This window comes from Pristis pectinata, chromosome 9 (genome assembly GCF_009764475.1).
Source record: "Pristis pectinata isolate sPriPec2 chromosome 9, sPriPec2.1.pri, whole genome shotgun sequence".
NCBI classification, from domain to species: domain Eukaryota; kingdom Metazoa; phylum Chordata; class Chondrichthyes; order Rhinopristiformes; family Pristidae; genus Pristis; species Pristis pectinata.
This window is the reverse complement of record NC_067413.1, coordinates 42,868,327-43,012,505: the sequence shown is the minus strand read 5'-3', so window position 1 is coordinate 43,012,505 and position 144,179 is coordinate 42,868,327. Positions and strand designations below refer to the sequence as shown.

General features: G+C 41.7%; 1 protein-coding gene across 1 annotated transcript; it reads left to right on the top strand.

Annotated features, from left to right (window-relative positions):
- Positions 1-32,515: 32,515 nt before the first annotated feature.
- fer1l6 (fer-1 like family member 6) lies at positions 32,516-139,616 on the top strand. The gene is made up of 41 exons (XM_052023537.1): positions 32,516-32,633; positions 33,101-33,221; positions 34,226-34,280; positions 34,384-34,515; positions 37,781-37,843; positions 40,123-40,201; positions 45,083-45,242; positions 47,585-47,771; positions 48,846-49,038; positions 51,541-51,702; positions 51,820-51,881; positions 55,111-55,219; positions 56,321-56,498; positions 59,779-59,899; positions 62,769-62,869; positions 67,948-68,032; positions 71,437-71,553; positions 75,444-75,596; positions 77,368-77,548; positions 81,086-81,210; positions 83,824-83,958; positions 84,760-84,909; positions 87,302-87,412; positions 88,770-88,931; positions 89,372-89,546; positions 95,731-95,846; positions 98,459-98,575; positions 101,825-101,876; positions 103,497-103,612; positions 107,524-107,655; positions 108,292-108,411; positions 109,606-109,733; positions 115,923-116,093; positions 117,310-117,464; positions 119,503-119,645; positions 121,272-121,360; positions 123,631-123,729; positions 128,112-128,353; positions 131,842-132,005; positions 137,975-138,075; positions 139,436-139,616. Exons 1-41 carry the CDS (start codon positions 32,516-32,518, stop codon positions 139,614-139,616), a joined length of 5,361 nt encoding a protein of 1,786 aa, XP_051879497.1.
- The last annotated feature ends 4,563 nt before the right edge of the window (positions 139,617-144,179 follow it).

Here is a 144,179-nt window from a genome sequence, read left to right as displayed (position 1 = left end):
GTGGCCGTTCCTCGCAATAACAGGTATACCGTTTTGGATACTGTTGGGGGGGATGACCTACCAGGGGAAAGCTGCAGTGACCAGGTCTCTGGCACTGAGACTGGTTGTGTGGTGCAGAAGGGAAGGGGGGAGAAGAGGAGAGCGATAGTGATAGGGGATTCCATAGTAAGGGGGGGGGGCAGACAGGAGATTCTGTGGATGTGCAAGGGCAGGAATGGCTGCTGGATATTCTGCGGTTTAGATGTTTCAAAAGGGACAGGGGCAGAGGTAAAAGAGGTGGGGGAGTGGCTTTGCCGATCAGGGACAGTGTCACAGCTGTAGAAAGGGAGGATGTCCTGGAGGAACCGTCCACTGAGTCAGTGTGGGTGGAAGTCAGAAACAGGAAGGGAGCGATCACTCTATTGGGAGTATTCTACAGACCCCCACAATGACGGCAGAGCTGCTGAGGAGCAGATCGAGAGGCAGAGTTTGGAGAGGTGCAAAGATAACAGGGTTGTTGTCATGGGTGATTTCAACTTCCCTAATATTGATTGGCACCTCCTTAGTGTAAAGGGGATCGATGGGACGGAGTTTGTTTGGTGTGTCCAGGAAGGATTCCTGACACAGTATGTGGACAGGCCGACTAGAGGAGAGGCCTTACTGGACCTGGTACTAGGAAATGAGCCTGATCAGGTTTCAGATCTCTCGGTGGGAGAGCGTATTGGAGATAGTGACCATAACTCCTTGACCTTTACCATACCCTTGGAGAGGAATAGAAGCAGACGATACGAGAAAATATTTAACTGGGGGGAGTGGGAATTATGATGCTATTAGGCAGGAACTTGGGAGCATAAATTGGGAAAAGATGTTCTTGGGGAAGTGCACAGCGGAAATGTGGAGGTTGTTTAAGGAACACTTGCATGGGGCTCTGGGTAGGTTTGTCTCATTGAGGCAGGGTAAGGACGGTAGAGTGAAGGAACCGTGGTTGACACAACATGTAGAATATCTTGTCAAGAAGAAGAAAGAAGCTTACCTGAGGTTGAGAAAGCATGGATCAGACAGGGCTCTGGAGAGTTACAAGGTAGCCAGGAGGGAAGGACTGAGGAGAGCTTGAAGGGAGCATGAGAAGTCCTTGGCAAGTAGGATCAAGGAAAATCCCAAGGCATTCTACACGTATGTGAAGAATAAGAGGATGACTAGAGTGAGGGTAGGACTGATCAGGGATAAAAGAGGAAATTTGTGCCTGGAGTCAGAAGAGATAGGGGAGGTCCATAATGAATACTTTGCTTCAGTATTCACCAGAGAGAGAGAGACCTTGACGTTTGTGAGGATGGCGTACAACAGGCTGATACGCTAGGGCATATTGACGTGAGGAAAGAAGATATGCTGGAACTTTTGGAAAAACATTAGGATAGATAAGTCACCTGGGCCGGACAGGATATATCCAAAGTTATTACGGGAAGCAAGGGAGGAGATTGCTGCACCTTTGGCGATGATCGTTGCATCCTCTCTGGCCACAGGAGTGGTGCCAGATGATTGGAGGGTGGCAAATGTTGTTCCTTTGTTTAAGAAAGAGAGTAGGGATAACCTTGCGAATTACAGACCAGTGAGTCTTACTTCAGTGGTGGGCAAATTACTGGAGAAGATTCTTAGAGACAGGATTTATGGGCATTTAGAGAAGCATAGGCTGATTAGGGACAGTCAGCATGGCTCTGTGAGGGGCAAGGTCGTGCCTCATGAGCCTGATTGAATTCTTTGGGGATGTGACAAAGAACATTGATGAAGGTAGAGCAGTGGATGTGGTGCACGTGAATTTTAGTAAGGTGTTTGATAAGGTTCCTCATGGAAGGCTTATTCAGAAAGTCAGGAGACATGGGATCCAGGGAAACTTGGCTGTGTGGATTCAGAAATGGCTTGCCCATAGAAAATGGTGATGGTGGTGGTAGATGGAGTGTATTCTGCCTGGAGGTCGGTGACCAGTGGTGTTCTGCAGGGATCTGTTCTGGGACCCCTGCTCTTTGTTATTTTTTCTTAAATGACTTGGATGAGCATGTGGAAGGGTGGGTTAGTAAGTTTGCTGATGATTCAAAGGTTGGTGGTGTTGTGGATAGTGTAGAAGGTTGCTGTAGATTACAACAGGATATTGATAAAATGCAAATCTGAGCTGAGGAGTGGCAGATGGAGTTCAACCCGGAAAAGTGTGAAGTGATACACTTTGGGAGATCGAATTTGAAGGCAGAATACAAGGTTAATGGTAGGACTCTTAGCAGTGTGGAGGAACAGAGGGGATCTTGGAGTCCACATCCATAGATCCCTCAAGGTTGTCGCGCAGGTCGATAGGGTTGTTAAGAAGGCGTATGGAGTGTTGGCCTTCATTAGTTGGGATATTGAGTTAAAGAGCCACAAGGTGATGTTGCAGCTCTATAAAACTCTGGTTAGACCACACTTGGAGTACTGTGTTCAGTTCTGGCTGCCTCATTATAGGAAGGATGTGGAAGCTTTAGAGAGGGTGCAGAGGAGATTTACCAGGATGTTGCCTGGATTGGAGAGCATGCCTTATAAGGATAGGTTGAGTGAGCTAGGGCTTTTCCCTTTGGAGAGAAGGAGGATGAGAGGTGACTTGATAGAGGTGTACAAGATGATAAGAGGCATAGATCGAGTGGACAGTCAGAGACTTTTTCCCAGGGTGACAATGGCTAACAAGAGGGGTCATAATTTTAAGGTGATTGGAGGAAGGTATAAGGGGGATGTCAGGGGTAAGTTTTTATACACAGAGAGTGGTGGGTGCGTGGAACACACTACCTTCTGAGGTTGTGGAGAAAGATACATTAGGGACATTTAAGAGTCTCTTAGGTAGATACATGAATGATAGAGAGATGGGGGGCTATGTGGGAGGGAAGGGTTAGATAGATCTTAGAGCAGGATAAAATGTCGGCACAACATTGTAGGCTGAAGGGCCTGTACTGTGCTGTAGTGTTCTATATTCTAATGTAAAACATCAATCTAACATGATAGGGGCTATTAGCCTCCTCCCAATCTTAAATAAAGTGATGGAAAGGCTTATTAGTACCTAAGCAAATAACAACTTAATGAGTTGGTCACCAATTCCAGCTTGGCTTCATCTCCTACCTACCCGTAAAAGCTGAATGTGTCATCTTGGGCATTTCCCCCAGAGTAGGCATTGACTTGCTTCACTTCAGTTCTTTGGGTTCTGAGGTGGCTGATGGAGTCTGCAGACTCTTCTATGGGTGTTTGGTGGGGCAGGTGAGTGTGTTTTTTGGGAGGTCGTGTTCTACTTAGGCTCCCATTTCATGCTCCCATTTAGGCTGCGCTTCTCTGTGCTCCTGATGAAGGGTCTCAACCCTGTGCTATCCTGAATGCTGTTCCTCCACTTTGCAAGACTTTGGACCAGGGATTCCAACTAAGTTGATGGGGATGTTGCATTCTTTCACCAGAGCATTATACATCCTTGTATCATTCCCTCTGTCCACCCTTGTAATCTCCTGCCATGTCTAAGCTTGGAATAGAGTGTCTGTTTCAGGAACCTGAGGTCAGGTACACGAATGACACGACCTGTTCATGGAGCTGTTTGTAATTAGGGTCTCAGATCTCAGGATGTTGTTCTGGGAGATGACGCTGACATTGGTTTGCTTATCCTGCTGGTGAATTTGGAGGATTTTGAGGAGACAGCATTGGTTGTTCCTCTCTAGAGCTTTGAGCTACCTGCTGTGTAGGTGGTCCATGACTAAGCATATAGGAGGGCAGGGGTCAGTGCTGCCTAGTAGGCCAAGAGCTATGTGCTGAGTTTGGGACCTTGATCTTCAAGCATTCATTTCTTCAGGCAGCCAAATTCTGCTCTAACTCCATCTACAAGTTTGCAGATGATACCACCATCGTAGGCCATATCTCAAACAGCGATGAGTCGGAGTATAGGAAGGAGACAGAAAGCTTAGTGGAATTGTGTCATGACAACAACCTTTCCCTCAATGTCAACAAAACAACGAGCTGGTCATTGACTTCAGGAAAGGGTGCGGTGTAAATGCACCTGTCTACATCAAAGGTGCTGAGGTTGAGAACTTGGAGTGAACATCACCAACAGCCTGTCCTGGTCAAATCACGTAGCTGCCATGGCCAAGAAAGCTCACCAGCGCCTCTACTTCCTTAGAAGGCTAAAGAAATTCGGTTTGTCCCCTTTGACACTCACCAACTTTTATCGATGTACCATAGAAAGCATGCTATCTGGATGCATCACAGCTTGGTACGGCAACTGTTCTGCCCAGTACCGCAAAGAAATGCAGAGAGTTGTGGACACAGCCCAGTGCATCACGGACACCAGCCTCCCCTCCTTGGACTCTGTTTTTACCTCTTGCTGTCTTGGTGAAGCAGCCAGCATAATCAAAGACCCCACCCACCCGGGTCATTCTCTCTTCTCTCCTCTTCCATCAGGTAGAAGATACAGGAGCGTGAGGGCACATACCACCAGACTTAAGGACAGCTTCTACCCCACTGTGATAAGACTATTGAACGGTTCCCTTATGAGATGGACTCTGACCTCACGATCTACCTTGTTGTGACCTTGCACCTTATTGCACTGCACTTGCTCCATAGCCGTGACACTACTCTGTACTCTTATTGTTTTTACCTGTACTACATCAATGGACTCTGTACTAACCCAATGTAACTGCACTGTGTAATGAATTGACCTGTACGAAGGGTATGCAAGACAAGTTTTTCACTGTACCTCGGTACAAGTGACAATAATAAACCAATACCAATACCAAATGCTGTGCTGGTGCACTGAAGGCAATGGTGAATTTCATCATTCATGTCTGCTATATGATGGCATGCTCCCATGATATGGGAAGCAGTTCATGTTTTCCAGGGGCTCTTTGTGTGCCTTTATTGTTGGAGGACGGTGTTGTTCAGCAGGAGCAGGTTGGTAGAGGACCATTAGTTTGAGGGTGTTAAGTATAAACCCTGTTCTCTCACACTCTTCAGTGAACAATTTGTTGATGATTTGGAGTTCAACCTCCTAACATGTGCATGTGAAAGAGTTGTCTGTGAACTACAGCTCGATGACTGAGGTTGGAGTGACCTTGGTTACGGAGTGTAACCAATGTAGGTTGAACAGTTTCCTATTTATCCTCTACATTAGTTCCACTCTATTAAGAAGCTTGTCTGAGGTGATGTGCAGTGATATGGTATGAAAGATGTTGGGGGTGATGAAATAGCCTTGATTGGCATGGGAATTGGGTCTGTTATGGGCTCACTGAGGAAGATCGCAACCCGCATGCCATGATATAGCAGATGTAAGATGAAAATGAATTTCCACACGCATCCAAACTTGAAAATGATGCTCTTATCACAGGAGGAAGCAACAACAAGAAACTCTGGGACACTGCTGGAAGTGGAAATCAACGGCAAAAATTAAGTTGCAGGCAGAACATTTCTCTAAATAAGAGAAAAGTGTCTTCCAAGACATATAGAAACAATTACATTTCTATTTGGATGAAAAAGCATCTCATGCAGCCCATTTGCTGTATTAAGGATAGGAGCAGGGTGACAAATTTGATGCTTCCAGTATGCCAAGACATAGATTGATAAAATCCAAATAAAGTCCAGCAATTCCTCCTTGGTAATCACATCATCATTTCTTTCTCAGAGATTCTTGGAATCAAAGAAAAAAAAATGTGATGCATAAATGGAAAATCATTTAGAGTATGAATATTTTATAGGATGCACAATGTGCTATTAACTAGATAACTAACTTTTTGATTTCTCGTCCTTCGGATTGGTATTACTTTCAAGTTTCTTGTTTAGATCAATTTAAATACAAAAGAATTGTCAGTCTTTTTTTTGTATAGAGCCTATGATGCCAGCTGGATAACTAATCAATTGGGTTATAATTATGCTAAGTCAACTTCTCTTGATAATTCAAATCATCCCTATTCAAAGGAAGAGAGCATAATTTGCAAACTCAGATATTCAAATTGGCTAGCCAGAGTATCAAATGATGCATTCTTCTTTCTATTCATTTTTTAGGGGTTTAGCAGAATTCAAGTTCAAAAGCATGTTTGCAAAACATAAGTTACATTAATAATTCATTGATGGAATTTGGATGAATTTTTTTAAGCTGCAAAATCTTAGTTAACCCAGCCTGAAGTTATGAGGATTAATTTGTTAATGATGATGTGTTGTTATGATGCAACTAGCCCAAACTATTTAATGTATTTTCTTTTATATTTCAAACATTGCATTATTCCTAGAAGACAGGAACAACTTTCAATTTTAATAGTTCTTAACTCTGCTGGTCATTGGTCTTTGGGATGCGCACTGTGGCTCCATATTTACAACTTGATAACTAATTCTGGGCTGAAACTATCACATGGTTATTACCGAACATTTGGTCTGTCTTAGATCCACCCAATCTATATACTGCCTTCAGTGTTGCTGTGAAATGGTTACTACTTTACACTAAAGATGATGTGTGGAATGATTAGCAGGTAGAATGGAGATGTTCAAGAAAATCTGAGAGTTGGACCTTTGTCCTTTGCACCCTTATGAAATAGGTATAAGTTGATTGTGATAATTATAATTGAGGTAAGTTGGAGTAGTCTCCCATTCTTCAGATTTAACTGGCTATTGTAGTTTGTAATGTTGTAACAAAGCAGTGTCTTTGGGACTTTGAGCAGATTTTTGAAAATACATTGCACTGAGAAGATCAAAATTGAAGTGATATTCTTGATCACTTCATTCCCCTATCCAGCCTTTATTTTGAGTGAAATATTCCATAAATGTTGAGAGCAAGAAGCAAGGTATTCATTTTATATTTTAATGCAGTGCTATTACTTGGTTCCTGCTATTTACTGTGGGACATAGGATCCATAATGGTAAATATACATTTCCTCATTTAGTGTATTATATCTTGTATTATAAGATATCAGTATTATATCTTGCAAAGCTGTCTTGGATAGATGAGACTCTGGCATTTCTTTTCTAATTCTTTACTAATTGAGATTCAGCCAAACGTCTGATTCCAGTCCATTCTCTGCTTTTACTGTTTAATTCCTGACCACTTCCTACGACTATATATGGATAATCCCACAAAATAAAACACACAACTTTTGGAAAAGGTACTAATTCTGAGTCAAGCATAATGGAAGGCTGTGTCAGTTTGGTCGGGGCCCTTAACGTTGAGTAGGTATTGAATGAATTGGTACAGTAAGAGAATTGATTTGCATCTTTGTCAAATTTTATTTGCTCAAAGGTCCTGGGGCATTTAATAATCTCTTATTGAAGGCACTCTGAAAGCTGAAATGCACAACAGGTTCTCTCTAATCTATTCTGCTGGCTGCAACTCCACAAAAGATCACTAACAGATTTTCCTTTTGTAAGTCCATGTTGACTCTGCCCATCCTAAATGTCCAGTACCACTGATGAAAGGGAATGGATGCCAGCATTTCCCCTACTCCTTCCGAGGTCAGGCTAACTGGTGTATAGCTTCCTGTTTTTTTTTCTTTCCCTTGTTTCTTGGGTGGGGTTACATTTGCTGCCTTCTAATCTGTGGGAATTTTGGAAGATAACAATGAGTGTACCTACTATCTCTGTAGCCACCTCTTACAAAACCCTGGGAGGCATGTGATCAGGTCCTGGGGATTTATCAGCTTTCATGCATCTCCACTAACTCCGGAGACAGCACGACATGTTACTCATAGCTGGCAGCATGATTTTGCAGATGATTGTCCTCACGCGTAGGCCAAAGGACATCAGGCACAATATAAAGATACTGATGTCAAATGTCAGGAGGTCAGTCTCATTCCTACCATATCCATAAATTTGTAACATAGCTTTTTATGAGATTTTGTGACAGTTCACTTGAGAGTTGGATAATCAAGGATAAAAAAAACTTTCCTCCCCAAAAAGATGTTACCTTTACCCCATTGGGGCATATTTAAATATTTGTAAAACATTTTTGGGGTGTACCTCTATAAATTCAATTGAATTCTATTCCATGTGTTGAGCCCACTTTATTTGGTCTTTCTGATATCCATGCTAAATTTACCTCTTAGTTGAAAGCCCTTCTCTTATCCTATTTGCTGCTGTTGGATTTGAAGTAGTGTTCTAGATTGAACCACTCAATACTGTTCACTGCTTCACATAACATTTATCTGCTGTGTTATCGAACTGCTCAAAAAAATTAGGTTAATTATGGATTTTCAATGGGACCATGTAAAATAGTCTTGGCTCAAGTTCTGGCCTCTGGAAATTGAAGGCATTTCTATATTGTACCATGTTTAATATGTGAGAACATGTTTCAAGATGAACAATATTTGGTGTTTGGGTAGGAAGCACGATCTTAATTTGTATTCAAACTTAACACAAGAAACTCAATTAGCCAGGGTTGGGAGATGAGTGGGTGGATGGAGGTGTAAGTGGTGTTGGGTGGTTTCTTGACACTTATATGATTATTAAATAAGTGTTGAGATCTTCTGAAGCAAGTGCTTATTTCAAATGTTTCTTCTTTCTTTTATTTCTGTTGTCAGCGCAATGTTTTATGACCTTTTGTTCAATGAGTATAAGATCATCTTCAACAATGGGAAGTTCCTTTCACCAATATATTCTAAAATGTACAATACTCTGGATAAAAAAAGGGTGAAATTGCAGTGATGTATATTAATATTTCATATTTACTTACAAAATAGGAAGGCTTTCAGCCCATCAAGTCTAAATTGGCTCCCAGACCCCGCCCATTTCTCCCATTTATATCCCTGTTACATATTCATATTTGCCCATCAATTCCTCCCTTTCTTTCTACTTCACTATGGCTAATTTACAGCAGCCACTTAACCTATCAACCTGCATGTACTTGGGATATGGGAGGAGACAAGAGCTCCTGGGGGAAGCCACAGTCACAGGGAGAATGTGCAGACTCTATACCTACAGCACCAAGGTTAGGATCGAAATCGATTGCTGGAGCTGGGCTCAGTAGCACTAACTGCTGGAGAAAGCCTTCAGTTGGATAGCAATTTGATTTGGGAATAGTTAGAGGCCAGCATTGAATGAGGGCATATACTGTATCTGTGATTATCCACATTCATAAGTAGATGGCTAAGGTTAAAAATCTTTTAAATTAATAAACATGTAAGAAAAAGTGCCTTGAATGCACAAATGTGAACGTTGAGACTTTAAACATCATGGCTTTACTTCTCACTTTTCTTTAAATAATGAATTATTTACTGATATACTAAAGTTGTTTTAATGCTGCCAAGTCTTCATTTGAGGCCCTGATCATATCCCTTTGGTTTATATTGTATCTGGTACTGCAATGATTTGCGGGTTAAGTTCAGCTTTAAAGCATCTTTTAAGGTCATGATACCATTCAGTGGGATGCTTCAAAACAAATAGGAAGGCATATTAATTTGACAATAACACTTAAGTTTGTAGGATTTTGAACCATCAGCAACAATTACCTTCCAGAGCTTTGCATTTTGCTTTATATGTAGTGGTTTATTTTAACGATGTACTTAAAATGACACTGTCACCTCTCACCATTTCAGCTGGCATCTTATTTTGCCAACTAATATTATATAGGAAGTTTAGTTACCTGGGAAACTAAATCTTGGTGTTGTAAAAATAAAAAAAAATGCACATTGCTGCAGAACTCTGTGAATGGGGTCAGTCTCCTTGGTAACAGTAACATAGCAACGTTATTTGGAGCATTAGCAAAAGTTGTAACGTAATTATTACAATCACAACAATTTCTATTAATATTTGAAGTATCAGAAATTCCCCTTGGAATTTCCTCATACAAGATTTCATGTTGATGGACCTAAGGACATAATCCAGCTGACCAAATAGTGAGTTTAATCATTGAAATAGGTTCCAAGACGTCTTGAAGGAGGAGTCAGAAACAAAGAGGTTTAGGAAGGAGATTCCAAAGCTAGGGCATTGGCAACTAAAGGCACAGCTGGATATAGTTGACGCCGAAATTTAATGAGACGTCTCAGTGGTTATCCACTGTCATATGTTAGCCCGAGTTTCAGCTATAAGCTTAGATTGAGGAAGCTAGAGTTAAACTCATTGGAGTTAAGAATATTGAGGGGATACGTGACAGAGGTGTGTTTTTAAAAAAAAGTGAGTGGTTTATACAAGGAAGATAGAGGCAAATTGTTCTCATTAACAAGTGATTTGAGGATCAGAGGACACATTTAACATTTTGGGCAAAAGATACAAGGGGGAACATGTGATTTTTTTTTACACAAGCTTAGTTATGATCTAAGCTCATTGAATCAGAATTCAGAATCAGGTTTATTACCACTGTCTTACATAACATAAAATTTGTTGTTTGCAGCAGCAGTAAAGTGCAAAGGCATAAAATTACAAGAAAATACAAAATAAATAAATAGTGCAAAAGAAAAGGAACAATGAGGTAGTGTTCCTGGGTTCATTGACCATTCAGAAGTTGATGATGGAGGGGAAGAAGCTGCTCCTGAAGCACTGAGTGTGGGTCTTCAGGCTCCTGTACCTTCTCCCTGATGATAGAAATGAGAAGAGGGCATGTCCCGGATGGTGAGGGTCCTTAATGACGGATCCCGCCTCCTTGAGGCACCGCCTCTTAAAGCTATCCTCAATGGTGAGGCCCATGATGGAGCTGGCTGAGTCCACAACCCTCTGCAGGCTCTTGCAATCCTGTGCATTGGAGCCTCCATACCAGGCTGTGGTGTAACCAGTCAGAATGCTCTCCACTGTACATCTATAGAAATTTGCAAGAGTCTTTGGTGACATATCAAATCTCCTCAAATTCCTAACGAAGTAGAGCCACTGATGTTCCTTCTTTGTGATTGCATCAATGTGTTGGGCCCAGGACAGATCCTCGGAGATGTTGATACCCAGGAACTTGAAGCTGCTCACACTTTCCACCGCTGAACGGGTACGTGTTCTCCCGACTTCCCCTTCCTGAAGTGCACAATCAATTCCTTGGTCTTGCTGACGTTGAGTCCGAGGTTGTTACGACACCACTCAGCCAACTGATCTATCTCACTCCTGTATGCCTCCTCGTCGCAACCTGAGATTTTACCAACAGTGGTCTCATCTGTGAATTTATAAATGGTGTTTGAGCTGTGCCTAGCTACACAGTCATGAGTGTAGAGAGAGTAGAGCAGTGGGCTAAGCACGCATCCTTGAGGTGCGCCTGTGTTGTCAGCGAGGAGGAGATGTTATCACTGATCCGCATTGACTGTGGTCTCCCAATGAGGAAGTCAAAGATCCAGTTGCAGAGGGACGTACAGAGGCCCAGGTTTAGAAGCTTGGTGATTAATACTGATGGGATGATGGGGTTGAACGCTGAGCTGTAATCGATTTAAAAAGCAGCCTGATGTGTGTTTTGCTGTTGTGTAGGTGCTCCAAAGCAGAGTGGAGAGCCAGTGAGCTAACGTCTGCTGTAGACCTATTATGGCGGTAGGCCTATTCTAGTGGGTCCATGCTCAAGCAGGAGTTAATTCTAGCTATAACCAACCTCTTGAAGCACTGCCTGTAGGTGAAGAGGAATGTGAATCATTTAGAGATTTCCAACGAGAATTGGAAAGGTACTTATGAGGGAATAATTTATAGGGTTATAGAGCAAGAAAAGAGAAATAGGATAGACACTTCTGAATTGGGAATCACCATTGACTTAATGACCTGAAGGTCTTTCTGTTCCATAATAATTCTATGATTCTGCTTTAGAGCTGGAGGACATCAGAGCAATAGCAAGAATGTAGTAATGGTGGGATTTGGAAACAAGGGTGACAATTTTAAATGTGAGGCCATGTTTAACCAGGAACCTATGTAGGTTAGCTAGCACAGTGATAATGGGTAAGCAGGACTTGGTGAGAGTTGGACAAAGACAACAGTGTTTGGTGCAATGGTGGAAACTTGCACTGTCTGCAGATGTTGTGACTGATGGTCCCCACCTGCACCGTTGATTCAGTTCATCAGTTTAACCTTTCACTTTGTGCTAAGTATTTCATAAACTCACATTAAACCAGGAACCATTATGAATAGGCATGGTTAAGTTGTGAATATAACACATAATTTGTATTATTTTAATTTACTTAATTGCTATATAGTTAATAATTTTTGATTCCCCAAACCAAAATTATTCACAGATATCAATTTGATAAGTATCAGCGCTAGTGATCTGTGTTGGTGCCACTGAAATTCCTTTGGTAAAAGAATATGGAAGGTGTCCTGTTCCAAAAAACAAAAATCAAATAAAAGAAGCTTGCAACACAAATTGCTCTATGAAGGTAATATGAAAATGATTTGTCTGTAATTGCTAGCTTCAAAGAAATTGTGTGCAAAAGAATAGGCATATTCGAACCGACCATTAAACCTTTACAGGCGATTTTCCCTGTTTGTGTTATCCTAAAATCATTAAATTTGATGAGATTCTTTAACTCAAACTCCACAATTTTGTGTTTTTTAAAATTAATTGCCATTGCAGTTTAGTAATATACAAACTGCCTTTTCCATCTTGTGCAGTCTTGAACAAGTGAGGCATTTAGCTTTGATCCTCTGTATGTATTGAGTCAGTTCATCTCAACTGAGTCTGCAGCATTAATTTTCCAATTGACCTCCAACCTAGGAGGGCAATAGGCCAGCATCTTCACCGCTGATTATTAAACACAAAACCCTGCTGCAACTAAGTAGATGGAAGTTGAGGAGAGAATTTGGCTTGACTGGGCTGCCCTATCTGATTGAGTTCACTTCCTGGGACTGTAAATACATTGTGGGCACAGAGGGCGGTATTAAAAGCAAAAAGTGACCTGCTGGAGGAACTCAACGGGTCAGGCAGCATCTCTGGAGAGAAATAGGCAGTTGACGCTATTCATCTGGATTGAAAGAGCAGAGGGGAGATGGCCAGAGAGGTGTGGTATTAAAATGTGCCCAAGGTTTGTAATGCAATGACAAGTCAACACTTTCTGGAAAAGAGAAGGGAAACATTGCTAGAAAAATATATCCTTACCATTTTAGTGCAGTGCAAATGATTTTAAAAGTCCTATTAATAAAACCTGCAATAGAATATTTAATATTCCCTAAGCACTCAGATAAGAGCAAGATCTACATAGCTGTAAAGGTGAACAAATGTGAACTAGTATCCAATAAAACATAGGAAGAAGTTAAAACTACCACCTACGTAAGACAGGACTGACTGAGGCCTTCTGCCAGAGGAACCAATTAGTTTTAGAAACATACTTAAAAAACTACAGAGGGGCACAGAGAAATGAAACAGCAGTTCAGGAGTTTGTTGAAGCAAGCTTTAAGGAGGCTCCAAGGACACAGTTAAAATATACAAGTTAATTGACAGTGCTTAATTTATTGCATTCAATGGTTTAAGTTAGTAGTTCTTGTAAAATATCACCAGATTTAAATTATAAAAAAGCAAATTTATTGGAAAGATGGTTTAATTTAAGGTAGATATTTCATTTAAGCTGATTCATGGAAAGCATTGTTCTTACTAGACAAATGAGTTCTTCCCATTGCCTGAGAGTTTGAATCTAAATTTTTAATTTAAAAAATAAATTTTATTCATAAAATAATAATACAAGAAAAACAAAAACAGTTCATAGCTTTCTTTACATTCATTGTGTTACTGGGTCTATACATTTATAGTGGAGGCAGATTCTATGTACAAGGCACCATTGCCACTCTTGTGGCCTCTTTAGACAATACTAACTTCAAGTGATTGAGTGGCTGTTACACAGTGCTTGGCCACTCAATATCTAGTGGCAGCAGGACTTTAGACTGCAATCCTTTCCCACAAAGCCTTTGACATGGCTGCACTGAGCCTCAGTGCGTCCCTTAGCACATACTCTAGCAGTCAGGAATGTGCCAGGCGGCAGCATTCCCTCATGGACGTCTTGTTGTACTGTAAGACCAACAAGCTTTGGGCAGACCAATGCGTAACCGAGCTGATGATCTTCCAGCAGCACTTGATGGTTGTCTAGGTATGTATCCCTGGGAACAGTCCCTAGAACAGAGAATCCTCTGTTGCGCATCTGCTTTTGATGAACTACAACAAGGCAGCTTGCATCTTTTCCCTGAACTTTTTTGCAAATCCACGATCCACAAGAAGGTGGGCGATCATTTCATTCTCATCACAACAGTCCCGAGGGCAGTGTGCGCTGTGTGTGAAACATTGACTGTGTAGGAAGGATCTGACAAGAAGGGCACCCTCACTGCCAGCCAAGAAAGAGTTTGGTGCTTATGGGTGAGTTCTGGCAATGGGGCATTCTGCCAAATGGTTTTGACAGTCTGCTTGGGAAACCATCCCTTAGGACCTTGGCTTTTGTTTGAATTAATTAAGTAGGCTTGTGTGTGTGTGTGTAGTTGTGTGTCTGCTAACCCTCCAATTTTTAAAATTTTTTACCACGACTTCATCTTTTTCACAAATATAATGTATGTTGCTCTAACTTCTTTGCATATATGAAATTTGAATTATTTCAGAAAATAATCCTGAGATAGTTACAGAAATTCATATATTTGGATCATCTTTCATCTGGGATTTCTTCATTGATATAATTATTACTATAAGATTTACTGTATTGCTAAGATTTTTCTGTTGAGTGATATGTCACCAGTTGCAGTAGTTTTAAATGTCAAAGGGTGTCATCTGAAGTTGAATGTAAGGTGCAATCTGAAGATAGTAAAGCTTCTCTCCTCTATGCCTGGGGATGGGGTCTCACTGGCTGTCAAAACCTTTTTGGAGAGCCAGCACTACATTGATCAGCTGGGAGATTGTACCCAGGGCCTGTTGGAAGAAATAGCTTGGCCCAAGGGTAGACAGCCAATGATCATGGAATAATGGAAGATCTGCCTCAAAATTTCACTTGCTGAAAGACCACCACCACATTTTATTCATGAAAAGGTCTCCTTTTACAATTTAGCAGAATATACAAAATTTGTGTGGAGTCCAGAACCATAGTGGTATGGGCTGCCTTTTTGATTTTATGGGTTCAATAAACAAAACTTCATTGATGGTGTCCATCAGCACACTATGGATATCATGGATATTGCTTCCTGTCTCGACCTTTCATCATACAATTGACCCCCACTTTATGGAGGGGTTGCATTCCTTGAAAATGGTCCTTATCCCAATCTTCCTATCACAAAGCCATGTCATTTGTGCATGTGTCAAGAAATGTGAGTTGAAGATAAATAAAGTTAGTGGTTATTTATTTACTTTTTTTCACATAAATTCCATGAGAGTGAATTTTATTCTGTATTTCAAATTTTTGGGTAGTGATTTGTGAATTCAGTAGGGACGAATTTCCAAAAACTGAACGGCCATAACGCAAGTGTTGCCTGTACTCATCTCTGTTTGTAATGCTTTTTCCAGCACTGACATCTTTCTTGGAGCATTGTGTTAAAATCCTTTTGTATTTGCATCATTTCTGCCAGGTGCAGCTGATTCAGAATTCTGTGACGCATAAGGTAGCAATCATGCTTGTAGAAATTTAGTCCAATGCAAAGTGAATTTGAGGAACAGGATTTGCTAAGCCACATACAAGGATTTCCTTTAACATACTGGAAAACAATTCCTCTTGCATTACAAAAGGGAACTTGAGATTTTGGGTCAGAATTAATGTTTAAACTCTACAATCATGGAGAGCTGTGATGATGTAAAATACTGACTATTAATTATAATAACGTTGTGAGTTGCTTTCCTGTTAAATCTCCTCAGTGGTCCACAACCCAATGGCATGAACATTGAATTCTTCAATTTCAGGTAACCTGCTCCCCCTCTCTCTTTTCTCTCTCCTCCAAATCTACCCAGTTCCTCCTTGCACCCAGCCTGGTCCCCTATCACCCTATTTCTCTTTCATCCTCTCCCCACTCCATCTGCCCATCACCCACACACTCCTCCCACTGGGTCCCCTCCCCTTACTGTTCCCACCTGCCCACTCCACCTCCCTTATTTGATTCCACACTCTACCTTCCTCTCCTGTCAGATTTCATCATCTGTAGCCCTGTGTTGCCTCCACCTATCACCTCCCAGCCTCTGTCAGTATTTCCACTCTTCCCTCCTCATCTGCTTATCAGCCCTCCTCACACGGATCCACCTATCACTTGCCAGTTCTTTCTCCACCCCTTCCCCTCACCTCTTTATACTGGCTATCTCCCTTCTATCTTTTAGTCCAAGCAGAGTCTCGACCCGAAACGTTGACTGTCCATTTCCCTCTACAGATGCTGCCTGACCCACTGAGTTCCTCCAGCAGTTTGTCTGTTTCTCCAGATTCCAGCATCTGTAGTCTCTTGTGTGGCAACAATTTTATTTCAACTTTCTTCCCCTTACATTTTCAGAACTGTGTCTGTACTATTTATTCTAAGTAATGGAAGAAAATCTGGAACACCTTTTCAGTCAATACTATATAATGGAATCTTTGATGGGATTTTTTTTTAAAGAAATAGACCCTTTTTATATCTAAGCACAATGATGGTGTCTTTAAGGCAGTATATCCATTGGAAAATGCTCACAATATTTGTCTTTCTATTAACTGTTGCTCAGCTTGCTGAGCTGGTCAAACTACTCACTTTCTCCTCCTCTCAGGTGATTTCAAAGGCCAGGACCTGATTCTCATTTGAAAAAGGTGAACAGCCATTAGCTGAAAATTGTAGGGAAGGGGTGCAGGAGGGGATAGCACTTCCACTTTTCCATGGATATCCATGGGCTCTGAAATGCATGCCTATAAGTGGGCAAGCAACCTCATCTGCTTCTGGCTGGAAACAATTCATGCACATGAGTTGGACCATGTCTACCATAGCATCCTCCTCCAAAGCCTTTTCTTGGTTGTCCAGTGCCGTGGGCCTAACATTGCTTGGCTCTTATCTATCTGATCAAAGATAAAGCATCTTATGTTTTTCTTCCCACCCAGGTATTAGTACCTCCAGAAGTCCTAGCGATCTCCTTCTTGTGCTCATCTACATGCTGAACTTCCACCTTTACCCTGATGACATCCATCTCTACTTCTCCCTCGCCTCCCTTGACCCAGCCACTACCTCTTTGTCCAATTTTCTGCTTGAGATGAGCAGCATTTCCTTTCAGTTGAACAACAGGGATCCTGAACCCATTGGTTTCAATCCCCACATCTTCATGCCACTAATTCCATTGCGTTCCCCGGCAATTGTCTCTGGCTGAATCATTAACTCGAGGCTCCACTTGTCCCATAGATGCTCCATTATGAGGACTACCTTTTTCAAAAGCCCATTGCAGTCCTCATTCATGGTTTTATCATTGGTGCTCTCCTGACTGATCTCCATTTTCCATACTCTGTAGACTTCAGTTTGATTAAGGCTCTGCTTCCCATAAGATTTCTTGCTCAAAGTCCATCACCCCTGCTCTCAGTGACATAACATAGGATTCCTCATATTAATCTCAAATATTAAAATCCCTTTGTGGCTTTGCCCTTGGGTATCTCTGTGACACTCTTTATCACCTCAGCCCCTTTCCTCCACTAGAATAATCAAGGGCAGGCACGGTAGTGTAGCGGTTAGCATAACACTATTACAGCACCAGCGACCTGGGTTCAATTCCGGCCGCTGTCTGTAAGGAGTTTGTACGTTCTCCCTGTGTCTATGTGGGTTTCCTCTGGGAGCTCCAGTTTCCAAACACATTCCACTAGGAAGTGTGGGCATGCTATGTTGGCACCGGAAGCATGGTGACACTTGAGGGCTGTCCCCAGAACACTCTACACAAAAGATGTATTTCACTGTGTGTTTCGATATACATGTGACTAATAAAGATATCTTATCCTATCTTAAGTCCCAACAATTGTGAAACACCCCACTTCCTTGCCCAACTTTTACAATCTAGATCCTGTTAATTCCTTCTTAATAACCCTTTGTTTCTCCATTATCTTCTCACAGTCATATTGTACAGCACAGAACTAGCCCCTTTGACCCATCATATTCACGCCAATCTTTTTGCCCATCTACACTCATTCCATTTGTCTGCTTTAGTTCCATATCCTTTGATGTCTTGCCTATTCAAGTGCTTGCCTATATGTTTCTAAAACTTAGTGATTGTATCTGACTCCACCATCTCTTCTGTCAGCGAGTTCCAGATATCAACAGCGTGATAAAGGACGAATGATTAGTAAGCTTGTCATCCACAAACTTACTAATCACATGTCCTACATTCACATACAAGTAATGAATATATATGACAAAAAACAAGTACTCCAGCACTGATCCCTGCCATACACCCCTGGTCACAGGCTTCCAATCAGAAAAGTGTCCTTCCACCATTCACCTCTGCCTCCTATCAATTATGGATCCAGTTAGTCAGCTCACCTTGGATCCCATGTGCCTTACCCTTATGGACCAGCCTACCATGTGGGATTTCGTCAAACGCCTTACTGAAGTCCATTTAGAGTCTGTGGCCCTGCCTTTATCAATCTTCTTAGTTACCTCCCCAAAAATCTCAATCAAATTAGTGAGGCAGGATTTCCCCTGCACAAAGCCATGCTGACCATCCCTGATAAGCCAGTAACTTTCCAAATGAATGCAAATATTATCCCTTAGGATTTTCTCCAGTAATTTCCGTAACATTAATGTAAGGCTCACCAGCCTGTAGTTACCTGTCTTATCCCTGCTATCCTTCTTAAATAAAGGAACATTAGCTATCCTCTAGCCTTCTGGCACTTCAGCTGCGGCTAATGAAGATGTAAAAATCTTCCTCAGGGCCCTGGCCATCTTCTCCCTTGCTTCCCAAAGCAACCTGGGATAGATCTTATCTAGCTGAGGGGATTTATTAACCCTTGTATGTCTCATGACATTTAACATCTCCTCTTTCTTCATACTGACCTGCTCCAGATTATACCCCTCCCTGAGATCACTATCCTCCATGTCCTTCTCCTTGGTGAATACAGATGAGAGGTATTAACTTAGGACCTCACCCGGCTCCACACATAGATTATTGGTATTGGTTTATTATTGTCACTTGTACCGAGGTACAGTGAAAAACTTGTCTTGCATACCGATCGTACAGGTCAATTCATTACACAGTGCAGTTACATTAAGTTAGTACAGAGTGCATTGAAGTAGTACAGGTAAAAACAATAATAGTACAGTACAGTGTAAAGTATCACAGCTACAGAGAAAGTGCAGTGCAATAAGGTGCAAGGCCACAACAAGGTAGATCATGAGGTCATAGTCCATCTCATTGTATAAGGGAACCGTTCAATAGTCTTATCACAGTGGGGTAGAAGCTGTCCTTAAGTCTGGTGGTATGTGCCCTCAGGCTCCTGTATCCTCTTTTACCCAATAGAAGAGGAGAGAAAAGAGAATGACCCGGGTGGGTAGGGTCTTTGATTATGCTGGCTACTTCACCAAGACAACGAGAGGTAAAAACAGAGTCCAAGGAGGGGAGGCTGGTGTCCGTGATGCACTGGGCCGTGTCCACAACTCTGCAGTTTCTTGTGGTCTTGGGCAGAGCAGTTGCTGTACCAAGCCGTGATACATCCAGAAAGGATGCTTTCTATGGTGTTCTTTTGGTTCCTAAGGGGACCCTCTCTTTCCCTGGCTACTCTCATAGAATGCCTTGGGTTCTCCTTAATCTTACTTGCCAAGGATATATCATGGCCCTTTTTGTGCCCCCCCCCCATCCAATTTCTTTCTTAAGTTCCCTTCTACACACGCTGTATTTCTCAAGGAACTCCCTTGATCACAGTTGCCAAGGCCTGCCATATGTTTCCTTTTTGAAGTCTGATGAACCTTTCAATAATCTTTGCATTTCACCCTTACCAGAATATTCTGTCTCTGAACTCTTACTAATTCTCTTTAAAATGACCCCCACTTGTCAGCTGTCCTCTTACCCGCAAGCAGCTGCTCACAATCTACTTTCACCTGGTCCTCTCTTTTGCTGTTGGTCTCAGCCTTCCCCTAATTCAAGACCTTAGCTTGAAGACCAACCTTATCACGTTCTACAAGTACAGAATAATGATTGCCATTCCCAAAGTATTACCCCACTGACACTTACACCACCTGCCCAGTTTCATTTCCTAAGTTGAGTACTGCCCTGTCTACAGAAGGACACTCCGCATATTATCTCAGCATGCTTTTGAGTTCTGTCTTGAATTGCTGCGGACAACCCCAATAAGCATTTGCGATAGGTCACTCACACGTTGCACTCAGATCATCACAGCTATTATCTTTTGCATGATTAGAGTCCACTTTCACATGATTGTACCTTGAGATACTTTTCTTCATGTTAGCAGCACTATAGAAATAAAAGGTCCTTTTGTCGAAACTGAGAAATAGGAAAATCTGTTCACCAGAGGAACAAAGGACTGCAGATGCTGGAATCTAGATGAAAAACGCGATGATGCTGGAGGAACTCAGCAGGCCAGGCAGCATCTGACATGCCTATGATGGAGTGGGAGGCGGAATTGAAGTCACTGGCAACAGGGAGATGCAGATCACGGTTACAGATGGAGCGCAGATGTTCTGCGAAACAGTTGCCTAGTCTGTGTTTGGTCTCGCCAATGTAGGTTCACCAGCTTGCTTTAATTTGGGTTTAATCTCATGTGAATGATTCTTTCAATTCTCATCTGCTTCTCATTCTAAATTCCAAATGATAAGTCAAAACAATTATCAAAATAATCAATATGTATAGTCTACAACTGTACACATTAACTATCACATGATTTTATTTTACATAATCACACTCGCAAGGACCCATATTACATCTGTTCTTGAGCCAGCCCTTGGTAAACATGCATCTGACACATAAGAAGCTTCATGTTTCGTGACAGTGTTTTTGTGATAATGTAAAATACAGTTTACAGAAAAGTTTGGTTGGCAAATAATATTAAACCCTGACAGCAAATTTACCAGATCATCAGCTTATTAAATATTGTTATAACTGTGGTACACAATGATATGCAACACCGCTTGACAGTATTGAGCAAGTGACAAAGAAAATACTCGCTTAAATAGAATTAAAAACGTTTGTGTGGATTTGTTATGACTTATGCAGTGCCCAACTAAATGTCATCTAATAAGCAGGAGGATGACAACGTTGACCATACCAGAGGCAGCAGAGGTAATAGGGAGGGATGATACACCATGGGAGGGAGCTGGCCATCTGTGACTTTGGTTAGACATTCTTTTGTAGAGATGAAAGCTGACTTTCAATCATAGTATTTCAGGAAACTTGAAGGAGGATGTGTTATTTCTTTATTTATTATGTTGCCCTGAGATTTCTTGAGTCTGCATTTATCTGGTATAAGTAATTAATGAAGTGGGTGGGAACATCCCAGCTGGGTTGAAGCAGCTAGACTGTGTGTTCAACTTTAATTCCTGCACTACCTTAACTCCCCCACAGGAACATTGAGGGACTTAGACCTTCTTGTTGCTTAGTTCCATGGGCACCAAGAACACCAGGTGTGCAGATCCAAAGTGCAGATATGACTGTGCCCGGATATCTCCCCTTCATACCATGTGTAGCACTCTGAAGAAAGAATTTGTATGGACCTGCCTTATTAAAGGGCTCTGTGCACTTTAGGTGTGCTTCATCTACTAAGCCTCTAAAGGGATATATCTACACTGGATCTAATGCAAAGGGTTATTCCAGGCAACATGAGTCCCCTACATTGTGACTTCATCACTGCTTTTTCCCTTATTGAACGAATGAATCCTGCAGCTCCAAATGTCTCCATTGTGACCCAGAGTCTTCAAACAGCCTCCACTTATTTCCCTCAGCCTGCCTTTTCCTCACAACCTGTTAGAGTATTTATCCACTTTCCCCCTTAAGTTTCAGTTGGAAATTTATTGTAGGAAATTGCATTTGCTTACCATAAAGTTTAATCATCCTCAATTGTGCACGACACATCTGACCTTCATTTCAGGTCATAGGTCAAAGGATTTTGGAAGAAGCAAATCCACTGCAACAGTTGCAGCAGTTCAGTTTAACAGCTTTACATCCAATTCTGAAACTTATCTGGAAAGTAATTTCCATGTAATCGAATTGAATGCATTGGGTGAGCGACCAATCACAAATTTTGTACCTCCCTCTTTTATTATCACATGATTACTAAATAAAACTCAAACATATAGATAAGTATTTAGTTGCTTGCACTTTGCAGAGTTAAACAACCAAGCCAGAACACAGTTGATGGAAAATCATTACTATTTCAGGTCAGTGAAATAGTGCTATCCAGCTTCTGCAGCTCTTCTAACTGGAGAAAAAAATTAATTTACCCTGATGGATACTGGCACCCAACAAAAGTAAGTAGCAACTCTCAATGTGTACTTTGTGCATGTGAGTGATACATTGCATTTTAATTACAAATGATATCAGGGACAAGTAAAATTCAAATAACATTTGATTTCCTCACAGTGTGGAAAAACAGGAATTAAAATAAATTTGGAACACTTTTTAAACATCACTTGCTTTTAAGCTGCAATAGAAGTTCCTTTTGATGAGGGCTAAAATCAAATAATTATTAATGTGCCATATTATATTGATATTGTGCATTTTATTGGTTTGATTTTCAGGAAATTGTGTGTAATATTTGTACATGATTATAAGCAAATTGCAAATGTTTAATTCTCTCCTTTAAAGAACATCATAAATTTGTATTATCATAAAAATGACATTGATAACTTGTAACAAAAGTTAATAATTGTGAGAAATGTTTTCCATATGTGACCATATGAATGACAGTTTCCAAATAAAACTATATCAGTGTGTTCATAATTTTACTGCTCGTCAGAATTCTTTGGGGAGTATTCTCTCCCCTTAATATTTTTCCGTATTTCCTTATGACATAGAAAGAGTCCATTCAGCCCATTGTGCCTATGCCAGCTCTCACAGAAGTCCATCAATCTCCCACTTATTTCCCTGTAATCCTCTCATATTGTGTATACACATGTTACATTTTAATTATATATGAGATTACTTTTAATGGCCAATATTCTCCTCCTGAGCACTCTTGTAAATCAGATGGTTAGAAAGATGTACAAAACTTTACTTATTTTCTCTAGTTTTCCTTTTGACATTTTTCCTATACAACTTTCCGTTGCAGTTCCGTAGAAATATCTGTCCATGCATGATTTAATCAAGAGACTACTTTTGACAATGCTGGGACAATAGTTAAAAACATGGGCTTGAAGATAATTATAACAAAATCTGTTTTTACATGGTGTCCCACTTATGTATTCCTAGCAATAATCATCAGAGAGAAACAATTGCTAATTTTACTGTTTTGTTCAAAATTAACTTTAGAGCAGGATCCAGCCTCCTTTTGTAGACCATATATCTGACTTAGCCACTTAGATACTACAGTCATTTCATGCAAAGCGAACTTGAAGAATAATTCCTTATGACTTCCTATTGAAATAACCTTTATGATCATATTGAGATCTTTCAAGCAGATTATGCAAGATCTTTTGGTATAACTTTAACTATTTCAGTGTGATCTCCAAATTGACTAAGTAGTCTTAGTGTATCCTTGACCCAATATTGCATAATTCTATTTAGTGATCAGTTATTTACCTCAAACTTGGATCAAGCAGTGGTTTTCTGTTCATTGATATACTGATTACTTATATCAAAATATAATGCAGAAAACCATAGGTCAGTGTTCTGGTAATTATTTACAATGGTTGGTGCAACTTGCTTATTGACAGTTTCCCCACTGCAGATAGATACTGTATTGTGTGCATATATGAAAATAAACAAGATTCTTAAGTGGTGCTCAATTGTTTTTAACTAGGTTTCCCTGATTAACTGTAAAGAACGACACAGTGGTGCAGCAGCTAATGCTGCTGCCTCACAGCTCCAGTGACCCGGATTTAATCCTGGGTACTGTCTGTGTGGACTTTGCATGTTTTCCCTGTGGTAGTGTATGTTTCTCCTGAATGCTTTGGTTTCATCCCACATCCCAGTGATGTGCTGGTGGGTTACTTAACCACTATATGCTATCCCCAGTGTAGGAGGGTGGTAGGAGAATCACTGAAGTTGCTGGGCATGTGGGAGAGAATAGGTAACAGGAATTGATGGTATTGCTCTGAGAACTGGCATAGACTCGATGGGCTGAATGGCCTGCTTCCATGTCCCAGGAAAGGAGGCCATTCAGTCCATCGAGTCTATGCCAGTATTCCAAATTACCACTAATAGCGACTAATTCATGCAATGCGTTAGAGTAATCCTCACTTTCTGGTGATCCTATAATTCAGAATGACTGTTGCATTGTTCACAAATCAGTGCCAGTTAATTAATTAGTTATTCATCCACTTTTTGTAAGTAAATTGACCAGTATAAATTACTCCTGGTGTGTAGGTGAGTGGTAGGATCTGGGGGGAAGTATATAGGGATTTTGGAATGACCTAGTTTCTGTACAATGGAATAAAGCTGCTCAACAAGTAATTCCACTTTAGAGATCTCTCACTTAGTAAGCAGGTATTCCACATGGAATCATAAAGTTCAATATTCAATTCAATTTTAAATGAGGCTTCTAATGCTTACATTATATACCTTAAAGTACTGTAGAGGGAGACATTGTCTTTGATTGCTAGCCTTACACTGGTACATAGATTATTGGCTACTCAACTTGTCCTCAGTAGGATGGGAGGGAAGTTTGCCCACAACTGATATTCTTACACATGTTCAGCACTAGTGACTGAAGGTGAATATCTCCTCTTGTATCTCCCATGGAGTCATAGAGAGATAAGCATGGAAACATGCCCTTTGGCTCATTGAGCCCATGCCGAACATAAAACACCCATTTATACACTAATCCTACCAAAACGGATTTTCTCCTCCCCATATACTTCCCCCCAGATCTTACCACTCACCTACACAGCAGGAGTAATTTATACTGGTCAATCTACTTACAAAAAGTGGATGAAAGACTAATTAATTAACTGGCATTGATTTGTGAACAATGCAACAGTCATTCTGAATTATAGGATCATCAAAAAGTGAGGATTACTGTAATGCAGTGCATGAATTAGTCATTATTAGTGGTAATTTGGAATACTGGCCAAATTGATTGAAATGTTAGGAGTTCACTTTACACTATTTGTTAAATCCATCAGTTATTATGATGCAGTTTGATACTTATGTCAGTCCAAGCCCTTTGCTGTTTCTCTGTCTCCTGACAGATGATGAGGCTGGATATAGTGGTCATGCAGTCATAGGAATTTACGCACAGAAGGCTATTTTGCTCATAATGTCTGTGCTGGAAATAATGATCGTCCTTAACTTTGTACCTCTCCTGACTAAAGTATCTGGTCTCATGAGGATTGTGAGGCCATTGTGAACCAACAATTTCAAAATAGCTGCACAAGTACCTGTTGGGTAATAGGGAGGGGATGCCAACATGGGAAGCTTGCAAGATGGAAGCAGGGACCTCAGTGACAACAGGCAGAAGGTGGATGGAGTTGGAATGGTGTTTCACATCATATTGTACTGTTCTTGAAAATTACAAAGACGAGTTGGCACTTCTGTGGTTGATAATTTTCTACTTGGAATATTGTCAATACGGGAGCAAAAAATAGAATGGAAAGATTTACTGTCTAATCCTGTGAAGGAGTTATCACTAACAGAGGTGAGCGAGTGGGAGATGTGTGGAAGGATATTTAAGGATGGACTGCAAATCTATTTCCTTTAGGTTCTCTCAAACTGGTATCTAAATATAAAATTAACCATTTGTTGTGTAGCTAATGAATCAGAAATTCTCATCATTTTTTCCTCTTTTAATTTCAAAGATTTACAACTGGCTCACAATCACAGAGTGTGTTTTATTTTTAGAAAGAAGGCGTTTGCTGGGATAAAACTGAAAAGGAAGAAAAAAGAAGAGAAAGGTCTATTCATCGCAAACAAAGATGCACTAGGTAAGGCCACAAAAGTAAATACCTGTTGCCAATATAAATGGTGTACTATAAGATGTGGAATGTGGCAAGAGATTGTTTAGCTCACACTTTGATAAATGCATTCTAATATAAATCAAGTGGTCATCCTTCTCCATAAGTATACAGAGGTCATCTGCTATTTCTACTGCTCTCTAACATCCCCTGTAAATCATATCTACCTTCTGTTGAAACATGTCTTGGCTTACTCTAGTGTCATAAGGTAGATATTACATACCTGTTCATTCTTGCAATAATGTAATAGTGATGATTTCTGTCGCTATGTTTCAATAACAAGATTAGTTGCATGATCTTCAGTGAATGTAATCAATTTTCCTTAGTCCTGTGTCAGTAATTACTAGTTAATGGATTCAGAAATGATCAATCAGCTATATTATTTGGCACTACCATTATTTTAGTGAATTGATCAGAAATGTGAGGAACAAAATATGCAATGCAATAATACAATTATAGAAGAGTTATTGAGATTTGTGGCTCAGAAGGTGTGGAGTGAGCAAATGTTTGTGGATGGGATGCCTAATCAAGTGGCCTGTTATGTTATGTATAGTGTCGAACTTCCTGAGTGTTGTTGAAGCTGCATTCATCCAGGCAAGTGGAGAGTGTTCCATTACACTCCTGACTTGAGCCTTATAGATGGTGGACAGGCTTTGGCAAGTTAGGAGGTGAGTTACTCGCCATAGGATTCCTAGCCTCTGGCCAGCTCTTGTAGCCACATTGTGTATATGGTGATTCCTCATTTCTCATTGGTTTAGTGTTGTCACACACAGTGAGATACCGTGAAAAGTGTTTGCTTTGCATGCTATCCGGACAGATGAGACCATTCAAAAGAATTGATTCAATGATACCAAGCTGGGCTTCAAAGAAAATAGCTGCAGATTGAATGTAAGGCCAAAGAAGTTATAAAATCCCACTGTTGTAAACTCTTGGGAAAGAATTACAGGAGGAGAATGAAGTGAGTCATGATTGGTGGTATTAGCATACAAATGGTTAAAACATAAATGCTAAAGCTTTCTTTGCACTAGCTGAATATAGGTATCAGATTATTATTTGCAGTGGCTTAAGTAGCAGGGAAATATTGGGCAGGACAGCATTCAGTATGCAAATGTGCCAAATGTAATTTTAGCCTTGAACAGACATTTATACTTGGTGTTACTTAAATCTACAGTGTGTTCAAAAATAGAATGCAGTTGAAAATCAAACATGTTTTTGGCCTCTATTTATTGGAAGTTTCCTAGATAGAATAATACTTGAGTTGAACGAACAAGCAGTTGAAATAAAACGAAGTGCTGGAAATACTTAGCAGGCCAGGCAGCATCTGTGGAGAGATAACCATCGACCTAAAGCATTATCTTTGCTTTACTCCCTTTAGATGTTGCCTGACCTGCTGAATATTTCCATGGTTTCTGTTTTATTTTACATTTCTAACAACTGCAGTATTTAATTTCAGTCTTTGAAATTAATTGATGGTATTATGAATCATGATAATGCAGTCAACAGACACAGGGAGGAACAAGTCAACTGGTAAGAGATTAATGTAGCCTCCATATTCAGAAAGGGTGACAAAATTGATGTAGACAATACATATCTATAAATCAATTCAGTGCAAATAATAATATTGTCAGAAGTAGACATCATGATTATCTGTACTGTAAAAACCTAGCAAAGGGCAGTTAACACAGCTTTATATGATGAGTTCCTCAGGGCAGTGCTCTAGGTCCAAACACCAATAGCTGCTTCAACAATGTCCTTCCTTCTATGATTAGGTTGGAAATGGGGATGTTTGCTGATGATCACACAATGTTGAATTCCATTCACAGCTCATCAGAAAATGAGGCAGTCTATGCATGCATGGAGCAAAGTTCAGATGACATTTAGGCGTGGGCATGTAAGTGACAAGTAGCATTTGGCTCACAAAAGCACCAGGCAATGACCAAGTCCAACAGGAGTGTGTCTAACTACCCTGGTGATTCAGTGGCATTACCATCCTTCACCATCCATACCCTGGGGGCCAGCACTGACCAGAAACTCAAATGGACCAGCCACATAAATATTATCAATACAAGTGCAGGTCAAAGACTGGGTAACCGGTGGTGATTGAAGCATCTCCTGACCTTTCCACTATCTACATGGCACATTAGGATTGTGATTAAATAGTCTCTACCTGTTTGTTTGAGTGCAGTTTCAAAAACACTAAAGAAGCTTGATACCAGAGTGAAGTAACCCTCTCCCTCCACCATTGACACATTATGGCTGCAGTGTGTACCACCTACAATACGCACTGCAGTTACTCCAAGATCATACTGCAAATGCGTAATTTCCACCACCACAGGACACGGGTTTCAGACACATAGAAACATGACCACTTGCATGTTCCCCATCAAGTTACCCGCCATCCTGACATTGAAAGATTCCACTTTTCCTTCATTGTTGCTGGGTCACAATCCAAGAGCTCCCTCCCCAAGAGTATGGTGGGAGCACCTCCACCAGAAGAGCTGCACTAGTAGCAGAAGTTGGCTTGCCACCACTCAGAAGGACTTGAAGAGCTGTACCCTGCAACTCTACAGAAAGAAAGCTAGGAAGTGAGACCAGTGTTAATAGCTCCATTTTTGCCCAGCATGGATACAGTGGGTCCAATAACCATCTCCTCTGTTGTAAATTTCTGATTCTGTCTGTGAATTTCTCAAGTAAAATTAGGGATGGCAATAATGCTCTTCTTGCCAGCAATCCGTTCATCCTGTAACTGAAATCAGAAGCATTTAGTAGGTGAAAATTAATATAACAATTTAAAAATTACTGCACATCTGAAAGGAAGGGGTAACACACATTCTTCATGAATGGTGTTGAAATACACAGGAGTATAATTGTCTTCCTAGATTCAATGAACAGGTCCAATCAATGGAGAGCAGCGATCAACAAGCTAAACAACTGTTAGTTCAGAGGAAGACATGACTGAATTGCATTGTACCCTGGTTAGTCAGAGGAGTACCAGGAACGTGACTCATATTGTCAGAGATCTGAGTTGTGAGAGGGATTGGAGAGATTGTCTTTTCAGACGTGATCTAATAGATGTGTATGAGATGGTCAATGATAATGCTATCATTAAGAGAAGAAAAAAGACAGATTTCTTTTTAACTAACATATGTCATGAGCTCAGGATATTCCAAAGTGTGTGGTGGACAAATAAAATATGGAGGAATTCACATCAGCAAACAGCAGTCATCTATGCATCTTCAAAAACATGCTGTGGAATCTTCTTCATCCACCCCAAGGGGTTAATGACTTGCTTGAAAGATGCATCGTCAACAGGACAGTACACCCTCAGTGCTGAATTGGAGAAGGTGCCTGAATATTGTGCTCATGCCTCTGGAACAGGACAGAATTTGCAATGACTGACACCATTAATCTGAGCAGCTACTGTGGTCGGGCTAGGTTATTAGGTCAAACTAGTGAAAGGTAACTTTTGGACTGATATCTGGAGGTGATTCCTCTTGCAGTTAGTTGTTAACATCTGGGAATGGACCACTACGTAGAATGGTGGAGAAGAAAACCCTAGAATCACTTAGTGCAGAAAATGGCAACGCGAAATTTTAATGATTGAAATGAACCAAGTGGGTTCTTTATCTGTAATTATTTATGTTTTTTTTACAATTATGATGGAAGAGAAATGCATGTTATATTTGGATTACGTGCCTAATAGGTCAAGATCTGAAATTGTGTTATCCAACAAATTTGCTTTCCAACTCGTATTGATAACTTTTATCCAGTTTCCTGGGAAAGTGCTGATAATAAACCATTGTCTCAACGCACAAAATAAACAGCTGAGGAGGGTGATTGTTTAATGTAAATTTTTTCCTTGTGATTCAATTCTTTCCACAAAGTCAACAGCAGGAGAATTTGAATGCAAAGCATACTGCAGCAAAACTGCTATCCTTTAAACCATTGTATTTTGTTACTTGAGCCAGGGATTAGTATCTGTTGGATAACGGACAGATTGTCCAACCCTCAGATCAGCAGTTACCAGGGTAAATTCCAGGAAATATCCTTGTTTCCAGACAGAAAGTTGGCAGAGTGGTTTGCTCATTCATGACTGAAGGTGGACCTTCAAGGTATTGCTGGGAGCTGGAACCTCCTGATCTTTGCACTGCTGGGCAAACCCACCATTCAGCTTTCTAGCTCTAACTTTTTTTGCTGTAATTAGATGTTGAGGGTATTTGGTGTAGTTGAATGTATTTGCTTTTCAGGATCTGGGTGTTGCTGGCAAGGCCAGCATCTAATTGATCTCAGGAAGGTGGTGATGGGCTGCTGCCTTGAACCACTGCTGTGCTCTTGGTAAAGGTTCTCCCATTGTGCTGTTGGGGAGGGAGTTCGAGGATTTTGACCCAGCAACAATGAAAGACTGGCATCCTTGTCATACTTTTGCTTGATAATGGCTGCAGTAGTACTGTCAATTCCCTCTCGTGTTTTCATAACAGAAAGCTTCTAACTCACAGTCAGAATGGGAAGGGCTGAACACTGTGGCCTCACAGCCAGAGCTGGGACCAGCAAACTCCTGATGTTCATATGTGCAGAAAATATTTTTCAAAACAATCAACGCAGCAGCAGACTTTCAAAAGAATTTTGCATTGCACTGTGTAACATCATTCTTCTGAGTCATCATCAACAGAACCAGGCCCTTTGCCCCACTGAGTCCGCACCAACCATCAGCCACCCATTTACATGAATTCTACATTAATCTCATTTTTTTTATTTGCCCTACATTCTCATCAACTACCACCAGATTCTACCATTCACCTACACACTGGGAGCATTTTACAGTGGCCAATTAATCTACCAACCCATGTGTCTTTGGAATGTGGGAGGAAACCCATGTGGTCACAAGGAGAACATGCAAACTCCACGCAGACAGCACCAGAGCTCCGGATTGAACCCGGGTTTCTCCATAGTAGCTCTACTAGCTATGCTGCCTTGCCACCCATATTGGGTCATTAAAAATTGCAAATGACATCCTAAATTTATATTTTCAACTTTGCTACTTAGAGAAAAGAATAACATTAATTTATACTAGATAGAATGCATCCTAAGTTGCAGAGTGGAAATGATAGGATGTTCTGACCTCTAAACAAAAGAACTGCAGATGCTGGAAATCTGAAACATGAACAAAAAACATTGGAAAACCTCAGCAGGTCAGTCAGCATCTGTGGAGAGAGAAAGAGAATTAACATTTCAGGCTGATGGCCTTTCATCCCAGCGTGTGTTAATCCTCCTGGGATACAGGGATGTTGTGTGGAGGAGAGGATGGGTGCAAATGTTAAATTCTTGTTTAAAATAATGGAAAGGGCTAAGCCTGTGAATTACAGGCCAGTCAACCAAGCTTCAGTGGTGAGGAAGTCTTTAAAACCAATGATCTGGGAAAAAAATTAACAACAATTTTGATAAGCATTAACACATAAAGAGGAGCCAGGACAGACTTGCTAAAGGCAAATCATGTTTGACCAAATTGATGGAAGCTTTTTATTTGATGAGGTGACAGGAAGATTGGGTGAGACAATGGAGTTGATGAGCATTTGAACTTCAAATGGAAGGTGAAATGAGTGAACCCAGGGCAGATGATTTTAAAACCCAGAAAGTGAAAATCAGAAAAAGTGCTTTTTCTGGAAATTTAAAATGAAAACAGAAAATGCTGGAAATACTGAGCCAGTCAGGCTGCATCTATGGGAAGAGAAGCAGAGTCAATGTTTCAGGTTGAAGATCCTTTGACAGAACCAGAAAGTGCTGGTTGTCTTTGTATTAATGATCTCCACTGTCTCTCATCGTGGTAATGCCTAGAATTTAAAAATCTCATCCTTGCTGAAGGGCAGTGGACAGAGCAGTTTATTGGATCCTTAAATGGGAGCATGGCCTAGAAATTGTAGCTTCCACACCGACATGTCTGTCCTCAGCCTCCTCCACTGCCAAGTTGAGGGTAAATGCAAACTAGATGAACAGCACCTCGTATTCTACCTGGGAAGCCTGCAACCTGGTGGTATGAACATTGAATTCTTCAACTTTTGGTAACTGCTCCCCCTCTGTCCCTTTTCTCTCCCATCCTGATCTACCCAGTTCCTCCTGCATCCACTCCAGCCCCCATCACCATGTCTCTTGCCCCTCTTCCACTCTCTCCATCTGCCCATCACCCACACACTTTCCCCATTGGTTCCTTTCCCCAACTATTCCCCTCTGCCCTCCCCACCTCCCTCGATTCCATGCCCCACCTTCCTCTCCTATCAGATTCCATCATCTTCAGCCCTTTATCACTTCCACTTATCACCTCCCAGCTTCTGGCGCCATTCCCACTTTGCCCTCCTCCACCTGCTTATCACCCCTCCTCACCTGGATCCACCTATCACCTGCCAGCTCTTGCTCCACCCCTTCCCTCCCCCTCTTTATACTGACTATCTCCCTTCTATTTTTCAGTCCAGCTGGAAGCTCTCAACCCGAAACGTTGACTGTCCATTTCTCACCACAGATGGTGCCTGACCCACTGAGTTCCTCCAGCGTCTTATGTTTTGCTCCAGATTCCAGCATCTGTCGTGTCTTGTGTCTCTAGAAACAGTAGTGCTGGTTTAAGCAGACTGTAAGGATGGTGTGCAGTGTACCAGGGATTGTCTTGGCCTTGGGCCAGCATTGCAAGATCACAGGCATTGCTGAAAGGCATTACCTATTTTTTGTGGATGAAAATGAACAGCCCAGAACTAAGGGTGAGTCCTGGGATCAAGGGTTAGAGATCATCACTGTGATTGCGGCAGGGTTGGTCTGGTAAGCAGTCAGACTTGGGGGACTAGGTTGTGGGTAAGATCAGTGATCAGAACTGATGCTAGTTTAGAAGTGTGTCAGATGGGGTTGGTTCATTATCTGGAGAATTTCTAGTGAGCCTAGAGCACAGATCTGATGCCTATAATTTGGCAGTTTCTTTCATGCAGTTCATGGGTATGGGTTGTTGGTAAATAGAGAAGTACAGTCTATGATAATCTTTTGAGGTTGGGATTAACAAATATTAGTTAAGGCCTCAACTGTACCACACTGGTCTCAAAGTAATTAATGCTCCAGAAGGCCACAGCAAGAGCAACACCAGCAAGAATGTAGCCATTTCCCTGCCTCTCTGAACAAAAACATTGAGAATTTGAGACCATTTGTTATTAATTCTTTAACTATGATTGCTTCCCAGATGAGCAAACTGACTCTGACAATCAGCAGTGCAGTCCTGAACTCGCAGGTCCTGATGTTTATGAAGCTGGTATTGACATTCTATCCAGCAGTTTCTCCAGTAATGTTTCTCACAGGAAAAGGTGGGTGATTCCTGTAGGGTACAATTACAGCCCATTGGACAAGTGGTCACTTTGCATTTCAGAAACTGCAAATATGCAGAATCTATTGCTGAATCGGTGGCTGAAATAAATGTTATCAACTGTTGTGACCTATTTAATCCAGGGTTCAGTTAGTGGGCACAGAAGGGTTGGTTACTTCCCCCTCAATAACATCACCTGATCACTACCCAGCTCATGTGCTGCTGAAACCCACAGCCATGCCTTTGTTACCTCTGTACTTGCCTGTTTGAACATTTTCCTATCCAGCCTGTCAGCATCTTCCCTGCATCAACACAAACATCCAAATACCTGCTGCTCATATCTGGCTTGCACCAAATTCCTTTTACCCACTCCTGTGCTCAATGTTCTGTGTTGTCTCTTAATGTGGAAATGCCTGGATTTTAAAATTCTCATCTTTGTTTTCACATCCCCCCCATGGACTTGGCTCTCCCCCCATGGACTTGGCTCTCCCTCCATGTACTTGACTCTCCCTATCTCTATAATCTCTTCCAGACTAATAACCCTCTGAAATCACTGTCCTTCTCTGGTTCTGGCCTCTTGTACCTTCCTCAATTTAATTTCTCCGCATTTACAGCCAAGTTGACAGTTATCTACCCCAAAGCTTCAAAATATCCACCTCTCTTCCCCTCACTGTTTTAAGGCGCTCCTAAAAACCTATCTTCTTGACGAACCTTTTGGCCACCTGTCTTAAATCTACAAATAAAACCAGAAAGAAATATTTAGCAGGTCAGGCAGCATCTGAGGAGACAGAAGCCAAATTAAGGTTCCAGGTCATCTGATAAAAAGCTTAAAAATAGTAGCTGTTATCAAACCAGGGAGAGCATAAGATATTTTCTTCCAAATAATTATTTTCTTATTTAAGAATACAGGCGTTAAGTATTGAGTTTTCTATTTTATTTAATTTATGAAATCTTGAACCAAAAATATGGATAAATCACACTTACTTAACAAAATATTTTGTACAGATCAAAACCAGTGTCCAAAATACAATCTACTGAAAGCAAAGCTCAACACTATCAGGTAAGAGAACATATTGTAAAGCTGCTGGGTCAATCAATAAGTATTTGACACACACAACTTGTAAATGATTCACTAGAGAATTCTTGGTTCCTCTGAATAACAGATTGCCATTACAATCATTGAGGGACGACAATTAACTGGGGAAAATATCGACCCGATGGTGATAATTGAAGTTGGGGACGAGAAAAAACAAACAACAGTGAAAGAAGGAACGAATTCCCCTTTTTACAATGAGGTAATTGTACCGAATCTCTGATGTCATTAATGCCTGGTGGTTTAGTATGCTGAAGTTATGCTTAGATGTTAGTTTTGAAAGGATCAAAATTCATTTCAAAATTCAGAAAAGTTTCAGTATGGATGTATATGTTCTGGAGAACTGGGCAGTTACCTGTTAGTACCAGTGGAAGGGCTAAGCAGGTAGCTTGCTGAACTCAGGGTTGCACAATGCAGTCTGATTAGTTCTTGCTGGGAACCTCACAGTGTGGATGAGGGAGTGAGCCAGGGAGGCAGAAGTCCAGGCTGGGTTTGCACAGCCTGGAGACCTCTGGGCCCACAGGTGTCAAGAAAGTCGGCTCAGTCATGGGCTGACAGCAGGCAGATTGTGTGTGGCTTTAGGCACATCTAGCTAAGCTTCTACAGATGTATGGCAGAGAGTATTCTGACTGGTTGCATCACTGCCTGGTGTGGAGGCTCCAATGCGCAGGATCAAAAGAGGCTGCAGAGGGTTGTAGACTCAGCCAGCTTGTACAAGAGCCTGAAGACCCACACTCAATGTCTCAGGAACAGCTTCTTCCCCTCAGCCATCAGATTTCTGAACAGTGCACGAACCCATGAACACTACCTTATTATTCCTCTTTTGCACTATTTATTTATTTTTGTAACTTGCAGTAATTTTTATGTTTTTATGTCTTGCACTGTACTGCTGCCACAAATTGACAAATTTCACAACATATGTCAGTGATAATAAACTTGATTCTGATTCTGAAGTTCAAAAATCGCAGTGGCTTTCTGCTGACATCATTGTGTCCCAATTTAAATCATGTCATCAGCTGACCATCTAGTCCAGGCAGCCACTTGAGTCTACTCAAAGGATCCCAGCAAAATGGTGATGACGATATGTTCTTACACTCTATTTTCATTTCACTGCCACCCAGTTTGGACCACATGGTGGCCTGGAAGTTCTTTCCTATGCATAACATCCTATCTGTTCTAAGTATCCTAAATATCCTGTACCAATCAGAGGCACTTTGAGCAATTTGCCCAGAATGGAAGGCGGTGGATTTGCTTCTGAGGATCTTTGCATGTTGACTCAATCTGAGTGTGGGGATTTGTGAGTGGAGAATAGGACGTCTCCCACTGGGATGGATAAAGTGTATCATGCAGGAGCCCCTTGGAAATTCCTGCACCTGATGGCTCCCGACTGATACTGTAAAAGGAAGCTGGCTATCCCTCATGCCCTCACTGTGTCCCCCCACATGCTTTTTGCCAAGAATGAAGTATAAAAAGGAAAGAAGAAAAGCATTCTAAAAAATCTGATGGCAGATGTGATGCAGAACTTAGTTTAACTTTAGAGAAAAAGGTTGTAAAACACACAGACCATTGCAAGCTGTGTTTGGACGTAAATGTAAGTTGCAGTTTTTCTTGCTGTTTGCTGAATTGTTGATTCAACTTTTAAAAATACAAGGTAAAATTTGTCCCTTTTATGTCTTCTACCTTCTGGGAGAAGATACAGGAGCTTGAAAGCCTGGATATCCAGACTTAAGAACAGTTTCTTCCCCACTGCTGTCAGACTTCTGAACCAATCACCTCTTTCACATCCCCTTCCCGGCGGTGCTGCCACATTCTCGGACTCTTAACTCTACCTTTCTCAGTTATTCCGTTATTGTCACTTTAGCATTTCTCTTTGCACTACTTCTGTTTGCACTACAATCTTTGCACCATTCTGCTGCTTTATGCTTGGCAATATGTGCATTGCTATATTTATTATTACTATTTATATTGCTTAGTCTGTGAGCAATTTATGTGAGCAAGGAATTTACTTGCACCCTGGTGTATATGACAATAAACTAATCTGAAACTGAAACTGAGTGTCTAAAGAGATGCAGAAACCTTTACAGGTGATGACATATTTCACTCTGTAGTCAATCCTCTCTCAACTGTCCTAAATATCAATCATCAAAAATTAGATCTTAATTAAATAATTAAAGAAGAAATTTAGACAGCAGCAATGCCCTGTAGAGTTTGTTATGTAAAAAGAAACCCCAAACCTATATCTAACTTGTGTGATGTTATTTCTTGCTTAGTACTGTGACTGCATTTCAGACGTACCTCACTGGCCACAGCGTGCTTTGGGATGTCCTAAGGTTATGACGTGTGCAAAATAAACACAAGCATTTCTTTTTCATTTATTATTAACTATCTTCTTACTTAAGAAGATAGTTAATATTCTTATATTAGAAGATAGTTATATTTCTTACTTAGGGGCGGCACTGTAGCGTAGCGGTTAGCGTGATGCTATTACAACGCCAGCGATTGGGGTTCAATTCCCGTCGCTGTCTGTAAGGAGTTTATATGTTAAATTTTTAAAAAAATTTTTATTTACAGCGTGATAACAGGCCCTTTCGGCCCAACGAGTCCGCGCCACCCATTTTAAACCCCCAAATTAACCTACCCCTACGTCTTTCGAATGTGGGACGAAACCGGAGCACCCGGAGGAAATCCACACAGACACGGGAGAACGTACAAACTCCTTACAGACAGCGACGGGAATCGAACCCCGATCGCTGGCGCTGTAATAGCGTCGCGCTAACTGCTACGCTACCGTGCCGCCTGTGTCTGCATGGGTTTCCGCCGGGTGCTCCGGTTTCCTCCCACATTCTTTAAGAAAAAGACGTACGGGTAGGTTAATTTGGGGTTTAAATGGGCGGCGCTGACTTGTTGGGCCGGAAGGGCCTGTTACCACGCTGTAAATAAAATTTAAAAAAATAAAATAATTAACAAAAAAAAACAAACCACTGGAGGAACTCAGTGGGTCAGGCAGGAGGGAATGGGCAGTCAATGTTTTGGGATACTTTGCCCGTTTTCCACCACAGATGCTGCCTGATCAGTTGTGTTCCTCCAGCAGTTTGTTTTATTTGCTCCAGATTCCAGCATCTGCAGTCTCTTGTACCTCCATCTTTTTAATTAGTTCACACTGTTTATAGCTGGAATGTAACCATCTAAGAAAATATCCCATTTGAACAACTTGCAAATGACTCTGCAATATTGATAGTTAAAAATGAGATTTGAGTTACATTTTTATGAAAAGGAAGATTCAAATAAGAACATTTCTTCCTGAACATAAGTCCATTGAAGCTCCTTGCTCCAGTACTTGATGATACATTAATATCCAGCTACACTCTGATTGCTGCTATCTGTGTTGCTATTGGACTGATCAGTGGACCCGTATAAACCAATGACTTTAATATGTAATTAATCCTCTATTCATTCTCTTTTTGCAGTACTTTGTTTTTGATTACATTGGTCCAGTGGAGATACTGTTTGACAGAATCATTAAACTTTCGGTGAGGAATCACATTATTAAAAGCCTTTTTAAATTGCATTTTCAAGATAATTAAGTTAAGTTTTAATGAATATCTTTAACATTTAGCAAAAGGTTGATCATTCAAAAGTAGAAATATTCTTATTGTCACTTAAACAGAGCATAAGAAATGATAGTGAGTTGGCAGCTCTTCATATATGCTCCTGATTGTTATCTCCATTGAAACCAATGAATATTTTATAACCAGCTGTGAATTCCATTCACCTGTTTTACATTATTCCATAAGGTTGAGGCATATCTCACAGGATCTAAGGAAGGTGAGAAGACCTTTGTGTAATAAAATCAGAAATGCCTTTGCAGGTCCTCCCCAGGTTATGGCAGGTTTCTGTTGCTATGAACTGTTCATAACCTGAACAGTTTGCAAGTCAGAAATGCGGTCGTGAACCCAGTTTCCACATGGCAGAAGATGCGTGCAGCCCTGCAGCAGCTGGCAAATCCATCCCGCTGGTCACCCAAGTGCTCATTCATAGGGATGGGCTGTACATAGGTCAGTCATTTGCAAACTGTGGAGGACCTGTATAGAGAACAGGTTAGAAGGTTATGCTGTTTGTTATACACATTAATGATCCTGATGTGAATGGAGGAAGTAGTAGGCTTGCAGATGAGGAAAAAAAATTGCTGTTTTTTGTTAGTGAGGGGAGTAGGTTTTGGCTCAGAACAATATTGATGAGATGGTAAGATGGACCAAGCAATAGCGGAAGGAATTTAATCCTGAAAGATGTGAGGTGATGGATTTTTAGAGGGCCAGGATATATATAACGAACAGTAGGATGCCAGGAATCACCACACTCCAGGAGGGATGTGATTGCACTGGAGGGGACATGCACTAAGATGTTGCCTGAGATGGAGCATTTCAGACATGAGACTGTTCAGGCTGAATTTGTTTCCTTTGGAGTGGGGGAGGCTGAGGAGAGACCCGATTGATGCATACAAAATTATGAGAGCATATATCGTGTATATAGTGAGAAACATTTCCCCTCAGCAGAGTTGTTTACAACAGATGCTGTGCGTTTAATGTAAGAGACTTATTCAGGATTTGAGAGAGAATATTTTCATCCAGAGGATAGTTGAAATCTGCAATGCACTGCCTAAGGGGGTGGTGGAGGCAGGTACTCTCACGACATTTAATAAGTATTTAGATGAGTGCCTGAAGCATTGGTCAAATGCTGGAAAATGAGAGTAGTGTAGATAGGTACTTGATAGTTGGCATGGACATAGTGGGCTGAATGGCCACCTTCCTCACTGTATGGCTCTGAGATTCTATATTATGGCCACCAGAAGGTTCTCTTTAAATCACTCCACTGCTCTAGACTTGAGTACTGTGTGGTATGAATCGGTAGAGGAAACTCCTGGCAATTTGGACAGCTATTTGGCAAACATGGTGCCAAGGTGCTCAGGCCAAGCACAACTGACCTTTGCTGCAATTAGCAAATGCTTTTGCCTCAAGACTATTGCTCTTTTGGAGGCTCTGCTTCTTCAGGATTTCACCAAATGGCAGTCTAACTCTTGTCAACATACATTTGTGTTTGGTCTGAATTTTGTGTCATGACCAAAGGTGAGAAATTCAGCTGACATTTAGCTTGGTATAGTTTTCATGTTCTCACTGCCAACTCTTTCAAGGTTGAGCTAATGCGACTCAAACCAAGGACTGATTTGGAAATGTTTTGATTTCATGGCCTGGAGTCCAGCACCAATCACTTCTTCCCCCAACCACAAAAAAGAATCTGGAGGAGTCCTGGTGGTGGGGTGGGATGGGGTGAGGTAGTAGTGTGAGATCTCGGCATTAAAATATGCTGACCAGGTCTGATGATGTAATCAGGTTCTGAACAAATGAATTTCTGAAAGGCAAATCTCTTCGGAACTGAATATTTCAGGTCTTCTTGAGGGCCAGAAGTCAATTCTCACAAGGAAGCTTTGAACATCCCTTAGCCCAGAATCCTCCTCTGTCATTCCCTTGACTGCAGGTAGAAAACTCCCTCAGATCACTTCTGCATGCTCACCTGGATGCCCCCTAGATCAAACTCCTGCTCTTGTCAGCTGGCCAGATGATTGAGTTTGGACAGGACATTGGGAACATTTAATATAGTAAGGCATTGCCTTAATCATCAGCATGGGACCTAAACATTATTTACAAGGTAGTTGGTCCTATCTTTATCTAAATATTCATGAGGAAATGTTGAGATTTTCAGTAAATCTTTGCATCCATTTACTGTTTCTCTAAACACTGATGTAATTGTGCAGGTCTGGCATTCCAAACTGATCCGTGGAACGCAGATTGGAGCATTTAAAGTGGATGTTGGAACAGTTTATAATGAGCCAGGTATGTACCATAGTTGTTGGCTCAACATAAAATGTAGTTTTCCATGGGTTGTCTCTTGAGCACACTGAATTACTTAAAATGTTGCAAACATGGATACATTGGATCACACACCTGGAGTAAAGTTGGGCTGGTTCCAGTATTGGGACTATGGTTGGTCCCACCTGATATTTTAATGTCCACTGTGTGGTTTAATCTAGAGCCAGACCCAGGAGAATTTATCACTGTATTGCAGTCAGAATTAATGCAACTAATAAGTTTCTCCATAATGTATTTCATTATTTTACATTTCCTGACGTAATTTTGAAGTACAGTATTTGAAATTAGAAACAATAAATCAGATAATTTTGAATGATATAACCCAGTTTGTGAAGTGTAAATCCACTGCAATATTTGGTGTTCTCCCCAAAAAACATTTTGGGATTTTCTCTGAGGTGCTGTGATCAAAACTCGTCATACATTTTCACCCACTGTCTTACCTTTCTGCAGTTTTAAGCTCTTGGATTCCTTCTAAAATGCTGGATTCTGTGTTGCCATGGAAGAATTTGCCTCCTGTGTCAATACAGTGCAGTTTGATGCTTTAATTCTCTTGATCTGACTCACTTCAGTGGGCTATGATTAACTGAAGAAACAGTAACTCCTGCAATATCTCTCCAGCTAACCTAGGGGAACTTATGAATGAAAAAAAATAGGAAGTTTTGCATTTATCTACATCCTTTTAACGTTTTTCACCTGCTGTTAATTTTGCCTTTGCTATGATTGCTACACAGGCAAACATGGCAGCAATCAGATGAAGGAATGTGTTTTCCTCAATATTACTACTTGAAATTAGCATGATCAATGAGGTAAAATTACCAGCGTAGAAAATGAAGGGACATTGGAAGAAAAGAGCCTTAGTTATTATTCCACCTTAGCCATTGCTAATTTAAAGTTGTGTCTTCCCTCCTGGAGCAAAGCAAAGCTATGAATGGCAGGGAGGAAGAGCCTTGTCCTATCTTTTTCTTTATCAGTCTGGGTCTGTTGTGAGAGAGATGGTGATACAAATAATGAATAATCATTGATTTCTGAGTTCTGTACTCACCCTTGCCTTTTAGAGGAGAACTTCCTTCTTGGTGACCACCGGCTCTGTCAGAGCCTTTACCAGAATTTAAAAACAAACCTTTGGGCTTTTATGGCTCTTAATCTTTCTCTTTTCTTCTGCACAAGGGCTAAGGTTCCCATCACACCACTGTTCAGTTTTGCTTCCTTATCAATAGACACTTTTCTAGTGGCACTGAGGCTCATCCTGTGTACCTGTCCCAGTCTAGAACAGTGGGTAGGGGTCAGCTGATGGCTGGAACTTCTGGCTAATGTTCTCCTGGTGGTGATAAAGCTACCAGGAGAATTTATCTCAATATTATTTAAGAGTCAAAGAGTTATATAGCATTGAAACAAGCCCTTTGGCACACCAAGCATTTGCCAACCATCAAGCACACATTTACACGAATCCTTTTGTTTTCTCTCCACACTCCCATCAGATTTTACCACTCACCTCATTTGCACCCATATTGGGGGCAATTTACAGTGACCAGTTAACCTACCAACCCACATGTCTTTTGGGATGTGGGAGGACATTGGAGCACCCATAGGAAACCCATGTGGTCGCAGGGAGAATGTGCAAACTCCACACAGATGCCACCAGAGATCAGATTGAACCCAGATCACTGGAGCTGTGAGACAGCAGCTCCACTAGCTGTGCCTCTGTGGCTCCCTCGTTAGTTGATATAATTTTGATGGAGCTGATCGCCCTAGGCAGCAAGAGGACAAACTGGCATTGTCTTGAAATGTTCAAAGGATCGCTGGCAAGACCTTCAGATGAAGATATAGTGGATCACATCAGACCTGAACCATGCTGTGGCCCAGAGTCACCACCTGTGGTCCTCACCTGCCTGCACTTGTCTGGGCCTCATTGCAGAGGATTGATCCCTCTGGCTCTCCGTACTCTGTAGTAGGACAGCCTTAGGAGGTGAAGCGCAGTAGACCCACCCTAGAGTGACATTGATAAAATACAAAGCTGAGAGCAACAACCTGCTGGAGGAATCCAGCAGGTCGAGCAGCATCTGTGGGAGGAACGGAATTGTTAACATTTCCGGTTGAAACCCTGCATCAGGACTGAGAGTGGAAAACCCTGCATCAGGACTGAGAGTGGAGAGGCAAGATCCCCAGTACAAAGAAGAGAAGGGGAGAGGTGAGGCAGGAATGCGAGGTGATTGGTGGACTGAGGAGGGGTGTGAGGTGACAGGCAGGTTGTGCCAGGTAGAGGAGGAGAGAAGGGGTGGCATTGGGAGGACAGTGGCAGGTGAATGATAGGTGGATGCAAACAAGGAGAGAAAGGAAAGAGGAAAAAGGAAAAAAAACACTGATGGAGCAAGGTGGGGGGAGGGGAGTGTGAAGATTGGAGACAGCTGCTGGAGGGAGATGGGCAGAAACAAAAAGGGCTGCCAGTGCTGGACCCTGAGAAGTAAATTCCTTTCCCCCCCACTGAGTTCCTCCAGCAGATTGTTGCTCCCTATCCCAGCATCTGCAGTCTCTTGTGTCTCCAAAGCCGAGGGTGGCCTTTTAGCTTTCTTTTAAGGCCTGTAATTAGTTTTAATAGCTTTAAGTGTTTCTGATATTCAGATATTTTAAAACTATTAAAATTGATGTCAGTACTTCAAAAACTAAAAACACATTAAACCACATCGAAATAATTAAAAGCATTAAACTAAAGTCAGATAATATGGGAAAAAATTACTTTACACATTGTCTCCTAAACCACAGCCTGAGAAACCTCACTGAAATCTGTGGATTCTTGGACCCTACATCAGGTCTGACCTAGCAGAAGATCAGAGAGGTGATTCCTCAGTGTGATGGTGGGGAATCCCAACAGGTCTGTGCCTTACCAATAGACTCCACCTGGAATTCAGTGCAGGGTGGAGTGACCAATGTAGTTCCATTTGTTCCTCACTGAGTCTTGGACTAACAGTGGATCCATGCAAGTCTGGGACTATTTTCATTGGAATGGCAATCCCAGTAACAGACAGCCAGTTCACCCTATATAGTTGCTCAGAGTGGAGAAGGAGCATTGGGAATGTATTGATTACTTTGAGTTTGTGTGCTGGGAGTACATAGAAGCCCTGTGTAAATGGCAGAAGGACTGCACCACCTCACAAGCAACACAGCAGGCTCCTCCTTTCCCATCCGTGAAAGTGTCTGCGGGTCCAACACCAGTCACATCAGAACCCACAGGACCAGAGTGGAAGCAAGTCAAATCTGAGGAACTGCCTCAGAGGATGAAAGCTGAGATAGGTAGTGAGCAAGTTATTGCTTAGTTCACAGTGCTTGGATCTGGGAAATTAGGGGGAAAAAGACTAAGTAATATCAATAATTAATTAACAACCTATGATAAACAGAATCATATTTACTGTAACTTGTGTTCATGTGTCTTGACGATCCTTGCTGTGTGGCATTGGGTGTGGTCTGATATGATAAAGTCTGAATGAGACATGGGCAGGTTCAATTAGGGCATCATATCTGTGGGGCCATGAAAACTTCAAGCAATCTGCCCAAGGATCATTATCGAACAATATTTATTTGTTTTTAGCTCTTCTAGCTGGCCTGTGTAATTCCCATCATAAAATTAAGTCATCCACATCCAGAGAACATTCCATAAATCAGATAACGCAAATACCCATGATGACAGATTTACCAGTCCAGGCTTTGCTTTGCTTTGCTTTGCTTTCATCCTGTGGCTTATCTTTTTGTTGAAAAGATGAATTTATATTTCTAATATTGAAAAGGATGTGATTGGACTTTGAAGGATCTTGTCCTACTCAAGCCAAGAAGAGGTAGAGTTTTATCCAGGCTCACTGATGGACCCGGAGTTGTTTAATTCTCAGGATGTGACCAATTGCTCATACCAGCATCATTTTTGAAATGCTTTATCCTGAACTTCTGTTGCTGTGGCGCTGACCAAATTTCAAACTCCCTATCTGTCCAATTATTGATCTTACATGAGCCACCTCAATACCCTGACATCCAAATTCACCATAGCTCCTTTAAAACTTCTTTATACATAACATATGAAGAGTAGTCTTATTCTAAATGCTCCTTCATTTCCTTATGATTGAGAAGGAGGCCATCTGGCCCATCAAATTAATGACAGCTCTCAGAACATTCCCCTCAATCCCATTCCCCCATTTATTTCACTGTAACCTATTTTTTCACACATGCCCTTCAAGTCCCTCCTGATTCTAATGCCACCCACCTACACCAGAGTAATTTACAGCAGCCAACTAATCTATCGACATATCTTTGGGATGTGGGAGGAAAGAGAATGCTACACAGTCACAGGGAGAACATGCAAACTCCACACAGTCAACACTTGAAGTCAGTATAGCAATGAGGAAGCATGTAATTCTGACAGACTCTGACTTCTGACATTCTGACTCGGAGCCAGCTGTGGTTCAGTTGGCTGGCACTCTTGTCTGAATCAGAAGTTTGCAGATTCCGGGGAGAATTGTCTAGGCCGAATCTCCAGGACAATGCTGAGGAACTGCTCTCCTTGAGTTGCTGCCTTTCGGATTCGACACTAAAGCCGCGTCCACCACTTTAAAGGAAAACACAGAAACAACCCTTCGTGTCCTCAACAATATCTCTCAGTCATTGTTTGTAGAATGGTGATGATCACATTGTGGGAACTCGCTGTCACAACTTAGTGGTCTCCTTATAACAATGTAAAGCGCTTTACACATCCTGAGATTGTGAATGCTGCTATATAAATGCAAAGGCCTTTGAGTAGTTATCTATGATTTAAAAATTGCATTTGTGATCTTTCTGGCTTAGCTTTTTCTTGTTATTCTGCAGGGCATCTTTTCAGCAAGAAGTGGGCACCGCTTATCAATCCCAATGATATCAACACTGGGGTGAAGGGTTACCTTCAATGTGACATTTCTGTGACTGGGAAAGGCGATGGGATCCAAGTGCCCCAGAAAACCAGCCAGGCGGCTGAGGAAGAAATTGAAAAGTACAGTGATATCCTTGTCTTTCCTCCTGAGCAAACGGAACAAAAATAACATAGTAATAAGAGAAAATGTTGGGAATTGTGACACAAGAGACTGCAGATGATGGAATCTAGAGCAAAGAACAAACTGCTGGAGGAACTCAGCAGGTCAGGCAGCATCTGGAGAGGGAAATGGATAGTTGACGTTTTGGGTCGAGACCAGTTATCTGGACTCATTGGAAATACTTATTTGGGAATGCAAATGTTGGGAATACTCAGCAGGTCCAGCAGCATCTGTGGAGAGAGAAACAGAATGAATGCTTTGAGTTACTAAGAACTGCAGAGGCTGTACATGTGGAAGCAAGGATAACGAGGAGGGAACAGTATAAAAGTTGTGATAGGTTGGCAGGCTAGAGCGATTAAACAAAAGTGCGATGAAGGGGTAATAGGTGAAGAAAAGAGACAGGAGATGGATTCCAAAGAGCTGTAGGTAGTTACGAAAGGATGGCCAAGAGGAACAGAAGCACTGAAAATCTAAGAATCCATGTTGATCTGACCGATGAAAGGCAGGTTGGCCACCCTGCAGGCGACTGGCAATAGGAGGTTTCTAGTCCCAAGAGCAAGCCTCACCTTGACCACTCCCCCTTGGTCCTGACACAACCCTCCTCCATTCCCCGATCTCCTGACTGAGAGATGAAGTTGTGTTCAGCTTTGAACATTGAAAGTGAAGGCAGAAGACAGAAAAAAGAGTTAGGAAATGGTGGCAAAGCACAGTGAAGAAGACACCTCCTGTAAGGAACGTTTACTGTCATGTTCTCATAGTCACAATGAAACCTTTACATGAAATGTTATCCTATTCTTTTGTTTTTGAATGTGAAACATCTGCTCCACATTCCCAGAACTTTCCATTCAAACCTTTGTGCACTTGCTTGGACTCTACTGTCTCACTCAAGGTGTTTTTTTGAGAGCTTTCAAAGCAGGAATGAACTGTATGTTTACTGTTAGTCCTTTAATATCTTGAAATGTGTACATTTTTAATAGATTGACGACTTGCTTCTTAATGTTAAAATATTGTGCTCGAGTTGATGGTTTAAGTGTGGGTGAAGGAGCAGGTTCCATTTCCAAGTTCCACCTCATCCATGCTGACTGTGATACCTATCTATGCCAGTCCCATTTACCAGCATTAGTCATATATCCCTCTCTGCCTCTTCTTTCCAAGTACCTGTCCAAACGCCTTCTAAACATTATAATTGTATCTGCCTCCACCACCTCCTCTGGCAGCTCGTTCCAGGTGTTCACTGTCCTCTGTGTGGAAAAACTTATCCCTCAAGTTTCCTTTAAATTTCTCCCCTCTCATCTTTAACCTGGGCCCTCTAGTTCTAGACTCCCCCGCCCTGGGAAGAAGACTACCTGTCCTATTTATGTTCCTCATAATTTTATAAACCTCTGTAAGGTCATCCCTCAGTCTCCAAAGTTCCAGTGAGAAAAAATCCAGCCTATCTAATCACTCCTTATAACTGCAGACCTCTGTTCCAGGCAACATCCTGGTGAATCTCTTCTGCACCCTCTCTATTACTACCACATCCTTCGTGTGCTATGGTGACTTCTGATTGAATTTGACAGACTGCACCACTGGGGAGCTCTGCTCCACTCATTGATCATGAACAGCCAAGTGATCAGCTGATATTGTGTTATACTTTGTCCTCCTAGGGGAGTGATAGGGATATTCTCTGGACTCTTTTGAGGTGGGGAGTGGTCTGCTTACCATCTCCATCCCAAACGCAGAGTGAAAAATATCTCCAAGGTTTTCCACGTCCAACATCTGGGATAAAGGCTTTACCCCCTTTTAAAAATACATTTCCTCCCTTGCCCGCCCCTCCCCACCCCCACCCCACACCACCCATCACTGAGACTGATTGATTGCTCCTGGTCACCCCACCAGTGCTTGCACCAAAGTTGCCTACAGATATTGGGCTGGGGATTAAACACCAAAGGTGTAGCAGGGGACCCCATTTGTCAGTGATAGCTGATTTGAATTTGGCCCCTCTCTACATTCTCCATTGGGTTTCAACAATCTGACAAACTTCCATTTGAGAAAAACTAAATACTCTTAGCTATAGCAGCTGTTTGGAAAATCTGTCTCCACGTCAGAGGCCTTGTAACTGGCAAATAGAGAGCCCCTCAGTCCACCAATCAGAGATGGAACTGACCCTCAGTCCCAGAGTTGAAAGGTCACTGTTTCCCTTTCCCCACACCCATTTAATTTCTTTAAACAGCTTTTTGGTGTTGTTGCTGTTAGATTGTTAATGGGAGGGGTAAAAGGGTGCTGAATTTTTATTTACAGTGTAATTTTTGATCTGCAATAGGAATCTTCTCATTCCGGTGGGGCTTCCAACAGACAGGCCGTGGGCACGCTTTTTTGTCAAAATTTACAAAGCTCAGGGACTTCCGAAGATGAACTCGAGCCTTGTGGCAAATGTAACAAAAGCATTCATGGGAGACAAGAAGGATTTTGTGGACCCATATGTCGCGGTCACCTTCTTTGGTCAAAGGGTATTTCGTTTAAAATTATTTCTCTATTTCTTTCCTCTTCATTGTGTCCTTCTGGAACTTCACCTTATTAATGAGTTGAAACCCTTTATTGGGGACAGATGCTACTTTAGTTAATTACTTCTGAATAGAACTGTTGTGGGCAGGACAACAAGTTATGTTGACTTTCATGTTGTAACATTGTACCCCTGTTTGGTTGGTGAAACCTGAGCAGTTAGGCAGTTAAAATGGCTGCAGTGAATGGTATCCTACCAATGGATAGGTTGCAGTTTTTTCTGTTCCTTTGAGTAGGACATCTGGAAACAGCCATTGGAAAACAGCATGGTACTTCTTTATAGTTAAGGGCTCCAGTGATGTAATTCAGGCCAATCTGTAATTTTAACATAAGGCCTACATTGGGAGGACATCACAGTTTAGGAATGTAAAGTGGGAAACCATCAACACTGGAATTTATTACCTGTTCTTAATTGCCATTGAGAAGATACTGGTGACCTTGAACCTCTGCAGTCAGTGTGAATCATGTGAAGGGGACAGCAGGAGGCAAAGCAGTGATTTTGTTGAAAGGTCAATGACTGAACTGCTAACTCTGTTCCTCTCTCCACTGGTGCTGCCTGACCTGCTGAATATTTCTAGCACTTACTGATTAGAAACACATTGCATTCTCCAGGGCACTGTCAAATAAAAGCACAACGATTGACACATACCATTATGTACCAATGATTCTCAGGCTCCAGTTCCCAAAGCTTGACTTTCCTCAAAATAAACTGGACGGCCAATTGCCCTTTACTCAGAGTCACTTAGTATGTTTGCCCATGTATTTCTGGCTATTGCTGGAATTTGCATTCCTCAACACACTTGAGAAATATGTTCTGACAAGCTGTGGTAGAAGATCTTGTGATAGAGGAGGGAATTCATGTGATCATTTCAATAAGATTGCTGAAGAGTTCACACCCAGGCACCTGAGTCAGGCTGATGATAAAGTCTTTGGGGACCCCTGAGTTGTGAATTCCCCTATGGATGTTTCTTCCCTTCACTTTGCTTGTGACAGAGACTCTACTATTCCCTTCTGGTCCCCAGGGTCGAACATCTGTGCAGAAAAGCTGTGCTGAGCCCGTCTGGAATGAACAAATAATTTTCAAAGAAATGTTTCCCCCGCTCTGCCGGCGAGTCAAAATTCAGGTGTGGGATGAGGGAAATGTCAATGATGTTGTCATTGGAACTCATTACATTGACCTGAAGAAAATATCAAATGAACAGGATGGGGATAAAGGTAATAAAAAATTAGTGGCATTTCTCAGCAGAAAAATTGACTTCTAAGAAAACGTATCAATTTTCAACTCTCCTCCTCCTCCTGTTGATGGCACTTTGATCTTTATTAAAATTTTTAGCGACTTGTTCATTTTTTTCTCCCAAACCTACTTGCCTCTCTATTTCATCTGTCCCAACTTATTTTTCTCATTTCACTTTTAAATACATTGCAATTAATTGGCTAATTTACTTTGAGTTGGCTGTTATAGAAAGTTTGGAGAGTTTCTGATCTGTGCTTCAGCTGCGAGGTTCAGTGTCAAGTGCAGCATTCCAGAAAGCCACCCTGGTATTGTTATATAAAGTGTCACTGGGGACCCAGCATACTATTTCCGTTTACCACATCATTGGAGGGATTTTATTACTCTGGAGAGGATATGCAGGAAAAACAAGGTGTGTTCTTGGGTGCATGACACTGTGGTACACTTACTGCACAGTTCCGGTGACCCAAGTTCGATCCTGACCTCTGGCGCTGCCTTTGTGGAGTTTACAAGTTCTGCCTGTGACTGTGTGGGTTTCTGCCTGGTGTTCTGGTTTCCTCCCACATCCCAAAGACATGCTGGTAGATTAATTGGCTACAGTAAGTTGCCTCTAGTGTAGGTGGATGGCAAAAATATTGGAGGGAGTTTATGGGTATATGCGAGAGAATAGGTTACAGGGAAATAAGTGAGGTAATGGGATTGAATTGTTATCTCCTACGCCATAAGAAGAGATGATAAATATGAGTACAGGTCCTCCCTAGCTTATGGATACCTGACTTGTCTATAGCCCATACATACAAAAGAGTGTTTGGGAGACTGATGTGATGGACTTGTTGGCTGCTGCAGGACTGCAGGCATCTTCTCCCATGTGGGAACTTGGATTATGGCAATATGTGAAACGGTTGAGTTAAACACCCTGGTTTAACTACATACTGCCCTTGGTTGGCCTATGTTTTTATTTAACTATATTGCTGTGAGCCTGAATTTCCAACATATGAGCTGTTTGGGTTACAAACAGTTCCCAGAAATGGAACCTTGTTGTAACCTGGGGAGGACCTGTAATAGCGTGGGTTAGAAAACGGGCTTGTTTACTGTGGAAGACAGGAAATTTGAGGAAGAATGTTGGGATTAAGTGGTACTAATGAAATATGTTTAAGCAAGTGTTTCATTGTGATGAAGGATTAAAAGTATAATTGACATTAATCAATTACTTGTGACACATTGGGTGGAACATTTTACCCAAAAGGTATAATGACCCAAAATTTCCACTCAAAAGCTAACAGAACTGTAGGCTTTTACTCCTAACTGAGTGGAAGTTGCTGATTCTTGGAAAGGTAGAGGTCACAACCTCTTGCATTGCTGATTGTTGCCGTCAGTCCGACTTCCCTCTGAAGCAGAATTCCTCTTGGCTCTCTGAGTGGAATCTGGACTTCCATCATATCCCAGCAGTCACTCTGGGGAATCTGGCCATTGGACCGGAGCCAGACTGAACCAGGCACAAATTCAGTGATTCCATCACTTCAATGGAGAGGAACAGCTGTGAGATAAAGAGATATGTTGGGGCTGTTTTCAATTTTTTTGACTTAATTGGAGTAAATGTTGTCTTGAGCTTTTAAGCACTTTAATAATTTAACCATTTTTAATCTACGTATTATGTTTACTTTTTTATGTCTTGAGTGTTTATGAATGCCAGAGATGTTCATCAACTTTTAAACCATTTGAGAGCTTTTACAGCTGGGGTCTGGCTTCATCAGCTGTCAAAGCATTTCTGTGAGTGGGGACCCTGAGATCCTACCATGTGATGTGTTTTATCACCGGAAAGCTCAGGGCCCTGTCAATCACGTTGGAGTTATTCACTTTGAAGTCTGGTCTAGAGGACATGGGGATTGTGAGTACACAAGTAGGATGGTGGGCAGGGAGCTGCTTTTAGTAAATTCTGCCAGATTCAGTGGTGGAATGGAATAGCATTTGAAGCAGACTGTTTAAATATGCCCAAGGAATTGTCCAAGCCGTTCTGGTGTGAGGTTGAGAGGAAGGGTGAGGGTGGTAGAATTCTGTGAAAAGAAGGGGCTGAGATGGGGGGGTTGATCTCTAGAAATGGAATGGGCGTGTGCTTAAACGCTTAACTATCTTTGCATTCATATAAAGTCAAACAAAAAGAAAAGGGTAAATATTAATATGCTCTAGGGATCATACACTAAGTGAGCCGTGATGTAATTATAGTCTCAAGTTTGGGATTTCCATAGGATGGGTTTGATGGGTTTATTAAGTTGTCTGCCAGAAGCAGGAGAGTCTAATTAAAATGAGATGCAGACAGCTGCCTGGATATTGAACCTTCCCTTATTTCCCCTTAACTGTGGAGGAGTATAGTTAAGAAAGAAAAACTCATGGGGGCAGTGGAAGTTGGGGGAATGCTGGTAGTGACGTACAAATAAAACAAAGAACAAGAACACTGAGTAAAATGTTAATATTTTAAAATTTTTAAGGATTTTTGCCAACTTTTGGACCAGCATGGATCAACCTATATGGCTCAACTGGCAATTATACCTTTATGGATGATAATCAGGAGCTCAACGAGGGTTTTCGAGAAGGTGTGTCGTTCAGGGGCCGTCTCCTGATTGAAATTGTGGTGGAGATTCTGTCAGTGGGGGCTGTTGACACCAAATTCTCAAAGACGGCAAAGAATTTGAAGATTGCACCCAAAGAAACAAAATCAGGAAAAGATCACAAGATGGTGTTGCCAGGGGAAGATTCCAAATCATCCAGTTCTTCTGAAAAGACAAACCCTTCTGAAGTTGAAGTGGAACCAGTAGAGCCTTGTACATGGGTTTGTTTTACAATCAATAGTCCTTTCATGTTAATCCAGGGGAAAGGGCGTATCTAGCTGAGAAGGGACGTTTTGGCTTTCTCCCTTTTCCTTAAGGTTTCTTACTATTAACTGTTTTCAAGATTGATTGCAACCTCTAAAATTTTGACAGAATTGTGGGGGGAGAAAAAGTAGGAACGTTAATTTCAGATGCATACCCACTTTAATATAATTCCTTCATAGTTTACTTATAATTGAGGATGCATTAATTTCTTTCTCTGTATCAGAATCAAAATTTTGTGCAGCTCATATACTTTCAATAGTAACAGTGGTCTGATATGAAATATATTTGTAACTGTCAAATATCCTTTACGTGGCAACTTAATAATTTAGATTTGAAGTGTTTCTCTTTACTAGAAACCATAGGTGTATCTCCACATGCAGCACAGGTACAATATTCAGTAATAAATGTCACACTGAATGATTAATTTTCACCAACTTAATCCAAATTGGAAATGGAACTTGTTTCTTTTACCCTTTTTCTTGTAGTTATTTGTTTCCGCAAAAACTGGAAAGAAGGTGCAAACCTATGGCGAAAGAGCACAGGAATGGGACTGATGGGATTGGGTTCCTGGAAGCCAACACCAGTGGCCTGAATGATCTCCCACCTGCTTTCATGATTCTCTGAATACAGGACCGGTTAATATGAATGATGTTTAAAAAGGGCGGGAGAAATTGAGAAAATTGTTTAAAAATATACAAGGGATATGTAGAAAGTAGAGGGTTGTGGTGGAGGGAGTGCATTCAGACTGGAGAGCTGTGACTAGTGGTGTCCCACAAGGATCAGTTCTGGGACGTCTACTTTTCGTGATATTTATTAATGACTTGGATGAGGGGGTAGAAGGGTGGGTTTGCAAGTTTGCAGACGATACAAAGGTCGGTGGTGTTGTGGATAGTGTGGAGGACTGTCGAAGATTGCAGAGGGATATTGATAGGATGCAGACCTGGGCTGAGAAGTGGCAGATGGAGTTCAACCCGGAGAAGTGTGAGGTGGTACACTTTGGAAGGACAAACTCCAAGGTGGAGTACAAAGTCAATGGCAGGATTCTGGGTAGTGTGGAGGAGCAGAGGGATCTGGGGGTTCATATCCACAGATCACTGAAAGTTGCCTCACTGGATAGGGTAGTTAAGAAAGCTTATGGGATGTTAGCTTTCATAAGTTGTGGGATCGAGTTTAAGAGCCGCGAGGTAATGATGCAGCTCTACAAAACTGATTTGACCACACTTGGAGTACTGTGTCCAGTTCTGGTCGCCTCATTATAGGAAGGATAGAAAAGAAAACATAGAAAACCTACAGCACAATTCAGGCCCTTTAGGCTGGAAGTGTTGGAAAGGGTGCAGAGAAGATTTACCAGGATGCTACCTGGATTGGAGAGTATGGATTATGAGGAGAGACTAAGGGAGCGAGGGCTTTACTCTTTGGAGAGAAGGAGGATGAGGGGAGACGTGATAGAGGTGTACAAAATATTAAGAGGAATAGGTAGAGACAGCCAGCGCCTCTTTCCCAGGGCATCAATGCTCAATACAAGAGGACGTGGCTTTAAGGTAATGGGTGGGAAGTTCAAGGGAGATATCAAAGGGAGGTTTTTCACCCAGAGAGTGGTTGGTGCATGGAATGCGCTGCCTGGGGTGGTGGTGGAGGTCAAGTTCAAGAGATTGTTAGATAAGCATATGGAGGAATTTAAAATAGGGGGATATGTGGGAGGAAGGGGTTAGATGGTCTTAGGAGTGGTTTAAAAGTCAGCACAACATGGTGGGCCGAAGGGCCTGTATTGTGCTGTATTGTTCTATGGATGCTTTGAAATCTTCTCATTTAAAACAATGATTTTATGCCCTATGTGAGTGAGTTTGAATAACATAGACATTGAATGTTGAAGCAGGTTTTAACTGGAGGATTATGGCCTGCTGACATGTTAATTCAAAGATGTGACCCTGTCTGGGGTATTGTCATGGGGTCAGAGTTGTTTTATCTTTCCCTCATCATCTCCTGAGTACTTCCCACCCCTTACCCCAACCCCCATTCACTCCGCAGAGGATCTGCACCAATCCCTGGAAATAAGCTGCAAAGGCATAAAGTACTCCATATGTTTAGAGAGGGGGGTTTCATTAAATATCAGTTACTTGAACATAAAAAAAAATTGCCCCTCGGGAGAGAATTTCTAGGCTCATCAATTCAATCTTCCAAATTATTCTTCTCAGAAGTACTGCCAATATTACAAGGCGTTGCTTCACTTCTTTCAGACATTCAGTGACAATGTCAATGCAGGTGTTGTCTTTGTCCTTAACCCTACACCTAATTACCCAAGCTGTAAGCATACTTCATTAACAAGTAATAGCCTAATATTTACAACACTAGTTGAAAGGTTCACAATGGAGGGCAGCCTGCAATGTTATAACTAAAGTTAACAGTTTGGCTGAGTGATTGTTGTGACCATTATAGCTGTGTGATGCTATATTGGTAATGAATAGATTCACATAAAACTCCTCTGTTCAAAATTTATTGAATACTATTTTTGGAGCTGGTTGAGTGTGTGCGTGGGGAGATGGGTTGTGGGACAAAGGTATGGATGGAGATGTTTGGAGAAACCATCCAAGGCTGCTCCTAGTTCCACAGAAAGCTGTTAATAAAATAAATTTACTTTTTGTTGGCTACTGATGAATCCCTATTGTGCCAACTGCAATGTGTGCTTTGTTCACTGGTGACTAATTTTGGAGAGGGATCTTTCAATTGGCCTTAGACCCATCATAAATACATTCATGGTGCTTATAATGGGCCTAAGATCACTCAGGACCTTCAGGTCCTGCTGGAACCTGCCCAGGACACTAGAAAATACTGTTCATTTGGCAGTGGAATCAACAACTGTACAGATTGGTTTTAGGCTTTAACACTACTTAATTCTGTGGTCGTTTTACATCTCAAAAACCAAATTAAATGCATTCCAGCATTTACTTCTTAATATTTCACAATATCTGGATCACACTGTTGATTTTAATCCAAACAAAATAATGTTCTTGGAAAAAACAAAGTTAAATAAATTTTAGAAGGTGATTTGAGTGTTGAATGAATTAGAAAACTATTTTCAATTTTCTCTCAGATGTTGCTTTTTTAGAAAAATTCATAGAAGCATAGATCTTTCTTCTGAAACTGTTTCTATGACTTCTAAGTACAGGTTTCTATGTCCTTTCTCAGATCGACGAAGAAACTGTCCAGGGTTTTCTTCTGTTCGGCACCTTTTTTGAGGCAACGATGATTGACAGGAAACTTGGTGAAAAGCCAATCAGTTTTGAGATATCTTTAGGTAAGGACTCACAGGTCAGGCTTTTCTCATGATCACTTTGATCAGGCAAGCTAGTCAATGATAGCTACATCACTAAACACTAGATCTACAATGAGCAACTCAAGTGTGTGGTGTGGATGTATCTTTATACCAATGGATTGAGATAGCTAATCTATAATATCTCTCCCATTACATCCTACCCTTCAGGGCAAAGCAGCGATGCCAGATACCTGTGCCCCACTGACTTCAGATGCAATAAAAATTGCATAATCCCTCTGCAGCTTGGATGGTCTTGCAGCCACTCCCACTCAGACCCACATGGGGACAACAGCCAACAAAGCACAATCACCCTAAAGTAGGTGAGGCTCCCATATTGGTCCAGTAGGATGTCCTTTCAAGACCAATATTGGCTGACAAATTCCAATACACTCTTCCCTCGCCTACCATTTTCCAACTGTTTATTCTTCTGCGTGAAAAATTCTGAGCTTGATGATTAAGGGAAGGGGAGGGATGGTGATAGGAGAGCAGCAGATGTTTGTGGGAATAAAATTTACAACTGAACATGAATCAATGGAAGAAAACCCTTCTGAGTCTAGTGGAATCTCATCTTTCCTCATCACTCCTGCAATAGGTTTCTTGGTTATAAATATCAAAGCTAAAGTAACACAATAGTGACTTCTGGGGATTGAAGTTGCCCTGCTCTGCTACAAGTCTTGCTAAGTTATGGCATAGTATCTCACCAAGAAGGCTCTGCTTTGAAAGACATATATTACGCATAGGTCCCAGTGTGGGCCTGCTTTGGATTTCAAGTAACTTCAGCGCAAAACCTTGCAGGAAGACTGTGTTAATCCAGTAGTAAGTGGTTTATTTGCTGCTGATTGTGAACTCGGAGGCAAAAGGTTTACAAACTTGATGTGTAAAGGTGCTTTTAATTTTAAAAACAGAATGGGGCCCTGATGGGAAGTGGCTGTAGGTCCCAAGAGCAAGTCATAAGAAAGGTCTTGGGAGAAACAAACTCAGGGAACAAATGGAGACAGACTTAGGTCACATAAACATGAGCAACTAGTTGATCAGTTAGTCAGAAGGAGAACAGGAAGTTATCTGTCGCTTCTGTTCTTACAGGGAATTACGGAAATGTTATGGATAAAGCTACTCCGTCTCCTTCAAGCAAAAAGCGACCACTGGTTGCAAGTGAGGAAGAATCAGCATCTCTACTGCATGCCATTGGATCAGATCAAACCCTTGAGTCTGACAGTCCAGCTACCAAACCTGTGAAGCCTCTGCTAACAGAGGGCAATAGGTAGCTCATAAAATTCTACTGTAGCAACATGAAGAGAAACATAGATTGGGAGGTCCTTGATTCTAATTCAAATGTTGCAGTAGCTGACTTTGGTGGTGAAAGTCTGATTGATGAAACATTTAACTGTGCCACTATATAAGCTGTACGCTGAAGCTTGCCAATGCCTTATAACGGACATTTGGCAGTACCAACTAAATAGATCACTGTGGTAGAAAACAACATAAATACTGTGTGAAAATGATTCCACCGACCTGGAGTGACAAACCAATTAAATCAAAACATTGGTCCCTCAGTTTCAAAATTGAAACCAGCAAAATTGAAACCTGACCAGCAGAGACCTATTTTGCTGGCATTCTACTCAATTTTCTTTTGCTGACACTAGATGGAGCCAGATGGACAAGGGAGGTAATTCCATCCTGAGTTCTCCTTCCCAGTATAATGCTGTATTAGTTACAACACTGACACCCCGAAGGCATCAGAGGTGCTGACCAGTGAGCTGTGACATGTGTGGCCACTCTGCTAATGGCTGCCGAGGGGGCCTTCCAACATAGAACCCCTACAGCTTTGTATGAATCTATGAAAATGATGGACAGGGAAAAACATGGAACCATGTTGTAATCTATCAGAAACCTTGCAAATTCCTGGGATCTGGTAAACAGCCAGAGAGGTGAACCCTAGGATGATTCAGGAGAAAGAATTTGGGAGGTTCTTCTCCAAACCCCAAACAATTCAACATGATGTCAGGAAACACAGTGACTGAAAAACAGGCCATCCAAGTTCCACCACTGATGTTGTCCATACTTTAACATCATGCTTTTGCACAATGGATTTGGAGATACAAATTCAAATATTTTGAAAACATCCTCCACTCTCCATGAAGTTCAGTTCATGCACAATTCTGCTTTTTGTATCCAATGCTACCCAATCCAATTCACCCATCACCCTTTCCTGATGTGTATTGGCTACTGGCTTTCTTTCCAGTGCTCAAATTAAAATACTCATCCCTGGGTCGAACTCTCTTAGTTCCTCCCCTGCCCCACACCTCACTTTCTCTGTAAGTGACTCCATCCCAAAAGTTTGAGAACAAGCACCAGCAGGCTCAAGGACAGCATCTATCCCACTGTTATAAGACTCTTGACTGGACCTCTTATATGCTACAGATACAGATCGTGATCTTTCAATCTACCTCATTGTGGCCATCACACCTTATTTGTCTAGCTGCACTGCACTTTCTCTGTAACTGTAGCACTATATACTCATTCCATTTTTTTTCCCTTTTTGCACTTTGATGTACTTATAGACAATAGGAGCAGAAGTAGACCATTCGGCCCTTCGAGTCTGCACTGCCATTTTGAGATCATGGCTGATCCTCAACAATCAATATCCTGTTCCTGCCTTGTCCCCATATCCCTTGATTCCCCTATCTATAAGAAACCTATCTAGCTCCTTCTTGAAAGTGGCCAGAGAATTGGCCTCCACTGCCCTCTGAGGCAGTGCATTCCACAAATTCACAACCCTCTGGGAGAAGAAGTTTTTCCTCACCTCTGTCCTAAATGGCCTAGCCCTTATTCTTAAATCATGCCCCCTGGTCCTGGACTTCCTCAACATCTGGAACATATTTCCTGTCTCTATCTTGTCCAATCCCTTAATAATCCTTTATGTTTCAATTAGATCCCCTCTCAATCTTCTCAATTCCAATGTGTACAATCCCAGTCTCTCCAACCTCTCAGCATAAGACAGTCTGGACATCCCCGGAATTAACCTCATAAACCTACGCTGCACGCCCTCTATAGCCAGGATATCCTTCCTTAACCCTGGAGACCAAAACTGTACACAATACTCCAGGAGTGGTCTCACCAGGGCCCTGTACAAATGCAAAAGAATCTCTTTGCTTTTGTACTCAATTCCCCTTGTAATACAGGCCATCATTCCATTAGCCTTCATCACTGCCTGCTGCACTTGCTCATTCACTTTCAGTGACTGATGAACAAGGACTCCTAGATCCCTTTGTATTTCCCCCTTACCTAACTCCACACCATTCAGATAATAATCCGCCTTCCTGTTCCTGCTCCCAAAGTGGATAACCTCACACTTATCCACATTAAACTTCATCTGCCAAGTATCTGCCCACTTACCCAACCTATCCAAATCACCTTGAATTCTCCTAACTTCCTCTACACATGTCGCACTGCCACCCAACTTTGTATCATCAGAAAACTTGCTAATGTTATTCACAATGCCTTCATCTGATCATGTATGGAATGATCAGTCTGCATAGCATGCAAACAAAAGATTTTTATTATACTCGGTACATGTGATAATAATAAACCAATTACCAAACTTTACCCCTTCCTCCCCTTGCCTCACCCTTCATGGCTGAGCTTTCACACAATTAATCAAGTTCTGATGTTCTCTTCTAACACACTCTATCCTTTCTTAACACCCATCCCTTTAACCACATCTTAGTTGCTCCTCTTCATATCTCCCTCCTTGACTTGGCACCCATCTACTTGACAATAATGCTGCATTTAGACATCTTTTCACATTAACAAAGGCCACTTGCACTGACAGAATGTCTTTAAAACAGTAAAAAAAATCTTAATATGCTTCATATGAGTGTTATCGTGTAGTGCTTGACAGTGAGCTACACAGGAAATACTAGGACCAAACGTTTGGTCAGAGAGAGTGGTTTTGAGGAGGAGAGAGAGGTAGTGAGGTTTAAGGAGGAGATTAGGATGTGCAGGAAGCTGAGGATATAGCTGCCAAAGGTGGAGTAATGCTAGACTGGAATCGTGATGCAGGGTCTTGACCTGAAACGTTGACTCTCCCTTCGCCTCCACAGATGCTGCCTGACCTGCTGAATTCCTCCAGAAGCTTGTTTCTTGCTTTCGGACTGGAGGTCTGCAGAGATCTCCAATTAGAGGCATGAGTGAAGTACACAAGAAAAAGAAAAACTGCAAATACTAGAAATTTGAAATAAAAACTAGAGAATGCTGAAAAACTAAGCAAGTCAGGCAACAAGTGTAGAAAGAGAAAAATCTCTCCACCTCACCTTTTCTTCCTGCACAGAGGCTGCCTGACCTGTTGGCTATTGAAATGCAAGTTGATTTAGCTGTGAAGATTTAAAAATAGACATTATCTAGAATTTAAAGCTATTCTATACCTCATCTTAGGCCCTCCAGGCCTTTCCCCTCCCTGAAACCTTTGGCTGAGATATCATCATTACATTAGTAACAAAACAGTTTCTGCATTCTGATTGAGCCCTTTCCTCTGTTTGCAGGAATTACTACTACTTGCCATTCAACAACAGGAAACTGTGCGTCTTTGTCAAGAGTTACTGGGAGGACCAAATTTTTCGGTTGCATATTTCCAACTTCCTGGACAAAATCGCTGACAGGCTTGTTCGTATTTGGTTACATAATCAAATTATTTGTCTGGAGCTGCCAGCTCATTCTTTCTCTTTCATAGATTCAAGGGCCCTGGGGGACTGTTGTAGAACAGAGAGACCTAGGGGTGCAGGTACATAGTTCCTTGAAAGTGGCGACACAGGTAGGCAGGGTGGTGAAGAATACATTTGAAGTGCTTGCCTTCATCACTTAGAACATTGAGTACAGGAGTTGGGACTCTTATTACAGCTGTACAAGACATTGGTAAGGCCACATTTGGAGTACTGTGAACAGTTCTGGTCGCCCTGCTATAGACAAGATGTCATTAAACTGGATAGGGTTCAGAAAAGATTTATGAAGATGTTACCAGGACTGGAGGGCTTGGGTAATAAGGAGAGGCTGGATAGGCTAGGACTATTTTCTTTGGTATGTAGGAGGCTGAGGGGTGACCTTATAGAGGTTTATAAAATCAGGAGGAGCATAGATAAGGTGAATTGCCAAAGTCTTTCCCCAGGCTAGGGGAATCCAAAACTAGAGGGCATAGGTTTAAAGTGAGAGGGGAAAGGTTTAAAAGGGACCTGAGGGGCAACCTTTTCACACGGAGGGTATGAAAATATGGAAAGAACTGCCAGAGGTAGTGGTGGAGGCAGGTACAATTATAGCATTTAAAAGGCATTTGACAGTTACATGGAGAGGAAAAGCTTAGAGGGATGTGGGCTAAACATAGGCAAATGGGATGAGCTCAGTTAGGCAACTTGGTTGGCACAGACGAATTGGGCTGAAGGGCCTGTTCCTGTGCTGTATAACTCAATGTCTCTAAGGGCCCCATAAAATTAGTCCACTCTCCCTTTCATGTATCAGTTACCTCTTCCACTCATGAATAATTTTCATTCCCAGTGGGTTTAGCCACCTCAACCACTCGCTTTTAGGTTAAATGGAGGTGGGAGGGGGTGTGCAGGAGTTGGCCAATCCACTTTGAGGAGTGGCAAAAAGAAATGGTTCCATCAATGATACGTTTTAAACTCCATCAGTATTCTTGAGAGGAATTTTAGCACCACTCAGTGGGTGGATGAGGAGTATGGAAGGTACATTGAACAAGTCCATGTGTTTGAGATGACTGGTGACATATTTGTTTTAGAAGATGTTATTTAAATATGCTAATATGACTGCTCATCTGAAACTGTAGCAATGTTTTATATTCTCAGTCTGTGGCCTAGGTTTTCCAGGGAATGGGAAATCCAATAGCTAAGGGAGGGAAGGTGGACTGGATCTTGGAAGCAAGTTCTTTTGAAGAATGTTGTTTGTGGGTCAGGTACAAGAACAGCTATTTCCCTTCAACCATTTGGTTCTTGAACCAACCTGTACAACTCTTATCACTTCCCCAGTATAGCTATACTGTGACCACTTTGTATTACAGTGGACTTTGTTTTCTTTTTTTTGTTCCATTTGTGTTCTTTCTTGCATAATTTTGTATAACTTATGTTGTTAATTTATGTTTTACTTATGAATGTTGTGTCTCTGATGCTATGTGCCTGTGATGCTGCTGCAAGTAAGTTTTTCATTGCACCTGTGTATACATGTATTTGTGCATATGACAATATACTCAACTTTGACCTTGAGGAGGACTGGAGGGCTTTATTCCCATCCAGGTTATTCCTCCTTCCCAGTGACTTGTATCTATCCCACTCTAGCTCCTAATACCCCTGCAATATCTCTTCTACTCCAAGATCTCTCTCTGATTTCTCTCCTCAACAGCAGCCCTCTCCCTCAAATCCTTCCCTCCTTCCTCTCCCCAGTCTCACCTCAGGACTCCAGTCAGGTTTCCTCATTGGATGGTTGAGCAAACCAGCCATGTGCCTGTAAGGAAGAGAATTCATAAGAAGCTGTGATATTAAGTTTAGAGGACTCTTCATTCTACACACTTGCAGATATTTCAGCTGTTTCCCCTCTTGTATAATTACCAGGTTTTGGTCTGCTACCAAGCTTTCTGTTTTTAACATGTAGACTGAAATCTGATTCTGAGATTAGAAAAAAGTTAGGTTGGCATTGTTGCTGGATTGAATTTGTCTTCCTGTTCAGTTGATCAGACAGCCTTACTAAATGATGCATCCTAGGTTTCAGTACCCCAGTATGGACTTTGGCCAACTGTGGAAAAAGGCACTAGAAGATTAAGACCTTAAAGCTGACGTGGATCTCAAAGTCTACCCAGCAGCAGTGATCCCTGCCATCTGAGGCCTGGACTATCTACAGCATGCACATCAAGGCATCAATGCCATCTCCACAGAATCCTCCAAACCCACTGGAAGGATGAGCAAGCCAATGTCAGCATCCTCTCCCAGGCCAATTTATCCAGTATTGGGCACTTAATTACACATGTCTGCTCCATTGGACAGATAGCAGAATCCCAAAACAGACATGGTATTCCAGGGTCTGTCATGGGATCAGACTACCAGACAGAGAGTAAAAGATTCAAGGATGTTTTCAAAGCCTCCTTGAAGAAATGCAGCATCTCTGCTGACTCCTGTTAATCCATGACCCATGCCCATCAAAGTGCAGAAGGACATTGAGTCCATGCATTGGGAACACACAAAAGCCCAGCAAAAGCAGCAGAAGAAGTGCACTACCTCACAAGTTACTCATCTGCCTGTCCTGTTAGGTACCTCCCTCTCTCTCTGGTGGTGTCTGCGGGACCCATGTTGGGCTCATCAGTCATGTACCATGTCAATACATGTACTATTTACTGAAATCCTCATGTGAGTTGCACACTTGGTTCTGCAAGGTCGAGTGCTGGGAGCCCAAATTGACTTTGTATAATGGACCTAACATTGCAGAAATGTTGGAGTAGCTTTGGCAACTTTACTCATTGCCTCAACTTTATACTTAGGAAGAAGGGTTGGACGAAATCAAAGAATGCATGAAGGCTTCTGATTCTAGAATGGAGAAGAAGGCAAAAGATGTCCTGAGTGAATTTATAGCCAGATGCAGGTAAAGTACTCATGATATGTTAAGCATTCCAAAGTATTATTATTTATGAATGCAGGTAGAATGTTTCTCTATCCTAGCCTCTCTATTCTGTACTTCTTTAATTCCCCCTTATGTTTCCCTTGTTCATCTGAGCATTTTTGTATCATGTTCAAATATAGTCCTCAAATAGTGAATACAGATGGGCTGAAAGTGCACAATACAGCCTGACCTGTTATTTATATTGAAATCACTGTGGCAAATAGAACTTAAATCAACAGTATAATGGATTCTGAAAGCTCATAAAGTACCCTGAATTCATTTGATTTCCAGATTTTGCATGCAAAGTTTGGCACATTTAGATCATTTTATAAATCATATTTTTTTATTGCTTTATTTCAAATTCACAATTTTATACCATGATCTCTCTACTATATGTTGCACTGCAATGCTGCATGTCTTCACTTACATATAAATTCTTGACCCACAAAGTCAAGTGAAGCAAGTGATTGATGCTCTGGAGAAGGCAAATGGTTTGCCAAGTTCTCTGTCGGTGCCACCTGTCAACATGAGCCAGCAGAGTGATTTGCCACAGTTCATATGCCCAGCTACTTTTGCCAGTACTTTCTTTACCCATTAAAGCATTGCCCTATAAACAGGTACAAAAACATAGAACAAGTGGTTAACTTTGAGGAGGACTGTAAATAAATTCAGGAGGACAAATATTGTTGATAGAATTGTCGGATTGATCCCCTGGCATTGATGAATATTTAAAAAGAAAAGAAACGAGTGTATTGGTAAAGGTTAGAGTAACGGAATTTAAGTGGATAGAGCTTTCAGTACCCGTGTAATGAAATGAATGGACTCTTCCTGAGGTATAAGGTGTGGTTTTAGGTACAATCCAAACACAAAATACTGCAGATGCTGGAAATATTCAACAGAGCAGACAACACCTGCACAGAGAGAAACTGACTTCTGGTGATGAAAGGGTATTGGTCTGAAACATTAACTCTTTCTCTCTCCATAGATGTTGCTTAACCTGCTAAATATTTCCAGAGTTTCTGTTGTACCAGGATTAACTACAAAAAATTGCAATTTGTGAAGGTTAGAATTGAGATTATGTCCGTAAGTATAGTCTTGTCCACTACTATAATAATTTAGCTTCCCTGTAATAAAACCACATGAAAATACTTTTAAAGTCTTATAAATATTAAAACTGAAGTAGAACAAATAGAGGACAAATGAATTTCGCATGAACAATATCAGTTCAATCAGCAATAACTATGTCAGCTTTTCTGAGAAACAAATTGGAGTCGGTAATCTGTCTTTATATGGAATTTTATTGCACTGGATTTGTATGCAGACTGCTATTTTAAACTATACAAAAGTATTAATTGAATCAAGAAATGCAAATCAAGAAAAGATTGTGTAATGAAAGGACTGTATTGTGAAACTCTGCTGAATGTCACATCACCTAATGGAGGACATGGGCAAATGCAAAATTATTCCAACTAAAGAATGATTAGTGTCAATGCAATGCTTCAATTAGTGTATGTGGGGAACTTCTGCTGGTAAAGTATCATTGTGGAAAACTGCTCCATTGTGGCACTGGGGCATTGGATGTCATTTTTCTTGGAATCAAAATAACAATGAAAATGCCCACAGACTGGGATCTGCCATATTGACAATTAGGGATCCTGGTAGATTTCTTGTAGATACAATGTAATGGCGCAAATATTTCTGAATGGAGTTGGCTGGTGTTCTTCCATTGAAAGTTCAGTAGACCTTGGACGTCACATGCATTCTAGAACACAGAATTCTCAGACTTACTGAGTGATGGACAGAGTGAAGTCTGTCACTGCCCTCCACTGCTGGTGGGGTCTAGTTCTGACTTGGCATAGGACTAGAGACACCCTTGATTTCAATGGGGATTCCAGGCCAATGGCTTAGTAGGTGAACTGTAAGTAAATTCTATTATTATTTTACTTTAGTTCAATATTTATAAAACTTTCTAAATGTTTTCATATGGTTTCATTAATTTTATTTCATTATATTTAATTATTTAAAAACCTTTTATAATAGATTTTGAATGTTTCTGAATGTCTGCTGCCAAAGCTTGTCGGGGTATTCTGGGACAGTTTGCGGTTGCCACTGAGACCTTGCAACCTAATCGGAAGTGCAGAGGTTCATTGAGATTAATCTTCTACATTTGTTTCAGAGTGGGGCCTCTGGGCAGTGATCTGACACGTTTGAATAAACTGGTGTGTTTCATATGTCAGTGCAGGGTTGGGGGTGACGGAATTATCAGATGACATAATAAAGCAGTCGCATTGCTTGTTTTTATATCCTGGGTCAAACCCTGTGTGATGCATAGCTTGCTTGAAAGGTGGTCAGTATTCTTTTGCAGGGAGATGTGTTTACTGCAGAGTTCAGGATCTAATGTTCCATGGATAGAGCAGAGGTTCATAGGAACTTATTCTGCTTTCAGCAATGCTTGTTAAATAAACAGTAATGTATATTGCATGACATGCATTGAAATGATGATCAGCCTTGGTGTTACTGAATGGCAGACCAGACTCAAGAGCCCAAGTTTCTACATTTGTTGCTTCACTAATATTTGAGTGATATTGTCACATGACTGGTAGTTGAGTGATATTTAACCATTACCCAGCATCTTAAACAAATGTAAAATCCAGCGATTGATGGAAATCAAGTTAACACAGAAAATGCTGGAGAAACTCAAAGTCAGGCAGCAACTGTGGAGAGAGGAACAGTTATGTTTTCTCTTTGATGAGCTTTCATCAGATGAAAAGTCATCAACTTTTCATAGGTACTGCCCAACTTGAATATTTCCAGCATTTTCTGCTTCTATTTAAGTTATCAGACATTATTTCACTGCACTTCACAGGAAAAAAAAGCAGCAACTTTAATTATTTTAACATATTAAAAAAAAGTTAGGATTCCCACTACTATTCCCTGTTGAATGTCCCGATCCAATGACTCAGTTTTTCATGTTCTTTAGTACAGCTTCAGCTCCATCGTCTCATCTGCATCTTGCCTCTTTCAGGTGATTATAGGAAACAAGGGAAAACATTAGGAGTTATTTTTGAATCCTGGGTGGTATGATACCTTGGGGTAAAGGCTGCTCTCCTGAAAATTGTACTAAGAGGACTGGTACACTAACAGCCAAGCTCCAAACATCCTGCCAGCGAACTACCTACTGAAGAAAGGAGTCATAGGAGTGAATTCACTGCAGGGCAGGATTGGGTCTACAGTTTGTGGATGGGGGCGCCACGGAAAATTAGGCTATACGCTTATCTGACTGTCAGACTTAACTGAGTAGAATATATCAGAATCAGGTTTATTATCACTGACGTATGTCATGAAATTTGTTGTTTTGCAGCAGCAGTATAGTGCAAGACATAAAAATTACAATAAGTTATCAATAAATAAATAAACAAAATAGTGCAAAAGAGGAATAATGAGGTAGTGCTCATGTGTTCATGGACTGTTCAGAAATCTGATAGCAGAGGGGAAGAAGCTGTTCCTATAATGTCAAGTGTGCGTCTTCAGGCTCCTGTACCTCCACCCCGATGGTAGTAATGAGGAGAGGGCACGTCCCGGATGGTGAGGATCCTTAATGATGGATGCCACCTTCTTCAGGCACTGCTTCTTGGAGATGTCCTGGATGGTGGGGAGGGTTGTGCCCGTGATGGAGCTGGCTGAGTTTACAACCCTCTGCAGCTTCTTTCGATCCTCCACATTGGAGCCTCCATACCAGTTGGCGATGCAACCAGTCAGAATGCTCTCCACCGTACATCTGTAGAAATTTGCAAGAGTCTTTGGTGACACACTAAATCTCCTCAAACTCCTAATGAAGTTGAGCCGCTGGCATGGCTTCTTCGTGATTGCATCAATGTGTCGGGCCCAGGATTGTGTTGGATCAGGTAGCTGTCCCACACACTCCAGAAACCAGAGGCATTGATATATCCTGGAGTTGTAAAATGGATATTAATTGAATTTCAACTAAGATTTAACTCCTCTGTTCATCATCTTTCGGTGGAAACCGAGAGCATGTATGATGATCACTCTACAAGATATTGGAAAACAGCTGGTAAGTTAAGCAAAGTGCTTCCTAAGACCTGAGATATTAGAGAGGGAGTGCGTTTCTGTTCTATGTGTTTTCTACTGGACACGTCACTGATTACAGCCAGTTCAATACTCACAATGTAATATTATAGACATTGAGAGCACTTAGGGTACACATCCAATATGACATAAACCCACACATATTACAGTGACTACCTTCAAAGATGTAAACAATCTCAAATCAGTACTTTGAAGAAGAGCAGGGCAGTTATCTCTGACATCCTGGCCAAGATTATCTCTCACTCAGTTTAAATGAAGAACAAATGATTTGTTTGTTATGATATTGTTTGTGGGAATTTCCTGTGCACATATTGGTTGCCATGTTTCCTAGACTATGCTGTGACTAATCCTGAAAAAGTACTTCATTAACAGTAAAATACATTGGGATGATCTGAAACAGGCATGGAAACTACTGTGTAAATCAAATCTTTCGTCTTCTCTCGCCTGAAACTGCATGCCTTTCCTTTCATTCTTCTTGTAAATGCTGACTCTTCCAGGACAATTATTCTGAAAGTTGTTGGACAATTTTTCCACAGGCTGTAATAACACTGATCCCTCTTCCTAGTGCCCATTCTTTCTCAGTAAGCAGACACTGTGTTCTTTGATTGTTCACACACAGGCAGTAACCTGATCATGTTTTCTCACAAGCTGACTGCTGAGAGACCTTCTGTTAGGAATGATGATCAGCAGAGAGAAGTTCCCTAATTTTTGATTTCCATGGGAGTGCTAAGGCAACTTACTGTGATCTCACAGCTGAACATGTATGCACATGATGGAAAATAGATAAAGACTAATATTTAAACAATTAATTTCTTGTTAGTTATTTAGCTATAGGTTTATCTGAATGGAAATGATGACTCGTAATGCAAAGCCAGGTATAAACTTACATTTGTGATGGTAAAATGTTCACCTATTTTTCTTCCTAACTGCTAAAATGTTTATTTGTGCCTTAGACATTTTGCCACCTTTGGACAGATGGATGGAATTCATCAGACACTGCTTGATAAGAAACGACTTACCATGTGCAGTCTGGAACTGGTAGGATATTGGTAGAATGGAATTGGTATAAAAGCTGGGAATTTCCTCAAGGCTGTTCCTGTTTAGCCACAGGAAGTCTAGAGAAATGCATTTAGATGTCTTAATGGAGTTTCCATTGCATCTTCCCTGAGGATATGGTGGGAGGAGCTCTGAGGAGAACCTCTGCCAATGTTTCAAGGCACTTGGACTTCATGACATGATGTCATTTTAACTATTATCCAGAGACAACTGCACAGTTATGTACATGGATTTCCTTTCTCTTTGATTTTGGTTCTGTACCTCATTATCACTAAACTTAACAGTGAAGTTCCATACTTGACACAAGAGCCTGCAACCAACCCTGGTCAGTTAATGTACTTAAGTTAAAGTGTTTAATGATGGAGGGAGGAATTTCATACAAGCACACTAATTGTTCAAATGATAGGGTGCATACAGCAATTTCCTGGTGGCCATAAATTCTTCAAGAAACTAAAGTAGGCCTAAAGGTACCCACCCATCAAACCATTTTAAAATTTTAAGTCTAATTGAGAGATGCAAATACTTCTCACAAGTAGGACACCAGAATAAATCTGAAGGCTTGTCAACTGTTTTCTGGATGAATATATATCGTCGTTCACTCATTGCACAAGTTTTTAAATAACAACAGCTCCAGATAACCTAGAACATAATGCTAAAGTTCAGTGTAAATTGTGACATTCTCCAAATGTTTATTTCTGTATCGATCTACATCCCTTGGCACTTAACAATTAAAACTATCAGTTGTTATTTCCAGGATACTCAGTCTTGTAGCCTTCAGGATGTTTTTCAGGGGAAGGATACATTTGGTGCCGGGTGTAAAGATATCAGTCAATTACAAAATACTTGGCGAGTTGCTGTAATGTTTTTAGTGGAGAGACAAGAGACTGCAGATACTGGGATCTGGAGCAACAAATAATCTGCTGGAGGAAATCAGCGGGTTGGGCAGCATCTGTGGGAGGAACAAAATTGTTGACATTTCAGGTTGAAACCCTGCACCAGGACTGGGGGTGGAGAGGCGAGATGGCCAGCATAGAGGGGAGAAGGGGGAGTGGTGAGAAGGGATCCAGAGGCGATTGGTGGACTGAGGAGGCGTGTGAGATGACAGGCGGGTAGTGCCAGGTAGGGGAGGGGAGCGGGGGTGGAGTTGGAAGACTGTGGCAGGTGAATGATAGATGGAAGCAGAGAGAGAGAGAGAAAAGATAAAACAGCAGGTGGAGCAAGATGCGGGGAGGGAGTGTGAAGATGGGAGACAGCTGCTGGAGGGAGATAAGCAGGAACACAAAGTGCTACCAGAGCTGGATTCGGATAAGTAAAGGAGGTGAGAGTGGAAGCCATTAGAGGAGAAGGGAGCGGTGAGCGACAGTTGGAACCAGACAGGTTCACGTGCATCTCCTCCAACCTTGCCTACTGCATTTGGTGCTCCCAATGTGGCCCCCTCTTCATTGGCGAGACCAAGTGTAGACTCAGCGACTGTTTCACAGAACACCTATGCTCAGTCGCAATGGCCATCCCGAACTCCCATCTCAACTCCCCTTCCCATTCCCACACTGACCTGTCCACCCTTGGCCTTCTCTACTGCCAGGATGAAGCCTGACGCAAACTGGTGGAGCAACACTTTATATTTTACGACCCAATGGCATGAATATCGAGTTTCCCAATTTTAGGTAAACCCCCTCTTTTTTTCTCCCCCTCGCCCCTCTCCCCACCCCCATTCTGATCCTCCAGTCTTCCCATTTTTGTCCCTCTTCCCACCCTTCCCTCAGCTCCCCTTCACCCATCTTTGTCCCCTTCCCGCTCCTGCTCTGGCTCCATCCACCCACTTCACACACAGGTAACCCCCCCCCCCCACCCCCCACCACCTAATTTCAGCTGTTGTTCACCTCTCCCTTCTTCCCTAATAGCTCCCACTCTCACCTCCTTTACTTATCCGAATCCAGCTCTGGTAGCGCTTTGTGTTCCTGCTTATCTCCCTCCAGCAGCTGTCTCCCATTTTCCTACTCCCTCCCCCCACCTTTTTATCCTTCTCCCCTCTCTCTCTGTCTGCCTCTGTCTATCATTCACCTGCCACAGTTTTCCAACTCCACCCCCGCTCATCTCCCCTGCCTGGCACTACCTGCCTGTCATCTCACACCCCTCCTCAGCCCACCAATCATCTCTGAATCCCTTCTCACCACTCCCCTTCTCCCCTCTATGCTGGCCATCTTGCTCCTCCACCCCTAGTCCTGATTCAGGGTTTCAACCCAAAATGTCGACAATTTCTTTCTTCCCTCTGATGCTGCTCAACCTGCTGAGTTCCTCCAGCTGATTGTTGCTCTGGGGTTTTTAGTAGATGGTTCAAGGAGGCAAGTGAGTGTTTAGACCTCAAGGATTGAGGGTGGGGGGGGTGGTGATCAGGCTGCCCAGGTGAACGATTCTGTCTGTGCTCAATGTGAAGGAAAGGGCAGAAATCTGGTTCACTGCACTTACAAAAAACAGCCCTTTCTTGTCCAACACTTGCTTCCAATCCTCTCTCTGTCACTCATGACGCTGATGGAAAATGAGCAGCAGGACTGGTCTCTACAGTTGTCACTCAATATCAACTGAAATCAGATGAAGCTTCAAACACCTTTGCCACCAAAACCATCTTTAAACTGCGCTCTCTTCTTGATTTGTGAGGATCGGTCTCAAATTATGGACTTTTTTCCTCCTCAGAGCTGATGTTTATGAGGAATTCGGAGGAAGCTGCTGGAACTTGGTTTATCCAGCAATATTAGAACCAGAAGAGAGGAGTCCTTCAGCCCATCAATCTAGACTGGATCCCAGGTTCACTCATTCTCAGGTTTCTTTGTGTTAAACTATGTCAGTAGAGCTGAGCTATGGAAGATAAAAAAGTTAAATTTGTATTCCCCTTGCTCAATTGCTGATAGGTGTTTAGCAGTGTACAACTTTGTCATAGCATCATACAGCATGGAGAGAAACCCTTCAGCCCACGAGTCTGTGCTGACCATCAAACACCCATTTGCACTAATCCTACACTAATCCCATTTTATTCTCCTCACATTCCAATCATCTCCTCCCAGATTCTACCACTCATCTACACACTAGGGGCAACTTACAGTGGTCAACTAACCTACCAACCCCCATGTCTTTGGGATGTGGGAGGAAACAGGAGAACCTGGAGGAAACCCACAAAGTCACAGGGAGAACGTGTAACTCCACACAGATAGCATCCGAGGTCAGGACTGTACCTGGGTCTCTGGAACTGTGAGGTGGCAGCTCTTCTAGCTATGCCACTGTACCACCTTGTTTTTTTAATGTGGCCATGTGATTAAAAAATGGAAAAGCAAAATTAAAAATGTTATTTGTCCTTTTTACTGTTATCACCTGGCTCTTCATCTCTGTTCTAGGAGCTAATGTCCCAGGAAGCCAGGGTAATTGTTCAGGAAAAGAAGAAAATATCCTCGAATGAGCAGCTGCGTGCGATCCAGAGCTGCGTCCAGAGACTGCGATTCCTTGCGGATGAGGTGTGTTACAGTGAAGGATAGAAAGATGCTTTTTGCTCAGGAACTGGATTGCAAAGTGTCACATCATGCAATTCACTATTAGTGAAAAGCAAAATATAATGGAAAATTGAGGACTAGCTGTGAGCTGTACTGGTCTTTGATTTTCCTTCAGTGTCCTCCCTATGGGAGTGTGACCTACTAACTCAACCTACTCCAAACCTGTGGAAACAAGCCCTCACTTGTGAAGCCTGACGCAGTATTACTGACAACCAGCTTCAGAAAGGTTCCTCAGGCCCCTATTCCCTGATAACAATCCCTACCCCCACCTGGAACACTTGTGCATCTTGTGTGACCACATCCCCCACCCCACTCCTCCTCCACTGCCAATCCACCCATCCAACCCAATATTCCCAAACCACAAAACATCCCATTCCCTGCCTGGGTACAGTTTGTGTTCCTCCCCCACTCTACCTTTGCCCCACAACTGACAACCAACCTGGCCCAACCTCAAGACCAGTGACACCATCTAACTACCGCTCCACCCCCTCGCGTCTGATTTCCAGCCCCACTAGTATAAAACACAAAGAGAAGCAGAAGTAGGTCATTCAGCCCCTTTCACTGCTATACCATATCATAAGATCATAACCAACCTTTTAACTCCATGCCAATTTCCTGCATGGACTCCATATCCCTTGATTTCCTTAAAATCCAAACATTCATTAATCTCTGTCCTGAATAAAATCAACGATTGAGTCTCCTCAGCCCTTTTAGGGTAGAGAATTCCAAAGATTCACTGCCCTCTGGTGAAGATATTTTCATTTCTGCCCTGAATGGATGGCCCCATTCATGGTATCTCTGCCCAGAATGGAGATTGTGCTCCTGGGGAAACATCAACCCTGTCAAGCCCTGTAACAATTTTGTATGTTTCAGTGAAATCATCTCGCATCCTTCTAAAGTCAGAAGCATAGGCCCAGTCATCTTAATCTTTCCTCACCTGCCATCCCAAGAATTAATCCAGTGAATCTTTGCTGCATTTCTTCTATTCTTCCATTGGTAGGGAGACCAGACCTACACACAATATTCCAGATGTGGGCCCTGTATAATTGGAGCATGACATCTCTAATCTTGTACACATCTTATTGCAATAAAAAACAATATGCCATTTTTTAACTTATTGCTTGTTGTACCTGCAGGCTAACTTTCAGTGCTTTGTATTTGGAGCCCCAGATCCCTTGGAATACCAACACCATTCAATCTTTCACATTTCTATTTTTTTCCACCAAAGTGGATAACCTCACATTTCTTCCACATTTATATTCCATCTGCTATGCCCATTTACCTAGCTTGTCTGTATCTCCCTGAAGCCTCTTGGCATCCTTCTCTCAGCCAACACGGCTACCCACAATGAACCATCGCCAAATTTGGACTTGATCCCCTTATCCAAATCATTGGTATGAATTGTGAGTAGCTGGGTACCAGCACCAATCCCTGCAGTACCCACTAGTCACACCCTGCCATCCTAAACATGATCTGTTTATTCCTATTCTCGGTTTTCTGTCTATTAACCAATCCATGTCAGTATATTACTCCCTGTACTGTGCTCTCCAATATTGTTTAATAATCTCTTGTGTCGCACTTATCAAAGGGCTTCAAAAAGTCCAAATACACCACAGCAACTGGTTTGCCCTCCTCTTTTCTGCTTGTAACAACCCCAAATTCTCTAACAGGTTTGTATAAACATGATTTCCCTTTCATAGATCTGTGTTGACTCTGCCCAATGCTATTATTATTTTCTAGTTTTTTTTCACTACTTTATTAATAATAGATTCCAGCATTTTCCTCATTACAGTCTCCCTTCCACCACCACTAATTTGAGCCACCTACCCCCTCACCAACAACAGACTTTGGCAACCAACTCTCACCCTGACCACCTTTTCAGATCCCAACCTATTCCCCAGCCTCCGAGGGCCTCTCTTCCACAAGGCTAATTCAGTAATGCACAGCTCCTTGGTGCTCCCTGTGCTGGGCCCTATAAGGGTTTGTTGTCATTTTGTGAACCAACAATTCAGTATTTCTAAAGTGGCACCTTCCAAATTCTGGACTTACAACAATTTCCCAACTGGATTGTTGAATTAATGGCTCAGCTGATCTGTGTTAATGTTTGCATTCTTTACTTTTACTTCAACTCCGATAGAACTATCCCAACTTTTCTTTTGAAATCAAACCATGGAGACGAGCATATAAACGCTTTGAATAGAGTTATTAGCTTGTAATGTAGTCAAATGGCTTCAGAGATAAATTTACCTGATGCTACATTAGTTGTTTATTAGTCCTAAATTTGACCCGTTGATTGGTGCAATGCAGAAGAGGCCATTTGGCCCTTTGTCTGTGTGCTAGCTCTTTAGTAGATTTGTCCGATTAGTCCCTTTCCTGCTCTTTCACTGTAGTTCTGTAGTTATTTTTCCATCAAGTATTTACTCAAGAGAATATTTGCTTTTCTCCCATACGTCTGATGGCTATGTATAATGAAGTTATTTTTACACTAAAGGATCTGAGTTTGATAAGCTGGGCACCCCTAGACTATTGCAATCTAACGCATAGTCACGGTCACAGATTTCCATGTGACAAACCTAACTTTAATTTCAGTATAATGACATTCCTTTAATTGTTTGGCATTTCATCCCATGGATGATACAACATAATGGCCTAGATTCACAGAACAGTACAGCACAGGAACAGGCCCATAGGCCCACAATGTCTATGCCAAGCATGGAGACACAAGTGACTGCAGATGCTGGAATCTGGAGCAACAAACAATCTGCTGGAGAAACTCAGTGGGTCAGGCAGCATCTGTGGGAGGAAAGGAATTTGTCTCCTCCCACAGATGCTGCTCGACCTGCTGAATTCCTCCAGTACAATGGCCTAGATGATCACTTCATTGAGCAATGCAGTTTGAAAATGTTAGGTCACTTAATCATTTTGTACTTCAAAAGTTGGAATCAAATTCTCTTACAGGACTGAACAAAGTCATTTCTGAGGGAGTGCTGAAGTTTTGGAGATTCAGTTTTTAGATAGCTTATTAAACTAAAGTCACCACACCTTCTTTTACTACTTCACCTGGAAGTAAAATATTCCCAGGGAACAATTAAAGAGAAGCAAATACTCTGTTGGTGTCCTGGCCAACACTTCCTCCACAGTCACCGTCATCACAAAGCAGTCAAACTGACCAATCATGTCATGTATTGTAGAGTGACCTTGCAGTGCACTACTTAGTTGCCATATCTAATCCAAACAATGATTGTACTTAAAAACTAAAAAAAAGATTGAGGTGTTCCTCCTGATGTTATAATTAGCCATTAAATAAATACAATCAACTACCTTTATCCCTCAGGAATACAAGCATAAAAATAATTTTGGTTAATGATTTTTGCCTAGGATAACTGTATTTAATATATTAAATTTCAATGTTTTCTGAGAAATCTGTGTAATTGGGATTATCAAATTGTGATATATTTTTGAATGAATGCCAATGTGCATCATGGAACCCATGGTGAAAGCTATTGTGCTTAAGGGATTGTACTGAGGGATTTGCACTTAGATCACGAGGTGTAGTCCCAAACTAATAATCAAAGGACTCTGCTGGTTTGAAACTGGACTCCATTCTCTGTAATTGGTGTCATTGTCAATGCTGGAGGCCATTGAGGTTTCCATAGCAACACATTCCACCCTTCTCTCTGATCAAATGGGTGTGCAGTCCAAAAGCACAAATGAGGAAGAAAATTTGGAGCTAAAAATAGATCAAAATACTAAAACACAAAATTGCAGGAACATATATTCACAACCTAAAAGGAAGTTGCAGCAGGAACATTTTAAAATGGGACCAGTAATTTACATTATTTTTATATTTTCAGCCACAACACACCATTCCGGATGTGTTTATTTGGATGCTCAGCGGTAACAAGAAAGTTGCATATGCACGGATTCCAGCTAAAGACATCTTGTTTTCTGAGAAAGAGGATGAGAAAGGAAAGGACTGTGGAAAAATTAAGACGTTCTTTCTAAAAGTATATAATTTTTTTGTTCTATAAATGTCTGAAACATTGAAATAGAGAAGGTTAAGCTTATCCCTTGCCAGTTTCTGCTGCACAGGATAGAAATACAAATATCTTCTAAGTTCTTTCTAAGGAGGAGTCAGCGAGGTCTTGTGCCGAGGAAGCCTTCACTCACAAATCTGATTGAAAATATGGTTATAAAGAAAATTGATGAAGGCGAGATTGTGGATGTGGTATACATGCACTTTAGCAAGGCTTTTGACAAGGTCTTGTATTGTGGGCCGGTGCAAAAAGGATGAGAGTGTCTGTGGTCTGATAAGTTTGCTGACAATATGAAGATTGGTGGAGTTGTAGATAGTGAGGATGCAGAGGGACATAAATCAGCTGGAAAGTTGGGCAAAGCAGTGACGGGTGGAATTTAATACAATTAAGAGTGAGGTAATGCATTTTGGGTTATCTAATACTGGTTGGATGTATACAGTAATGGCAGGGACCTTAAAAGTGTGTATGTACAGAGGGACCTGGGGTGCAAGTTCATAGCTCCCTGAAAATGGCAACACAGCTGGATAGGGTAATGAAGAAGGTGTCTAGCTTGCTTGCTTGCTTTCATAGGCTGGGATACCGAGTATAAGAGTTGGGACACCATGTTGCAGCTGTAAGAGACATTGGTTAGGCCACACTTGGAATAGCATGTTCAGTTCTGGTCACCAAACTATAGAAAAGATAGAAACAGCCAATTCAGCTGGAAGTGAACAGGAACTGGACAACAAACCTATTTGCTAATAATTTGTCCCACTTGTTGGAAGATCGCTGACCTCCATCTGGAAAATTCTGGAACAGTCCAAGGTAGACTTGGGGCTCGTAGGAACAGGAGAGGGCCATTGAACCCCTCAAGTCCGTCCCACCAATCAACTTGTTCATGGTCGATCTCCACTTTAGCTCCATGTACCATTTTACTCCTAAGTATCAGTCACTCTTAGTTTTAAAGATTTCCATTGATTCCACATCAAGAGCCTTTTGAGGAAGAGGATTTTTGTATTTTCTATTATCTTCTGTAGGGGGTATTGTGGACATGTACCCACATCTGATCACGATTGGCACCAGTACTCGGCACCACCTCCTCTATTTTAAGAAAAATAATATTCAGCAAACTTCCTTATGGTATCTTTGAGTGGATTTTCTTATCTTCTTTATCTCAGGGGCTGTATTGTATGCTAGGTCCACGTGCATTAGGAATTCCAATGGAAAATCATTAAATTTAAAATTGTGCAAGGCAGCAGGATGCCATTGATCAGGAACGGGATTCAAACATGAGCCATGCATGCTAATGGAACACAATATTTCCCCTACTCAGCCCTGACAGGATTTAACAAAATGCTGGAGGAACTCAGCGGGTCAGGCAGCATCTGAGGAGTCTAAGGGATAGTTGACATTTTGGGTCGAGACCCTGCATCAGGACTGAGAATGAAAAGGGGAGATGGCTGGTATAAAGAGGTGAGGGGAGGGGTGTGGCAGGAGCTGGCAAGTGAAGGGTGGATTCAGGTGAGGAGAGGTTGATGGGCAGATGGAGCCAGGTGGGGGCGGGAGGGGTGGAGATCACGACAGACGCTGGGAGGTGATTGGTGAGACAACAAAAGGCTGCAGATTATAGAATCTGATAAGAAAGGAAGGTGAAAAGAGGAATCAGATAAGGGATATATGCATTAAATTCTGTGGTTTGCATAATCTGATATACTTTGATTAGAAATAATAATATGTTTTTTATATATGAGTATTCTTTAAGTTACCAGGCAAACATATTATGGGCTGGACCATGCAAGCAAAGGTGGATCTTTACCTGTGGCTGGGTTTGATGAGACATGCAGATAGTATTTTGGCAAACTTACCCAATGGATTTGAACCAGAAATTCCAGTACCAGGCACTGACCTTCAGATTTCCATACCTCTCAGTGTTCTTTATAAAGGTGAGTGTCATGCTGATCTATTCCATTAAAGGTCATTCTAATTTCTGATCTGCATTATATAAAGCTGTAGTTAAAATAGAGGTATGTTTTTAATAAGTGTGGCCTACAGCCAATGATCCCTTCATCCAGCCTGTGTGTGCTGTTTCTCCAGTGTCTGACATGGGGTGTGCAGACACCCTGGGTGTGGAACGGAGCATTTATGCCAGTTTACTTGCAGCTTCTCTTCGGGGGTCATTCTTTGTGCTGATGAGGTGCATTTATTAAAGTAATGCAGAAATGACATGGGAAACATTTCACAGTGCTTCCTGTCTCCTTTCTCTCTGGCGGAAGCCCCTTTGGGAAGTTCGACATGGATAGGAAAGGGGAGGGGTGGGGGTGACACTGGCAGATGTTGGCCTTAGAACTTGAGCCCAGCCCTCCTGATATCTGTGGTTCTCAGCAGGATCCAGGCTTTACATTTATGTTAAGCAGGATTGGTGCAGCCTTGGATCTCTGGCTGCTGTTTTCTGTCCACAGTCGGAAGTCCTCATGCCAGGGAGGTCCCTTTCAAACCTCCAGGAGCAACTGGTTTTCAGAACAAGGGCTTACACAAGGATCAGGCTTGTGCTCAGCATGCACCAACTTATTTGCATGACCTGAACCAATAATTGAGCAGGTCAAGTCTGACAGAATGCACTCAGTGTGGTCTGTTGCATTTATAACTGGTCTGAAGAGAGAGGAGAGAAAAACAACTCTAATTGCCCCTCCAAACTGGGACACACAGCGGTGAAACCTGGTTTCAGCCATACCTAATCAAGTAGTGATAATGATTTTTTGTTCAATTATTTTCCTTTTCATTGATTGAAATTTACATGCAAGTGAACTTGAACTAAATATCTTGAACACACTCTATTGTGTTGACATGGTGTTTCTGCAGGCTGGAGCCCAAGCACTGGTTCTGTCACTAACTCTAAGGGTCTGTGGTGGGGAAGCTACTGGAGAAGATCCTAAGGGGCAGGATTTATGTACATTTGGAAAGACAGGGGCTGATCAGTGATAGCATGGTTTTGTGTGGGGGAAATTCTGCCTCACTAACTTGACTGAGTTTTTTTGAAGAGATAACAAAGATCTTGATGAAGGCAGGGTGGTAGACGTTGTCTGTATGAACTGTAGTAAGGCATTTGACAAGGCCCCACCTGGTTGATTTGTCCAGAATGTCAAGGTACATGGGACCCAAGGTGAGTTGGCTAATCAGATCCAAAAGTGGCTTGGTGATAGGAGGCAGAGGGTAGTGGTGGAAGGAGGTTTATCTGATTGAAAGTCTGTGACTAATGGTGTACTGTAGGGATCAGTGCTAAGACCTTTGCTATTCATGACATATATTAATGACTTGGATGTGAATATAGGAGGCATGATTAGTCAGCCTGAAGATGCCACGAATCTTGTTGTGGAAAGCAAGGAAGGTTGTCTAAGGATACAGCAGGATATAGATCAGATGGAAAGTAGGGCAGAGCGTTGGCAGGTGGAATTTAATCCTGACAAGTGCAAGGTGATGCATTTTAGGAAATCAAATAGGGGTAGGACATATACTGTAAATGGTAGGGCACTAAGGAATGTTGATGAACAGAGAGAGCCAGGGGCACAAGTCCATGGTTTCCTGAAAGTGACAACACAGACAGAGTGGTGAAGAAGCCATATGGCATGTTTGCCTTCACAGGGCAGGGAACAGAATATAAAAGTTGGGACGTTTTGTTATAGATTTACAAAACATCGCTTAGGTCACATTTGGAGTATTGTGTGCAGTTCTGGTCACCACACTATGGGAAGAGGTGACCTGATAGAAGTATATATGATTATGAGAGACATAGCTAAGGTAGATAGTCAAAGTCCTTTCCTCATGGTATGGTTATCAAAAACAAGAGGTATTGGTTTAAAGTGAGAGAAAGGAGTATTGGTATTGGTTTATTATTGTCACTTGTACCAAGGTACAGTGAAAAACTTGGCTTGCATACCGTTTGTACAGATTAATTCATTACACAGTGCATTGAGGTAGTACAGGGTAAAACAATAACAGAATACAGAGTGAAGTGTCACAGCTACAGAGGAAATGCACTGCAGGTCCTGGAGGTCAGAAGATCGCCAGCCCTGTAAGAAGATTTAAAAGAACATTATTAGTAATTCTTAGAAACATAGAATTCAGATTTAAAAGAGAAGAACAATTATAATAGAAGTAATGAGTAGATCTGCAGAGAGCAGCTTGCAACGAGTTGTCGTGCTCCGGCGCCCTCCTGTTCAATTGGTATTGGTTTATTATTGTCACGTGTACCGAGGTACAGTGAAAAACTGAGAGAGAAGTTTCTTACATAGTGGTTGATATCTGGAATGCGCTGCCTGAGAAGGTGGGGGAATCAGATACAATCACTATATTTAAGAGGCATTTAGATGGATTCTTAAATAGACAACGCGTAGTAGGGTACGGTCCTAATGTGGACAACTAGGATTAGTGTAGATGGGAGAAAAGGTTGGCATGGACATGGTGGGCCAAAGGGCCTGGTTCTGTCCTGTACAACTATGTTCTGGCCAAGGCAGTAATTGGTGGTGCAACAGACAGTCAACATGTAAGCTGGTGGTCAGGGGAGATGGTGACCATGGATTTGATGAGCAGGGGTCAGTGCCTGATGAGATGGACTATAATCAAGAGAAGCTAAATGGATAGCAGTTGAGTGGGAGAAGAATTGAGGGAGCAGGAGCCGGCTAAAAAGAAAATCAGAACAACTACAGATGCTGGAAATCTGAAATAAAAACAGAAAATGTTGGAAGCACTCAGCAGATCAGGACGCATCAGTGGAAGGCGAAGGAAGTGAATACAGTGGGTAAGATGAGGTCAGAGAGTGGTTAAAGAAAGATGCAATTTCTGAACAAGCTGGACCGTAGTCTATTTGAATGAAAAGCTCTTCACCTTGCTAATGAATGTTGTCAATGTTTTATCTGGCAACTTTCGGGGCTCGTTTCACATACTGGAAATAAGTGTTGAAAAAGTCGTATTTAACCACGAATGCCGGGGTCAACAGTTCTATGAAGCATAGAAATCAGATAACATTATCTCTGGCACATGAGGGTCTTGCTTTTATTGTTGTCAGTGTATTCATTGAAAAATGAATAATATTTCAATAAAAGGAACTGCTGCCTGCAAAAAAAGCTCAGAGAGGAGCTTTTCAAGATTACTTCCTTGAAAATGAATTGGGAATATTTATAACACAAGCTCTTTAAGTTAAATACAAATGAGAGGGAATGATTAAATAAAATAATTTTCCACTAGGCTTAGGATATATAACTACTTCTTTTAACCATAGAAATAGGTATATGTGCAGAAGCTCATCAAGAATTCAAAGGAAAGATAGCATTCTTCCATATATGAATCTGTTGGTAATCAAGACAAGGCAACTGAAATACAATGTTGTTAATAACTGTTAATAACTAATTATTATTTAATAAGGTGCTGTGATTCTAATGTTGAAATCTTTAACAAGTGTACTTTGAATTCCTTGTATTGAACAGATCAGCATCTGTTTCAGCTAAGATGCCACATGTATCAGGCGAGAGGACTTCTGCCTGCTGACAGTAGTGGTCTTTCAGATCCTTTTGCTAAAGTGACATTTGTTTCACAATGTCAGACTACTAAGGTAAATATGATATGTTAATGACATGTCAGTAGTTATAATTATTACTGTCATAGGTAAAGCCTTCTGATATCCCCTCACTGTTTGATCATAACACATAGTGCAACTCACTCTCTCAAATCTCCTGCAAGTCATTTTAAACAACCCATTTTCCTGGCTGCGTTTTACAGTATTAGTTTATCTGCAGTCAATGAAGAGGACAAGAAAGGAAAGAGCAGCCTTTTCTGCTTTCCAGCCCAATTCTGAAGGAATTTAACATTCACTGAAATCCTTCACCAACACACCCCAGCCCCTTTCAAGGTACATATAAAAACAAAAATTGGGACAAATGGCCCTTATGTGCTTTTGAGCTACTCTCTTGAAATGTGCAGTCCTGACTATTATTCTTAGTGGCTTATCGCATGCTTTAATGTAATGGTTAGAACACATTCTGCCTACTTTAGAGGTCCATCAATAAATCAGTTTTGGATTATCTGCTCCAATCCTATTTCTTACAATATATCTGCAATAATGCAACATATCACCGAAGATAACAGTTGGCAACTTTGTGTTATTCCCTTCTGAAAGAGATTCATTGAGTGTCTGATTTAAAAGATTTTGGAGCCAGGGAATTCATTCTAGATGAAATAGATTCAACCATGTATTCACTTAACTTCCAATTTCTTCTTAGAACCTCTATGACATGCTACAGAAATCAGAGAAAACATTGCAAGTGGAGTTTCTCTGAGTTCTGCAGGCTTATTTGAATCTGTGTACTCCCCCTGAGAGTAAAATCCAATCTGTTCATTCCTGATTACTCCAAGGTTCTCTGGAGAATCTGGTTAGCAGGATATATCAAAACAGAGCAAATCTGAGAAAGTATCTTGTGTAGTTGATGGGTGAGTTACAGTTACGTGTGTGTATAATGGAGAACAGCTTAATCCCTAATGGAATGTACACACTGAAGCATTGCCCCAGAGGCAAAATGAAATAGAAAGAGGAATTGCCTTAATTGCTACGCATTTGGCAGCTAGACTTGTATAAATGAACTATCCAGATGTGATATGACTGTGTGCTTGGGTTAACATTGCAGGAGTTTGAAGTAGCCTTTAATGTGTCTTTTTTGTACTTCGTTGAATGTTGGAAAAAACTGTCGAGTACCACACCATGGAAAGTAGGTTTGGCTGTTTTACTGTCAGGCTTCCAAACAAATGTCCAAGCTTACAAGAATAGACTTTTCTGAGTGTAGCTTCAGTTCCATTTATATTGCAATGCTTATGGAAGTCAGTGTTAATGGCACAAATTGGAATAGTCGAGAAAACTGGCAAGTTGGTGCATTAACTGGATTTGGTAGCAGCTACCTTGTGTAGAGAGCTGGGTCCCATTGAGGGAACTGGTGTCAATGTTATATTTGGAAAGGTCTCTACCATATTTGTTACAGTTATTGACTTGTGAGGAACAATAGGAACGACAAAGAGGCATGGTTTATCTCTCATCTTATGCATTGATTCACTGATTGTTCACTGATTAAATGAACACTGGCCACTATAGGCCTATTGAACTTAGGGGTTTGTTTCTCCCTCTGGTCTGTGTGGTAAGTTGTCTCGATCTCTCAACTACATAGACTATTGCTGGTTGGTCATGAATACCTCAATGGGAGGACAAAAAGATATGGCTTGAGCATTGTGAAGAGTTTAGGAAGGAAGGACCATTACTGGTATTGTATTATTATAATCACTCGTACAGAGGTATAGTGAAAAACTTGTCTTGCATACCGTTCGTACAGATCAATTAATTACACGGTGTATTGAGGTAGTACAGGGTAAAAACAATAACAGAATACAGAGTAAAGTGTCACAGCTACAGGGAAGTGCATTTGCAGGTAGACAATAAGGTGCAAGGTCAAACAAAGTAGATTGTGAGGTCAAGAGTCCATCTCATCATATAAGGGAACTGTTCAATAGTCTTATCACCGTGGGATAGAAGCTGTCCTTGAGCCTGGTGGTATGTGCCCTCAGGCTCCTGCATCTTCTGCCTGATAGGAGAGGAGAGAAGACAGCCCAGGCCAGCGCTAGGCAGGTGACTGATGATAGCACTGCCACCTCACTGTAGAGTAAATAAGTTATCGGTTGAAATCCTCCTGCGTTTGAGAGGTTAATGTTATGAAATTTTAGCTCAGATTCTTTGCTCTTGTACTCTGTGTCTCTGCTTTTAAAGCCATTAACCTAGTTTGCCTTTCAGCTGCTGTAACTTGGTATCGAGAAGTTTTCACTGTGATGAATGAGCTGAGCCAAGGAGAAAACACGGTCAATTTCAATTTCTATGTTTAAAAAAAAGTTACTTAACTTTGTTAGCAGATAAGCTAACAGTAAACACAAACTAGCAGATCATCCTATAAAACCCGTGTGTTTCGCTTATGTACCTCAGGAAGGAAATTTGCCACACTTAACTGGCCTGACCTATGTGTGACTCCAAATTCAACAATATAGTTGTCTCTTAACTAGCATTGCCAGTGATGTCCAGATCTCATGAATGAATACATTGAAAAAACGTTGAATGAATTGTGGTAATGGTTATTTTAAGAATCCAAGGTCAAAAACCTCCCATCATATCTTTGTTTTTGTCGATATTTAATAGGTTATCGCTAACACATTATCCCCTACATGGAACCAGATGCTCTTGTTCAATAACATCCAGCTTTGTGGTGAAGTAACGGAAATAAAGGAGGATCCTCCACTTGTGGTTATTGAAGTTTATGATCAAGATGCTGTTGTGAGTATAGAGTATTAATCTGCCTGTATCATGGTGAAATAAACCTCACAGCTATTGTTGTTTGCATTTTGTTGATCTTTGTTCTTTATCGTTCACTTAATTCCGTCTCTATCACAAACCCTCTACTGGCTTCCCTAGAAGCCACCTATGCCAGTTCCACTCTTCAGCTAATTCTGCATTGTCCCATGTGATGCATTCTGTAGGCTTTCTCTCCCCGCTTCCAAGAGGGGGTGCTTACTGTCAATTGAGATATCGCTGGGAGCTGACTATGCACAAATTGGCTGCCAGCTTTTCTGTAAGAGTAGCTGTAAATTTCATTCCCAAAGTGTTTTTGGAAATCCTGAGGTTATGAATATCATGATATAAATATAAATCTTTTTTATTTGCTTACACTTGACATGGGAGATTCATGCATGGGATCTCAAGTGTCATCTCTCTTCATGCCACAAATCAATAGGTTACCAATCATCCTGTGGTCAAGCATTTGCAAGCTCTTTTCATTATTGACATCTACTTGTGAAGTACAATAATTATTGATCAAGTCATTCAGCAACCAATGTGCATACATAATGTATTTGTAAGAGCATACACACATATTGGATTTATTATTCCTGCTTCCTCCACATGAAATGAAAGTGAGAAAGACCCTCAAACTTGTATTTCCATTTAGAATCATTACTTCATTGTTTCCAGACAGCAGGTCAACTGGCTGCCAACCTTTATCAGCTCATTTTTATGGGTTGAGATCTATGTCACAGTGTTATAGGTAATGGATTTTCTTGTATGCTCCCTTTATTGCAGGGTAAAGCAGAGTACCTTGGCAGCACAGTGGCTCTTCCAGTTGTGCAGCTGGTTGGGCAGGCTTATACTCCCCCTGTGCTTCAATATTACCCAATGTACTGCGGCAGTGTACCTGGGGGCGAGCTTCTTGTGGCTTTTGAGCTCCTGCAGGTATGGATGTATTGGTGTTCAAGTGTTATTCCATCTTATGCAATGCCTCAACATGAAATGTTTCTCTGAACACAGTGCCTGTAGTATCTATCAAAGTCAATACAGCAGAAACACACTATAATGCAGAAACACAGCAGAAACCACAATAATGGTCAAAGATGGTATACTGAAGGTTAGGAAATAAAAAAATATACAATCAGTTTTATAACTGAATCTGCGTGGTTGCTAACTTTACACACTGAAACTTAATTAAATCAAACAGGTGATGGAGAGGAACATTTAGAGAACAGCAATTATAACATCAGAAGACACATCTGGCAGTGGGCTCAGATCTTAGTGAGTTGCAGGTCTTTCTTGTGAGGTAGGTAACTGACAGCATCAAGATTCAATGCAGTCTTCTGAAGCTTTGCTGAAGGAACCTCCATGGATCTGCTGTGTGGAGACATACAAGATGGCAGATACTGGAATCTGGAGCAACATACAAAGCACTGGAGGAACTCAGTGGGTCAGGCAGCATCTATGGAGGGAAATGACCAGTTGACATTTTGGGTCAAGACCCTTCATCTAGACTCCAATTGAAGGGTCCAGATGAAGGGTCTCGACCCAAAACGTCAACTGTCCCTTTCCCTCCATAGATGCTGCCTGACTCATTGAGTTCCTCCAGCGCTTTGTGTGTTGGATCTGTTGTGTGTCATCTCTATGATGCATTTGTAATCTGCCTTCTAAAGACAGGATGGTAAGCAGAGTTTAAGGGAGCTTCCTGTGATACCAGAAGCCTATTCTGCAATGCTTATGATGTATATACAAATACTTCAGGAAACACGTTACATTTCAATAAACTTTAAAAAGAAATCTGAGATAGGGGAAAAATACCTTTAAATCTAATTCTAAGCTTCCCTTCCAAGTGGCTCCAGGTCCCTTTTGATTTTTAACCATGCAAGTCTCTGATCCAATGCCAAGGGCCCAGATCCTACCTGTAGGGATATTGGTCATCTTTGGTAATCACTGGGCAACATCAGAAGTAAGTACTGAAAGATCTGCCCAGCCACCATGATGTCCATGAATCCAGCAACAATAAATATTTTCATGAATTGTAGGTGCTGCATTTTGTGTGGGGGAATCTGGTGTAAGTTTTCATTTTCTGATTTTCCTCTATTATCTGTCTTGAAGGTGGCTGAAAGCAGATCTCAAAATCCAGCACCTGTTGTATGAGTTGATTTATAGAGGCTTTCAATGTAGACTTAAATGACCCTCTATAATAAAGGGCTATTGACAATAATCTACTAAACTAAATACTGAAGACTCAGCATTGAACCTTAGTGACGCCAACTAAATCATTCTCCTGGGTGCACAAGGCAGAAAAGTCCAAAGCTTCAACTTCTCCCCAGCAAAGAAAATCTACCCCTAAGAGTCCAGTATAATTGGTTATTGTACTGTGGAAATTGAATTGTATGCATTTTATGGATTGAGCCAATCCACTTAGAAGCAAATATTTACTGATGTTATACAGAACCAAAAAAGAGGAATCCATGGAAAGAGCTTATTAGGATATTAATCCAAGGATCCAGTATTAAGCAGAGATGGATCTGAATCTTGATAGGACTACAGTGTGTAGGCTGGTTGTGGAAGTTCACTTACCCTGTATGCAGTGGAGACTTGCCACCACCGTGTCTATACATTTAGTTCAGTTCAACCTGACTGACAGACCTAGCTTCCAGAGGACAGCTGTATCACACACTGCAGCACCAGGTAAAAAGCATTCTGCTTCTGGTGGAAGCAGTGAGGATGTAAGCTCTTGATCCTTAAACCCTGGCATAGGGAATCTGATCCCTGCAAGGAGACAGATTCCAGACTGGGGAAGTAATCTGAGAGATAGGAGAACAAGTGTAGACTGGGAGTAGTAGTTGCCTTCTCCCTGAAGTTGTTATTGCATTCCATCAGTTGCCAGATTTCCAAGCGGCCTTGTATGCTGTTTGGCATTGAACCCATAAAGCAATTTAAAAGTAGAGGTCCCTATCTCATTAATGTAAATTATGAACAGATTGACTTTTGCCCTCTTCTACTACCATGCAATGCTGAGGTATCTGTTTGGAGTCATGTTTTAAAGTCCCCAACCCACCCATCTTTCATTAAGATTCAACCCATGGTTTCCAAGGTTGAGTTGAATGCAGAATTTTCAACTGCCCTTTAAAACATGATTTACTTAAATATGTTCACAAGACTAACAATGCACAAGGGTAAGTGTGATGAAAACAGGTCAGCTTAGGGTGTTTATTTTGGAAGGGTGAGCTGGGAAAGGAAGAGAAGAAGCAGAACAATGGGGAGTGGACAATACTGATTGCTATAATGTGTGTAATGATCATCCTTTGTTCCATGAATTATCTGTCCTCAGCTTCCTGGTCCAGAAGGTGAAGGCCTTCCTCCTGTTGATGAACCAGATGCAAATCAGGTTTTGCCGGTGCCAGTCAACATCCGTCCTCTCTTGAGCAAGTACAAGGTGGAGGTATGTTGTCTAATGTAGCAGAGACTGGAGCCAAAGACCGCAATGTCCCTGATCCTGTGCTTATTGGGTTTGCTATCACTATAAGCCTTCAGAATCCAAGAAAAATTACAACATAGTAGAAACCATTAGGCTCATCATGTCTATGGCAGTTATAAAAAAGCTACTCAACCTAATCTCACCTCTGGCACTCAGTCCATAGCCCTGCAAGTCACATCTCTAATCCAAGCACTGTTCAAATGCAAGAGTTTCTGCCTCTACCACCCTCTCAGCCAGCGAGTTCCAGATCCCTATGAACCTGAGTTCATCATGAATGTTTTTCATCATGAACATTTTTTTGCTCATCTCCCCCTAATTCTACATATTACTTTATATTTATGCTACCTGCTTTTTGACTCCTCTACTAAGGTAAACAGGGCCTTTCTGTTTACTCTGTCTGGGTCCCTCAATTTTATACATCTTAATTAAGTCTCCCTTCAGTGTCCCCTGAAATAATGCCAGTCTATCCAATCTTCTCTTATAACTGCGATTTTCTAGTTCTCTATACACACTCCACTATAATTATCTTTCTTATAATATGGTGACTAGAACTATACGCAGTACTCAAGTTGCAGCCTAATTAGAGATGTACCCAGTTCTGACCTATCAAGTAAACAAATCTGGATGCTCATTATGTCAAGCATCATCTGTAGAGAGAGAGAAACAGTTAACATTTTGGGTTGATGACCTTTCATTAGTACTGGAAAGGTGAGGAAACAAGTGTGTTTTAAGTTGCAGAGAGGTGGAAAGAACAAAAGAAATGTCTTTATCTGGATGGAGACCAAAATTGTCATGTTGTTGATGTTACCCAAAAGTGGGCAATGATGACATTAGTCAGAGCTCATCGATCTAGGAGGTATAAGTAGATGGAGATGAACAAGGACTGTAGAGAGGAAAAAGAACATTGAAACTGAAATGCAGAATACTGCAGAAGTAACAGATTGCTGGAAACATTCAGCAGATCAGGTTGCAAGGGAAGAAAGAAAAAGAAACTTAAAGTTACAGGTGCCTAACATTACATTAGAAAGTCAAATTATCTGAAGTTGTTGAATTCATTACTGGGTCCCAGGCACTACAACATGCCCAAATAGATGACAAGGTTTTGTTGCTTAAACTTGTAAATTTGAACAATGCTGGAGGTCAAGGAAAGAGGTCAGGTGGGTGGGATGGGGAGTTAAAGTGACAAGCAACTGGAAGCTCAGGGTCACCCTTGTGGGTGGATGGACATATACTGCAAAGTGATCTCCCAATCTATGCTTGACCTCTTCAGCACTTATCTTAAATTTCAAAATTATTTCTTATGAAATCCATTTTTCTGTAGGTGTTTTTCTGGGGTCTTCGAGAGCTCAAACGAGTGCAACTTCTCACTGTGGATCGTCCTCAAGTTTTCATTGAATGTTCTGGGACGGTCATCAAATCTGCTATCATTCAGAGTTACAAGAAAAATCCCAATTTTACAGTGCAAACAGAGGGTTTCATAGTGGTAAGTAAACAACCATTGACTTCACTGGTTATATTGCTGTCAGTAATGGGAAAATTTGGTTGTCTCAGGAATTCTGCCTGTTCCTTTGAGACCCAGCAGAAGCCAAACTAGCTGAAAGAAAGGCAGGATATGAACACAAGTATATCAAGTAGTAACAGAATGTCAAGAATATGTCCCAGATATGTCACAAAGTCCAGACACAGTAACTTCTCAAACTGACCAATACTGGGGCATCAGGAAAAGGTAATTCCATAAATGATACACAGGTCAGCTATGATTTCAGATGGCTCATCCCAGCCGCAAGTTCTAGGCTATCGTAGTTGGGCTTGCTTATTAAATTCCATGTTTCTTCTCTAATCATTGCACTGTATAACTGTAATTCTTGAGTAGTATGAAGGAAAGATAATGTAAAAGAGAAATTTCCCTGTTTATCTTGATAGGAATTACCTGAGAATGAACACCTACACTCATCACTCTGCATTTCTGTTGTTGATTGGAGGGCATTTGGCCGAAGCACTTTTGTTGGAACACACACAATCAACTCACTGAAGCAGTATATCTGCAAACCTTCTCGGCGTCGCCAACCAATGCTTAAAAGGACAAGAAATACAACTGGTGAGAATCTGGACTGATACTTCAAGCACTCTTGAAAAATTAACTGGAGGCAGTATTCTGATTCTCTGAAAAATCAGAGCACGCAGATGCTGGAAATCTGAAACAAAGCAGGGAATGCTGGAAACACTCAGCAGGTCAAGCAGCATCTGTGGAAAGAGAAGCAGTTGATGCTTTAGGTCCGGGACCCTGCATCAGAACTGGGAATGAGAAAAAGCAGTTGATTTTCAGTAGCAGAAGAGGTGGAAAGGGATGAGTAGAACAAAGATATTCCCTGATTCTATGATGAGTGAACATCACAATAGAATTTTGAAAGAATATTTTTACTCCAACAATTGGCAGCTTACTGGTGGCTAAGCTTGTTTCTGAGTCAGATGTTTGAGGTTAAGCTCCATTCCAGAGCTTTGAGCATATGATTGAGGTTGAAATTGCAGTGTGCATCGCACTGTTGGAGCCTATGACTTTTAAGTTATATGCTAAGTGGAGGCTTTCTCTGCTTTCCTACTTTACTACTGCACAGTTCTTGGCCAATATTTATCCCTCAACTTCATGTATTGCATTTCTAGTTATGAGATGGTGCTGTGTACATATTAGATATCATTTTTCTAATCTTGCTAATTATCTAATTTTCTAATCTTCTAATTGTGCTAATTAGTTAATTTATTCTCAAGTACTGAGGCATCCAGAAACCATAAAAAGTGCAATATAAATGCATTCCTTTCCTCATCATTATTATTACATTCTAGGCCCCAAAACTGGATTTGGTGAGTTGAGTGTAAATTACTTAAGCAAACTTTCAGTGATGATGAATGATATGGCATGTAATTTAGTAGAAATTACATCTTTCACTGGTGCAGAGGTAATTATTTCAATGCAACATATACTTGTTAATACACTCAGAATACCAATGGTACAACACCAGAAAGTGTTAGAGTAACAGGAAGGATTATTACATTTTTACTACTGTTAGGTAGTAGATGTTAGAAAGACCCAAAACACAATCTGGCATTCATGATTCCATCATCTGCACAAAAAGTCTTTTTCCACTTCTTTGTTCTGGGTATCTCTTGTTTGTTTAATGTCCTTACATCTTTCTTACTCTCATGTTGTCTTTCAGTTTTTTCCTTTTTCTATTTCTCTTTATTTTTCTTCCTGATTTTTACATTTGTTTATTTTATTCAGTCCATTTTGCTTTAATTTCTTCCCTCCCAACCCCCCACCTCTGTGACAAGATCTTTATCTTGTGAATGTTCCCACGTCTCACTCTTTCTTCATGCTGTTTTTAAATGATCAAAATTCTTCAGATTCAGAGCTTGACATTGATGGGATGAATTTCAAAGACAGTAAAACTTGCTGACCCTATCATAGAATGTGTTTAGCTCAACAAATTCTTTAGCTTCTCAGCAGGCACTTGATCAATGCAGCACCCCTCCATTAATCTTCTGAAGTATCAGGCCAGGTTACATTCTCTAGTACATAGACCATAGAACATCACCGCATGTACAGGCCCTTCAGCCCATGATGTTATGCTGACATTTTATCCAAATCTAAGATCCATCTAACCCTTCCCTCCCACATAGCCCTCCATTATTCTATCATTCATGTATCTAAGAGTCTCTTAAATGTCCCTAATGTATCTGCCTCTACCACCTCTGCTGGCAGTGAGTTCCACGCACCCATCAATCTGTAAAAACCTCACTTCTGACATCCCCCCTGTACTTTCCTCTGATCACCTTAAAATTATGCCCCCTTGTATTTACCATTTCTGCCCTGGGAAAAAGCCTCTGGCTGTCCACTCGATCTAAGCTTCTTATCATCTTGTACACCTCTATCAGGTCACCTCTCATCCTCCTTTGCTCCAAAGAGAAAAGCCCTCACTTGGTCAACCTATCCTCATAATACATGCTCTCCAATCCAGGTAGCATCCTGGTAACTCTCCTCTGCACCCTTTCTAAAGCTTCCATATCCTTCCAATCGTGAGGCAACCTGAACTGAACACAATATTCTAAGTGTGGCCTAACCAGGGTTTTATAGAGCTGCAACATTACCTCGCGGCTCTTGAACTCAGTACCCCAACTAATGAAGGCCAACATGCCATACACCTGCTTAACGACCCTATCAACTTGCACAGTAACTGAGGGATCTATGACTTGGACCCCAAGATCCCTCTGTTTCTCCACACTAAGAATCCTGCCACTAACCCTGTATTCTGCCTTCAAATTCAACCTTCTAAAGTGAATCACTTCACACTTTTCCAGGTTGAACTCCATCTGCCACTTCTCAGCCCAGCTTTGCATCCTATCAATATCCTGTTGTAACCCTCGATAACCTTCTACACTATTCACAACAGCACCAATCTTTGTGTCATCTGCAAACTTACTAACCTACCTTTCCACTTCCTCATCCAAGTCATTTATAAAAATCACAAAGAGCAGGGGTCCCAGAACAGATCCCTGCAAAACACCACTGGTCACCAACCTCCAGGCAGAATACGCTCCATCTACAACCACCCTCTGTCTTCTATGGGCAAGCCAATTCTGAATCCACACAGCTAAGTTTCCCTGGAACCCATGTCTCCTGATCTTCTGAATGAGCCTATGATGGGGAACCTTATCAAACGCCTTACTAAAGTCCATATACACCACATCCACTACTCTACTCAATCAATGTGTTTCGTCACATACTCAAAGAATTTAATCAGGCTTGTAAGGCATGACCTGCATCTCAGAAAGCCATGATGACTATCCCTAATCAGACTATGCTTCTCCAAATGCTCACAAATCCTTTCCCTAAGAATATTTTCTAATCATTTTCCCAGCATTGAAGAAAGAAACATTGGTCTATAATTCACAGGGTTATTCCCTAATCCCTTTCTTGAAAGAAGGAATAACATTTGCCACCCTCCAATCACCTGGTACTACTCCTGTGGCCAGTGAGTATGCAAAGATCATTGCCAAGGGCTCAAATCTCTTCCCTCACTTCCCATAGTATCCTGAGACATATCCCATCTGGCCCCGGTGATTTATCTGTCCTAATATTTTTCAGAAGTTCAACACATCCTCTTTCCTCATGTCAACATGCTCTAGCATATCAGCCTGTTGTATGCCATGCTCACAAACGTCAAGGTCTCTCACTGGTGAATACTGAAGCAAAGTATTCATTAAGGACCTCCCCTACCTCTTCCGGCTCCAGGCACATATTTCCTCTTGTCCCTGATCGGTCCTACCCTCACTCTAGTCATCCTCCTATTCTTCACATAGGTGTAGAATGCCTTGGTTTTCCTTAATCCTACTCGCCAAGGAGTTCTCATGCCCCCTTCTAGCTCTCCTGTCCATTCTTAAGCTCCCTCCTGGCTACCTTGTAACTCTCCAGAGCCCCGTCTGACCCTTGCTTTCTAAACCTTAGGTAAGCTTCTTTCTCCCTCTTGACAAGATATTTTATGTCTTTTGTCAGCCATGGTTCCTTCGCTCTACTATCCTTACCCTGTCTCAATGGGACAGACCTATCCAGAATTCCATGCAAGTACTCCCTAAACAACCTTCACCTTTCTGTTGTGCACTTCCAAGAACATCTGTTCCCAATTTAGGCTCCCAAATTCCTGCCTAATAGCATCATAATTCCCCATCCCCCAATGAAATACTTCCCCATATCATCTGCTCCTATCCCTCTCTAAGGCTATGGTACAGGAGAAGGAGTTATGGTCACTGTCTCCAAAATGCTCTCCCACTGAGAGGTCTGAAACCTGATCAGGCTCATTGCCGAGTACCAGGTCCAGTAAGGCCTCTCCTCTAGTCGGCCTGTCCACATACTGTGTCAGGAATCCTTCCTGGACACTCCTAACAAACTCTGCCCCATCTATCCCCTTTACACTAAGGAGGTGACAATCAATATTAGGGAAGTTGAAATCACCCATGACAACAACCCTGTTATCTTTGCACCTCTCCAAAATCTGCCTCTCGATCTGTTCCTCAGCAGCTCTGCCGCTATTGGGGGGGGTCTGTAGAATTCTCCCAATAGAGTGATCGCTCCCTTCCTGTTTCTGACTTCCACCCACACTGATTCAGTAGACAATCCCTACAGGGCATCCTCCCTTTCTACAACTGTGAAACTATCCCTGATCAGCAAAGCCACTCCCCCACCTCATTTACCTCTGTCCCTGTCCCTTTTGAAACATCTAAACCCAGGAATATCCAGCAGCCATTCCTGCCCTGGGGACAGCCAAGTCTCTGCAATGGCCACAACAGTGTAGTTCCACATACTTACCCATGCTCTAAGTTCATCACCCTTTTTACTGATACTTTTTGCATTAAAGTAGACACACTTCAGCCCATCCAACTGACTGCAATTTTGCCCTTTCAACTGCCTATCCTTCCTCAGTCTTTCTACATACAGCATTTACTTGTAGACTAAATGCACCAACCTCTAACCTATCACTTGGGTTCCCATCCCCCTGCCAAACTAGTTTAAACCACCACCCACCCCCCCACCCCCAAAACAGTTCTAGCAAACCTGTTCACAAGGATATTGGTCCCCCTCCAGTTCAGGTGTAACCCGTCCCTTTTGTACAGGTCATAGTTTCCCCAGAAGAGATCCCAATTAACAACACATCTGAAACCCTGCGCCCTGCAGCTACTCCTCAGCCACACATTAATCTGCCAAATCAACCTATTCTTACCCTCACTGGCACATGACACAGGCAGCAATCCAGAGATTACTACCCTTGAGGTCCTGCTCTTCAGCTTCCTACCTACCTCCCGACATTCCCTCTTCAGGACCTCATCTCTTTTCCTACCTATCTCATTGGTACCAATACGTACCACAACTTCTGGCTGTTCACCCCCCCCCCCCCCCCTTCAGAATGCTGTGGACCCACTCTGAGACATCCCTGATCCTGACACCTGGGAAGCAACATACCATCTGGGAGTCTCTTTCACATCCATAGAATCTCCTGTCTGCCCCCCTTACTATGGAATCCCCTATCACTACCGTTCTCCTCTTCTCCCCCTTCCCTTCTGCACCACACAACCAGGCTCAGTGCCAGAGACCTGGTCACTGCAGCTTTCCCCTGGTAGGTCGTCCCCCCCAACAGTATCCAAAGCAGTATACCTGTTAGTCAGGGGAATGACCACAGGCATACTCTGCACTACCTGTGTATTCTCAGTCCTTATCCTTACAGTCACCCAGCTACCTGCCTCCTGCAGCTTTGGAGTGACTGCCTCCCTGTAGCTCTTATCTATGAACTCCTCATTCTCCCGTAGGAGCCAAAGGTCATCCAGCTGCAGCTCCAGTTCCCTAACCCAGTCTGTATGGAGCTGCAGCTGGATGCACCTCATGCAGATGTGGCAATCACGGAGACTGGAGGTCTCCCAGAATTCCTACATCTCACAAAGTGAACACACCACTGGCTCTGGAGCCATTCTAACTACTCTAGCCTGGCACAAAAGGAAAAATCAAAGAACAAAAGAAAGAAACTTACCAGAGACTTACCTTCACCTCCTCTCGCCAAAGCCTCAGTCCCCCACTCTAACGCTGGTCCACTGCAACACTGGCCACCCCAAAATGGCCACTCTGCTTGATCCTACCTTCTTTTTATTGGCTGCTGTTAATAAGCCAATCAACTATTAACAATTTGCAAATATGCCTCTTTTAGAATCCTGCAAGGTGAAACTCACAAACGCAAGCACAAAGACTCATCTCTTTTCAAAGCTCCTGCTCCAAATCTCCCGCTCCATCTCCCGACTCTGCAAGGTGAAACTCACAAGCACAAACACAGAGACTCACCTCCTTTCAAAGCTCCTGCTCCAAATCTCCCGCTCCAAGTCTTAGAATTACAGCTTAAGCTCCAGACCTACTGACATTGAAAGCAGGAGCACCACATGTTGAGACAAGCTGACACATTTTTTTCATTGTGAGTCAGCAAACAACAGTAGCCTGGTTGTGGACCAACTAGAAAAGAGCTAAAGATGTTCACCTGTGATGCTTGGAAATGTCAGTCTGGACATCTGAGTCTTTAGATTTAAGTAAGAAGATGCAAATTTCATGGATTCAGACTCAGGAAAGTTAGTGTGAGGAGAATGTCAAGGTTGTATTGCCATTCAACCAAAATCATCAGTGCTGCTGTTTACTGCCATGTTATTACTTAAACCAAATTTGTATGAATTATTGAAGTGCTTTTTATTAAAAACAGATACTGCTGGTGCAATACAAATGGAACCTGAGAGACTGGAAAGCAGTATGTATGTAAGCATTGACTTAGAAAATCTCTCTGGATCAACACAGTCGGGTACTTTCCAACTTTCTATGGTCAGTAAGACTTGAATGCTTCTATAAGTTAGTTTGTACTGTGTATTATATAGCTGGTTGATGAATCATGGTGATAAGATATAGAATATTGGCTCATGCTCTTTGTATGGGAATAATGACCAATGTAATGTTTCATTTTTAAAATCTAGCCCAAGAAAAAGTTTGGCCAATACTCTGCGGTCATACATCCTCCAGGTGCCTGTACTTCAAAAATATTCCATTCAAAAAGTTATATTATTGCAAGAGTCTCCATTGTGATAGCACATTGAGAGCAATGATCGCTAATCACACAAGTAATGAACTTGTGTTATATTAAAAGGATCAACATTGGTGAAACAAATAGAGTGATGGTAACTTATTTCATCTTTGAGAAAGCGGTACTCTCTGCTCCAATTGTTCCTTATAGCAAAGCAATAGCCCAGCATGCAGGGAATGTTCTGTTTGCACCTTTCCTCACTCTTGATATTTCAAGTTTAAATTGATTCACTAGCCAAAGAATAATTCTCCATACATATCAAAAGCTTGGATAACTTTAAAAATCTCCATTAAATCTCTTTAAATGTTGCTGCCTGTGGAGGAAAATGTGTGGAGTCTATATGGATAACAATAGTTTCTGATCTCTGTTTGAATGAAATTTCTATCCCTAGCCATACTGTAATTGGCCATTTTTGGAGATGCATTCAAAGTGCAACCCCGTAAATGTACAGAATTGGTTTCCCATTACTGATATCATTGTGCCAGCCAAACAACAAAGTAAAAGAAAGAACTTGCATTTATACAACAGCTTTTATAGGCTTTGAAAGTTCAAGGCTCTTTGCAGACAATGCAGTACATTAATGTGGTCATAGTTACATCAAAAGGCATCAGAATTTGCAAGGTTGTGAAAATTGCAATAAAATAAAAGACTAATTGATCTGCTTTAGTGGTGTTGATTGAAGGTAAATAATTTCCAGAATCCTGGGAGAAATCCCCTCTCCATGGAATCTTTTATGTCCACCTGAGATGTTAGGTATGCCCTTGGCTTAATGCCTCATCCAAAGTATCAGGCAGCTCTCCCTCAGTACTGCATTGGAATGTCAACCTCGATAATGTCCTCTGGCCTCTAAGGTGGGACATAGCACTACAGCTGTCCAAGTCAGATGTGGATTTGTTCCCACTGAGCAATATTGAGTAAGGTGTCAGTACTAGACTTTCAGAGAATCAAATAGAGATGGTGAAACCATTACACATCAAACTGCACCAAGATTATCACTATTTGCACTCCTTTCATTTTATGCCACAAAATAAATCAGAATTCACCTTTGCATCCTTCTTTCTCACCATCTAGAGACCTAGAAAGCCTTTCAGGTTATGCAGGGATTACTTTGTACCACTTCCAATGTATCATATTGCATTCATCAGTCATAATGTGGTCTCCTCTGTACTTCAAACACAGATTGATTTGCTGAACACTTCCATTGAGGCTGCAGGGGTGACCCTGAGTTTCCAGTTACCTTTCACTTTAACTTTCCATCCCACTCCTACTCTGACCTCTCTTACACTGTTCTAGCAAAGACCAATATCAGCTTAAGGGCCTCATAATGTAACTTGGACGTCAGTTTCAACAAGATAACCAGCCTTTCTAACTAGTATCAGAACCAATCAGTTCTGATGAAAAGTCATTAACCTACAACATTAACTCTACCTCCTTCCACAGATGCTGCCTGCTGAGTATTTCCACATTCTTTGTTCTTATTTCATCAGGTTTCCAACATCTGCGGTGCCTTGCTTCTTCAACTTGTATCTCACAGTTCAAGCATTGTTTTTGTTTTTATTTTGTTTCTCCTCCACTGTTTTCATTCATCTCATTCTACTTGCAACTCTTCCTGATGGAACATTTGTGATTAATAAGGCTTCACTCCCCTTTCTCAGCAGGCACCACCATGACTTGTATCAGTTAGTCTCTCTTTGACTTCACCCTATCACAGACCCCTCCACCTTTTCTGCAATTTATAACATACTTTTCTCCATTCTGATGAGAGGTAATTAAACTTTCTCTCTCCATGGATGCTACCTGACTTGTTGGGTATTTCCAGCATTCTCTGTTTTGCTCCAGATCACAAGTAATTTATTTCTGCGTTTAAATTAGAATAGTACTTTTGAATTAAGCCTTTTTGGCAAAGTATGAAGTTGGAAAAATGTTTCATTCAGACTAGGTTTGCTCTTGGTCGAGTAAGATTTAAAGATATCTGGATATAAATGCACCTACAAAAGAGGGAAAAAATGTCCAAACAAACATGTAATCATAATAGAATAAAGCAAATTCAGAAAATAGCATTACAAAACAGACAGCATTTATGAAATATGACAACAACATTATTCTAAAATAGTTTGTGTAGATATTGAGCCTACACAGTGGCTAAGTCCAGGTATTTGGTACTGAAAGCAGGGGATGTATGGAAGGAGTTCCACCATTGCACCTACGGAATCAGAAGCGGAATTGCAGCCACTTAGCTGAAAATCCCCATCCTTGTTATGATGGGATATAACAGCAGAATAAACAGAAGGCGTGCTTTAAAACTTTAATTATATATGCACTGAAGCTACCTTCTATTGGCTTTGCTTTATTTCAGAAAAGGAGATTGTCACGAAAGTTTACTTCACGGAGGAAGAAGTCCTCCATTGATGACAGTGAAAATGTTGTAGACTGGTGGTCAAAGTATTACAGTTCTGTGGAAAAAGCTCAAAAGGTAATGCAAGCTTATTCTTGAGAATTTGTTCTATAATGCTTGTACAAATTTTGCTCCTTCTTATATTATTCTGTCACTTATTGAAATAATGCAAGATGTTAACCCTCTCATTGTTTTCCTATTCAATGAGATCATGGATAATCTGTGATCTAACTCCGTACATCTGTCTTTGCTTAATGCCTTTGGTTAACTGGAACCTATTAGTTACCGGTTGATCTAGAATCAACTGCCTGTTGTGAAAGGAAATTCTTTTTGGTCCATGTGAGTACTTTCCATAGGCAATCCTCTCTCTACTACAATCAAATTCTTTAGTCCCCTCTTCACTACCTTCAGAAGATTCTGTCTGGTTTGTTGAACATAAGTTTATCTTTTATACATCCTTCAAGGTCTTCAGTCATTCTTTCCTTAAGTATGTTAATTTTCTGACAATAGCTGTTGTTAACTGGTCTATAACTCCCTGGTTCTCCATTCTCACATATTTTAGTAATGGAGGGGTGTGCAATTTTCCAATCTAAAGAAACACTGCTAACTCAAGAGGATTTTGGAAAATCATAGTCTGGGGCATCTACAATGTTGTCATCTACTTACATTAAAACCTGGGCATGGGAACCATCTGGTTGTGCAGATTTGTCTGAACGAGATTTTGTTCATAATATGCACAGCTTAAAAAATAGCAAAATGCAAATTATTAGTTAGAAAGCAAAAGATAAACAACAAAGGCAAAAGATCCCTGACAATATTCAGAAAGCTCCTTCATGGTTTGTTCTAATCCCAAATGCTTTGTTCTAATCCAGCTTGCTCTCGAAAAGGTAGTGGTGAGCCACCACCTTGAACCATTGCCATCTTTCTGGTGAAGGTTCTTCCACAGTGTTCTTGGGTTGGATATTGATAAAGTTAATAGATGAGCAACTTGGAGGGGAACCTGTAGATAGTAATGTTTCCATCTACCAGATGGTAGATGGTAAAGATATAAGAGCAGAATTAGGCCATTGGGCTCATCAAGTCTGCTCCGCCATTCAATCATGGCTGATTTTTTTTTAACCCCATTCTCCTGCCTCCTTCCCGTAGCCCTTAACCCCCTTACCAATCAAGAACCTATCAATCTCTGCCTTAAATACACCCAATGATTTGTGCTCCACAGCCTTCTGTGGCAACAAATTCCACAGATTCACCACCCTCCTCATCTCACTTTTATTGGGATGTTCCTTTATTCTGATGCTTTGCCCTCGGATCCTAGACTCTCCTATTCATGGAAACATCCTCTCCACGTCCACTCTATCCAGGCCTTTTAATATCCAGTAGGTTTCAATGAGATTCCCCCTCCTCCTTCTGAACTCCATCGAGTACAGGCCCAGAGACATCAAACTCTCCTCAGGTTAAACCTTTCATTCCTGGGATCATTCTTGTGAATCTCCTCTGGACCTTCTCCAGGGCCATAACATCCTTCCTTGGGTATGGGGCCCAAAATTGCCCTTGTCCTTTTTGATGGTAATTGTCATGGGTTTGAGAGGTGCTGTAATTCGTGCAAGTGTGGTATTGTTGAGATTATGAAATGAAAGATTATGTTCCCATTAGGTTGCTGTTTGTTGGCTATTCCTTGTTTTGTCAATATGATCCATTAGTGATTTAGTTCTATTGATAATGTTAAAGTGAATAAAATAAAACCATTTTTATTCCAGTTTATTTGAACAAAAGTAAGAGTAGTTTTCATAGCTTACCCTAATAGTTCAGTGGGTTCATTCATTCACCAGATGAGCAATGAAAGAAATTCCAAAACCATTGTTGGTGGGTCAAATGCCCGACCCAGGGAAAGCACTAAATGTGGTGTAGAAGGCAAAGAATCGTCCGTTGAGAGCATGAATATGGTGGAGAGCGACGAAAAATAACAGTCCTGGGCACATCTTGGAGAGTGAGGTCCAGAGCTGTGAAAGAGAAAGAGAGAGGGCCAACGAAGGGGCTTTTCACTCCAGGACATTCGAGATGTCCCACTTCTTTACTAACCGTGGCTTTCCCCCCTACTGTGGTTGAGAGAGCTTGCACCCGCATCTCTGACATTTCCCTCACCTCTGCCCTCATCCCCACCCCTCCCAGACCCAACAAGGATAGGGACCCCTTGTCCTCACATTTCATCCCACCAGCCTACGTATCCAACATATCATTCTCTGCCACTTCCGCCAACTTCAACGGGACCCCACCACCAAGCATATCTTCCCCTCCCCACCCCTTTCTGCCCTTTCACAGGGACTACTCTCTCCACAACTCCCTAGTCCAATCCTCCCCCCCCCCCCCACCCATCCCGCTCCCACCCCAGGGACTTTCCACTGCCCCAGCCATAGGTGCAACACCTGCCCCTACATCACCTCCATCCAGGGACCCAAACAGTCCTTTCAGGTGAGACAGAGATTTACCTGCACCTCCCTTAATATCATCTACTGCATTCAGTGCTCCAAGTGTGGCCTCCTCTACACTGGCGAGACCAAATGCAGACTAGGTGACTGTTCCACAGAACATCTGCGCTCTGTCTGTAACTGTGATCTGCATCTCCTCGTTGCCAGTCACTTCAACTCCCCCTCCCACACTATCACAGATATGACAGTCCTCGGCCTCCTCCACTGCCAGGAGAATTCCAAGTGCAATTTTTCTGTCTTGGAACCTTGCAGCCTAACAACATGAGTATTGAATTCTCCCACTTTAAGCAATACCCACAATGCCCCTCCACACCCACCCACAACCATGCCTCTTCTTTTCTTCCCTTTCCTAGCCTATCTCTCTTTTTTTCTACCCCACTTTTTTTCTTCTTACCTTTGACCCATCCCCCGGTGGATCTGCTCTCCCCTCCTCCCCCGCACCTGCCTATCACTATCTCTTACCTGCATCTACCTATCACCACTTTGTGCCCACCCTACTTCCCCTCTTTTGTCCACTTATCACTGCTCTGCTTTTCCTTCCTATATATTGGGCTTCCCCTTTTCCTATCTTCAGTCCTGAAGAAGGGTCTTGACCTGAAACATTGACCATCTGCTTTTCTCCACGGATGCTGCCTGGCCTGCTGAGTTCCTCCAGCATCATAGTGTTTTTCATTGAAGCACTAAATGCGCCTCAGTTGGCATTAATGTCTCTTGGTTAGGGAAGGGAAATGATCCTGGTTTGTTGAACTGACACATTAATTCTTCTACAGGGATGTACTGTATTGTTACATTATTTACAAGTGTGCACACTTCTGTACTTTAACATCATCTTTCTGATTAGGTAAAACTGAAAGATTCAAGCTCCAAACAACACACCAAGAGAAATGAGAATGGTGAGTGAACACATTTGATAATACAAGCTCTGTTACACTTACAGCTTCTATTAATTGTTCACATTACATCCAATAGGCCCCATGTTTCTCATTAGGAGACTTAAACAGGAAAGGGCATAATGAAGGATTCGTATATTTAATGAAACATGAAACTTTCTATCTCTAGTGAGCAGGAATGCTGGCCAATGAAGTTCGAAGCATCAACTTCTGAAACCCTCAGTTTTCTGCCCATTAAACAAAATCACAAACATTGCAAAAATGTGGCCAATTGACTTCCTCTGAGTTGATTCTTTAACCTGCACTGGCAAATAAGACACATCTGCCTCATAGAATGCAGAGGCAGCAGTGCTGTGAAGGTTTGATTGTCTAGGGAGTGCACAACAGTCACTGCTTGGAAGAATGCAATCAAATTTCTCAGGCTATGCTCCAAAGCAGAAATCATTGGCACAGCAGAAATACCTGGCCAAATTTTTGGAATGTCCCATTTACATTCCACACTGAAGTAAGCGATTGTAAGAAGTGTAATGCTGAAAAAGGTAGCACTTCACAACTGAATTTCTAGATCATGATAGGGTGGGTTGAAAGGGAGATTTAATGACATTTTTAATGATCATATGAAGCGATGGGGAAAATGACAAGAAATGGAACACCTTCCCTTTTACCACCTCCCTACTTTCAAGAAAGGCCCCAAACCTTCTGTCCAGGTGAAGCAGTAATTCACTTGTACATTTGTCAGTTTAGTTTGTGATACTGGCTGTTTGCATTCCTGTTTCTCCCGTGGAGACTATGTTGGGTGATCACTTTATGGAACACCTCCATTCAGTCTACAAAAGTGTCCTGGAGTTTCCAGGAGCTTGTTGCTTTAATTTGGCCTCCATACTTCCACTTTAACCTCATTGCCTTTGGCCAACTGAAGCACAAGAAAAGTTAGTGGAAGAATACTTCACTTTTTGAAAAGGCATCCAGCTTCTGGATTCGAGGCTGAGAATCATTCCAGACAATGAGTAATTCCAGCATTTTCTTTTCTGTCAATTTCCAGTGTACATGGTACTTCTGCAACTTCAAAATTTTTTTCAGCTCCAATTTAAACCTCCCCTCCACTAATATTTAGCACCCTTTTCTCCCATTACCACCTTCTTTCACCCTGCACTATTGTCCCTATATCATTTACTGTCTTCTGGAATTTATTCTATCATGGACCTTCCCTTTGGTTCTCTCTGCAGCTCTTCCCTTCCCCACACCTTTCACAGCAACAAAAAACATTGTTTAATCTCTAACATTTCCCCATACTCATGGAAGTTCATTTATCTGAAACCTCAGCCAGATTTGTCTCCCCTCATGGATGCTGTCTGACCATTGTGTCCAGCAGTTTTTTTTGCTGACAGAACATAGAACAGTACAGCTCAGGAACAGGGCCTTTGGCCCACGATGTCTGTGCCTATCATGATGCCAAGTTAAACTGCACATCTGCCTGCACATGGTCTATATCCTTCCATTCCCTGCCTGTTCATGTAGATGATTCTTTTCATTATGGTTTGTGTCTTTCACTGCTTGTTGCAGTGCACAAGTTGCTTATGTCTCTAAATGATGCTTATTTTAACTTGCTTGTTTCATTTCTAGTATTGGACTTACCTGGCGCTTTTCTCCCCTTCGACGATGATGATGGTGGGAAGAAGAAGAAAGATAAATTACTCCATTTCAGGAAAATGCAGAATTCTTGTTTAGCAACGCTAGAGGTAGAGTCCGCAGCTGGACGATGATATTGTTCATTGCCAAAATACATCTATACTGCCCATCAGAGTCATTCTTAATGCCAACTCTTAAGCCTAATTGGTCATGACCACACATCATCTATTCAAATGCCTAGCAGAGTATAGGGTATAAAAGTAGTAAGGTGGATGGGCTACAGTGCATTTAATTAAATGCAAGAAGCATCAGGAATAAGGGTGATGAACTGAGAGCTTGGATAAGTACATGGAACTATGATATTGTGGCTCTTGCAGAGACTTGGCTGTCACCAGGGCAGGAATGGGTACTGAGTATCCCTGGATTTCAGTGTTTTAAAAGGAATGGGGGGGGGGGGGGTGGGGGGAGAAGAGGAGGAGGGGTGGCGTTACTGGTCAGGGATACTATTACAGCTGCAGAAAGGGTGGATAATGTAGCAGGATCCTCTTTAGAGTCAGTATGGGTGGAAGTTAGGAACAAGAAAGGAGCAGTTACTCTACTGGGAGTATTCTATAGGCCCCCTGGTAGCAGCAAGCATACTGAAGAGCAGATCGGGAGGCAGATTTAGGAAAGGTGCAAAAATAACAGTGTTGTTATCATGGGAGACTTCAACTTCCCAAATATTGATTGGCACCTGCTTAGTACCAAAGGTTTAGATGGGGCAGAATTTGTTAAGTGTGTCCAGGACGGATTCTTGTCACAGTATGTTGACAGGCCAACTAGAGGGAATGCCATATTAGATCTAGTATTAGGTAATGAACCGGGTCAGGTGACAGATCTCTCAGTGGGTGAGCATTTGGGGGACAGTGACCACCGCTCCCTAACCTTTAGCATTGTCATGGACAAGGATAGGGGCAAGGAGGACAGGAAGATATTTAATTGGGGAAGGGCAAATTATGAAGCTATAAGGCTAGCACTTGCGAGTGTAAATTGATGACATTTTTGAAGGGAAATGTACTATGGAGATGTGGTTGTTGTTCAGGGATCTCTTGCAGGATTTTCGGGATAAATTTGTCCCGGTGAGGCAGAGAAAGAATGACAGGGTGAAGGAACCATGGTTGACAAGAGATGTGGAACATCTAGTTAAGAGGAAGAAGGCAGCATACATAAGGTTTAGGCAGCAGGGATCAGATAGGGCTCTTGAGGATTATAAGGTAGCAAGGAAGGAACTTAAGTAGGGGCTGAGGAGAGCAAGAAGGGGACATGAAAAGGCCTTGGCGAGTAGCGTTAAGGAAAACCCCAAGGCATTTTTCACTTATGTGAAGAGCAGAAGGGTGATGGGAGTAAAGGTAGGACCGATTAGGGATAAAGGTGGGAAGATGTGCCTGGAAGCTGTGGAAGTGGGTGTGGTCCTCAATGAATACTTCTCTTCAGTATTCACCAAAGAGAGGGGCCTTGATGATGCTGAGGACAGCGTTGGTAAGGTTAATGTTCTAGAGCATGTTGATATCAAGAGAGAGGATGTGTTGGAGCTGTTAGAAAATATTAGGACAGGTAAGTCCCTGGGGCCAGACGGAATATTGCCCAGGCTGCTCCGTGAGTTGAGGGAGGAGATTGCTGAGCCTTTGGCTAGGATCTTTGAGTCCTCATTGTCCATGGGAATGGTACTGGAGGATTGGAGGGTGGCAAATGTTGTCCCCTTATTCAAAAAAGGTAGCAGGGATAGTCCAGGGAATTATAGACCAGTGAGCCTTATGTCTGTGGTGGGCAAACTGTTGGAAAGGATTCTTAGAGATAGGATCTATGAGCATTTAGAGAATCATGGTCTGATCAGGGATAGCCAGCATGGCTTTGTGAAGGGCAGATCATGTTTCACAAACCTGATAGTGTTCTTTGAGGAGGTGACCAGGGAGATTGACGAGGGTAGTGCAGTGGATGTGGTCTACGTGGATTTTAGTAAGGCATTTGACAAGGTTCCATATGGTAGGCTTCTTCAGAAGGTCAGAGGGCATGGGATCCAGGGAAACTTGGCCATGTGGATTCAGAATTGGCTTGCCTGTAGAAAGCAGAGGGTTGTGGTGGAGGGAGTGCATTCAGATTGGAGGGCTGTGACTAGCGGTGTCCCACAAGGATCGGTTCTGGGACCTCTACTTTTCGTGATTTTTATTAATGACTTGGATGAGGAGGTAGAAGGGTGGGTTAGCAAGTTTGTGGACGACACAAAGGTTGGTGGTGTTGTGGATAGTGTGGAGGACTGTCGAAGATTGCAGAGGGACATTGATAGGATGCAGAGCTGGGCTGAGAAGTGGTAGATGGAGTTCAATCCGGAGAAGTGTGAGGTGGTACACTTTGGAAGGACAAACTCTAAGACAGAGTACAAAGTTAATGGCAGGATTCTGGGCAGTGTAGAGGAGCAGAGGGATCTGGGGATCCATATCCACAGATCCCTGAAAGTTGCCTCACAGGTGGATAGGGTAGTTAAGAAAGCTTATGGGATGTTAGCATTCATAAGTCATGGGATCGAGTTTAAGAACCGTGAGGTAATGATGCAGCTCTACGAAACTCTGGTTAGACCACACTTAGAGTACTGTGTCCAGTTCTGGTCGCCTCATTATAGGAAGGATGTGGAAACGTTGGAAAGGGTGCAGAGGAGATTTACCAGGATGCTGCCTGGTTTAGAGAATATGCATTCTGAGGAGAGACTAAGGGAGCTAGGGCTTTACTCTTTGGAGAGAAGGAGGATGAGAGGAGACATGATGGAGGTGTACAAAATATTAAGAGGAATAGATAGAAAGCCAGCGCCTCTTTCCCAGGGCACCAATGCTCAATAAAAGAGGGCATGGCTTTAAAGTAATGGGTAGGAAGTTCAAGGGAGATATCAGAGGAAGATTTTTTACCCAGAGAGTGGTTCGGGCATGGAATGTGCTGCCTGGGGCGGTGGTGGAGGTAGGTACATTGGTCAAATTCAAGAGATTGCTAGAGAAGCATATGGAGGAGAAAATGACACACATGGAATCTCAAGAGAACATTTAGGTCATCAAAGGATCCATGCTGGTTCCTTGAACATTGTCTAATAATTCCCATATATATCAATTATGTAACTAGGAATTAGACAAACATTTGTTTTTTGCCTTCAAGTAATTTTTGTTGTATTATTTGCAATATGACTTATTTCACATAAAAAGGACAAACTTATTGAGGAAGAAGAGTAAGTGAGCAACACTTTACATCTGTGAAGCTAAATTCTTAGAATTTTGAAGCATGCACATAAACACATAAATTACTACAGTTTAATCACTGGTTACGTGTCTCCGCTCATCACTGAACCTCCAATTCTGTAATTACTGAAGTATTTATTCCCAGGTAGATACTTAATATGACAGTAAATATTTCCACTGGAAATCTGTTCCACATATCTTCTGGGGCAGGCCTAGCCTTTGTTTTTGACTTGTGAACTTTTGCACGTTGAAATGTTTAGTTTAAGTTAAATGCACTTCCTTCTAAAGCATTTCCAACCCTTTCATCCAACGTAAACAGTACACCCTCTAAAGGGCTAAGACATGAGTATCTTATTGTGGCACTTTAAAGCTACATGATCTTACTCTTTACTGAAGAGAAATTCAGTCCTGTGATCCCTTCCCATAACACAAGTTTCAAATCCCTGAATCACCTTTGCTACTTTCCTTACTCTGCAAGGACTATCATTGAAGAAAGATATTCCAGTTGTAGCATAGTCAACGACTTGCACAGGGTTAAAGTAATCTGTTTAGACTTGCAATGCAGCCCATTTAAATTGTGTCCCAGCCATGGATTTAAAGTGCAAATTTAAATTTATATATTCCTTCCAAATGCTTGTCCTGAAATCTCCTGTGATCATTTGTGACTAGTGCTTCTGGAAGGCTTCTACATTCTAATTGTACATTACAGGAAATCAATTGCCTTTTTGTAATGGATGAAATGGTTTCTGATTTTTTTTCACCAGATATATGAAAATGAATTAGAAGAAAAATTTGATAACTTTAATGATTGGGTGCAAACGTTTGACCTCTTTCGTGGCAAGGCAAGTGAAGATGACACCAGTGCAGATGATGAAAGAATTGTTGGAAAGTTTAAGGTGGGTTTAAGTCTAGGCTATCAAAAGGCGACATGTGGAAACATTGTAGGCACATGGGAACAACAGTACCTTCAGGTTCCCCTCCTAGTAGCACAGCATCCTGACTTGGTAAAATAACACTGTTTCTTCATTGTTGTTGGGTCTAAATCCTGGAATGTCCTCCTCAACTGCATGGTGGGAGTGCCTTCACCAGAAAGATTGCATTGGTTCAAGAAGTGACACACCATCACCTTGTCAAGGGTAGTTTGGGATGGGCAATACGTGCTTCACTTGCCAGTGATGTCCTACGCTCAAAAGTAGATGAATAAATAAAGAAAGATGGGGCTAGGGAAGAAATCCCACAGCTGAATATTGCTGGGAATGCTGTTGCTAATCGAAGTATCTGGGGGACACAGGAGGCTATAAACACTAAGTTATTGAGCTGGAGGATAGTGCAAGGATCATGAGGGGCAAGAACATGAAGGGGATTTCTGGGAGCAAGGTCCAGATACCATCAAAGCTGGAGATGGGGGTTTGGTTGAGCATCTGCAGAAGTACCAGCCTAATACAGTGTACAAGGCTGGACAGCTGGAAGCTCAATCTCTTCCATAAATGTCCATGGGCTAATGGTATAACAGGCTCCCATCTCTTTTACAGGGTTCATTCTTTTTGTGGAAATGCAATGATGATCCTGGTACAGACGGACAATGCATGATACCACATGGAATGCCATCCAACGCCCCTGTTAAAGTCTTAATCCGAGTCTACATTGTAGCAGTAAGTAACATAGGTGTGAACATATATGTTCAGGTAACATATTTCTCCCATAGAAATACAAACAAGCCCCACCTCCCCACCCTAGCCCCTAAGGTTCCAATGAAACTGCTAAAAACAAATAGACAAGACTTGAAAAAAAGTAACAAATCCTTCATGTGAAGAAAACCTGAAACTAAACTAGTAAATTCTGGAAGCACCCAGAAAATCAGACCACTTTTGTAGATAGAAGATGTAATTATTTTTCAGTTGTGGTACTGACTCTGAAAAATGAAATGTTATCTGTTTCCTCCATACGTTCAGACACAAGTATTTCACTGAGGAATATGTTTCTTTGATTCTCACATAAATCCCAATGAACTTTACAAGGCACGTTGTGTTATGCTGATGTATTCTCCGTAATTCCTCATAGGGACAGAAATAGACCTTTCAGCCCCTCAATTCTGTATTTAATGACATTGTGGCTGATCTACGACCCAACTTCAAACTTCCATCTCTTGCAAAAATCAGTCAATTTCAGATTTGAAATTAACCACTGATTTAGCATCAAGTCAGAGTTTCTTGTCATATGCACAAGTGCAATGACAAACTTACTTTCAGCAGCTTCACAAGTACACAGCATTAGAGAAACAACATTCATAAGAAAAACATAAATTAAACATAAATTATACAAAATTATATGAAAGAACACAATTAGAACAAAAAGAAACCAAGTCCATTGTTGTGCAAAGTGGTCATAGTGTTGCTATACTGAGGCAGTGATTAGGGTTGTGCAGGTTGGTTGAAGAACTGAATGGTTGAAGGGAAGTAGTTATTCTTGAACCTAGTGGTTCAAGGAGTTGGGACTTCTTGGTTCAAGAAGTTGGGACTTCTTGAGTTGGTGTGGGACTTCAGGCTTCTGTACCTCCTGCCTGGTGGTAGCTGTGAGAAGATGGCATGTTCCGTATGGTGGGAATCTTTGATGATAGACGTTGCCTTCTTGAGGTTGTTTCCACGAATTGCCATTGCAGAAGGGAGTTGCAAACTTATAACACCCACTTCAGATAGAATATCTCTCAACATATTCTTTTGTAAAATCATCATTCCTATTGCTGTTGCTGGTCCAGTGAAATCTTCATGAAGCTCTATCAGCATGTGTTTCATGATTATTTACTTGATTATAGGTATATGCTATTTTTAATTGTTTGCTTTTATTAGGCTACCAATCTGCATCCAGCAGATCTTGATGGAAAAGCTGATCCGTACATTGTACTGCAGCTCGGAAAGACTGAAATTAAGGATCGTGACAATTACATCCCTAAACAGTTGAATCCACTGTTTGGAAGGTTTGAAGATGCATGTACTTGTGAATATGTGTGTGTGTGTGTGTGTGTGTGTGTGTGTGTGTGTGTGTTTCTCACTGACCGATTGACTCTACTATATGTTTCTATCCCAAGTAACCTGCTGTTCCTAATGTCATGTGTTACCGCTTCCTGTTGGTGTGTTGCAATGTGTCTGGGTGATGGACTTGCTGAAATTGCATACATAGGAGTTTAAACTGTAGGATTTGGGTGCAAGTCTTGAAGTAGTGACAGGTATGTGAGGGTGTAGTGGGGCAAATGAATGTTAGGCTTGAATCATGATTGAAAGACATTGCTGTTTGTCACAATGGAGTGCTTTGCCATGAGCAGTGTGTGAGGTTGGATCTGCACTTGGCATTGGATAGGATTTGCTGATATCTTCACTGATCCTGATAACATATGAAAGTCTTTAAACCACTTCTTGCACAGCTTCTACATCCTGGGTAATTCACCTTATAAATGACCTGCCCATACTATTGATTAACTATAGACCTGGAAGGTCCCAGAGCTATTGATATAGCTGACTTCTTGGTTTCTCTGAACATTGTCCACCAAGGTTTCCAGAACCAGAAATTCTAGAATCAGAAATTCTAAGTGCCTGCACTTTGCCCTGTTCCATTACATCTTCCAACAAATTCCCTAAACCTTTGGATGTAGTGAGAACACTCAGGAAACTGGACTCGATGTTTGTGAACTATGGCAAAGAGAGTGTGATTATCTCTGGCTACCATCTTGATAACAATTCAGGAACACACATTTTATATGTGGCATGAATTGAGACAAACCAGTATGGTTAATTTTTGCATTCTGATGCCACTGCATATTTTCCAGTGCTGTCTAATTTTTCAATGAATGTGTAAATAATCCTCTTCTGCCTGAGTATATGGCCTAAGACATAAAAAAGAAGCCTGATTTTGTTGGTTAGTTTGGCTTTTTCAGCCCTGTTAGTGAATTAGTTAAGATCATGATGCAGCCAGATTGAGATAGCTAGGTACTAACATTGGACCTTTCTTTTACAATGGAATGCATAATTAGGGACAGCCAGCATGGATTTGTGAAGGGAAGATCTTGCCTCACAAGCCTGATAGGGTTCTTTGAGGAGGTGACTAGGAATATTGATGAGGGTAGTGCAGTGGATGTGGTCTACATGGATTTTAGTAAGGCGTTTGACAAGGTTTCGCATGGTAGGCTTCTTCAGAAGGTCAGAGGGCATGGGATCCAGGGAAGCTTGGCCATGTGGATTCAGAATTGGCTTGCCTGTAGAAAGCAGAGGGTTGTGGTGGAGGGAGTGCATTCAGATTGGAGGGCTGTGACTAGTGGTGTCCCACAAGGATCAGTTCTGGGACCTCTACTTTTTGTGATATTTATTAATGACTTAGATGAGGGGGAGCAAGGGTGGGTTAGCAAGTTTGCAGATGACACAAAGATCGGTGGTGGATAGTGTGGAGGGCTGTCGAAGCTTACAGAAGGATATTGATAGGATGCAGAGCTGGGCTGAGAAGTGGCAGATGGAGTTCAATCCGGAGAAGTGTGAAGTGGTACACTTTGGAGGGACAAACTCCAAAGTGGAATAAAAGGTAAGTGGCAGGATTCTGGGCAGTGTAGAGGAGCAGAGGGATCTGAGGGTTCATATCCACAGATCACTGAAAGTTGCCACACAGGTGGATAGGGTAGTTAAGAAAGCTTATGGGGTGTTAGCTTTCATAAGTCGTGGGATCGAGTTTAGGAGCCGCGAAGTAATGATGCAGCTTTACAAAACTCTGGTTAGACCACACTTACAGTACTGTGTACAGTTCTGGTCTCCTCATTATAGGAAGGATGTGGAGGCATTGGAGAGGGTGCAGAAGAGATTTACCAGGATGCTGCCTGGATTAGAGAGTATGGATTATGAGGAGAGACTAAAGGAGCTAGGGCTTTACTCACTGGAGAGAAGGAGGATGAGGGGAGACATGATAGAGGTATACAAAATATTAAGAGGATTAGATAGAGTGGACAGCCAGCGCCTCTTTCCCAGGGCCAAATGCTCAATACAAGAGGGCATGGCTTTAAGGTAATGGGGGGGAAGTTCAAGGGAGATGTCAGAGGGAGGTTTTTCACCCAGAGAGTGGTTGGTGCATGGAATGCGCTGCCTGGGGTAGTGGTGGAGGCTGATACGTTGGTCAAGTTCAAGAGATTGTTAGATAAGCATATGGAGGAATTTAAAATAGGGGGATATGTGGGAGGAAGGGGTTAGTTAATCTTAGGAGTGGTTTGAAGGTCGGCACAACATGGTGGGCCGAAGGGCCTGTATTGTGCTGTATTGTTCTATGGTTCTATGGTTTCTATAAACTGTGACATTAAACACAAATACATAAAGTTCTATGTTTCTGGTACTTATCAAATATTTGGCAGCAGTATGAAAGATATCGCTTTATGTGAAGGACAGGGTGGTGAGAACTCTGCCAGTTTGAGTCCCTGATGGCCTGCAGTAAGTATAATGACTTGGAGATTACAGGCAGATCTCCAGGTTATGATAGGATTCTGTTTTTTAGAGGTGTTCAAAACCCAAACATTTTGTAAATCAGGAATGAACAGACACAGTGTGTGGGAGAGGATCACAGAAACAGCTGTGACAGAAGAGCGAGCAGGTGTAGGAAGAGCAGTCGCCAGCCAGCATCACTGACTCAGAGAGGGAGTCTGTTCAGTGCTCCCAGCTCTGCTTGGCTCCACCCAGCTCCCGAATGATAAAAAAAATAAGGGGCTATGTGGGAGGGAAGGGTTAGATAGATCTTAGATCTTAGAGCAGGATAAAATGTCGGCACAACATTGTGGGCCGAGGGGCCTTTACTGTGCTGTAGTGTTCTATGTTCTATCTGTGATTGTTGTGGCACCCTGCAGAAGCTGCCTATGAGTCTTCTATAAGTCGGGTATTCATAACCCAGGGAAGACCTGTACCCTGGAAAACTGGTAATTTTCATAAATTGTCAGAGACAATGGTCAAATCCCTTAAGTACTCAATAGTGAACGTAGAAGATTAAATTCATTTGCCAGTATGTTGCCTCGACCTAATAAACTCCTGAATGACCAGATGTGCATGATTAACTTGCCCACTTACACATTGAAATTTCTGCACAAGCTGGCTTCTGCTGGTGTGGAGATTTCTGATGCAAAGCAGTGACAAGCCACCAAACCAACTGCAGAGAGCAGAGACAATGTGCTACTGAGGAGACACAAGAGATTCTGCAGATGCTGGAATCTGGAGAAACGCACACAAAATGCTGGAGGAACTCAGCAGGTCAGGCAGCATCTATGGGGGGAAATAAACAGTTGGCATTTCTGATGAAGGGTCTTGACCTGAAATATCAACTGTTTATTTCCCTCCATAGATGCTGCCTGACCTGCCGAATTCCTCGAGCATTTTGTGTGTATGTGCTACTAAGGAGGATCCCTTTACTTCAGGAAATGAAAGTAAAAAGAAACTGCAGATGCTGGAAATCTGTAATAAAAACAGAAAATACTGGAAACTCTCAAATGCTCCTGGATCTGAAACAGTAACTGTTTCTTGTTCCTTGGTTTCAAAGCTGGTTTTCAATAAATAATTTAAAAGTACACAGTGCACCTGCTACCATTGTGACTTTTTAGTCATTTTGTGGGATGCAAGGATCACGAGCATGACCAATATTTCTTGGAGAAACAAAGGACTGCAGATGCTGGAATCTAGATGAAAAACACGATGATGCTGGAGGAACTCAGCAGGCCAGGCAGCATGCATAGAAAAAAGCAGGCAGTCAACATTTCGAGTCAGGACCCTTCTTCAAGACTGAAGATAGGAAAAGGGGAAGACCAATATATAGGAGGGAAAAGCAGAGCAGTGATAGGTGGACAAAAGAAGGGAGGCGGGGTGGGCACAAGGTGGTGATAGGTAGATGCAGGTAGATGGTGATAGGCAGGTGCGGGGGAGGAGGGGAGAGCAGATCCACTGGGGGATGGGTCAAAGGTAAGAAGAGAGAGGGAAGAAAAGGCTAGGAAAGGGAAGAAGAGAAGCATGGTGGGAGGGTTTGTGGGGAAGTGGGGGTGGGGATTACCTAAAGTGGAAGAATTCAATATTCCTGCCGTTAGGCTGCAAGGTCCCAGGACGGAAAATGAGGTGCTATTTCTCCACTTTGTGCTTGGAATTCTCCTGGTAGTGGAGGAAGCCGAGGACTGACGTATCAATGATTAGCGTGGGAGGGGGAGTTGACGTGACTCCTATATTTATTGGACATCCTCAATTGCTACTGGACAAATGATGGTGAGCTGCTGCCTTGAACCATTACTGTGATGTTGGGAGGAGTTTCAGGATTTAGGCCCAGTGATGATGAAAGAATGCCAATAAATTTCCAAGAGGATACTGTGCAACTTGGAGAAGAACCCACAGATGGAGTTCTGCCCACAAGTCTATCATCCTTGTCCTCCTTGGTTCTAGATGTCACAGGTTAGAAGGGGCTGTTGTGATAACCTTAGGCAAGTATAGGTAGATTTTGTAGACAGTACACTCTGCAGCCTCTGTGTCCCGGTGGCGTAGGGAATGAATATTAAGGATGATGGATGAGTTGCAATTGAGCGGGCTGTTTGTTTTGGATGATGTTGAGCTTCTTGAGAGTTGCTGGAGCTTCCCTCATCCAGGCTAATGGAGAGTGTTCAATCACAATTCCGAGTTGTGCTTTGTAAATGGTGAAAAGTTTTTGGAATATTAGGACTTGAGTCGCTCATCGTTAGATACCCAGCCTCTGCCATGGTTGTGTAGTTGAGTTGAGATTCTCATCAATGTGACGCCCCTAAGAGCATTGATGGCAGGGCACTCAGTGATGGTAATGCCTTTGCATATCAAGGGTAGATGATTAGACTCTCTTGTTGAAAACGTTTCCTGGCACTTTTGTGGTGTGAATGTTACTTGTCACTTACCATGCCCATGCCTGACTGTTGTTTAGGTCTTGCTGTGTGTGGGCATCAACTGTTTTATTTACTGACAAATGCAATCATCAATGAGCAATGCCACTTCTGACTTTATGATGGAAGAAAGGTTTTGATGGTAGCTGAAGATGATTAGGCCTGGGATAATTGCTGCAGTTATGTCCTGAGGCTGGGACAATTAACCTCCAACAACCACAACCACCCTCCTTTGTGTGACTTATGACTTCAACCATTGGCTTGTTTCCCCCTTGATGTCTGATTACTTTTACCTTGGCTCCTTGATACTTCATTCAGTCAGGTGCTGCATTGATGCCAAGGATAAACACTCTTACCTCACCTCCAGAATTCACCTCTATGATCCATGTTTGGACCAAGGCTGTAATGAAGTCTGGAGCCATGGTGAAACCCAAACTAAGTGTCTGTGAGCCTACACTGGTGAGTGAGTTCTCCTTGACAGCACTTTCGACAACACCTTCTGCCACTTTGCTGATGATTGAGTGTAGACTAATTGATTGGTAAATTGGATGTATTCTGCTTTTTTGGACAGGGCAAACCTGGGCAGATTCCCACATTATTGGGTAAATGTCAGTGTTGTAACTCAACTGGAACAGTTTGGCTAGATGCAAAGCTAATTATGGAGTGCCAGTTTTGTGGTCCTACAACCAGATGTTTCAGAGCCTTTGCTGTATCCAGCCCTCTCATCACTTCTTTAAATCACATGGAATGAATCAAAGAGGCTGAAGGCTGGCTTCTGTGATGGAGGAGAACAAAATGGGTCATTCACTCTGCACTTTTAGCTGAAGTTGTAAATGCTTCAACCTTGTCTTTGGTGTTCACCTGCTGGGGCCAGCTATTATTGAACCTAGGCAGATACATTGAACAGGTTCAAGAGCTTGTTGGATAGGCATATGGAGGAATGTGAGATAGAGGGATATGCGGGAGGAAGGGGTTAGGTAGTGTGAGGGTGGTCTGATGGACGGCACAACATGGTGGGCTGAAGGGCCTGTTTTGTGCTATATGGTTCTATGGTTCTAGGCATGTTCTCGGAGCCTCTTTTTAGCTGTATGATTTTCCAACACCATTCACAGGGTGACAGCCTGATCTCATCAGTTGTATTTTCTAAAGTCTGAACACTTGGTTATTTAAGCTTATTACTTTGATGAAAATGATTATTTTTTTCACTTTTTAACTATTTTGGGGGAAGCTATCTTTTATACAGTAATTCTTTACTTTGCTTGATAGGTCCTATGAGATTGAGGCTACCTTCCCAATGGACTCCCTGCTCACAATAGCAATTTATGACTTTGACATGGTTGGGACAGATGATTTGATTGGAGAAACTAAGATTGATCTGGAGAACCGCTTTTACAGCAAGCATAGAGCTACCTGTGGATTACCCTGTAGATATGACATGTAAGGATGGTGAAGTATAAGTTACTTTTACACCACAATTTTAAATCAATTTTACAGAAAACACATTCATCAAGTATGCCAGGCAAGGGTAATCTTGTTGTAAATGTGGACTTCTGATTTATGGGAATGGGAATTCCAGGCTAAGGAAAGATGCATTTCAAGCCTCATTCCTGTGTTCAACCAAGGAGCTGTAAGGCGGGGAAATTGCCAAGTTCATTATCGTTGAGCTGTGTCACCTCTTGGTTCAACAGCCCTACTTGATTCAATATAATAGCCTTTAAGATTAAGGGGGATTGAGGGGAAAGATTGGGGATTTGTATTATTAAAAAGTTTACATCTTGGTATTGCTGTAGAATTATCATTACTACATACAATATATTACTAAGACAAAGTAATTAAAGTTCATGAAACTGAGTGTGCTTTACCTGTTACATAATAAGCAGCTGCACAGCAACAATCTCCTTTTCTGGATGTGTCACTCCCAAATTCAAATATCAGATTGGAATTTTTCTTCCTGATGTCTCCCCAGAGCATCCCAATTTTCATTTTTTTTTCAAAATTAGGGTATTACAGGGACCATTCTTCATTTGTATACCCATAGTAGCTTCAGGAAGATATCCGAGCAATATGGGAGGTGTTCAATTGGACCCAATTAACTCCTTGCCCATTGTGCAGATGCACCACTGTTCCAACAGGAGCCAATCTAAAGTGATCAGGACTGTGTGAACATGGGTGTTGGGAGGGTTTACTCTCCCCAGCCAACCTAGAAGCCAATTATTGTTTCCCTACTATTTCCTCAGCTCAGATTTGGTGCAACCCAAGTACTGAAAGTACAGTCAACAAGCAGCTGATGGAACAATGGCAGGGGATCCTGCTTCATGAGACCAGGCAGTGATCAAAGCTAATTTGTGCTTCTTAGTCTGCTTTTACAAAAATATTGCATTTAATTATGAAATGAAGGTGGTCTGCTAATAATTTTCCAAAAGGTACACAAGGTGCAGAATTATTACATGTTTTCCCCACCTACCCTCTTAAATCAATGGAGGAAAAGAGAGATTAGAACCACCTCAGAAGATTGCCCTTAGCATCTTTACTGGTATATGAATCATCGATAGCATTCTGAAAGATTCAACAGCTAAGATTGCCAAAAAGATTGTCATTCACTTCTCGTGCATCTTTTGACCATAATTTATGACAGAATCTTTTCCAATTACAGAGAAGGTTACAATGCCTGGCGTGATTCCATGAAACCAACAGAGATCCTGACCAGGATGTGTAGGGAAAATGGCTTGCAAGGACCCTTTTATAAAATGGGAGAGATTGAAGTGCAAGGAAAAGTCTTCGTGGGCCAAACAACCTTTATGGAGGACGGTGACTATCAATGTTTATACTAATAAGAGCATGGAACTGGGATCAAAACAGTGTCTGTGACACATCTTTTCCATACCAATGTCATAATCAGTGTTTTTAGTTCAGGTATAATGACAAAGTTCTGGACATGTTCAACAGGCCAGGCAGTTTCTGTGCAGAAAAAGAGTTTGGTGTTTCAGGTCAACAACCCTTTGTCAGATATCAGACATTGATTCTGAACCTGAGCATCCTACAACTCATTGTTTTCTGACATCCCAAGCAGTCTCACCAAGTTCACTGGAAAAATTAACAGAGTCTAGCTTGTGCAGTTTTCTCTTTGTAGAGTGGTGCTGGGTCCAGTAGACATTATGTTTTGTATGTAGAGCTTTGGCTCATTACTATTTCTCTTGGATTTGGATCAGAAAGTTGTGTGTTGAATTCTCACTCTAGTGACTGGGCATTAAATCTAGGCTCATTCTCCAGTGCCATTCAGAGGGCATTCTGGAATGACAGGTTCTGTGATTTGGATGAGAGGTTATACTGAAGTCTTTCTCTCAAATGGATGTCAAAGATACAAAGCCATTAATTGAAGAATTCTGGTGTCCTGGATAATGTACATCTTTCAACTGACCCCAAAAATATTGATAATCTGATCAAAATGGCAGCAGGACCCACATTTAAAACAAATGGCATTGACTGCAAAATACTTTGGAGCATCCTGAGGATCAACACAAGTACAAACAATTCCTTTTCTCTTTATGCTTTTGCTTGTTGCAAGCAGCACCTACTCATCAATAATCTGCCACCAATGACAAGTTTGAGTTTCACCAGGACCACTCCACTCTATTAGCTGAGCTGCTGTGCTGCCACACTGGTGTTTATATGGTGCCTCTGTAGCGTAGATGCACCATGGAGGCATGAGGAAAGTGAGATTAGGAGGTCTAACTGAAATCTTAATCACAGAGATAGATTTTAAGAAGTGTCTTAAAGAAGTAGAAGAGAGTGGAGACAAAGAAAGGATTAGGGTGAAAATTTTCAAGAGTGGGATCATTAGTTGTAGACATTAATGGTGGGATAGAAGTGGGGAAGGGGAGAGGATGTAAAAAAAAATTGCAATCAGAGGTTATCTGAACATAGAGAAGAGGCCAGAGGAAGTTACAGTGACAGACAAGGGTGTGGTCACAATTGGATTTAAACAACATAATAAGCATCAATTTAGAGGCATTTAGTAACCAGTGACCTGTGAGCAGTAGTGATTGGTAATAAGTGCAATAAATACACTGGGAATATTTAGTAGGCCAGGCCACATCTGTGGAAAGAGAACTGGGGCCCTTGACCTGAAATGTTAACCCTGTTTCTTTTGCCACTGTTCCAGCAAAGACGGACATCAACTCAAGGTTCAGCACCTCATAGTGTAACTTGAAACACAGCATCCCTTTGGACTTCACACCAAATTCAAAAAGTTAAGATAGCCAGCCTTTCTAACTTGTATCAGAACCAATCAGTGCTGATGAAAAGTCATCAACCTACATTAATTCTACCTCTTTCTATAGATACTGCCTGACCTGCTGAGTATCCCAAGCTTTATTTTAGATTTCTGGCATCTGCAGCTTTTATTTTATTTTCAGGTAATAAGGGCAAGATTAGCAACAATGAACAGGATTTTAGATGACCTACAGATTATGGAGAAGGAGAATAGGAGGCCAGATAGTACAGTCTAGAATAACTGTGCCTCAAAGTAGCAAAGTTGTGAGTAGGAGAACGAGGAGTGAGCCTGTGTCTGAAGGTATGTGAAGACAGAAGAAATTAAAAATTAGTAAGCCACACAGATTTTGTTAAATTGCTTAGAACTATTATACATGATACACAAGACAATGAAATGTAATGTAAATAAACACAATTACAATTAGTATTCAATGTTTCTTGTCCCTATCGTCTTGCAGTATAAAAGCTTTTCATCCTCTATATTTTGTTTGAATGTGTGTTATTCATCCACCACTAAGCAACAATAAATATTTCCATATGATTTTAACATCTTTCCTTTGCACCTCTATTTTAGGTGAACTGGAGGTGTCCCATGAACACCTAGCTTTAAAGGTGCTAAGGCAGTGGTCAACACTTCCTGGAACTGGATATAAATTGGTTCCTGAACACATTGAGATGAGGCCCCTCTACCACCCTGACAGGCCAGGCATTGAACAGGTGACATAAATACTTTGTGTACAGTGCTCTTAGTTGTTAATACTGTGGCTGAATTTCAACCATTATGTGTTTCAGACCCTTTACATGTAACTCCATCAGTTAATGATCGAACACACGCATTGATGGTTGTAGCCTATGCACTTTCATTAAACTTCAAAATAAAAGTTGCCCTATGTATTTGGATGAGATGCAGTAGGCAGTTCTGCAGGGCCTAGGGTCAGAGTCATAGAGGAATACAGCATAGAAACAGGCCCTTCAGCCCACCGAGTCCACACTAACCATCAAGCACCCATTTACAATAATTCTTCATTAATCCCATTTTTTATTCTCCCCACATTCCCATCAACTCCCCCCAGATTGTACCACTTGCCTACACACTAGGGGCAATTTACAGTGGCCAATTAACCTACTGACCATCTTTGGGATGTTGGGGGGGGGGGGGGGGGCGGGGGTGGAATCCAAATGGTCACAGGGAAAATGTGTAAACTTCATGCAGTTGGCACCCAAGGCAGGATTGAACTGGTCTCAGCACTGCAAGGCAATGGATCTACTAGCTGCACTATTGTCTCATCAAAGCTGCCAGATCACCAGCGTCCTTGGATGCCTAGATGTCCATTCAATCTGTGCAAATCTCCCAGAGAAAGGGTCAGTGACATTAATGTGGTTTAAATCAATCTGCCCTCACCCATGTGCTTCAGGTTGACTCATAATCAATGCTCATGTTCTGATGCAAAAGAGCAGGAGGTCTGCATTGTCAAGAGGCATGAGCTTTGCATAAAATATTAACTTACAGCCTTGCCATAAAGAGAATAACAAGAGGAGCATGGAGCTCTTGCAGAGTCACATGGCTCTTGCAGAGCATTTCCCTTCAATATATACCAATGGTCACTTACAACTTTATTTTTTATGGGATTTTTCTTTCCCCACAAGATTGCCTGCTAAGTTTGCCCAAGAAACAACAGGAACCTCATTTCATGAATAATTAATTGGCTGTGAAACATCCTCAGCTCACAAAGGTATTTTGTAGCGCAGGTTTTTGCTTTCATCTCAAGCATGAGTGATCAAAATCAATTTCAGGCATAATGAACTAGATAACACAAGACTGCACATATTGCAAATTGGTTGTGTGTTAACCTCAGTCGAAGTAAAGTGGAATCTGAAAGAGTAACATTATCAACTTACACTTCCAGCAAGCATGATTTTCTGTCTATATGTTCACAAGAACTTCCAATTTTGATGGATGCACTAATGACAAACAATATCAGATCAGCTGCCCATTATGGAAAAAAATAAATGGTGTAAAAAATAATTGTAGAATCTATTCTTATTAGTTTGGGTCTGTTGCTGAAATCTGAGCCATCCTCACTGGTTAATATAAGTCCATTGTCTCATTTTAATATAGATAAGGTAAGATATCTTTATTAGTCACACGTACATCGAAACACACAGTGAAATGCATCTTTTGCGTAGAGTGTTCTGGGGGCAGCCCGCAAGTGTCTCCACGTTTCCGACACCAACATATAGAGTATTAAATATAGCCATTTCTTAAGTATCGTGTGGAATTTTATTGCAGCAGATGACTTCTTCTTCAATATTAATACGTTTCTGCTTTTAATATCCATCCAGGGCCGAGTTCAGATGTGGGTGGACATGTTCCCAATGGATATGCCTCCTCCTGGGCCACCTGTTGATATTTCCCCTCGCAAGCCTAAAGGGTAAAACAATAATTCTTATTGAATTTCGAGGAGAATTATATTGTTCTGGAGGTACACAGCATTGCTGGAGGGCTGCCATTTACACTTAAAAAAATGTTAAATATAATTTCTTGTGTTATTATAATGTAATTCCTTCCCAAGTGCATATTGTTGATACTCTGTGGTACTGTCCTCTTATGGTTTCTCTCCTGGATATCTAGCAGGAGACACTACATTTCCCCCCGCAGTGCCTTCCCCTCTCACACAATCCCCTGAGCTCCATGCCCTTCCACTCTCACACACTGCTCTACCTCATCATTCTCCTCTCCCTGCTTCTCCTGGACTGGAGGTGAGGAATTCTGGTTTCTCCTCTTCCACAACCCTGTTTTCTCCAACTCATTAACAAGATCTCTCTTTTACTTTTGAAAAATTGTCCACCTCCTGCACTTGCTTTCTGCTACAAGACCTTTAGTTATGCCTTCATTATCACATGGTTCATTTTCACGAATGTCCTCTCTGTTGGTTTTCTTGGTTCCTTCTTCCATGTGCAGTGTTTCATGTGGAATCCATGGCCTATGTTTTCAATCAGCCTAAGGCTTCATTCACATCACTGTCTTGCAACCCCAGATAGCTCCCCACTTAATATGCTCATTCTCGACTTCCTTTCTTTTTTCAAATTTTATTTACAGTGTGGTAACAGGCCCTCCCGGCCCAACGAGTCCGCGCCGCCCATTTTAAACCCAATTAACCTACCCGTACGTCTTTGCAATGTGGGAGGAAACCGGAGCACCCGGAGGAAACCCACGCAGACACGGGGAGAACGTACAAACTCCTTACCGACAGCGATGGGAATCAAACTCCGATCGCTGGTGCTGTAATAGTTTTGCGCTAACCACTACGCTACCGTGCCGCCTGTCCATAGTTTTGCTCCACCCGATGACCAGCCATCTGTCCCTTCACCCCCTCTCAGTTTCATGAACAGTGGTGTAATTTCCATGATGAAAAACGCTCTGATGCTGTAGGAACTCAGCAGGCCAGGCAGCATCCGTGGAGAAAAGCAGGCGGTCAACGTTTCGGGTCAGGAACCTTCTTCAGGACTGAAGATAGGGAAAGGGGAAGCCCAATATATAGGAGGGAAAAGCAGAGCAGTGATAGGTGGACAAAAGAGGGGAGGTGGGGTGGGTACGGGGAGGTGATAGGTAGATGCAGGTAAGAGATAGTGATAGGCAAGTGCGGTGGAGGGGAGAGCAGATCCACCAGGGGATGGGTAAAGGGTAAGAAAAGAGAGGAAAAAAAGGGGCTAGGAAAGGGAAGAAGAGAAGAAGCATGGTGGGGGAGGGGAGGGTTTGTGGGGAAGGGGGATGGCGATTACTTAAAGTGGGAGAAGTCAATGTTCATGCCATTAGGCTGCAAGGTTCCAAGACGGAAAATGAGGTGCTGTTCCTCCAGTTTGTGCTTGGAATTCTCCTGGCAGTGGAGGAAACCGAGGACTGTCATATCAGTGATACTGTGGGAGGGGGAGTTGAAGTGACTAGAAAGGGGAAGATGCAGGTTGCGGTTACAGACAGAGCACAGGTGTTCTGCAAAATGGTCACCTAGTCTGCGTTTGGTCTCACCAATGTAAAGGAGGCCACACTTGGAGCACCGAATGCAGTGTAATTTCCATTATCAGTGCTATGGATAGATGCTCCTTCAGCCACCTTATCTCCACATTTTGAAAGTTCATCCCAAATACCTGCCCCTTGGCATTCCTCATAACTTCCAAAATCCCTCTGAAGTCTCTTCTCTTTGACCATTCACAGATTCCATCTTTTACCTTTTTCCTCCTCCTTGCTGTCCCTTAGTTATCCACAGTCCTATAGGCCAGCTCTCTGTCCATGAAGAATTTAACAGATATAAAAGTTGTTGTGCATTTTATTTAGTGTAGAACAAAGTGCCTGAAAAAGTCAGATTGTCTCTGGTTAGGGCAGCACAGTAGTGTAGTGGTTAGTGTGACACTATTACAGGACCAGTGATCGGGGTTCAACTCCCGTCACTGTCTGTAAGGAGTTTGTACATTCTCCCCGTGACTGCGTGGGTTTCCTCCGGGTGCTCCGGTTTCCTCCTACATTCCAAAGACGTACGGGTAGGTTAACATGGGTTTAAATGGGCGGCACAGATTCGTTGGGCTGGAAGGGCCTGTTACTGTGCTGTATAAATAATAAAGTTAAAAAGGTTTGGTGTCTGTACAAAGTGTCTTGCCTTGAATGAATCTGAGTTTGACTCTGACCAAGTGCTGTATGTGATTACAGGTATGAACTAAGAATAATTATTTGGAATACTGAAGATGTTGTATTGGAAGATGAGAATTTTATTACTGGTCAAAAATCAAGTGACATCTATATCAAGGGGTAAGAATTCCATATGATTGAAATTTACTTTTTAAATTAGAGTAATGTCTTGTTGAAAACAGGAATTTAACTATATTTATAATTTTGTGAAGATTTTATAAAGAGAAACAAACTTAAATATTAAATTGGTTTTCATACCATATCTGAACCTTGCTCTTTAATACATGAAAGGTTAGATGCTGCCTGACTTATCAAGTCTTTCCAGCATTTTCTGTTGTTATTACAAAACCTGCCTGACCTCAATGGACATCTCATTTGCAAATTATCCTCACATACTCCTGCTTTGGAACATGAACATTATTTTGTGCATTAATATTTAAGTGTTAGCAATCCCAGTACCAAAGAAACTAAGATGCTGGAGGAACTCAGCAGGCCAGGCAGCATCCAGGGAGACAAGCAGGCAGTCAACATTTCGAGTTAGGACCCTTCTTCAGGACTGAAGATAGGAAAAGGGGTAACTCAATATATAGGAGGGAAAAGCAGAGCAGTGATAGGTGGACAAAAGAAGGGAGGTGGGGTGGGCACAAGGTGGTGATAGGTAGATGCAGGTTAGAGATGGTGATAGGCAGGTGTGGGGGAGGAGGGCAGAGCAGATCCACCAGGGGATGGGTCAAAGATAAGGAGAAAAAAAGAGAGAGAGGCTAGGAAAGGCAAGAAAAGAAGAGGCGTGGTTGGGGGTGGGTGTGGAGGGGCATTGTGGGTATTACTTAAAGTAGGAGAATTCAATGTTCATGCCGTAGGGCTGCAAGGTTCCAAGACAGAAAATGAGGTGCTGTTCCTCCAGTTTGCACTTAGAATTCTCCTGGCAGTGAAGGAGGCTGAGGACTGACATATCTGTGATGGAGTGGGAGGGGGAGTTGAAGTAACTGGCAAAGGGGAGATGCAGATCACAGTTACGGATGGAGCACAGGTGTTCTGCGAAACAGTCACCTAGTCTGCGTTTGGTCTCGCCAATGTAGAGGAGGCCACACTTGGAGCACCAAATGCAGTAGATGATATTAAGGGAGGTGCAGGTAAATCTCTGTCTCACCTGAAAGGACTGTTTGGGTCCCTGGATGGAGGTGATGTAGGTGGTGTAGGGGCAGGTGTTGCACCTATGGCGGGGACAGTGGAAGGTTCCTGGGGTGGGAGCAGGATGGGTGGGGGGGTAGGATTGAACTAGGGAGTAGCGGAGAGATCAGACTCTGTGAAAGGCAGAAAGGTGTAGGGAGGGGATATGCTTGGTGGTGGGGTCTCATTGGAGATGGCGAAAGTGGCAGAGAATGATGTATTGGATACATAGGCTGGTGGGATGAAATGTGAGGACAAGGGGGACCCTATCCCTGTTGGGTCTGGGAGGGGTGGGGGTGAGAGCAGAAGTGCAGGAAATGGCAGAGATATGGGTGCAAGCTCTCTTGACTACAGTAGGGGGGAAGCCATTGTTAGTAAAGAAGTTGGACATCTCAGATGTCTGGGAGTGGAAAGTATCATCATGGGAGCAGATGCAGCGGAAGTGGAGAAATTGAGAAAAAGAGATCGCGTCCTTGCAAGAGACAGGGTGGGAGGAGCTGTAATTGAGGTAGCTGTGGCATCAGTGGGTTTGTAGAAGATGTCAGTGGCTAAGCAATCTCCTGAGATGGAGGTGGAATGATTGAGGAAGGAGAGATAGGTGTCAGAGATAGTCCAAGTGAATTGGAGAACAGGGTGAAAATTTGTGGCGAAATTTATGAAACTGTTGAGTTCCGCATGGGTGCAAGAGGTGGCACCAATGCAGTTGTCGATATAGCGGAGAAAGAGTTGAGGAATGGGGCCGGAGTAGGCTTGGAACAGAGACTGTTCAATGTAGTGAACAAAGAGGCAGGCATAGTTGGGGCCCATGCGAGTGCCCCTTGGTCTTTAGAAAGTGAGAGTCAATGGGACGGGGTGAACATTTGCAGATCCCCGGGGCTCAGACCTGAAAGCTGTTTCCTTTGCCTGAGCCTGGTAATAACGTGACAGGTAGGCTGTGAACTCATTTCAATGAATGGGAGGAATTGGTTGCCAGGTAAACAGTAAGTAGAGCTTGTTATTTTTTAAAATCGTTAGTTGAAACGTTATTAATTATTTTTAAGAGTGATGTGTGTGTGTCTTTGTGTTTGTGCATGTGAATATATGTATTAAAATATTCTTTTAAATTATTCTAGTTTCTCGACATTATTTTTACAGGTCCTATGTGATTTGAATTTTTTTGAATGTCAAATATATTTAGTCAAATTCAATATCAGTGAAAGCTTTGACAGCTGGTGAGCCTGGGGATGGGGCTTCACCAGCTGCTAAAGTTACCCCTGTGCGGTAATCAGGCTGAACTGAGATGGCCCCATGTCGCACAGTATCAAACTAATGTACTGCTAGTGGAAGACTAAGCTTGGGCCATGCTGGAACAATGAGTGTGGCTTAAGGACAGGTACCCACTGATCACAGGACAGTGAGAGATCTGCCCTGTTGTTCAGGATTACAAGGTCACATATATATCCTTAATCCATAAATTAATTTCAACTTCTTTCAGTATTGCATTTTCTCTGAAAGTGAACACAAACACATTTATTTTTTTCTGGAAATGCTCTGCATACAGACAGATCAATACATTAAGGGAACTAGAGGTACAATAACTGAGTGCGGAACTGGGATTCAACAGGTTAATTTAGATGGCATATTTTTCCAATTTAGAATCAGATTGAATGTTTGATAATAAAATCTGTTAGTGCACAACCACCAAATGTGGCAACATTACAAGGTTGCACTTATATTTACAGTAACCAAGAATATATTTACATGAAAAAATGATTAAAATCATACGAACTTTAAGCTGTGGGCAAGGAACTTCCCACAAGGTGCTGCTTTTCCAGTGGGCTCATAGGTGCTGCTGGAACTTAAGACTCCTACACACATTCTGTGCCAGAGCCTGACCGAAGACACTTTGGCTGATGGCACTGGACTCTTTCATCAGGGGCAGCAGCTGAAAAGTGGCACTGAGGGCACCAATGGACCATGTTTAGATTGTTGACATCCTACTTGAGCCATGGAGACCAAGTCAAAATCTATTCTGTGATTTCCCCCAGGTCATCATTGACCTCTTGATTAATCTTTAGTTATTCCTTTTGTAAATCAGCAAATAACTCAAAATAGTGATTTGTTTGGGTACAAAATTAAAACATAGCCTGAACATGAACGATACAAACCCAACCCAGGATGAATTAATTGTCTCATACCTGATCCAAACATTGCTGTGAATGTAACAATCCTAAAGTTGCTAGTGTCTGGCATTCCATCCTGAATCTGCATCGTTGCTCACACGGTGGTATGTGTTCAAATTTTAAAACTCCAAATGCAAAACCTATGAGTGAGTTTTTTTTCTTTTTCCATTCTTCTTTCATGGCTCGGACTCAATGGGATCATTTAGTCTGTGCCATGGGCTCCCTTGACCCCAAGTTACATCTCCTTGGATCTCACTGCCCCTTTCAACAGCAACCCTTCAGCCTGAAGAAACAGCCCACAGTGCCTGCATGATGACTGAGTACTCAGTGCTAAACCACAAAGTAGGGAAGTCTTACTGCAACTCTGCATGTCACCGGTGAGACCACATCAAGAGTATCATGAACAATTTTGGTCCTCCTATTTGAGAAAAGATTGGAGGCAGTTCAAAGAAAGTTTACAAGGATAATCCTGGGTAAAGAGGGATCATCCTACCAGGAAAGGGTAAATAGGTTGGGGCTCTACTCATTGCAGGGAAAGGCCAGGAAAATGGATTTGAGGAATGTTAGATCAAACGTGATCCCTTTAAATGGTGGAACAGGTTTGAGAGGCTGAATGGTCCACTTCTTATAGTCTTATGATGCATCCTAGCCCAACCTAACCCATCCCAAGCTCAAGAACATTTTAATGCCTGACCTGACCTGAACCTATTACTCATAGGTAGGCTCTGTTGGGTTCAAGTCAAATGGCCAAGCTCCAAGCTAAAACATTTCAAATATATTCCTGATACCGTAAAATTCTTTTAATCCAGCACAATGGGGACTTAAACTGCACTGGAAGAGCAGAGTTTCTGGACTATTGGATGTTATTTTATCAATACTCCAACACACTTTTAATTCACTTTTTAAAAATATGTCACATAGAAACATTGCAGTGAATCTGGCAAGTTTCAAGAGACTGTGGGAACCAGGGCGCTGGTGAGTGGATAGGGAATGCAGCAAACATCTCCTGGTGAATCAGATGGTGAATCATCAGGATTTCTGAATGGTTCGATAGCGGATTATCAGAGTTTTACTCTAACTGGATTTGAGACAAGGCGCAAGAGCCCTTGTTCTCTCTGTGTAAGCTTACCTTGGGTACAAAATATACTAAAATTTCCCTTTCTTTCACAGTTGGCTAAAAGGAAAAGAAGAAGATAAGAAAGAAACAGACGTACACTACAACTCTTTGACTGGGGAGGGAAATTTCAATTGGCGTTTTATCTTTCCTTTTGACTACTTACCTGCGGAGAGACTGATGGTTATAAGCAAGAGACATTCCAGTTTCTCTTTGCAAAAGACTGAACGCAAAGTCCCTGCAGTCCTTATACTTCAGGTCTGGGATTTTGAGAGGCTTTCTTCTGATGACTTTCTAGGTAAGCCTAAAATTCAGAATGCTACCTATTTTTCATTCATATTGAAGAAGATATTTGGAATTCGTATTTCTTTTATTGGGGACCCCAATTCAAGTCCACACAGGACATAAAAAGAAAAGGGTTTACAGGTTTCACTTTTGAGAAGCTGTTAGCAACTTCAGGAGTCTTGCACCTGTCACACAGATTTCTTCTTGATAAGAGCTAATTTAATTTAACATTGTCATTTATTTTGGAAATTCACTGGGATTGGGAGTAGAGGTTAATGATGGATTACCCCAAATGCCTCAACAATGTACCTCTGCTGGTGAAAATAAATTTCTGTTTGAAAAAAAATCAGACCTGAGTCTCATGTTGCACTAATGATTATGAAGCAGACTAGCAGCCCAAGTGGTGGTTTGAAAACTGACTATGCATTTTGTCAGATTAAATGTGAAAAATTTGGCAATTTGTGACTTGGAAACCAGGGCATTGACTCCAAAACCTGACATTTTGTTGTGATAATTTAACCACCTTAATGCTCTTCAGGGGAAGTAGTGTATCAAATTTTAGGTGGGAATCCATGTTTTGATACTGTATATTCCTATACATGGAGAGTGATGAGTATTCATTATAACAAAGACAAATAGCTTTGTAAATCAATTCAGACTCAGATCAGTTTATTGTCATATACACCAGGCTGCAATGAAATTCTCGCATGAAGCTCACAGAGTAAACAGTACACGTGGTAAATGCAACAATAAATATAACGACAAGCACAAAACAACAGAATGGTGCAAAGATTGTAATGCAATCCGAAGTAGTGCAAAAGGAAGTGCTAAAGTTACAATAACGGAATAACTGCGAGAGGTGGAATTAAGAGTCCGAGAACGTGGCAGCACCACCGGGAAGGGGATGTGAAAGAGGTGATTGGTTCAGAAGTCTGACAGCAGTGGGGAAAAAGCTGTTCTTAAGTCTGGATTTCCAGGCTTTCAAGCTCCTGTATCTTCTCCCAGAAGGTAGAAGAGAGATAAGGGAATGGCCAGGGTGGCAGGCATCCTGTTAGCCTTTTTGAAGCAACACACTATGAAGATGGACTGAATGGAAGCAAGTGACGAGCCTGTGACGGACTGGGCAGTGTTTACCATTCCCTGCAGATTCTGTTGGTTCAGAGCAGAGCAGTTGCCATAACTGCCTGAGATGTAGCCCATCAGGATACAAAGACATGTACCCCAAAGAGTCAATGACATTACAGTGAAGACTTCTGAAGAAGTTCTAAAGTCAAGGACTGCCTTGAATTTCACTGATTGTGCACTGCTTTGCAATGTTCTGAAAGGGATATGAAAGCTGCTATATAAATTACATCATACAATGTCTCTTATGTCCATTTTAAACTGTGCCAAAGTGCTTTAATTTTGCAATGTAGTCAGTTTACACTAGCAATGTTGCCAACTAAGCCAATATTGGTTCAGAATTTCCTTATTCAGAGAACAGTATACAAGTTAGAGACTCTTTTTCATACATTTGATTGATGGCAAAACTTCATGGAAGATTTAATATAACAGCTCAAACTATTTCCTTTAGCATCCTTAGGCTAGGGTGGGAAAAAACATCAAGTATTCCTGTTTTAATCCATCCTATTTCACATTTGAATATTAGCTGGTGTTCAGGAGGAAATAATCAAAAGGGATTGATTGTCGGATCAGTTTTGTCTTAGAAATATGGGAACTGCACCATTCAGTGTATGCAAATATCAATAACAAACAAAACTCCCAGTTCAGCAGCTTCATCAGATATTTCTCTGTGTCATTGTCCAACCTCTGGAGGGAGTTAATCACAATAAGACTGCAATATTTCTTAAAGGAATTTCTCCCGACAGCGAATTCAGCACAAAACAAAATGGAAGTTTCAATACTGATGCCCATTACATTTCTTTCCTTTTGTTCTATATGTTCCAGATTGTACACTCATCCTCTAAAGATCTTGTGATAAAGTTTTTGTAGATTTAGGAGTTCCAAGGTTGAATTATTCTAATCTATACTCCAACCAGTTTGATCAATTCAAGTTAACAGTGAAGCCACCAGATGTAAATCTATCAATTGGCTGATCAATACCGCAATGACTTATTCTTTAAAAGTAGCATAAAGCTCTGTAAGGACCAACATGGGGCAATGACCATACAGTTCTGAGAGTCTTTACTGGGCCCAGAAAGAATCGTGGGAACAAAGAAGGAAGCAGCAGGTAGTCATTATGTCCACCTTATCCCCACCTTATTCTTGCTGTCTCTTCAATAGACATAATTGGTCCCACTCTCTAACCTTTCCCCACAGTCCAACAGTTCCTCTTGCAATTCATTTAAAAAATTTCTTTCACCTCCCCTTTAGACCGTAGATTCTGATCATAACAATTAACTGGGTCATTCTTTTTTGCACCTAGTTACTGAGGATTTACAGCACAAAACCTTCCCAATCCACCCACTGGTTTCTTCACAAAAACCACCCACCACCTCTCTTCATCCAACCCAATCAATATATCCTCCTATTCCACCCTCTCTCCTCAAGCTTCTCCTGGGCAGCAGAGTGAACAGCTCTAATGCTGTTTATACGGAAGAGTAAAGGCTATGCCTGTGTCAAGGACTTCCCTTTGACTTTTTAGGAGAGAAAATTAATTACAACTTAAGGGAATTAGCATACTTTTAAAATCAATATCACCACTTACTTGGAGTAAACCAGCTCTTTCCAAATATTCTAAATGGAAATATTTCCATAAAATCATAATTGATTTAATACTTCAAGTCCAATTTCACGTTCAAGCCCAATTTCCCATCGTTTCCTTGGTGTGAAAAAAACCTTTCCATCTTAGCTTTGAACCTACTCACCATCAGAGCACCCACAGCCTACCGTGGGGAATTCAATGGTTTACAACCCTCTGAATATGGAAATTGCCCTCACCTCAGGCCTAAGTAGCAAGAGCCACACAGTGTGATGGTGCCCTCTAACTCTAGAGTACATTGTTTATTTTCCACGTTTGTTAGGATATTTCTTGACCTGATTTTTCTATTGGTGGAGAACAAAGTGAAGCTGGGTATAAGATAAGATATCTTTATTCATCACATGTACATCAAAATACACAGTGAAATGCATCTTTTGCGTGGAGTGTTCAAGGGGCAGCCCGAAAGTGTTGCCAACATAGCATGCTCACTACTTCCTAACCTGTACGTCTTTGGAATGTGGGAGGAAATCGGAGCACCTGGAGGAAACCCACACAGACACGAGGAGAACGTACAAACTCCTTATAGACAGTGACCAGAATTGAACCCGGGTTGCTGGTGCTGTAATAGCGTTACGCTAACCATTATACTACCGTGCCTGCTTCTATGTGTCAATAGAAGCAGGATCAAAAATGAAGAGGTGATTAGAAAGAAGGAGTGACTTACAAGGCTTTGTACATCCGCCAAGGGGACTTATCCAATATAAGCAACTTTATATTTTCCTCATGCCTTGTGTTTGTAGGGTCTGTGGAGCTTGATCTGAATGGATTCCCCAGTGGTGCAAAATCAGCCAAGAAATGTGGCTTGTACATGCTCGAAGAGGACTCTCAGACAAAACTTATCTCAATCTTTCAGCAGAAGCGTCAGCGGGGTTGGTGGCCTTTGGAAAAGTCAGGAGAACTCACAGTAAGTACTTTACATTCCAGATCTAATGAAATATACTGAAGTTTTACCTTACAAGGAAATGGATGAAGAGGGCTGAGAGATAATAGAGAGTTAGGTAACTTCCTGTTCTTTAATTATAGGCAGAGAACACCTCCTATCAGTCATATATGAAGTATAAAGAACAAAGTATTTGGGATATATTTTCAGAATGGTGGACAGACACCTTAGGATTGAGGAAGCAAATGCCAAGTAATTAACATTCAGGAATATTAAGCCATATAGCAGAGAATTTTAAGCACAGGAGGCCATTTGGCCTATCATGTCTATGCCTGCACTTTGACATGCCCATCCATTTAGACACAGGAGACCAAGAGACTGCAGATGCTGGAATCTGGAGCAACAAACAATCTGCTGGAGAAACTCAGTGGGTTGAGCAGCATCTGTGGAGGAGGGGGAGGAATTGTTACGTTTTGAGTCGAAACCCTGCATCAGGACAGAGTGGAAAGGTAAGATGGCCAGTATAAAGAGGGGAAGGGGAATGGTGAGACAGGAGCCCGAGGTGATTTATAATTGGTGGATTGAGGAGGGGTGGAGTCCACCAATTACCTCGAGCTCCTGTCTCACCACATCTCACCTTTCCACTCTCAGTCCTGGTGCAGAGTTTTGAACTGAAACACCCAAACAAGAAACGATGTAAATTCAGTTTATTGTATTCCTGAAGAAAATCTTCATAAGCTCATTCTTGAATTATTAATGCTTCCTTAATTATAGATAAAATAAGATGTTAAGTATCCTCTAAAGATCATACCATTGTCCAGACTTCAGTGACATGATCCTGTACAGCAGACAGCAATTAAACTTGCACATGAATGGTAAAAGCACCTTGGATGAGATATCACATAGGTTGTCTATAAGGAGATTCCTTTTCTCAATAGATTTTAGTTCATGACTGTTAACTAAGCATTATACTGAGGCTGATGTTACTGTTACTGAGTAAGGGCTTGGGCCTATAAGTTGGGTGTGAACATAGTTGGAGAGGAAATCAATAAAATCCCAATGGATCAGAACTTGGTGCCACTGGTGAGCCCCCTTTACTTGGCACTTATCCATTTGGTGAACATAAACTTACCTTTTATGAATCCTCTGTTTCAGATCCTGATCCTCAGTGGTAGAGCCCTGTATGGCCTGACTTGGGGAGTTGGGGGTTGGGGAGGTGGTGTGGAGGAGGGGTACAGAATTAACCCTGCCCACAAAGCAAAATAAAAATAATGTTTGACAGTTGGCTTTGCCATGTCTCTTGGTTGTCAAATACATTGTTCAAAAAGCAAGCAATTAATACGTTTTCAAATTACTTAAAAAAAACAAAATAGAAACTAAAACTAGAAAGGGAAATGATGGTAGGGTAAAGGAAGCTGGTCGACAAGGGAGGTGACATATTTGGTCAAGAGGAAGAAGGAAGCATACCTCTAAGCTTTAGGAAGCAAAAATCAGGCAGGGCTCTTGAGAACTATAAGGTAGCCAGGAAGGACCTTATGAAGGGACTTAGGAGATGTAGAAGGGGACATGAGAAGGCCTTGGTGAGTCAAATTAAGGAAAACCCCAAGGCATTCTACACGTGTGTGGGGAACAGGAGGATGATGAGAGTGAGGGTAGGACCGCTGAGGGATAAAGGGGGAAATGTGCCTGGAGGCAGAGGAGGTAGGGGAGGTCCTTAACGAATACTTTGCTTTAGTTTTCACTAGAGAGAGGGACTTTGACTAATGTGAAGTCAGTGTAGAACAGGCTAATGTGCTGGAGCATGTTGAGGTTAAGAAAGAGGTAGTGATGGAGCTTCTGAAAACAACTAGGATAGATAAGTCCCCGGAACCAGATGGGATATACCCCAGGTTTCTACAGGAGATGAGGGAAGAGATTGCTGGGACGTGGATGATGATATTTGCTTTCTCCCTGGCCACAGGAGTGGTACCAGAGGATTGGAGGATGGCTAATGTTGTTCCCTTGTTCAAGAAAGGTGATAGGGATAATCCTGAGAATTATACACCAGTGAGTCTTACATCAGTGATGGGCAAGCTATTGGAAAGGATTCTTAGGGACAGGGTTTATGAGCATTTGAAGAAGCATAGTCTTATTAAGGATAGTCAGCATGGCTTCGTGAGGGGCAGGTCGTGCCTCATGAGCCTAATTGAGTTTTTTGAGGAGGTGACAAAACAAATAGATAAAGGTAGAGCGGTGGACGTGGTGTATATGGACTTAGATAAAGTGTTTGACAAGGTTCCCCATGGTAGGCTCATCCAGAAAGTCATGAGGCAAGGGATCTATGGAGACTTGGCTGCATGGATTCAGAATTGGTTTGCCATCTCTTCTGGGACACCTATTCTTTGTGATTTTTTTATAAATGACTTGGATGAGAAAGTGGAGGGAAGGGTTAGTAAGTTTGTGGATGACACAAAGGTTGGAGGGGGTGTGGATAGTGTAGAAGGTTGTTGTAGGTTACAACAGGAAATAGACTGGATGCAGAGTTGGGTACAGAAGTGGCAGATGGAGTTCAATCCAGAGAAGTGTGAAGAGATACACTTTGGAAGAATGAACATGAAGGCAGAGTACAAGGTTAATGACAGAACTCTGAGCAGTGTGCAGGAACAGAAGGATTTTGGGGTGCAAGTCCATAGATCCCTCAAAGTTACCACGCAAGTTGATAGGGTGGTTAAGAAAGCGTATGGTGTGCTGGCCTCCATTAGTCGGGGAATTGAGTTCAAGAGCTGTGAGGTAATGTTGCAGCTCTATAAAACTCTGGTTAGACCATACTTGGAGTACTGTGTTCAGTTCTGGTCACCTCATTATAGGAAGGATGTGGAAGCTTTAGAGCGGTTGCAGAGGAGGTTTACCAGGATGCTACCTGGATTAGAGAACATGTGTTATGAGAAAAGGTTGAGTGAGCTAGGGTTTTTCTCTTTGGACCAACGGAGGATGAGAGGCGACTTGGTAGAGGTGTATAAGATTGTGAGAGGCATAGATAGTGGACAGCCAGCACCTTTTCCCCAGGGCAGCAATAGCCAATATCAGAGGACAGACGTTTAAGATCAGAAAAGGAATGTTCAGGGGAGATGTCAGAGGTAGGTTCCTTACACAGAGAGTGGTAGGTGCCTGGAACGCACTGCCGGGGGTGGTTATAGATGCTGATACAATAGGGACAGTTAAAAGGCTCTTAGATAGGCACATGGAAGTAGGAAAAATAAAGGGTTATGGGCTGTGCAGGAGGGAAGGGTTAGATTGATCATGGCGGAGGTGTTCATACAGTTCAGCACAACATTGTGGGCTGAAGGGCCTGTGCTGTGCTGTACTGTTCTATGTTCTAAAACAGGTAATACACTTATCTGTTTTGTCTTATTAAGAGAAGTTAGACTGCTTGGGCTTCTTTTCCTTGGAGTTCAGAAGAATGAGGGGTGACCTTATTCAAACATATAAGATCCTAAGAGGGCCTGACAGGATAGATGTTGAGATGTTTTCACTGGTGGAAGAGTCACAAACAAGGGGACATACATCCAAAATAAGGGGCCAGTCATTTAAAACTGAAGTGCGTAGAAATTTCTTCACTTAGAGTGTAGTGAATTTCTGGAACTCTCTGCCTTGAGGTGGTGGAGGCCAGATCATTAGATATATTTAAGGTGCAGATAGATATTTGAGGAATTGAGGGTATTGGGGAATTGGCACAGAAGAGAACTTGAAGCCAGCATAGATCAGCCATGATTACATTGAATGGCAGGGCAGGCTTAAGGGGCCTAGTAGACTATTCATGCTCCTATTTTCCTGTGTTTTTGAGTTTTCTTAAGAAAACTAAATTCAATTAATTCAGAATGATTTAAATTACCTACTACCTTGTCACTAAGGTTAGGACATGGTAGGACCTTTAGAGGATACCTAACATCATATGTGTATAAATTTAACTACGGTCCTTCCTCACCCTTCACTTGAATGGACTGTCTGTAGGCTAATGTGGCATAGTTTCAGTTGGAAGTTTCTTTGGTGTAAATGTTGGGAAAGTTCCACAAATATGTGGTTCACAGATGGACTTCATGAAGAACACATTTAGGAAATTCCCAGCAAAGAGCAGTTAGCAAGTTTGGGTATTTCCAGGAATGTTGAACATTGCACTTGGGAAAGTGACAGAAGCTTTGCACTGAACTTCTGGTATTTCCCTGGCCTTCTGATTATAGACAGAGTAGAAGCTGAGGGAGGAAGAGGGCCCACCCTCTGAGGAATGTACCAGTCTGTGTAGGAAGTGAAGGGAATCAGAAAACTGCAAATGCGTAGAGAAAACATTGAAAACACTCAGCAGATCAGGCAGCATCTATGGAGAGAGAAATAGAGAGAACATTTCAGATCCACAACCCTTCGTCAAAACTGGGAAAGAGGGGAAAACAAGTTAATTTTAAATTGGAGAGAGATTAGAGGGTGGATGCATAAGATAAAAGGAATATCTTTGACAGGGTGTGGTGGGGTTGCCATACACTGTTCCTCCCTGACAAAGCAAAGGTGGAGGTGGACTTTCTACTCCAGCTGCTTCTGCACTCAATGGATCATCCTTCGCAATTTCCGCCACCTTCAACAAGATTCCTTCACCAGACACATCTTCTCTTCCCTTTCAGCATTCTGAAGGAACCATTCTGGGTGGTCCACTCTTCCTTCTCCACTAATCACTCTCCTTCTTGCAGCACTTCCCCATGCAACCGCAGGAAACGCAACATCTGTCCTTTTACTTATTCCCTTCCCACCATCCAAAGAACCAAACAGTCCTTTCAGATGAAGTAGTGAATTACTTGCACTTCTTCCAATCTCCTGTACCACACTTCATGTACACAATCTGGTCTCTTTTACATTGGAGAAATCAAAAGTATATTAGGTGATCTGGGTGATCATTTGTGGAGGGCCTGTTTTCAGTCACTGGGGCGACACTGAGCTTCTAGTTACCTGCTACTTTAACGTCCCATCTCACTTCTACTCTGCCTTATCTGCCCATGGCCTCCTGCCTTGTCCTAATGAGGCCTAACATAAGCGTAAGGAACAACATCTCATCTTCTGTCTGGACACATTGCAGTCTTCCAAACTTGGTATCGAACTCAATAATTTCAGGTAACTCGCTTTGTCTGTTTGTATTAGAACTGGCCAACTCCGCTCTGGGTTATCCATCTGTACTATTAGTTGCTCTGTCTCCATTGGCACTGGCTGATCTGCTGGGCATTTCCTGCAGCTCAGCTCTACATTTCACAACTTCTACTTCTTCACAACCCCCTCCCCTCCCCTCCCCTCCCCACCCCACCCCACCCCACCCCACCCCACCCCACCTCACCCCACCCCACCCAATAAAGCCAAAGGCTTCATCAACAGCTAATCACTATGGCTACCCCAGCATCACCCTCTCAGACATATTCCCTTTGTCCTATTCATCCTTCTCCCACCTCTTAGCAACTCAAAACTAACTTGTCTTCCCTATTTTCCCATTTCTGATAGTCTTTGACATGTGACGTTAACTTTGTTTCTCTTTCCACTGAGTCCTTCTGAGTGCTTCCAGCATTTTCTAATTTTATTCCATGGAGGAAGTGTTAGACCAAGTTTGATTTTGATGCATTGAGGATGGGGGGGGGAGGGGTGGGCAGAATATACAGGATGACAGATTTAGTGGTTAAATGGTATTGCCTGGGGAGCAATTGATTGAAAGAAAGATAGATGGTAATGAAGGAAATGGTGGCAGTGGCGGGGGGGGCGGTTACTAAACAGACAAGATTATTCTGTTATTTTTACTGCAGGATGTATTCTGGAAGAGCATGCTGATAGGGGAGCATTATTCAAATGATAATCCACTAATGGGTGCATTTAAAAAAAACCTGTTGTTATATCATTCCTGCACTGATCAAAGTTGTCTCCCTGAAATTTTTATTAGCCATGGGTTTTTCTTGCTCACCCATGACAATTATAATTTCTACCCCACTAAGGGCAAGGTTGAAGCTGAATTCCATCTGCTCACTGCCGAAGAAGCCGAGAAGAATCCAGTTGGCAGTGGTCGTAAAGAACCAGAGCCTTTGGAGAAACCCAAGTAAGTATGATTTCACTGCAGAACCAGGTCAAGATGAAAGAATTGTGGCGTTTCCAGTAATCTGACCTGCACTTCAAACTTGCTTGTAACTTTCTCTCACCTTTCAGATGCTGGCAGGTTTTTTGTTTTCAAGTCTATGGGCTTAAACTAAATTAACTTGGTTGTCACTGGCTTATTGTGGAATATCAAAAGGATGCAGTATTCATTATTAATATGATATGCCAATAGGTTTTGATTTCATGTGTTTTCATGGAATATCATATTTAACAGTGAATATCAGAACGATTTTGACAAAGTCAGATAAGTTCTTAGACTGGGTCAAGTTAAATGTAGTTTCACAGTGAGGGTTTTGCTACAACGTTAACCCTATGGATTTCTTAACAAATAAATATCACTGTGTAGCGACTCACTGCACCGGCATCAAACTGGCTACCGACATCGCGAATGTCATCGGAGGCCCTGATCCAAGATGGTGCGGGGCCCTCCTTCCCCATTGTCGGGCTGAGAAAGCCCACGTGCGGGAAGGTCAGGTGACCCACACGTGACGTCAGCGCGGGAACTGTAGCGCGGGAAGTTTTCCAATATTAAAGGCGCACCGCGGCCCTGTCGTTCATTTGACTTCGGATTTCGAACCAGCGACTCTGCGTCTTCATTTCGTAGTGTGTAGCTAGCCGCTACAACTGCATTTTACTAAGGGCATAAAATACTGCCTACATAACTGGACCCACATATTGTAAACTTGCCAACACTGTACTCAGGGGACTTTGATTATATAATTATTGTTGCTTGGTTCTGGGTTGCCTTGCCTTCAAGTCAGAAGGTTGGAGGTTGAAGAGATGCAGAGCATCTAACTACATCTGGACTGGTGATCCAGATCATCACTGAGGTAACCTTGCTGGAGGTGCTATTAAGTACATGAGATATTTAATCAACACCCTCCCTGCCTACTCAGCTGGGTGTAACAGATTGCATGGCACTATTTCAAAGAGTATAGGAGGTTGTTCTAGCCAATATTTATCCTTCAACTAACATCCTTTAAAACAAATGACCTGGTCATTACTGTATAATTCTTTGCTGGAGAATGCTATGCATAAATTGGCTGCTGCATTTCCTACAGTAAAACAGCAACTGCACAGTTTTTTGACAGTAATGTACTTTGGGACACCCTGAAATTATGTGAAATGAGCTCTCAAATGCAAGTCTTTCCACCTTCCTCAGGTTTATTGGTGGAATGTTATGTGCTCTATCCCTAAATGCAAATGCTTCAGTACTTTGGAGTATCTTAGATTGCAGAAGGTCTTCAATAATGTCCTTGCAATAGTTTTAACTGTTTTACTAAGTGTTTCTTTCCTCTTTATAGCCGTCCTGATACCTCATTCACATGGTTTATGAAACCTTTCAAATGCATCTATTATCTGATCTGGAAGAACTACAAGAAGTACATCATTATTGGGCTCATTTTGCTAATTGTAACTTTGTTTATTGTATTGCTGATCTACACACTGCCTGCTGCAATCAGTACAAGGATATTGAATGGATGAAATGAAATTTGAATTAAATTGCAGGAAAGTACTCACCCACATATTGCTTAAGTCAACCTAAGACTATGTTTTAGGTTTTGGTTTCAAATGTTATTATGGTCATAAAGCTGTTTAAATTAATAAGTACTTTGTAAGTTGCAATGTAGTCAATCGTTGGATGATATTGCAACCATTGTTTATGCTATTGCTTTGCAATTTTCATGTGGATGTTTGATATACTTTGATGCAATCTTCCTAGTTCACAAAGTTGTAATAAGGAGCCTAAACTAATATATTGCTATGGTCCTAACTCTGCAATACTATTGTCTATGAAATACAAGGGGAAAATTTACAACTGCAACTTAGAGAGGCCTATTCATTATGTTGCAAGTAGCAAATTATACATTTTGCTGTTTTTTTCTCACCTCAAGTTTTAATTAGTCAGCATTACATCTTTGACAACAGTCACTCAAACTGTCCCATAATTTATAGATGATTGTAGAACTGAATCTGCAAGGCTCAGGAGTTGTTGAATTTCAGAAATGGCAAGAGCAAAATTATTGTTGTAAAATTCTAGTGACAACAAAACTGAGTTTGACTTGAAGTCATCGCTATTTTGGGGTGATTGATGAATCTCTCTGTCATGGCAAGGATGTCAATCTAGGTATGTATTAAGGTCTTCCCTGTCTGTAAATAGAATACGATCAATCTGCCTGACAGGAGACATTTGACAGCAACTAAGTTGAAGGTAAGAGTCCAATCCACTCAGCCCAGTTGTGACCAATACATTTGCTACTGAAAGGTGAGAAAGAAAAATTAAGAGAAATGTTATAAAAAGCAATTAGGTAATGTTGAAAACAACAGCATATGCAAATGAACATACCAAGGCTTAAAATATTATAATTAACTCAAAATATCCTGGAAATTTGGAAAATATTAAACATGAAAAGCAATGAACCTGAATCTAGTTGTTAAGGTATTCCCATTAATGAGCACTGTCAATCCAAATACGAAATGATTGCAAACCATAGAGCACAAAGTTCTCAGCCTGAATGCTGGCCTGCATCCCCGACTCAAGTTGCCTCAGTGCCAGAGGAGACCATGAAAAGAAATGAGGAGCTCTCTTGCTTTTAATGAATGGGATAATGCAGGTAATAATGCCTCTCAAAAACATGCAGACTCTTTTCCTTGGAAGTATCTGGATGATTGTATCCCCTAAGCTTGGTGTGAGTGCTGAGGGTTTTAGGTGAAGGGGCTGGGTTATACTGATGGCACCATTGGATTGTACAGATCAAGCTGGATACATTCACTAAGCATCACCTTTATCTTGCCTTACTTCAATGTACAATGCTTTTAATATCGAGCCAATGGGTAAATGTTAATTTGTGTTTTATAGATAAAAGGTCTAATCTTCCAGGTGATACTTTTAATAGTTCACTTAGTAAATTCCTCATGATTTCAATTTCCACTGCTCAAACAATATCATATTTCAATTTTCTATGTCTATCCCATGTTGCTGTATTCCCTCAATAGCACTTAAGGTTTACTTGTTAACCTTTTCTCCTGACTTATAGATGGTTGTGGTCATCAAAATTACAGGTAGAATAAAGTAAATTCATACCAGTGCAACTGAGAGAAGTGTGCAAGGAGATAATTACGAAGATAGTTGCATATTCGGGGAAGGTTGGTAAACAATGTTGATCCTGTAATTAGAAATAATGTGAGATCTGACTGAAATGCATTAGAAAATGTAAGGGACTGTGATCAGCTATGTCAGATAGTCAATATTCAAGAGTTTGGATTGCACCTGAATTGTACCCAATTTTCACAGAGATGGTGAAATCAACAGTAAACCATTTACTGAACTTCCATTTTTCATATCAGGATAATGTACAGGATACTCTTTTAATCTGTCAAAAGTATATTATATCCCTCTTGATTATTGGTTTGATGTTTTAAAAATTAAAACAATTGTTTTAATTAACAAATGAGGGTAATGTTTACATTGAAAATGCTAGAACTATTCATCAGATCGAGCAGCACAAGGGGTGACTGCAGACCAAACAATGTCTTTTATGCAAATAATTCTTGTAGAAGTTGTACCCATATCATTAACCTAAGTGTTCTCTTCCCAAATTCTGCCTGATCTGCTAAGTGTTGCCAACAATTTCCTTTGTTTCAAGTTTCCAGCATCTGCATGTTTTTATTTGTATTGTTTACACACAGACTTTATGTAAAGTGCAGGGCCATTTTCATTATGAAGTTCATCTTCCTAACCTGTGCTGTACATACTGTATTTATTCTGCGTATATATCTGAAAGCTTCACGATGGTTTGGTACTTTACTGATTAGTTCTTGTGTTCAATCATTAAAATTCAGACATGTATAAAAGTGTTCTTCAGTTCATTGATAATAACAATAATATTTCTTTATCAGTTAAGAAACCCTAAAGTTACATGTGTAAGGTTTCTTTTGTATGAATTACTAATGTTAAACTAACTGCTGAAATGTAGAATTCAAATGATACTACCTATGTTAAATTTAGGGTACAGTAGCATTGTAGTTATTTTACTAATGGCCTAATTGTATCATCTAGAGCAGTAAGTCCAAATTCCTCACGGCAGTTGAAAAATTTATATCTGGTTACTTCAATAAATTGGAAATTAAGTAGAAGCTTGCGTCAATAATGATAACTATGAAGTTGCTAGATTGTTGTAAAAACCAAGCATGTCCTTCAGAGAAGGAAATCTGCCCCCTTTATCCAGCCTGGAGAATACATGACTCCAATGTCGTTGACCCTTATCTGTCCTCTAAAATGGCTTGCATGGCCCTTATTTCAAGGGCAGTTAAGGGTGGGCAATAAATCACCATCCCAAATCCCAAGAGTGAACTCAAAGAATTTTCTTTTCTCATGCCTTTTATTCTATTAATCTTATTTTGGTGGAAGCTTTGTTAAAACTCAGTCAAACCAAAGTAGGATTGTAGTGTGGGAAATGCCCAGTGAACATTCCTGACACGTCTCTAATTTAACAAGGAAGTTCTCTTCACAGTAAGGGCTTGATCACTCCAATAAACAAATGTGTGTTTTTTTCACGGATGTTAAAATTGGTAAATTGGTTTATTATTGTCACATTTACTGAGGTACAGCGAAAAACTTTGCTTTGCATGCCATCCATACAAATCATTTCATCACATGGGGTGGGGTAGTACAAGGGAAAAGCAATAACAGAATGCAGAATATAGTGTTACAGTTACAGAGAACGTGGTGCAGGCAGACAATTAGGTGCAAGACCATAACGGGGTACTGTGTGAGGTCAAGAATCCGTCTTATTGTACAAGAGGTCCATACAATAGTCTTACCACAGCCGGATAGAAGCTGTCCTTGAGCCTGGTGGTACATGCTTTCAGGCTTTTGTATCTTTTGCCTGATGGGAGGGGAGAGAAGAGAGAATGTCTGGGGTGGGCGGGTGGTCTTTGATTATGTTCGCTGCTTCACCGAAGCAGCAAGAAGTGTAGACAGAGTCCATGGAGGGAAGGCTGGTTTCTGTGATGTGCTGAGCTGTGCTCACAACTCTCTGCAGTTTCTTGTGGTCTTGGACAGAGCAGTTGCCACACCAAGACATGATTCATCCCGATAGGACGCTTTCTATGGTGCATCTATAAAAGTTGGCCGGGATCAAAGGGGACATGCCAAATATTTTTAGCCTCCTGAGCAAGTAGAGGCGCTGGTCTGTTTTCTTGGCCATGGCATCTATGTCATTGGACCAGGACAGGCTACTGGTGATATTTACCTCTGGGAATCTGAAGCTCTCAACCATCTCGATCTCAGCACCATATGCTGTTTGCTGAGTACTTCTGTTTATATTTCAGTCTCCTAACCTTTCCAATATTTTGTTTTTGTAATTGTCCATTAGTTCTTGTTTCTACAACTGGGTATTTTGCTTGTCTTAGGCCAAGCTGTTTTAGAACCATAGAACAATGCAGCACAATACAGGCCCTTCAGCCCACAAAGTTGTGCCAACCTTTAAACCTCGACTAAGACTATCTAACCCCTTCCTCCCGCAAATCCAGAGACAAATATGTTGTAGCAGAAGAAAGCTAACTGCCTAGGGAAGCCTAATTAGTTTCAATAATTAGTGAAAGACACTATGCCTGCCATGTCTTGGTTGTTTATTGCACAGTTGCTGATCCTCTGAATCCACATTTATAGAACTTGGAAGCTATAAATTGCACAATAGGTGAATGCTCTTGTTACCTTGACAATTCCAGGCTTTAGAGTGGCCCTGTCTTTCAAAGAGTAGTTTTCTTTGCAAATCAACGGTATCATAGGATTAAATGATAAGTTTAATGCCAAAGATTCTTTAACTTTACCCTTGAATCTTTGGTATGGAATTGAGGGCAGCACAGAACCCCAGTGAGTAATGTTGCTGCCTCACAACTCCAGCAACTGGAATTAGACCCTGCCTCTGGCACTGTCCATTGGAAGCTTCCACATTCTCCCCTGTGGCTGCATGGGTTTTCCCTGGATGCTCCGGTTTTCTCTCAATAGTTGATTTTTGAGGAATAAGTGCAATGTGTAGGCCA

Coding starts and splice junctions, on each gene's coding strand:
- fer1l6 (XM_052023537.1), top strand. CDS start 32,516: ATGGTGTGCAGTGTACCAGGGATTGTCTTGGCCTTGGGCCAGCATTGC. Junction 81,211..83,823: donor CACAATGTCAGACTACTAAG/GTAAATATGATA, acceptor GATATTTAATAG/GTTATCGCTAACACATTATC. Junction 89,547..95,730: donor AAGGACAAGAAATACAACTG/GTGAGAATCTGG, acceptor TATTAAAAACAG/ATACTGCTGGTGCAATACAA.